Source organism: Ylistrum balloti, unplaced genomic scaffold (assembly GCF_031769215.1).
Source record: "Ylistrum balloti isolate Yb309-2 unplaced genomic scaffold, AGI_CSIRO_Ybal_v1 Utg370584, whole genome shotgun sequence".
NCBI classification, from domain to species: domain Eukaryota; kingdom Metazoa; phylum Mollusca; class Bivalvia; order Pectinida; family Pectinidae; genus Ylistrum; species Ylistrum balloti.
Window position 1 is genome coordinate 953601 of NW_026782363.1, and position 144179 is coordinate 1097779.

At 36.4% G+C, this 144179-nt stretch overlaps 3 protein-coding genes across 5 annotated transcripts; 2 read left to right on the forward strand and 1 right to left on the reverse strand.

The window, feature by feature from the left end:
• The first annotated feature begins 1879 nt into the window (after nt 1–1879).
• LOC132556718 (uncharacterized) lies at nt 1880–52953 on the forward strand. Its single transcript, XM_060221160.1, has 3 exons — nt 1880–2492; nt 49956–50138; nt 51888–52953. The coding sequence occupies exons 1-3, from the start codon at nt 2231–2233 to the stop codon at nt 52376–52378; spliced, it is 936 nt and encodes a 311-aa protein (XP_060077143.1). The 5' UTR covers nt 1880–2230; the 3' UTR covers nt 52379–52953.
• A 4831-nt stretch (nt 52954–57784) lies between these two features.
• LOC132556700 (MARCO-like protein) lies at nt 57785–61978 on the forward strand. Its single transcript, XM_060221135.1, has 2 exons — nt 57785–57806; nt 60687–61978. Exons 1-2 carry the CDS (start codon nt 57785–57787, stop codon nt 61976–61978), a joined length of 1314 nt encoding a protein of 437 aa, XP_060077118.1.
• On the reverse strand, nt 60644–118852 carry LOC132556714 (calpain-B-like). 3 transcript variants are annotated; one of them, XM_060221155.1, is made up of 23 exons: nt 118758–118852; nt 118044–118496; nt 106502–106574; nt 94533–94785; nt 93950–94118; nt 93531–93611; nt 92902–93002; nt 92418–92495; nt 90856–91028; nt 90209–90369; nt 88934–89151; nt 88097–88133; nt 86767–86829; nt 84503–84556; nt 82745–82759; nt 74725–74860; nt 74056–74070; nt 68688–68746; nt 67984–68052; nt 67600–67678; nt 64999–65115; nt 64733–64785; nt 60644–64405 (listed from the first exon to the last, which is right to left on the reverse strand). In XM_060221155.1, exons 2-23 carry the CDS (start codon nt 118482–118484, stop codon nt 64379–64381), a joined length of 2472 nt encoding a protein of 823 aa, XP_060077138.1. In that variant the 5' UTR covers nt 118485–118496; nt 118758–118852; the 3' UTR covers nt 60644–64378. The 3 variants fall into 3 exon arrangements, with proteins under 3 accessions (XP_060077138.1, XP_060077137.1, XP_060077139.1); XM_060221154.1 differs by lacking the exon at nt 118758–118852 and having other exon boundaries at nt 118044–118656; XM_060221156.1 differs by lacking the exons at nt 84503–84556; nt 86767–86829; nt 118758–118852 and having other exon boundaries at nt 118044–118657.
• Between the last annotated feature and the right edge of the window lie 25327 nt (nt 118853–144179).

Genomic DNA, 144179 nt, shown 5'->3' on the forward strand with positions numbered 1-144179 from the left:
GTGTGGTATGATCTGTAAAGGAGGCGAGCCACTGTCGTGATCAAGTCTTAGTTTGGTCATCACTTGTAACACGCTAATATGCACATTAATGTCTGACAAAACAAAATCGCAATTTGTCAAATTCACATATAAGCAATGAGGACAGAAATCGTAAATTATCTTTATTACGTTTAGGATTAAGGATTGTCAGAACTCTTGCGCAATACTTTAATATATACAGGATTTAGATGATTTTGTACGATTTTAAGTAGCAAGTTTCTGATATAAAGTAAAATGATTTTAAAACAAGGCTTGGTTGTGTATTCCTGGTTATAATGTTTCACCAGATCACCAGTAGCGATTGTCAAAGGTGGTATTATATATATGCAGAACATTCCTTAACAGCAAAATTGGGAAAATGTGAAGTACATGTTAAATGTGTGCTTTAAGAAAGAAACGACATCTTACTAGAAATTTAACTAATATTAACATCCGTCATGTATAGTTTTGTTAATCCAAGAAAACAATGAAATGTTCTCAAATTGAGAACAAGGGAAGCAATATCAAAACCACCGAGCCTACCTGCCGTACAGGAGACAGGGAAAGATCCCTGCTGTATTTCATTATAACCGAAAGAGGTGCCTTCTCCTTGTGAGACACAACATACAGGTCGGTATGGTTTTCCCCCTGTATCCTGTCAAAGGGTATGTCAGAGATTTATCGAGGTCCCTAGCAACTCGGTATGGTTTTTCCACCCTATCCTGTCAAAGGGTACATCAGAGAGTCCTGGAGGTCCCTAGCAACTCGGTGTGGTTTTCCCACCGTATCCTGTCAAAGGGTACATCAGAGAGTCCTGGAGGTCCCTAGCAACTCGGTGTGGTTTTCCCACCGTATCCTGTCAAAGGGTACATCAGAGAGTCCTGGAGGTCCCTAGCAACTCGGTGTGGTTTTCCCATCGTATCCTGTCAAAGGGTACATCAGAGAGTCCTGGAGGTCCCTAGCAACTCGGTGTGGTTTTCCCACCGTATCCTGTCAAAGGGTACATCAGAGAGTCCTGGAGGTCCCTAGCAACTCGGTGTGGTTTTCCCACCGTATCCTGTCAAAGGGTACATCAGAGAGTCCTGGAGGTCCTTAGCAACTCAGTGTGGTTTTTCCACTGTATCCTGTTAAAGGATACATTAAAGAGCCCTAGAGGAATCTTGATACTGGAAAGGATACTGGAAGGCCTTGGATATCAAATTAGTTGTGACATGTAAAACCGTAGGTAGAGAAAGAACGATTGTTATTGTCTAGAAATGGAAAATTTAACAGTAGGGAACGCTTGTAGGTACGCTGGCATCAGAGACTTCCTTTTAATGCTGGAAACTTCTCCTGCTATGTCTCCAGTGTCACGTGACATCAGATTTAATTAATACATCAAACCCGATACTCTAGCGCTTGTGATAGAACTAAACTAATCTGTTTGTCATGTGTCATTTCGCTTATTGCAATATGAAGTAATCGATGCACAATTTGGATTGGTTAGAGACTGAATAAATGTGACACAAAAACCAATATTCACCTTCAAACTTTAGTTACACGACGGAAAATCAATTTCCGTCAAGAATGGTAAATATTTTCGGCAATTACAATAATGGAAATGCTTTCCATGCTTCTTTTTTAGAATTCGTTATAACTTCTCATCAAACAAAATATAATGAAATTGATAAATACATACACACTACAATATGGCTGTACAGAGATCGATACCTAGGTAGGCACCTCTTTCACGTTAATTAGCTTGGTGGAGAACCACCCGCAGCACACAAAGTAAGGCACACTCACTAAGACGTTCAAGTGACCAACCCGTGTATTATTAGTGTAAAGATGTTGTTTGAAAGGCCGATGTCAAGGTCGGAAGAGACATTGAGCGGTTATAACGACAGCGCTGAGAAGTCTGGATAGAGTCGTCTCACACGTGTTCTACTGCACTGTACATATAAATCTGGTCCTAATGTAAATAGCGCTATTATGACAACATATGGTGGACGTCGATACTATAGACAACGACGCTCACTTCGTCAAGCGGAGAGGTTTAAATCGACTGAGATTTCATAAGTGGTGAAAATTATCTGCTTAACCACTCCAGAGGACGGAATCATTTAACGAAATGAGGAGAAAACACAACACTTTTTAGCATTCAATGTGTGTACAATGGAATAATGGTTTAATTACACATGAAACGTTACCGCCAGTAGATAGTAGCTAAGACATGCAGGTTGTGTACAGTGGAGGGTCTACCCCGAGCCCCTCCCCTCGACTCCATCGTAAACAGTATACGGGGTACGGTCGTCCAGTCCAACCTGGATATGTGCTGGGACCACCCCCGGTCACCACCATACACCACAGTCCCTCTCGGGAGAAGAATCAACCTATTGAAGAGGATGATTCGAGTTTAAGGGATTCTATACCTGTGATGAGTAAACCTTTGGCTGTGACCTGTCTCGTCTGTAACATAGTACTACCAGGTTTAGGTAAGTCACATACCTCGTTTGTAATATAGTATTACCAGGTTTAGGTAAGTCACATACCTCGTCTGTAATATAGTATTACCAGGTTTAGGTAAGTCACATACCTCGTCTGTAATATAGTACTACCAGGTTTAGGTAAGTCACATACCTCGTCTGTAACATAGTACTACCAGGTTTAGGTAAGTCACATACCTCGTTTGTAATATAGTATTACCAGGTTTAGGTAAGTCACATACCTCGTCTGTAACATAGTACTACCAGGTTTAGGTAGGTCACATACCTCGTCTGTAACATAGTACTACCAGGTTTAGGTAAGTCACATACCTCGTCTGTAATATAGTATTACCAGGTTTAGGTAAGTCACATACCTCGTCTGTAATATAGTACTACCAGGTTTAGGTAAGTCACATACCTCGTCTGTAACATAGTACTACCAGGTTTAGGTAAGCCACATACCTCGTCTGTAACATAGTACTACCAGGTTTAGGTAAGTCACATACCTCGTCTGTAATATAGTATTACCAGGTTTAGGTAAGTCACATACCTCGTCTGTAATAAAGTACTACTAGTTTGAGGTAAGCCCTTTTATATAATATAGTACAACTGGTTTGAGGTAAGCCTTGTTATATAATATAGTACTACTGGTTTGAGGTAAGCCTTGTTATATAATATAGTACTACTGGTTTGAGGTAAGCCTTGTTATATAATATAGTACTACTGGTTTGAGGTAAGCCTTGTTATATAATATAGTACTACTGGTTTGAGGTAAGCCTTGTTATATAATATAGTACCACTGGTTTGAGGTAAGCCTTGTTATATAATATAGTACTACTGGTTTGAGGTAAGCCTTGTTATATAATATAGTACTACTGGTTTGAGGTAAGCCTTGTTATATAATATAGTACTACTGGTTTGAGGTAAGCTCAAATTACTTATTGTTAATTGATATTGTCTAGTATTAAAAGCTTGCTGTTATCTACAAAATGCACGTAACAGAAAAACAGTATTTAAAAAAATATCCAGATAATCCTTTGCGTCTTCACGGAAACGTAATAAAAGAAAAGGAGATGACTGATCACAAATCCGGAAATTGGTTTTTAAACACTGCCTTTAAAACCGTTAATCAGTCTTGATCACACAACTATCGGAACCGATAATGAACTTAGTAGTAGTCTGACCATTTCTATTCTTCCGATAATCCAGACTTTGTACACAAATTCTTCCGTTATCCGATGTCCTCCCTAGATAATCTCGCCACCACAGTCCTCATTAGATAATCTCGCCACCTCAGTCCTCATTAGATAATCTCGCCACCTCAGTCCTCATTAGATAATCTCGCCTCCTTAGTCCTCATTAGATAATCTCGCCACACTAGTCCTCATGAGATAATCTCGCCACCTTAGTCCTCATTAGATAATCTTGCCACCTTAGTCCTCATTTGATAATCTCGCCACTTTATTCCTCATTTGAAAATCTCGCCACCTCAGTCCTCATTAGATAATCTCGCCACCTTAGTCCTCATTAGATAATCTCGCCTTCTTAATCTTCATTAGATAATCTCGCCACCTCAGTCCTCATTAGATAATCTCGCCACCTTAGTCCTCATTAGATAATCTCGCCACCTCAGTCCTCATTAGATAATCTCGCCACCTTAGTCCTCATTAGATAATCTCGCCACCTTAGTCCTCATTAGATAATCTCGCCACCTTAGTCCTCATTAGATAATCTCGCCACCTTAGTCCTCATTAGATAATCTCGCCACCTTAGTCCTCATTAGATAATCTCGCCATTAGATAATCTCGCCTTCTTAGTCCACATTAGATAATCTCGCCACAGTCCTCATTAGATAATAGTCCTCATTAGATAATCTCGCCACCTTAGTCCTCATTAGATAATCTCGCCTTCTTAGTCCTCATTAGATAATCTCGCCACCTCAGTCCTCATTAGATAATCTCGCCACCTTAGTCCCCTTTAGATAATCTCGCCTTCTTAGTCCTCATTAGATAATCTCGCCTTCTTAGTCCTCATTAGATAATATCGCCACCTCAGTCCTCATTAGATAATCTCGCCACCTCAGTCCTCATTAGATAATCTCGCCACCTCAGTCCTCATTAGATAATCTCGCCACCTTAGTCCTCATTAGATAATCTCGCCACTTTATTCCTCATTAGATAATCTCGCCTTCTTAGTCCTCATTAGATAATATCGCCACCTTAGTCCTCATTAGATAATCTCGCCACCTTAGTCCTCATTAGATAATCTCGCCACCTTAGTCCTCATTAGATAATCTCGCCACCTTAGTCCTCATTAGATAATCTCGCCACCTCAGTCCTCATTAGATAATCTCGCCACCTTAGTCCTCATTAGATAATCTCGCCTCCTTAGTCCTCATTAGATAATCTCGCCACCTTAGTCCTCATTAGATAATCTCGCCACTTTATTCCTCATTAGATAATCTCGCCACCTTAGTCCTCATTAGATAATCTCGCCACCTTAGTCCTCATTAGATAATCTCGCCACCTTAGTCCCCTTTAGATAATCTCGCCACCTTAGTCCTCATTAGATAATCTCGCCACCTTAGTCCTCATTAGATAATCTCGCCACTTTATTCCTCATTAGATAATCTCGCCACTTTATTCCTCATTAGATAATCTCGCCACTTTATTCCTCATTAGATAATCTCGCCACCTTAGTCCTCATTAGATAATCTCGCCACCTTAGTCCTCATTAGATAATCTCGCCACCTTAGTCTTCATTAGATAATCTCGCCTTCTTAGTCCTCATTAGATAATATCGCCACCTTAGTCCTCATTAGATAATATCGCCACTTTATTCCTCATTAGATAATCTCGCCACCTTAGTCCTCATTAGATAATATCGCCACCTTAGTCCTCATTAGATAATCTCGCCTTCTTAGTCCTCATTAGATAATCTCGCCACCTTAGTCCTCATTAGATAATCTCGCCACCTTAGTCCTCATTAGATAATCTCGCCACACTAGTCCTCATTAGATAATCTCGCCACCTTAGTCCTCATTAGATAACCTCGCCACCTTCATTCTCAATACATAATCCAGCCACCGCCTTTCTTAGTAGGCTTCATACCGTCACTCTCTCATTAATCCATTCACGTTTGTCCTTAGTTGATAATATCGCCATCTATGATATCAGTAGGAAAAATAGTCCATTCCTTTCAGTAAATAAAACATATTTCTTCCTTATTCCCTCTAAATGAACATAACTGAAGGACATCGGGATTAGTATTGATTGGGAAATGGCACAAACGATAAAGGACTAAATATTTGCACAACAGATAAGTGGCAGCACGATAGTGGCACAACGGATTAGTGGGGACAGGATAGTGGCATAACGGATTAGTGGGGGCACGATAGTGGCACAGCAGATCAGTGGGGGCAGGATAGAGGCAAAACAGATTAGTGGGGGCACGATAGAGGCAAAACAGATTAATGGCAGTATGATAGTGACACAACGGATTAGTGGGGGCACGATAGTGGCACAGCAGATTAGTGGGGGCAGGATAGTGGCACAACGGATTAGTGGCAGCACGATAGTGACACAACGGATTAGTGGGGGCAGGATAGTGACACAACAGATTAGTGGGGGCAGGATAGAGGCACAACGGATTAGTGGGGGCACGATAGTGGCACAGCAGATTAGTGGGGGCAGGATAGAGGCAAAACAGATTAGTGGGGGCACGATAGTGGCACAACGGATTAGTGGGGGCAGGATAGTGGCATAACGGATTAGTGGGGGCACGATAGTGGCACAGCAAATTAGTGTGGGCACGATAGTGACACAACGGATTAGTGGTGGCACGATAGTGACACAACGGTTAAGTGGGGGCAGGATAGTGACACAACGGATTAGTGGAGGCAGGATAGTGGCACAACGGATTAGTGGCAGTACGATAGTGACACAACGGATTAGTGGGGGCAGGATAGTGGTACAATGGATTAGTGGGGGCAGGATAGTGGTACAACAGTTAAGTAGGGGACAACGTTATATACAAGTCACAAACGACAAACAACAACGTTGTTTCATTTGCACTTGAAAACATGATTGGACGGAAAGTTAATTTCCTACAACAAATACACATAAAGAGGTCAGTGCCAAGTATTGAATTAAGCGGCATTCATTTGTAAGGCGGGTGTAATGTGGCTACAGTGGTGTACCGCAGTCACTTGTACCATGTCCGGGTCGTCACACTACCTGACACAACAGATCCAAGTGTTACCCTGGTCGTTATTGTTATCTGATGTATAATTAATGATAAATTCGACATTCACTAACTACCACTATCATTATCATACGACTGGACTTCCCATATAAAAATCATAAATTTGATATCTCGTCGGCCAATTTTCTATGTACCTGATACCCTGTGTATTGATTTGAAATCTATTGAAACAAGTAGCACCATTTAATGTCTGATTACACTGCATCTGAAGTGAAATTTTATTTGTATTTTTACAATGGGTTTCGTAGCAAGTTAAATACTCTAACATACACAGGAAGGACACAGTTTAGCTGAGCAACTTTGGCTGCAATAAGTGTTATTTGGTTACATAAGGATGTATTTAGTTCACGCCTAGGTTGAGAAAAAAAATCATGGAAATAGAGATAATGGCTTTGATACCATTAATTTAGGTCACACCATGACAATAGACGACTCAATGAATCTGTGTCATCTCCCTGACTACATTAATTTTCGTCATCCATTGAACATCGTTAACACGTCAAATCTTTGACCCCATTAATCTAATTCACCTTTTCTTTAACGCCATTAATTTAAGTCACAACTTTAACTAAAGTACCATTGTTTTTGCCTCAATTACCATCACATTTTGACCTAGTTATTTATTGTAAAATCTTTGACACAATTAGGTTAGAGGACACTGACGGTAAATATGTTCTGTTTGCACGTAAAACAATTTTCAAACAAACACGGCGAGACATGACATAAATCTCCAACTTCCACTCACTTGATTTGGCTTATTGTGAATGTCTTCGATGAGAAGAAAACATTGAACATCTGTACATGCCGTTTTCCTTGTCAATGGCCGTATTATGGTACTATTTAAAGTCGAATTTGTTACTGGTAGTCTTTATAAAAATATCACTATACTGTTTAGATAATGAAATTAGGATTGGTTTGGTGGAGAAACTTTGCCTAACCTATGAGTTATATCAACTTTATGTTGTTGTTGTTTTTTAAATGTTTTATTTTCTGATAATAATCATTATTATTTCTTTGTCAAGTGGCAACGAGTTCACTTTCCATTCCAAACAAGCGGAGAGAAAGCAGTTTACTTTCAACTGTCTGAAAATAGGTATCGGGTCATATTTGACGGCGCCATATCGGTGGTAGTGCTAATTGGATGATGATGTAACATAGCTTAAAAAACAAAAACGTGGTGAAAACCCTTTATCACCAAAGGTGATAGGAGATGTACTGTTACATATCTCGAACACGTAACAGCAGATTTAGGTTTGTATTGTACAATATCAGGTACAGATAGTTCAAAACAAATCGTAGTTCCCGAATTACACTGAATTGAATCTGTTATAAATTATACATCAAAGTTGGGATGTGGAACTTCAGTAGAAAATCTAAGTCCGCTTTATGCATCTTTAAATTCTCAAACATTCAAATTAACTAAAATAAGTATGGAGTTGTTGAAACTTGAAGGGAAAAGAAGGCAATATTCCTGTAATTTTATTATTTTCAAGGTTTTTGTAACTATACAGAACGCTGCCTTAAAAGACAATCTTAATCTACGTCCAGAAGTTATACATTCTGTTTAAAGAAAATGCTCACTAGAAAACTCTGGTCTTGGTGGTCTTTGAAAATAAGTACATAAAACAGTAATATTAGTGTACAGCTACCAAATATTGTAATGTATGATTTATTGGGGGGGAAATATGTCCTTTATGCTCTAGTCATTTGAGATAAGAAATTCAACTTGATGTTTAATTAAGTTTCTATTGTGTATAAAAGCACTGCTATTGTAAATATTTGTTCCAGTCACAATAATCGTTTTTACATTTACTGTGGCTCTGCGTCATAGACTCAGCAATACAGATGTGGCTCCGTAATACAGGAGTTAGTTTAACAACAGCATATTCGACCTTCTTTCAAACGCAACTTAAATCACGCTGAAATCTGCAATTTCGCTATGCTGGTATTATTGTTAAATGAAAAATCCATTTATTGAATAAGTTTAGATTTTTCTGCGTGATTTATTTCAATTATGGTTCACATCAGAATTTGTGCCGTTATGTTGTCTCTTTGAATAAAAATATCAGTAGTGATGAAATCTGTTTATGACATATTGATTCTGCGGTATGGTTGTCTGACCGATGATGTATATACCAGGGACCCCGACAAGCCAGGTTGTACATGTTAGGCCGAGTATCATCGACCAGTACTTATCCATTATGTACAGACCGGCCAGCAGCTTTCCGAGGATATCCACCCTGTCTTTGACTGGTGGGACATTACCTCACGTGTTTCGCGCACCTGTTGGTAACCAGCTACAAATATCCGGGCACTGACTGAATGCCGCGTTTCTTACTGGAAAGAAACAGAAACTGACATGAAATATTTCAATTCAGATGAATTTTTTCCAACATCACCCCTCCCCCTCCCCCTTTCCCCCCCCCCACAACCCCCACAACCCCCCTCCCCCACCCCCCACAACCCCCACAACCCCCACCTCTACCCCCACCCAATGATACGCTTTGTTTAAACGTATATAAAAACCGAAATGTTTCCTTCACAGAGTTCACTTGGTAATATGCTTTGTAAGTCAGGACGTGTATGGTGGTTTTAGTACATACATGTATCATTTGGACAGCAGGGTATTTCCCTAGTAGTTTACGCAGTTCAAACATCACCAGTAAATATTGTACACCAGTAAGGGATACGTATCTCTGTACACAACATTGTACAACGTAAACAGTAAATATTGTACACTGGTTAGGGGTACGTATCTCTGTACACAACATTGTACAACATAAACAGTAAATATTGTACACCGGTTAGGGGTACGTATCTCTGTACACAACATTGTACAACATAAACAGTAAGGGGTACGTATCTCTGTACACACCATTGTACAACATAAACAGTAAATATTGTACACCAGTATGGGGTACGTACCTCTGTACACAACATTGTACAACATAAACATTAAATATTGTACACCGGTTAGGGGTACGTATCTCTGTACACAACATTGTACAACATAAACAGTAAATATTGTATACCGGTTAGGGGTACATATCTCTGTACACAACATTGTACAACATAAACAGTAAATATTGTACACCGGTTAGGGGTACGTATCTCTGTACACAACATTGTACAACATAAACAGTAAATATTGTATACCGGTTAGGGGTACATATCTCTGTACACAACATTGTACAACATAAACAGTAAATATTGTACACCGGTTAGGGGTACGTATCTCTGTACACAACATTGTACAACATAAACAGTAAATATTGTACACCGGTTAGGGGTACGTATCTCTGTACACAACATTGTACAACGTAAACAGTAAATATTGTACACCGGTGAGGGGTACGTATCTCTGTACACAACATCACTGAAATACCCCTTGCTATTACATTCTAAATGAATTTGTACGGAAAGTTCCCTCCAGTAATATGTTTCATCTCATCTGACCCACAGCCATAACACCAAAATAGCGGTAACGAGACACAGGTGCACGCCTCGACATTGCCAACTCGGTAACATAAACAAAATCTTGTCCCACGACAGATTTCTGCAAGCACAATGCATTCCACGCTTACACACGATAACTTCAACTGTCGGACCAATTGTAAGTGGGGAAGATGACCGCCAGTTAACGGTTATTTCCGGGTTACGATCAACAGGTGACGACTATGTTAGAGGGATGTTCTGAATAAGCTGCAAATTTCTTGTAGATACGCGCCTTTTGATAATCATTCTTAATCCTATTTGCATCACACTATCTTGTCTGCGGTCAGGTCAGAAACAAAAAAGGCTGGAAATGCCCCCGATCCATTCAAAATAAGACAGCCTGATGTAGCACATTGATTACGTGATGATTTTAGAGATTAGCCTATAAACCATAAATGGATTCTAGAATTCATGAAAAAAGTTGGTAGGAACTGAATCCAAGTTGCAACATCTGTTTGCAGTGCATTCCCAAAACCAGGGTCATTTGTAAATCGATCTGGCTAGATGGTTTAGTGGCGAATTGAGGCGTGCATTTTCCATATGATTAAAAGAAGATACAATTAGATAAGTGTGTACAATTTTAGTAAAACAACATCTAACGCAGTCCTTACTTATCCGGATTATCGTGTCAATACCTGAAATACCTGCAAAAATAATTCACACGATGTTTAATTGAACCTCATTTAACATTGTTAAAGTTTGAGATAGCTCTCCAGTTGGTTGTAATGGCCGATTCAGATATAACAACACTTGGTAAAGGTAATATACTAAGCATTCCCATCCAATGTGATTGAACGCATTCAGCAGAAATTGGGGTTGATTTGTAAATCAATATTGCTAGATAGTTTCTAAGGTGGCCACTCGCACACCTGACTTAACCATTATTTAACAACACCTAAACACGGCCATGTCTGATACATCGATCTTTGTGGCGTCGTATATCGTTCCACTGACAATCTTTGATAATGGTAACTCTTCTCATAAATATACGTTATACATACAGATATCTAAAGTCAATTCTGAAATATTCACATTATCCTCCCAGTACTTGCACTGTTTTGCTATTCCTTGCCATGTGTGAAAAAACAATCCGAAGAATAATATCCTGAAATTGTTTTTAATGTGAAATCAACATTGATATTGTCATGATAAGAATGGAACAGTGATGGTGCCACGATATACATGAAACATTGTAAACCATCGAGAACTTTGTCTTTGATAGTGCTGAGTTTGTTCAGAAGCTCTGACCTTTGTCCGTCACCATAACTATTTAGTCAGCAAACTATCTTGAAACAGCCATCATTTCAGCAAATGGCCATAGTATTGCTTCCTTTGTCTCTGCCAACGACAATAACGTATGAATCGCTATTGTATATTTGTGTAACAAGGAAACATGCCGGCACAGATATATAACTCTATCACACAGAACATCTGTTAGGTACTGTTACTGCCACTGATAGCCTTTTGCTTCCTATTTACCGGTACAAGGTTTTGACTTCCGGTATCGGTGGAATTAGGATCGAACCTTCATTTTGTAGAGGATTGGTTTTCAAGGCAGTCTTCGTATATCCGGAGCAGCATATACATATTTTTATCATATAGCCTCCTGGTTCTGATACAACCCCTGCTTTTGTAGGACCACCATGCTTCTCTGGGATAACATTATTTTTTTGCGAGAAAAGATTGTTATTTTGAAGAAAGTCCTTTAAGACATCCATTCTAGAGTTTTTCTGAAGTCAGTTGTATTTCGTTTCTTGTTTTTCTGGGAGAACCTTTTTTTCTCTGGGGCGAACGTATTTTCCAAGGAAAGCTTTTCATTTTCCAGACAGCCTTTGTTTTTACAGGTTTTTGCCATGACTGCTGTATCCATGTGAATGCAAGTCTCTATTGATGTGTGTCAGATAAAACTTAGAATATTGTCTACATCCTTCGGTTAAACTTTACTCTGAATGATTAAAACTTAGCTGAAATCACTCTATCTTTGTGATTATTTATCAGCCCATCATAAAATACAGTCCTACTGAAGGAGAACAGCAAACGGTCAGTTTACAAATGGGTCAAGTGTAAGTGAAGAGATTGAAAAAATTAAAAGAAGAATAAAATCGGATTTAAAAACGATAGAAATACGTAAAAAAAGAACGGGGTATATTTCCATGATTATCGCTGGTCAAGGAACGATTTTACATTGATCTCATTTCACCATCCATTCATACAATCACCTCAGATAGACCAGTACAGCTTGGTATATATAGTCCCGAGTTATCGACCTGGTCTCGTTTGTAGTGCGATACGGAACCTTACCGGAGCGAATAATTTGATGAATGTCAAAGATTTTATTAATAAAGATTTCAGTTTCACAGCCTCCGTATCAACGCTTGTTATCTACGATATACTTGCTACGTTTAAAGCAGTGCTTCCCACTGAATCTGTGCGCTGTATATAACGCCCCATGCTAGTTTGTCAAACCAACGCAGATTGATTTTGAATCAAGGCAGATTGACGCCGTCGCCTTGACGATGTTGTCACGGCTTACGCTAAATGGCTTCTTGGAATTATTTCCACGTGAGAGGCGTAGCGTTTGAAATAGGCGACAATCTAGTGAAGGTGTCGAACTCATTCCAAGTCGGGGGAAACGATGATGCATCAAACATACAATAAATCAATTGAATGACCGCAACCAGGCAGTGATAATGGCTTCTCATGACTTTCAGCCTACAGCTGGTCAAATCTGAAGTATGATACCTGTATCAATTCACTAGTAATATCATTACTAGGTCTACACCAACTAAACCAGAAGTGACCCAACGTATCACTTGCTATTGAATGTAATTATTGTACAGCGAAATATGTAAAGGCTCACTGACTGAAAGTGTAATGTCTTTATCACTTTGATCACACTTCACGATTTATACATGGTTGTGTCTGTAGAAAAGGCATCCTATTACTTTATCTGCTAACATTTCTTGTATAATAAAAAATAACTAGCTAAGATATTCCGTAACAAACAAAAACTCCGTACATATGTGCCTAAACGTCACGCAACCCTTATAAAGATGGAATATTTCATAATCATACTTAAGTATTACAATCATTGAAGTTGTCTGTTAATGATAAGGATGCGGACATGCCTCGTTTATATTGGATCCTGAGCTTCACTGAGCATTATCGCTGGCTCTACCTAGTGGTTCAACCAAGCCGTCATTCAATTTGTCTTACTACCATTACAGTACTATCAAAGTTACCGTTTTAATGTTGTACTGCATTCTCAAGAAGTACATGTATAAATGTTGTGCGAGTTCTATACAATTTTATAGATTATATGTTTGTGAACGTTAGAAGGTCTACTGGACTGGATTATGTGGAAAGTACGTCTGAACTCAAGAAAAGGTATGCTGAAGATGAAATCCTGTAATCTTCTAGCTTTGCGGTAAGATCATCCAAAAGACATATTCATGGGAACAAAGACTTTTGCTTAGTCCTTCAGTTGAGTTGCAAGTCTCTTGATAATGAATAGCGAGAAGTGCGATTGGTGTTAGTAACCCAAGTTGTTTTTAAATTGTAAAATGACCACGTCGATATTTAATGACCAGAGCTCGATACTTTCGTAGTGTTAGATGTTACAGAAATACTTGATTATATGACTGCTGTGATCTAACACAGAAGTGCTTTGATCGACTCGAGTCAAACGACAATTGCTTAAAATTACCCTTTATATACAACAAAATTAACCTTAGTTCATCACAAAATATCAAAGGACACGTTTAACATCGATATCAAAATTATATCTCTCTGGTACACGCGCAGTTCTGCCGTACAGTTATAGTATTTGTCTAATAGTTGTCTTTGATGCCTGAATATCTCAGAGTTAACCGTGACGTCACTGACCGCCAGGTAGCCCTCAGAGGGGCCTTGATACGACCCAGTCTAATGGGCCACAAATAACAGCTACATATATCGGTCAATATGGGCGTTCCTTCATTACATCGTTCTGCATTGAAGCCACCACGCCTGAACCTAGCGCTTCGTGTATGAAATATTCAACAATCACAGACTTGTTAATGTTGTGTCCATATATAGAATTTAAATGTTGATCTCGGATGGTACTGTAAAAGAGAAGCACAGCTGTGACCTCTACAACAACACTGAGATACAGCCACAGAACGTACTTTTATGAAACCTCTGGGTTCATATCTACATGTCGTTTTTCCAATACCTAAAAATGAGACACTCTAACGGCATCAGAGACTTGAATTTAATAGATATACCGAGACAAGCTGGTCCCCGTCGAAGGATTGAAGTTCAAAGTAGTGGCAATATACTTCAATTGTCGATGAAAGCTTTGATATAATATCATGTCATACTGACAACTGATATGGGATTTCTCTTTTAATTGATATTTGAACTGTAGATGGCGCAGTAAGCTAATAAAGCTTTTATGTTTCGCCTTACCGATGTTATTGCAAGAGATGCAATACACCATGGAATTCAACATTTCAAACAGTTGGTATTGAATAATTAAAGGGACTGCCTGACTTAGTAACTGTCATCACATTTTAAACACAACATATTTTCCTTTATTGGTTTCCTCTGTGGTTGTGACAGTGGAGACCGAGGTAAAACTGTGTACCATACTTCGATTTCAAACAAACAAATAATTAACTGATAATGTTTTATTTCAATCCTTGTGGAATACATAGCAGTCAACTCCTGGGCAAAAAATATAGATGATGGTTTGAACACAGGAGTTGTACTGTTAGATTTTAAAAAGGCGTTTTATTTGGTAGACCATGATGTTTTACTCACAAAAATGTCTTTGTATCATATTGAACATAGGTCCATGTCATGGTTTAAATCATATTTAGACTGCAGAACCCAGATAGTATATTTTGCAGGTCATATGTGTAATGTTTGCAATATCACATATGGTGGAGCTCAGGGATGTATTCGCGGTCCTCTTATGTTCTTAGTTTTTATCAATGACTTGCCCCTACATGTTTTATCAAGCACTGATATGTATGCTGATGATTCTACGTTGTCTGCTGTTGGTAAGTCAGTAGAAGATATCACAGTTACACTACAGGCAGATTTAAACAATGTAAGTAAATGGTGTGTAGATAACAGAACGATGATTAATGTACCAAATGTATGTGTATCTCATCAAAGCAAAAACAACGGAGAAACAACTTCAATCTTAAACTTTTTATGTGTGATGAACCTTTAGGTTTGTAATGATAAACTACTTGGTGTAAACGTTGATGATGGACTAACGTGGTCAAGTCATATTAAATCTGTTGTATCTAGGATTAGACAAACACTTGGTTTATTACGACGCATTAGTCCATATCTACCTACTGAAGGTAAACTTCGGTTTTTTAATTCTTGTGTTTTTCCACACTTTTTATTTTGTAGTACTGTGTGGTCAGGTTGCAATAAAAATTTAATGGGAAAACTTCTCAAAGCTCAGAAGCAGGTAGCCCGTATTATTTTAAATGTACCTTTTGACACACCCTCCAGTGTAATGTTTCAGCAACTTAGATGGATGCCAATTAATATGTATTACAACTTTAGAAGGCTGTGTATGTTATTTAGCTTTTATCACCAGACTGTTCTAGAATATTTGTCAAACAATGTATCACTAGTGCGGAATGGTCACAACAGAAATCCTAGATATGCTTCTGAAAACAATTTCCAAGTGCAAAATATAGAACTGTGTTTTATTCTAAACAATTTCTTACTGACAGTATTAAAGAATGGAATATTTTACCCAATGATATTAAGAATGTCCACTGTTTTTCCACTTTTAAAAGAAAACTTATTCAACACCTTATATCTATGTCTTAGATCTCTTTGTGATATATTTGACATTCTTATTCAACTTTTTTACCACCATATTGACCGAAATTTTAGACTATGCTATATTAGCGTATAACTATGTCAATTTTTATCTGTTTGCTATATTAGCATGTATGTATATTAGGCACCTGCCATTTCATTGATGAAATATTTTTGCATGAGTAATTGGGTCTTCTGATATAATTTTAATTAATGTCTGTGATATATATATATATATATATATATATATATTTTTAGTTTAAAATATCATTGTTGTTTAATATGTAGTTTGTAGTTTAAACTTGATTCATGTATGTAACTTTGTAGATTTTAACTAACATTATTTTACTAACCAGAGGACCATGTGGAAGATTAGCCATTGGCTAAACATGTTTTATATCCTCAATAAATAAAGTTTATTATTATTATTATTCAGTTCAGTACCGTGATGAATTCAGTTCAGTACCGTGATGAATTCAGTTCAGTACCGTGATGAATTCAGTTCAGTACCGTGATGGATTCAGTTCAGTACCGTGATGAATTCAGTTCAGTACCGTGATGGATTCAGTTCAGTACCGTGATGAATTCAGTTCAGTACCGTGATGAATTCAGTTCAGTACCGTGATGAATTCAGTTCAGTACCGTGATGGATTCAGTTCAGTACCGTGATGAATTCAGTTCAGTACCGTGATGGATTCAGTTCAGTACCGTGATGGATTCAGTTCAGTACCGTGATGGATTCAGTTCAGTATTATCATGAGTTTAGTATCATCATGGACTCAGTTTAGTATCATCATGGACTCAGTTTAGTATCATCATGGACTCAGTTTAGTTTGGACAATATCTTAATGTTCCGTGCGCTATACTATCTCAGTGACAAAATTCTTTTAAACAGTTACATGTGTATGGCTTATTGCAGAGACTATGAAGGTTACTGTTAAAACACATGCCCGATGTTTTAATACTAAAATGAGATTATTGTTCCATCTCTGTACATATACATTTTGTATTATTGTCGATAATAAAACATCGGAACATCTGGGAACTTGATTGGTACGACAACGCTAAATATGGTGAGTCAACGCGGAGGAGAAAGCTGTGACAAGTGACAGCTGGAGAGATGTAGGAAATAGTCTTGATGGTTCCGCACGTTTTTACTGATATAGGGAATGACAGCAACTGGTCGTACAATCTATTGTTTATTCAGCCGAAATTAGGATCTTTAAACATGTACCAATCTTCACGTCCAAAATACTAATTAGTAAAAAACATTTACATCTTCTACATGTATATATACCAATTTTACCATTCATATACAACACTAATATATACATCTACCAATCATAACACATACAACATCTACCAATCATAACACATACAACATCTACCAATCATAACATATACATTTACCAATCACAACATATACAACATCTACCAATCATAACATCTACCAATCATAACATATACAACATCTACCAATCATAACATATACAACATCTACCAATCATAACACATACAACATCTACCAATCATAACATATACAGCATCTACCAATCATCTACCAATCATAACATATACAACATCTACCAATCATAACATATACAACATCTACCAATCATAATATATACATCTACCAATCATAACATATACAACATCTACCAATCATCTAAACACAACATATACAACATCTACCAAATAACTACAAACAACATACTACCAAACATCTACCAATCATAACATATACAACATCTACCAATCATAACATATACAACATCTACCAATCATAACATATACAACATCTACCAATCATAACATATACAACATCTACCAATCATAACATATACAACATCTACCAATCATAACATATACAACATCTACCAATCATAACATATACAACATCTACCAATCATAACATATACAACATCTACCAATCATAACATATACAACATCTACCAATCATAACATATACAACATCTACCAATCATAACATATACAACATCTACCAATCATAACATATACAACATCTACCAATCATAACATATACAACATCTACCAATCATAACATATACAACATCTACCAATCATCTACTAATCACAACATATACAACATCTACCAATCATAACATATACAACATCCACCAATCATAACATATACAACATCTACCAATCATAACATATACAACATCTACCAATCATAACATATACAACATCTACCAATCATAACATATACAACATCTACCAATCATAACATATACATCCACCAATCACAACATATACAACATCCACCAATCATAACATATACAGCATCTACCAATCATAACATCTACCAATCATAACATCTACAACATCTACCAATCATAACATATACAACATCTACCAATCATAACATATACAACATCTACCAATCATAACATATACATCTACCAATCATAACATATACAACATCTACCAATCATAACATATACAACATCTACCATCATCATAACATATACAACATCTACCAATCATAACATATACAACATCTACCAATCATAACATATACAACATCTACCAATCATAACATATACAACATCTACCAATCATAACATATAACATCTACCAATCATAACATATACAACATCTACCAATCATAACATATACAACATCTACCAATCATAACATATACAACATCAACCAATCATAACAAATAACACAGCATCAACCAATCATAACATATACAACATCAACAAATCATAACATATACAACATACCAATCATAACATATACAACATCTACCAATCATAACATATACAACCATCTACCAATCATAACATATACAACATCTACCAATCATAACATATACAACATCTACCAATCATAACATATACAACATCTACCAATCATAACATATACAACATCTACCAATCATAACATATACAACATCTACCAATCATAACATATACATCATCTACCAATCATAACATATACAACATCTACCAATCATAACATATACAACATCTACCAATCATAACATATACAGCATCTACCAATCATAACATATACAACATCTACCAATCATAACATATACATCTACCAATCATAACATATACATCTACCAATCATAACATATACAACATCTACCAATCATAACATATACAACATCTACCAATCATAACATATACAACATCTACCAATCATAACATATACATCTACCAATCATAACACATACCACATCTACCAATCATAACATATACAACATCTACCAATCATAACATATACAACATCTACCAATCATAACATATACAGCATCTACCAATCATAACATCTACCAATCATAACATCTACAACATCTACCAATCATAACATATACAACATCTACCAATCATAACATATACAACATCTACCAATCATAACATATACAACATCTACCAATCATAACATATACAACATCTACCAATCATAACATATACAACATCTACCAATCATAACATATACAACATCTACCAATCATAACATATACAACATCTACCAATCATAACATATACAACATCTACCAATCATAACATATACAACATCTACCAATCATAACATATACATCTACCAATCATAACATATACAACATCTACCAATCATAACATATACATCTACCAATCATAACATATACAACATCTACCAATCATAACATATACAACATCTACCAATCATAACATATACAACATCTACCAATCATAACATATACAACATCTACCAATCATAACATATACAACATCTACCAATCATAACATATACAACATCTACCAATCATAACATATACAACATAACATATCATAACATATACAACATCTACCAATCATAACATATACAACATCTACCAATCATAACATATACAACATCTACCAATCATAACATATACAACATCTACCAATCATAACATATACAACATCTACCAATCATAACATATACAACATCTACCAATCATCTACCAATCATAACATATACAACATCTACCAATCATAACATATACAACATCTACCAATCATAACATATACAACATCTACCAATCATAACATATACAACATCTACCAATCATAACATATACAACATCTACCAATCATAACATATACAACATCAACCAATCATAACATACAACATCTACCAATCATAACATATACAACATCTACCAATCATAACATATACAACATCTACCAATCATAACATATACAACATCTACCAATCATAACATATACAACATCTACCAATCATCTACCAATCATAACATATACAATCATCTACCAATCATAACATATACAACATCTACCAATCATAACATATACATCTACCAATCATAACATATACAACATCTACCAATCATAACATATACAACATCTACCAATCATAACATATACAACATCTACCAATCATAACATATACAACATCTACCAATCAAAACATAACATATACAACATCTACCAATCAAAACATATACAACATCTACCAATCATAACATATACAACATCTACCAATCATAACATATACATCTACCAATCATAACATATACAACATCTACCAATCATAACATATACAACATCTACCAATCATAACATATACAACATCTACCAATCATAACATATACAACATCTACCAATCATAACATATACAACATCTACCAATCATAACATATACAACATCTACCAATCATAACATATACAACATCTACCAATCATAACATATACAACATCTACCAATCATAACATATACCACATCTACCAATCACAACATATACAGCATCTACCAATCATAACATATACAACATCTACCAATCATAACATATACAACATCTACCAATAACACAACATACAACATATACATCTACCAATCATAACATATACCACATCTACCAATCATAACATATACCACATCTACCAATCATAACATATACAACATCTACCAATCATAACATATACAACATCTACCAATCATAACATATACAACATCTACCAATCATAACATATACAACATCTACCAATCATAACATATACAACAACTACCAATCATAACATATACAACATCTACCAATCATAACATATACAACATCTACCAATCATAACATATACAACATCTACCAATCATAACATATACAACATACCAATCATAACATATACAACATCTACCAATCATAACATATACAACATCTACCAATCATAACATATACAACATCTACCAATCATAACATATACAACATCTACCAATCATAACATATACAATCATACCAATCATAACATATACACATCTACCAATCATAACATATCATCTACCAATCATAACATATACAACATCTACCAATCATAATACAACATCTACCAATCATAACATATACAACATCTACCAATCATAACACATATACATCTACCAATCATAACATATACAACATCTACCAATCATAACATATACAACATCTACCAATCATAACATATACAACATCTACCAATCATAACACATATACATCTACCAATCATAACATATACAACATCTACCAATCATAACATATACATCTACCAATCACAACATATACATCTACCAATCATAACATATACAACATCTACCAATCATAACATATACAACATCTACCAATCATAACATATACAACATCTACCAATCATAACATATACATCTACCAATCATAACATATACAACATCTACCAATCATAACATATACAACATCTACCAATCATAACACATATACATCATCTACCAATCATAACATACAACATCTACCAATCATAACATATACAACATCTACCAATCATAACATATACAACATCTACCAATCATAACATATACAACATCTACCAATCATAACATATACAACATCCACCAATCATAACATATACAACATCTACCAATCATAACATATACATCTACCAATCATAACATATACAACATCTACCAATCATAACATATACAGCATCTACCAATCATAACATATACAACATCTACCAATCATAACATATACAACATCTACCAATCATAACATATACAACATCTACCAATCATAACATATACATCTACCAATCATAACATATACAACATCTACCAATCATAACATATACATCTACCAATCATAACATATACAACATCTACCAATCATAACATATACAACATCTACCAATCATAACATATACAACATATCATAACATCTACCAATCATAACATATACAACATCATAACATATACAACATCTACCAATCATAACATATACATCTACCAATCATAACATATACAACATCTACCAATCATAACACATATACAACATCTACCAATCATAACATATACATCTACCAATCATAACATATACAACATCTACCAATCATAACATATACAACATCTACCAATCATAACATATACAACATCTACCAATCATAACATATACAACATCTACCAATCATAACATATACATCTACCAATCATAACATATACAACATCTACCAATCATAACATAACATATACCAACATATACATAACATATACAACATCTACCAATCATAACATATACAACATCTACCAATCATAACATATACAACAATCTACCAATCATAACATATACAACATCTACCAATCATAACATATACAACATCTACCAATCATAACATATACAACATCTACCAATCATAACTACCAATCATAACATATACAACATCTACCAATCATAACATATACAACATCTACCAATCATAACATATACAACATCTACCAATCATAACATATACAACATCTACCAATCATAACATATACAACATCTACCAATCATAACATATACAACATCTACCAATCATAACATATACAACATCTACCAATCATAACATATACAACATCTACCAATCATAACACATACAACATCTACCAATCATAACATATACAACATCTACCAATCATAACATATACAACATCTACCAATCATAACATATACAACATCTACCAATCATAACATATACAACATCTACCAATCATAACATATACAACATCTACCAATCATAACATATACAACATCTACCAATCATAACATATACAACATCTACCAATCATAACATATACAACATCTACCAATCATAACATATACAGCATCTACCAATCATAACATCTACCAATCATAACATATACAACATCTACCAATCATAACATATACAACATCTACCAATCATAACATATACAACATCTACCAATCATAACATATACAACATCTACCAATCATAACATATACAACATCTACCAATCATAACATATACAACATCTACCAATCATAACATATACAACATCTACCAATCATAACATACAACATCTACCAATCATAACATATACAACATCTACCAATCATACAACATCTACCAATCATAACATATACAACATCTACCAATCATAACATATACAACATCTACCAATCATAACATATACAACATCTACCAATCATAACATATCATCTACCAAATAACATATACATCTACCAATCATAACATATACAACATCTACCAATCATAACATATACAACATCTACCAATCATAACATATACAACATCTACCAATCATAACATATACAACATCTACCAATCATAACATATACAGCATCTACCAATCATCTACCAATCATAACATATACAACATCTACCAATCATAACATATACATCTACCAATCACAACATATACAACATCTACCAATCATAACATATACATCTACCAATCATAACATATACAACATCTACCAATCATAACATATACAACATCTACCAATCATAACATATACATCTACCAATCATAACATATACATCTACCAATCACAACATATACAACATCTACCAATCACAACATATACAACATCTACCAATCATAACATATACCACATCTACCAATCATAACATATACAACATCTACCAATCACAACATATACAATCATCTACCAATCATAACATATACAACATCTACCAATCATAACATATACAACATCTACCAATCATAACATATACAACATCTACCAATCATAACATATACAACATCTACCAATCATAACATATACAACATCTACCAATCATAACATATACAACATCTACCAATCATAACATATACAACATCTACCAATCATAACATATACAGCATCTACCAATCATAACATATACATCCACCAATCATAACATATACAACATCTACCAATCATAACATATACATCTACCAATCATAACACATACAACATCTACCAATCATAACATATACAGCATCTACCAATCACAACATATACAACATCCACCAATCATAACATATACATCTACCAATCACAACATATACAGCATCCACCAATCATAACATATACAACATCTGCCAATCATCTACCAATCACAACATATACAACATCTACCAATCATAACATATACAACATCTACCAATCATAACATATACAACATCTACCAATCATAACATATACATCTACCAATCATAACATATACATCTACCAATCATAACATATACACCAACATCTACCAATCATAACATATACAACATCATAACATATACAACATCTACCAATCATAACATATACATCTACCAATCATAACATATACACCAATCATAACATCATAACACATACAACATCTACCAATCATAACATATCATAATCATAATATACAACATCTACCAATCATACCAAACATCTACCAATCATAACACATACAACATCTACCAATCATAACATATACAACATCTACCAATCATCTACCAATCATAACATATACAGCATCTACCAATCACAACATATACAACATCTACCAATCATAACATATACATCCACCAATCATAACATATACATCTACCAATCATAACATATACAACATCTACCAATCATAACATATACAGCATCTACCAATCATCTACCAATCATCTACCAATCATAACATATACAGCATCTACCAATCATAACATATACAGCATCTACCAATCATAACATATACAACATCTACCAATCATAACACATACCACATCTACCAATCATAACATATACAACATCTACCAATCATAACATATACAACATCTACCAATCATAACATATACAACATCTACCAATCATAACATATACAACATCTACCAATCATAACATATACAACATCTACCAATCATAACATATACAACATCTACCAATCATAACATATACAACATCTACCAATCATAACATATACAACATCTACCAATCATAACATATACAACATCTACCAATCATAACATATACAGCATCTACCAATCATAACATATACATCTACCAATCACAACATATACAGCATCTACCAATCATCTACCAATCATCTACCAATCATAACATATACAGCATCTACCAATCATAACATATACAACATCTACCAATCATAACATATACAACATCTACCAATCATAACATATACAACATCTACCAATCATAACATATACAACATCTACCAATCATAACATATACATCCACCAATCATAACATATACAGCATCTACCAATCATCTACCAATCATAACATATACAGCATCTACCAATCATAACGTATATACAACATCTACCAATCATAACATATAACATCATACATATACAACATCTACCAATCATAACATATACAGCATCTACCAATCATAACATATACATCTACCAATCATAACATATACAACATCTACCAATCATAACATATACAACATCTACCAATCATAACATATACAACATCTACCAATCATAACATATACAACATCTACCAATCATCTACCAATCATAACATATACAGCATCTACCAATCACAACATATACAGCATCTACCAAATCATAACATATACAACATCTACCAATCACAACATATACAGCATCTACCAATCATAACATCTACCAATCATACCATATACCACATCTACCAATGATGATGACGGATGAAGTCCAGAAGTGTGGTGTTCTTGTTTAGTGGTGTAAGTGTGATACGTACAGAGGGTGTTCTCTGGTTTGTATCTGGACACCGACTCAACATCAAGATACAGAAAGGGTTCATATACTATTTCTAGCTAGGATGAGTAATACACGAAAAGATGAATAATCAAGGCCATACTGATTATGTCTAATTGGCAAACATATAAGACCTAATGATATAATATTGGTATCATTTATACCTGGTTGCTAGATTAATTATCTAAGGCAACATGTATTTCTGTCATGTAAACATGTATTCTGTCTACAGCCTTAGGACATAATGACGATAACGTTTCGGTTACAACTCATTCATCGTCATAGTTTGCTTATACCGATGTTGATGGTGATGGTATCACTGAGTTTAGATGTCGATATTAATGGCGACCGTATCATTGAGTTGTGATGTCGATATTAATGGCGACCGTATCATTGAGTTGTGATGTCGATATTAATGGCGACCGTATCATTGAGTTGTGATGTCGATATTAATGGCGACCGTATCATTGAGTTGTGATGTCGATATTATTGGCGACGGTATCATTGAGTTGTGATGTCGATATTAATGGCGACCGTATCATTGAGTTGTGATGTCGATATTATTGAGTTGTGATGTCAATATTAATGTCGACGGTATCATTGAATTTTGATGTCGATATTATTGGCGACGGTATCATTGAGTTGTGATGTCGATATTATTGAGTTGTGATGTCGATATTAATGGCGACGGTATCATTGAGTTGTGATGTCGATATTATTGAGTTGTGATGTCGATATTAATGGCGACGGTATCATTGAGTTGTGATGTCGATATTAATGGCGACGGTATCATTGAGTTGTGATGTCGATATTAATGGCGACGGTATCATTGAGTTGTGATGTCGATATTAATGGCGACCGTATCATTGAGTTGTGATGTCGATATTATTGAGTTGTGATGTCGATATTAATGGCGACGGTATCATTGAGTTGTGATGTCGATATTAATGGCGACGGTATCATTGAGTTGTGATGTCGATATTAATGGCGACGGTATCATTGAGTTGTGATGTCGATATTAATGGCGACGGTATCATTGAGTTGTGATGTCGATATTAATGGCGACGGTATCATTGAGTTGTGATGTCGATATTAATGGCGACGGTATCATTGAGTTGTGATGTCGATATTAATGGCGACGGTATCATTGAGTTGTGATGTCGATATTATTGAGTTGTGGTGTCGATATTAATGGCGACGGTATAATTGAGTTGTGATGTCGATATTATTGAGTTGTGATGTCGATATTAATGGCGACGGTATCATTGAGTTGTGATGTCGATATTAATGGCGACGGTATCATTGAGTTGTGATGTCGATATTAATGGCGACGGTATCATTGAGTTGTGATGTCGATATTAATGGCGACGGTATCATTGAGTTGTGATGTCGATATTATTGAGTTGTGGTGTCGATATTAATGGCGACGGTATAATTGAGTTGTGATGTCGATATTATTGAGTTGTGATGTCGATATTAATGGCGACGGTATAACATTGAGTTGTGATGTCGATATTAATGGCGACGGTATCATTGAGTTGTGATGTCGATATTAATGGCGACGGTATCATTGAGTTGTGATGTCGATATTAATGGCGACGGTATCATTGAGTTGTGATGTCGATATTAATGGCGACGGTATCATTGAGTTGTGATGTCGATATTAATGGCGACGGTATCATTCAGTTGTGATGTCGATATTAATGGCGACGGTATCATTGAGTTGTGATGTCGATATTAATGGCGACGGTATCATTGAGTTGTGATGTCGATATTAATGGCGACGGTATCATTGAGTTGTGATGTCGATATTAATGGCGACGGTATCATTGAGTTGTGATGTCGATATTAATGGCGACGGTATCATTGAGTTGTGATGTCGATATTAATGGCGACGGTATCATTGAGTTGTGATATTAATGGTTATATATTCAGTAGTTTGACATTATTGGTAATTTGGCGATATTTTGTTCCGATGACGATTCCAACAATGACCTTGTCATTTAGAGAATGCTGTTACAACCAAAATCTGCGATTATAACCATGTGATCTGTAGTGTGTAATATGATACTGCCCGTATTTAGAGTCTTCTCGATGTGAGAAAGTGGGCGCCTTCAAATTGTGTAAATTCCGAATTGCAGCATCACAATTACAGGAAACTGGATTATATTGTTATTTCAAATCGTTCTGAAGCGAAGAAAATTTTAAGGGAGATTCAATTATTTAGTCGATGAAATGGCCCGAGAATTAAGTGAGGCAGCCGGTTTAGAAACCGAAATGTGTTTTAACTCCCGTAGAGGAAGCAAATTAATGACACGCTGAGTTCTGCTGTAGCAGTGGCATTCATTTACAAATTCAAAATTCGATTTTTCGTCAGCAAAACACATTAAAACTCTCAAATCTGTTACAAATTCATGTTATGAATTATTAGTTCATAGAAGTGACATAAATTTTTATTTAAGTTCTTTTACATTTTAATATTTATCAAATCAATAACACATTAAGTATATTCTGTATCTGTATATAACTTACAAATACTGCTTATAACATTTTTTCCTCTGTATAGGAATGAAAATTGAGCGCGAAGGACGAACAATCCTTGTATCTACAAACAGTGAGGGTATATTTCTGTGCAATGAGTAAGAGTAACCTGAATTTACTGTCACAATTAATATTAGCAGACAAAATACTGCCTTTGTAACATGATACGAAGGCTGAAAAAGTCGAAAAAAGTCAAATATTTGAAGATAGATCTAACTTGGAATAGGATATATGACAGAATGACGATACTGACGACAGATCTAACTGGGAATAGAATATTAGACAGAATAACGATACTGACGACAGATCTAACTGGGAATAGAATATCAGACAGAATAACGATACTGACGACAGATCTAACTGGGAATAGAATATTAGAGAGAATAACGATACTGACGACAGATCTAACTTGGAATAGAATATTTGAGAGATTAGCGATACTGACGACAGATCTAACTGGGAATAGAATATTTGACAGAATAACGATACTGACGACAGATCTAACTGGGAATAGAATATTTGAGAGACTAGCGATACTGACGACAGATCTAACTGGGAATAGAATATCAGACAGAATAACGATACTGACGACAGATCTAACTGGGAATAGAATATTAGACAGAATAACGATACTGACGACAGATCTAACTTGGAATAGAATATTTGAGAGACTAGCGATACTGACGACAGATCTAACTGGGAATAGAATATTTGACAGAATAACGATACTGACGACAGATCTAACTGGGAATAGAATATTTGACAGAATAACGATACTGACGACAGATCTGACTGGTAATAGAATATTAGACAGAATAACGATACTGACGACATAACTAACTGGGAATAGAATATTAGACAGAATAACAACACTGACGACAGATCTGACTTGGAATAGGATATTTGACAGAATAACGATACTGACGACAGATCTGACTGGGAATAGAATATTTGAGAGACTAGCGATACTGACGACAGATCTAACTGGGAATAGAATATTTGAGAGACTAGCGATACTGACGACAGATCTAACTGGGAATAGAATATTTGACAGATAACGATACTGACGACAGATCTAACTGGGAATAGAATATTTGAGAGACTAGCGATACTGACGACAGATCTAACTTGGAATAGAATATTAGACAGAATAACGATACTGACGACAGATCTGACTGGGAATAGAATATTTGAGAGACTAGCGATACTGACGACAGATCTAACTGGGAATAAAATATTTGAGAGACTAGCGATACTGACGACAGATCTAACTGGGAATAGAATATTTGAGAGACTAGCGATACTGACGACAGATCTAACTGGGAATAGAATATTTGAGAGACTAGCGATACTGACGACAGATCTGACTGGTAATAGAATATTTGACAGAATAACGATACTGACGACAGATCTAACTGGGAATAGAATATTTGACAAATAACGATACTGACGACAGATCTAACTGGGAATAGAATATTTGAGAGACTAGCGATACTGACGACAGATCTAACTGGGAATAGAATATTTGAGAGACTAGCGATACTGACGACAGATCTGACTGGTAATAGAATATTTGACAGAATAACGATACTGACGACAGATCTGACTGGGAATAGAATATTTGACAAATAACGATACTGACGACAGATCTAACTGGGAATAGAATATTTGACAGATAACGATACTGACGACAGATCTGACTGGGAATAGAATATTTGAGAGACTAGCGATACTGACGACAGATCTAACTGGGAATAGAATATTTGAGAGAATAGCGATACTGACGACAGATCTAACTGGGAATAGAATATTTGACAGATAACGATACTGAAGAGATGGCGTGTCTGATCGTTGTGTCTTTAATCTCCAAGAGAAGCTATCCTGGCTGACAAGAGTGACATATAATAGCTGATAGCTTGTTTCGTAATTGTTGTAAAACAAATAAAGTTTAATATAAGGATATGTTTTCTGCTTTATCAAGCTACGCCACCGGAACCTTGTCAGCAGTGCTTTCTAAAATATTTGTACAGTTCTATCCCATTTTGGCGTGTTTTCTCAAAAAACAAAACAATATTATCAATAGAAATAAGATTTCATGTAACGTTTCAAATCATACTGATCTCACTAATCTGTCTGATAGGTCATACATCTCTTCCAGTCTCACGGTCTACCATCAGCTAACGTCTCACCTCACTAATCTGTCTGATAGGTCATACATCTCTTCCAGTCTCACGGTCTACCATCAGCTAACGTCTCACCTCACTAATCTGTCTGATAGGTCATACATCTCTTCCAGTCTCACGGTCTACCATCAGCTAACGTCTCACCTCACTAATCTGTCTGATAGGCCATACATCTCTTCCAGTCTCACGGTCTACCATCAGCTAACGTCTCACCTCACTAATCTGTCTGATAGGCCATACATCTCTTCCAGTCTCACGGTCTACCATCAGCTAACGTCTCACCTCACTAATCTGTCTGATAGTCCATACATCTCTTCCAGTCTCACGGTCTACCATCAGCTAACGTCTCACTAATCTGTCTGATAGACCATACATCTCTTCCAGTCTCACGGTCTACCATCAGCTAACGTCTCACTAATCTGTCTGATAGGCTATACATCTCTTCCAGTCTCACGGTCTACCATCAGCTAACGTCTTCTCTTCCAGTCTCACGGTCTACCATCAGCTAACGTCTTCTCTTCCAGTCTCACGGTCTACCATCAGCTAACGTCTCACTAATCTGTCTGATAGGCCATACATCTCTTCCAGTCTCACGGTCTACCATCAGCTAACGTCTTCTCTTCCAGTCTCACGGTCTACCATCAGCTAACGTCTCACCGCGACAGCTTCTCTAGGAAAGAACTATAAAGTTCATTCAATAATAGTGATGGTTGTTTGGTTTGATCTAGTATTTTTGTCTATATTTACAGGGTTTTTATATTGCAAAAATGTAAATGTAGTCAGACTTTTACTGTGCACCCGCTGTTGTTAGAAATGGGAGTCTGTGATTTTATCAGCTCGCAGACTCCAACCGACAGTCTCTCTGTACCTTTTTTTCGTGACATCATCTCGTTGCCATCTTTCGATTGAAGCCTATGTAACGTTTTCCGAGTAGCACTTATTTTTGTTTGGTTATAACAGAAACGCTCATAAAGTGTTTAGTAATCAAAGTGAAGACCGATTTCCGGGTCCTCAATCCGATCGTAAATGTACGACAAGATTTCTTCAATGTAAAAAAAAAAAGTCGGAGATAACCCGTTTGGCAGTAAACATGTAACAATGGGCTACTGTTTAAAAAGTCTTCATGGTATCGATCGTACAACAACAATGGAAGGAAAGCTGAAGAAACCCTAACGACTGGTCGTGTATAACAGCTTTATTGATACAAACAACTCGTGTATGGGTACAGTTCTATTGGTCTAGACGTGAAAGTGCGGTGACAATTTCCTGCATGAAGTATGTGTCGTCACGATGTGATTTCAATACCATTTAGGTCTGCTTGTGATCGACGTAATCACTGACTATGTGTTATGTGTAATGAGATATTACGTTGCATGTCGGTAATGTTACCAAAATGTATTTGATATGAGAGATGATATGGAAAGGTCGAGAAAGTTGATGGTAAACTCCTTACACCATAGAAGAACTATGGTTTTTCCCATGAACTTAAACGATCCGCTGAAAGGTCCCATCATGAAAACGTTTGACCAGCTGTTGTTCTAATATCCACAGACATCTCCTCAACACTCATTCAATTTGTTCTATTATTCATAGAGATGTCCTCAACACTCACTCAATCTGTTCTAGTATCCACAGACATCTCCTCAACACTCACTCAGTTTGTTCTAGTATCCATAGAGACATCAACACTCACTCAATTTGTTCTAGTATCCATAGAGACATCCTCAACACTTACTCAATTTGTTCTAGTATCCACAGACATCTCCTCAATACTCACTCAGTTTGTTCTAGTATCCATAGAGACATCCTCAACACTCACTCAGTGTGTTCTAGTATCTATAGACATATCCTCAACACTCACTCAGTGTGTTCTAGTATCTATAGACATATCCTCAACACTCACTCAGTGTGTTCTAGTATCTATAGACATATCCTCAACACTCACTCAATTTGATCTAGTATCCATTGAGACATCCTCAACACTCACTCAGTGTGTTCTAGTATCTATAGACATATCCTCAACACTCACTCAGTGTGTTCTAGTATCTATAGACATATCCTCAACACTCACTCAGTGTGTTCTCAGTGTGTTCTAGTATCTATAGACATATCCTCAACACTCACTCAATTTGATCTAGTATCCATTGAGACATCCTCAACACTCACTCAGTGTGTTCTAGTATCTATAGAGATATCCTCAACACTCACTCAGTGTGTTCTAGTATCTATAGACATATCCTCAACACTCACTCAGTGTGTTCTAGTATCTATAGACATATCCTCAACACTCACTCAGTGTGTTCTAGTATCTATAGAGATATCCTCAACACTCACTCAGTGTGTTCTAGTATCTATAGAGATATCCTCAACACTCACTCAGTGTGTTCTAGTATCTATAGACATATCCTCAACACTCACTCAGTGTGTTCTAGTATCTATAGACATATCCTCAACACTCACTCAGTGTGTTCTAGTATCTATAGACATATCCTCAACACTCACTCAGTGTGTTCTAGTATCTATAGACATATCCTCAACACTTACTCAATTTGTAATATCAGGCCTCCAGATATCAGTGCTTCTTTAAATGTAGTTAAATGTATTTTAACACCAGTGTTTAGTGACATGTTTTATAACGTTAGTGGGATCGACTCCTAGTGGAGGCTGTCCCTTCCACTAATTGACTGAATTGTTCAGAGTTCCGTGATACCTACATGTTGGTGGATGGGATATTTACTGCTACATACTATAACTTGGAAGTGTTAACAAAGTGGGCGACATATGTAATTCGTCTCTGCCCAGATGGACGCTTGGCGCCTACTTTTGCAATCCAATAATGGGACCTAACCAGAGAAACCCCCATTATCGTCTGGCGCTACCATATCCGTCTTCTTCTTTAGCTCCAAGGTCAATATGGCAAAAATGTTTATCAAACGGCTCCAACATAGAAAGACAAGTAACGACATTGTTCTTTCGCATTGATTTATGCGGGTCTAAACTGGTTTCGGTTTTGAAATTTTGCTATCAATAGCTAAGGTGATTGGCGATAGTGATCACTCATTGGACACTATTCTGAAATACAGCCCAGACATACCAGTATATATCCCCAAAGACAGCGGAAAACGAGTTCTTTGTAGAAAACGAGGGTTAGACAAGAAAAAGACAGAGCACACAATCTTATTATCACATTTATACAGGTATTTACAGGTAGATTTCTTTCTTCTCCATCATATTCTCTCGTGATCGCTTTGAGATTTAATTTGTTCACAAGTTGTAATGGTATCGTTATTCAATACCACCGACCGTGGCCTGTGGTTGGAGACACAATACAATATCATCCAGTATAACCGACCGTGGCCTGTGGTTGGAGACACCATACAGTATCATCCAGTATAACCGACCGTGGCCTGTGGTTGGAGACACCATACAATATCATCCAGTATAACCGACCGTGGCCTGTGGCTGGAGACACCATACAGTATCATCCAGTATAACCGACCGTGGCCTATGGTTGGAGACACCATACAGTATCATCCAGTATAACCGAATGCGCATGTGGTTGGAGACACCATACAGTATCATCCAGTATAACCGAATGCGCATGTGGTTGAAGACACCATACAGTATCATCCAGTATAACCGAATGTGCCTGTAGTTGGAGACACCATACAGTGTCATCCAGTATAACCGAGTGCGCCTATGGTTGGAGACACCATACAATATCATCCAGTATAACCGAATGCGCCTGTGGTTGGAGACACCATACAGTATCATCTAGTATAACAGATCGTGGCCTGTGGTTGGAGACACCATACAATATCATCCAGTATAACCGAATGCGCTTGTGGTTGGAGACACCATACAGTATCATCCAGTATAACCGAATGCGCATGTGGTTGGAGACACCATACAGTATCATCCAGTATAACCGAATGTGCCTGTAGTTGGAGACACCATACAGTGTCATCCAGTATAACCGAGTGCGCCTATGGTTGGAGACACCATACAGTGTCATCCAGTATAACCGAATGCGCTTGTGGTTGGAGACACCATACAGTATCATCCAGTATAACCGAATGCGCATGTGGTTGGAGACACCATACAGTATCATCCAGTATAACCGAATGTGCCTGTAGTTGGAGACACCATACAGTGTCATCCAGTATAACCGAGTGCGCCTGTGGTTGGAGACACCATACAGTATCATCTAGTATAACAGATCGTGGCCTGTGGTTGGAGACACCATACAATATTATCCAGTATAACCGAATGCGCCTGTGGTTGGAGAAACCATACAATATCATCCAGTATAACCGAATGCGCCTGTGGTTGGAGACACCATTCAGTGTCACCCAGTATAACCGAATGCGCCTGTGGTTGGAGACACCATACAATATCATCCAGTATAACCGAATGCGTCTGTGGTTGGAGACACCATACAGTATCATCCAGTATAACCGAATGCGTCTGTGGTTGGAGACACCATACAATATCATCCAGTATAACCGAATGCGCCTGTGGTTGGAGACACCATACAGTATTATCCAGTATAACCGAATGCGCCTGTGGTTGGAGACACCATACAGTATTATCCAGTATAACCGAATGCGCCTGTGGTTGGAGACACCATACAGTATTATCCAGTATAACCGAATGCGCCTGTGGTTGGAGACACCATACAGTATTATCCAGTATAACCGAATGCGTCTGTGGTTGGAGACACCATACAGTATCATCCAGTATAACCGAATGCGTCTGTGGTTGGAGACACCATACAGTATCATCCAGTATAACCGAATGCGCCTGTGGTTGGAGACACCATACAGTATTATCCAGTATAAGGAAGACAGACTTTCTTTGTTGACTATTTTGAATCAACATTCATAACTAAAGCTTCAACAGAAGTATTTTTTTTAATCCTGTGTCTCCCGTTGAGACAGAAACTTCCGATTTTGTCTAGTATAAGTCACGTTGTTTTTTTTTTCTTTAATGATTTTAAAAGCGGAACTTTTAATTGCAAGATCTGTAGTATACATATTACCATCTGAATTCAGCTATTATCCCGTAAAATACAATGTTCTAGCAGAGATGTTGGAGGTTTGGGAAGCCTGAATCATACCAACTTTAATTTTGTCTACTGTTATTGAATCTGTGTGGTTTAGATAAATGCTGTTGAGAGGTTTTCTTTCTGCAGTGAACCGTGAATAGAACAAACCTACCGTATCGTTATATATTGTCTAGGAGTGTCCATATTCGAACGAAAACTCACCAAACCATCGATAGTACTATCTATATTGTCTTGTGTCGTAGACAACGGGAGAAAGCATATCTATGATTACTTGGCACTGCTGATTCATATGAATGTGAAATATATCAAAGGACAAATATATATACAAGAAAACAGAAAACGTACACAGATAATAACTGTAATTAAACTGCAAACTGTAATTAAAAGTCAACGTCGACAAGAAGAGGGCGGGACCTGAACAAAGGAACCATTTCCCCGGAAACCATTACATCAGCTTGCGACATCTATCACAGTAATTGCAATGTTCGCAACAAGCCTTTGAATATAGAATCAAATGCGACATGTAAACGTCATCGTTGAGAAGGAACTAGAGATAGAAAAGATACCGACCTTCTCAGTTGGTTTCGTTGTGATTGTATACCGTCTCCGTATTTTACATTTACTTTATTACATGCTAACAACGGAATTCATGTGACCATACGTAAGGACCGCCCCTCGATATTACATGCTAACAACTGAATTCATGTGACCATACGTAAGAACCGCCCCTCGACATTACATGCTAACAACTGAATTCATGTGACCATACGTAAGAACCGCCCCTTCGAAAATTTCCATCCTCTACAACTTTACATAGAACTATGGTCTAGCTAGACAAACTGTTACATACGGTCTTAACTTTTATTTCACGCAATGGGAACTTTACATGACTGCCCAGAGCATCCGGAGGTTCCCTCCGTTGATGCAAAGTACACCTGATTGTAAGGGCCTGGTAATTAATTTAATCTAAATACAACTCTGATAATCAAGTTAACCCTTTCTTTTGACTTCTTCCAGCGACGAAGCACTAGCTAAAAATCAGAATAAAAGTTTTAATATCATTATTAGCACTGTCATTTCAACATCACCGCGATTGTGGCACTCTATGCAAAAATAGAATAGATGCCTTCTGCAATTTTGATCTTTTGATAGGAATTTATGAACGTTTTGGAGAAGTTTCAAACTAGCCAGTGTTGTTAAAATGATTTGTTATATTTTTTCTGTGTGCTAGTATACCTAACAGTTTTCACTAACCTGCTTATTATTTCTCTAATGGTGATGTCGCTTTCTGTGGTTTCCATGGAAACCTTTCTTTTGATGTTGTTTTCTATGAATCCACGTTATGTTTATATAGTTTCCTCCCTACATGTTTTAAACCATTTCTTTATTTCTTACTTCCTCGTGTCTACTGCATGTACCTGGTATAATACGAATATTAATTAAGCTAATATATATTAAACACACGGCTACTTAATGTTTGCATTCCCAAATTACATAATAACGTTTTCTTATAGTGAATCTGATATGCTCCTGGGCCATATTCTGGACATGTTCCAGTCTGTACTGAGCGATTTATTACGAGCCTATCACGTGCGTGTCCAAATAACAGGATTGATCATTGTCACTAGACTTGATGACACCGTTAAAAAGTGATTCGGAATGAACAAATTACGGTCATTTGCAAAACTAATCCACTTGGTGTACAGTCCTGAAGTGATCCCACTGAACGTCCACCCTATCCCTGCTGCCTTGTTGGTGTACAGTCCTGAAGTGATTCCACTGAACGTCCACCTTGTTGGTGTACAGTCCTGAAGTGATCCCACTAAACGTCCACCTTGTTGGTGTACAGTCCTGAAGTGAGCCCACTGAACGTCCACCCTATCCCTGCTGCCTTGTTGGTGTACAGTCCTGAAGTGATCCCACTGAACGTCCACCTTGTTGGTGTACAGTCCTGAAGTGATTCCACTGAACGTCCACCTTGTTGGTGTACAGTCCTGAAGTGATCCCACTGAACGTCCACCCTATCCCTCTGCCTTGTTGGTGTACAGTCCTGAAGTGATCCCACTGAACGTCCACCCTATCCCTCTGCCTTGTTGGTGTACAGTCCTGAAGTGATTCCACTGAACGTCCACCTTGTTGGTGTACAGTCCTGAAGTGATCCCACTGAACGTCCACCCTATCCCTCTGCCTTGTTGGTGTACAGTCCTGAAGTGATCCCACTGAACGTCTACCCTATCCCTGCTGCCTTGTTGGTGTACAGTCCTGAAGTGATTCCACTGAACGTCCACCTTGTTGGTGTACAGTCCTGAAGTGATCCCACTGAACGTCCACCCTATCCCTCTGCCTTGTTGGTGTACAGCCCTGAAGTGATCCCACTGAACGTCCACCCTATCCCTGCTGCCTTGTTGGTGTACAGTCCTGAAGTGATTCCACTGAACGTCCACCTTGTTGGTGTACAGTCCTGAAGTGATCCCACTGAACGTCCACCCTATCCCTCTGCCTTGTTGGTGTACAGCCCTGAAGTGATCCCACTGAACGTCCACCCTATCCCTGCTGCCTTGTTGGTGTACAGCCCTGAAGTGATCCCACTGAACGTCCACCCTATCCCTGCTGCCTTGTTGGTGTACAGCCCTGAAGTGATCCCACTGAACGTCCACCCTATCCCTGCTGCCTTGTTGGTGTACAGCCCTGAAGTGATCCCACTGAACGTCCACCCTATCCCTCTGCCTTGTTGGTGTACAGTCCTGAAGTGATTCCACTGAACGTCCACCTTGTTGGTGTACAGTCCTGAAGTGATCCCACTGAACGTCCACCCTATCCCTCTGCCTTGTTGGTGTACAGCCCTGAAGTGATCCCACTGAACGTCCACCCTATCCCTCTGCCTTGTTGGTGTACAGCCCTGAAGTGATCCCACTGAACGTCCACCCTATCCCTGCTGCCTTGTTGGTGTACAGCCCTGAACGCTCTCTACTCTCTATTCTTACCATACATTGTCATATTTATTGATAGATGATTGATTACTGATTACTACAAATTTATTATCAGAATTAGAATGATCTTCTGAACCAAATAACACGATGGAAGCATTATAAATTAGATTTACTCTGCAAGGTACACGAATGATGCAGTGATTACCTACCTGACACTACTGATTACTTAAGCCCGATCTATGACCTACAACTTAATGATCTACCTTTACTGTTAAGGAGAAAATCAACAGACTTTGATGTCTATTGAGACAACCATATCCACCATTCTCACGAGTGCCACGCCTAATAGAAGAGTACAATCTGGTGGTCTTTCAATATATGATAATGTGCTGAGAGAGTGAATCCTGCTATAACGACGATCTCGAAACAATCCGTCTCCTAATTTCATTACATACTGATGATGAGGAAGTAAAGACGAATAAGACCGTTTGTATGTTCGACATTTCTCCGTCACTTGATCAGCTGTCCTACCTATCCGGGTAGATGGTTTGTTTGTTGTCCAACCTATCCGGGTAGATGGTCTGCTTGTTTTAATAGTTTGTTGTCCAACCTCTCCGGGTAGGTGATTAGGTTGTTTTAATAGTTTGTTGTCCTGTCTATCCGGGTAGATGTTTTTTTTTGTTTTAATATTCGTTAGTTACACTACCTGTGTGGAACCTCGGAAATGTTATTTATTATGCAGTATGGTTTCATATAGCCGACGTTATATCATATTTTGCCCTGTTCATTGTTTTTCTGTAACCTGTTATTCTTCTTATTAATATCTCTCAAGTGTTGCGTTTGTGTTTTCTTCCATTAGTAGATAAAATAACACAACGATCAATGCTTCAGGTGCGTGTCCGTAAACAGGGATGAAGGGGCCATAGACTCTTGCAAACATGTGAGCAGCTTCTTAACAAAACTTAGTCGAATAGACTTTCAGGAGATAGAACATCGTTACCACTTAATGTACATATGGAAGAACAACAATTATATTCACTAATCTCATCGCAATCTCGTCTTTATACTTTCCACCTGAGAGGACATAAGAGTACACTTCAGTAGGAGATGACTGTGTAGTCCTCGAAGCGTGACAAATGGTGCAGTGTACGAGAACATTTACTCAAAATATCTGAAAATATGTCTGTTAGTTGGAATTATTTTTTTTAGAAAAATGGTAAATTGGTTGATATGATGTTGTAGATCGTTAGTCAGACATTGTATTGCATTCATAGACCAGAGTACCTGAGGCTCTCACTCAAACATTGTTTAAGAGTATTCTTATATCGAAGTGTGTGAGACCCTCACTCAAACATCGTTTAAGAGTATTCAAATATCGAAGTGTGTGAGACCCTCACTCAAACATTGTTTAAGAGTATTCTTATATCGCAGTGGGTGAGACCCTCACTCAAACATCGTTTAAGAGTATTCTTATATCGAAGTGTGTGAGACCCTCACTCAAACATCGTTTAAGAGTATTCTTATATCGAAGTGTATGAGACCCTCACTCAAACATCGTTTAAGAGTATTCAAATATCGAAGTGTGTGAGACCCTCACTCAAACATTGTTTAAGAGTATTCTTATATCGCAGTGGGTGAGACCCTCACTCAAACATTGTTTAAGAGTATTCTAATATCGCAGTGGGTGAGACCCTCACTCAAACATTGTTTAAGAGAATTTTACATCGAAGTGTGTGAGACCTTCACTCAAACATTGTTTAAGAGAAATGTTACATTGTTGTGTTGTATATAAGAAATGATGTCTAACATTAGTGTGTATGGATCCTGCCTTCAATACCTTCACCAATAGCGACTGCGGCTCTGAAGCCCTAGATTCACAGACGGCAGATGACAAGCATGAGAAGGAATTAGCTCGGTGACTATGTACATGTTTGTAGTTTACAATAATCTTGTTGGTATGCTCGACCCTAGAAAAATACAGGCAAGCTCCCAGACAATATAAACTACGTGAAGTTGTATCTTTAGGAAAGCGTTCTCGACATCATCCCAATTACAGGCCAGGTGTCAGAATATTTATAACTCTGCTAACCATAATTAACTGAATTTGTTACGGCTAGACAAACAAGCAGACTATCACAGTAAATTAGGGATCATTCTGGCTACTGGCCGGTCTGTAATACACACTGCATCAAACAAAGCGTTATATGTAGATCAAGCGCTTAAAAACATTAACATCATCAGTTAACCCCTCTGGACCAGCTACGTAATTCCCATCCATACATAATCCATGCTGCCATATAGAAAAATGGACCAAAGCGATGAACAATGATTGTCATTGTCTATAAGGCGATTGATTTTGATAACAAAATCAATACGTAAAGGACGAACGTACCGTAGACAAGTCAACTCTAATCCGAGTCCGCCCTGCCCGAATCGAATCGACGTCCACTCAGCTCTGAATAAGCCTTACACCAGGTCTTGTTAAATGTCCATTCTAAGTCCATTCTAGTCCGAGTTTTCCCTCGGTCAAGTCTTAACATTGTTCATTCTAATCCGAGTCTGCACTTGGCTGATTTATGTCGATGTCCATTCTAGGACGAGTCGATATTCAGCCGAGTCAAAACGACGTCCTTTCCAGTCAGCGTTCGTCTTCGACCAAGTCTTATTTAAACCCATTCAAGTAAGCGTTGACCCTCGATCAAATCTTTTATAAGTCCATTCAAGTGGGAGTTTGCCTCCGACCAAATCCTTTCGATGTCCGTTCTAGTTGGAGTTTGCCCCAACATTGCATTGTTGCAGTTCAATAATGATCCGCCAACGTCCATTCTAATCAAATGTATTTGTTCAGTTTTTGAAAGCTTTGTAAAGAAAGACGACAAAGGAAAATAAATTAATTAAAAACATAAACTCTTCAAATGTACATTACGTGCTGGCAGAATTCAAATCAGCCATCCCAGGTTGATCCAGGTAAAAGTGTACGTTATAATGATCGTTCCTCACCTGGTCACTGAGTTGCGAAAGTTTGATGTCCTCTCATTTCGACAAAAGTTTCGTTCACTACGTCGTAGTGGACACATTCCTTCAAACGTCGCTTTAAGGACGTATGAAGGTCATGTTTGACTGCAATTAGGAAACACTTAGTTATACTAAAAATTCCAACGTAACATCTTCGATCTTTTGTTTTTTGTTTTGTTTTGTCATACACTTTTTATGTATGGTTCCATATTTTGGATTGAAAAAGTACTCATGAGGGGACGACCACTTAACCAGTTCTGTTCTGGACGTTGATGAAGCAGCTTTGTTCTGGTCGTTGATGAACCAGTTTTGTTCTGATCTTTGATAAAGTAGCTTTGTTCTGGTCGTTGATGAACCAGATTTGTTCTGATCTTTGATGAAGCAGCTTTGTTCTGGTCGTTGACGAACCAGTTTTGTTCTGGTCTTTGTTGAACCAGTTTTGTTCTGGTCTATGTTGAACCAGTTTTGTTCTGGTCGTTGATGAACCAGTTTTGTTCTGTTCGTTGATGAACCAGTTTTTGTCTGGTCGTTGATGAACCAGTTCTGTTCTGGTCGTTGATGGACCAGTTCTGTTCTGGTCGTTGATGGACCAGTTTTGTTCTGGTCGTTGATGGACCAGTTCTGTTCTGTTCGTTGATGAACCAGTTTTGTTCTGGTCGTTGATGAACCAGTTTTGTTCTGTTCGTTGATGAACCAGTTTTTGTCTGGTCGTTGATGGACCAGTTCTGTTCTGGTCGTTGATGGACCAGTTCTGTTCTGGTCGTTGATGGACCAGTTTTGTTCTGGTCGTTGATGGACCAGTTCTGTTCTGTTCGTTGATGAACCAGTTTTGTTCTGGTCGTTGATGAACCAGTTTTGTTCTGTTCGTTGATGAACCAGTTTTTGTCTGGTCGTTGATGGACCAGTTCTGTTCTGGTCGTTGATGGACCAGTTCTGTTCTGGTCGTTGATGAACCAGTTTTGTTCTGGTCGTTGATGGACCAGTTTTGTTCTGGTCGTTGATGAACCAGTTTTGTTCTGGTCGTTGATGGACCAGTTCTGTTCTGGTCGTTGATGGACCAGTTTTGTTCTGGTCGTTGATGGACCAGTTTTGTTCTGGTCGTTGATGGACCAGTTCTGTTCTGGTCGTTGATGGACCAGTTCTGTTCTGGTCGTTGATGGACCAGTTCTGTTCTGGTCGTTGATGGACCAGTTCTGTTCTGGTCGTTGATGGACCAGTTCTGTTCTGGTCGTTGATGGACCAGTTCTGTTCTGGTCGTTGATGGACCAGTTTTGTTCTGGTCGTTGATGGACCAGTTCTGTTCTGGTCGTTGATGGACCAGTTCTGTTCTGGTCGTTGATGGACCAGTTTTGTTCTGGTCGTTGATGGACCAGTTTTGTTCTGGTCGTTGATGAACCAGTTCTGTTCTGGTCGTTGATGAACCAGTTTTGTTCTGGTCGTTGATGGATCTTCTGTTGTCCGTTCATCATTGCGATGGTAATTTATCGCACCTCGTTTTATAAGATCAGATGTTTTTGTGGTTTTGTTCGGATGTTTCCGTAACAATTAAATCACATCCTTTGACTAACATTATATTGATTCGTTTGTGCTTTTAGAACGTTGCCTTCTTTATGCCATCACGTGACAGTTCGAGTTTTATTAGCAGCAGTATGGTAATTGACAATAAAGGTTACTTTGATTAAAGTGTTGAAGATTTACAAACACACACTCAACTGTTAGTGGATCAACATTAGCCATCTGATCGGGTATCTATTTAATTATCGTTCTATCTTGCGTCCATATTCACTTGTGTTCGTGAGATTTGTCACATTGTAGCTGACTGTTGGAACGTTAAATCTCAACGCTCAAATGGTTTGTCCTCAAATAAATTTGAAATAATGTACTTGGTATTCTGTATCATTGAAGATCAGTCTGCAAGAAAACAATCGATCGAGTTTGGACTCCATACTCCTGACATAGATTTATCAAGAATAAATTGAAGGCGTTTTTCCATATTTCAAATGTTCAGTTCAGTTCAGTTTCCAAGACTAAAAACGTTTACTAATGAACTGACGGTGTGATATTGTTTCTTTTATAGTGACAGTTAATCGTGATATTGTCTCTGAAACATTGATATTTTCTCTGTAATATTGATAATGAGACGTGATATTGTCTCTGTAATATTGATAGTGAGACGTGATATTGTCTCTGTAATATTGATAGTGAGACGTGATATTGTCTCTATAATATTGATAGTGAGACGTGATATTGTCTCTGTAATATTGATAATGAGACGTGAAATTGTCTCTGTAATATTGATAATGAGACGTGATATTTTCTCTGTAATATTGATAGTGAGACGTGATATTGTCTCTGTAACATTGATAGTGAGACGTGATATTGTCTCTGTAATATTGATAGTGAGACGTGATATTTTCTCTGTAATATTGATAGTGAGACGTGATGTTGTCTCTATAATATTGATAGTGAGACTTGATATTGTCTCTGTAATATTGATAGTGAGACGTGATATTGTCTCTGTAATATTGATAGTGAGACGTGATATTGTCTCTGTAATATTGATAGTGAGACATGATATTACATTTGAAACAGTCGTAGAAAGACAATATTCCCTCGGTGATAGTGCAAGGTGATATTCCGCTTTTAACCCTGGTCTCAGTAACGTTTGGATAATGATTAAGTCAATGCTATACGCGGGAAGGAGAACGGTTATCATAATGATATCTATGCATTTTATGTCATTCATCAAATTTCTTTAATGGATTAGAATTTAAAAGCGTCCGTGGTTCTCCAATTAAAATTTGCTACTGCTTGGAGTCATTGGTTAACTTCTGCATATGAATGAGCTCAACTGCCGTGTGGAGCTCTCAGTTTCTCTCTGTATGTCGTTGTACGATATGAAGCTGGACGTATCTGATGCTCGTTAGTTGCCTGTTGGTTCGGTTGTTGTATGCCTTGTTCTGATTTGAGAACGTGACATGACTTAATTGAATTGACCAAAGTTTACATTCTCGGTTTCTTTGATGAAGCAGGAGACGCTTGCTCTTCTGGAACACCTGATCATATTGTCCTTGTACTTTTTGGGATTCTGTATTCTCTAATCCAGATTTACATGTATTATTGATGTTTCGTACAATACACTATATTCGCTGTATAAGCAGTGTTTCTGCAAATTACTTTGAAAAAGTTTGGCAACAAGGTGCAATTTCTCTTTGGTAATGCCGGCAATGTATGTCGTTCTCCATCAAACATGGCTATTGTGTGAATTTCTCTTTAGTAGTGCCGGCAATGTGTGTCGTTCTCCATCAAACTAGGGTAGTGTGTGAATTTCTCTTTAGCAGTTCCGGCGATGTATGTCGTTTTCCATCAAACTTGGGTAGTGTGCGAATTTCGCTTCAGTAGTGCCGGCAAGGTGTGTCGTTCTTCATCAAACTTCGCTAGTGTGCGAATTTCTCTCTCTAGTATCGCTAATGAACGGCATTCTTTATCTTCTTGTCCCGCTAACATACCAAGTTCTTTTTCTAGACCACTAATTATCTAATCTCATTTATGTTAAGAAATGCCTTTTTGTAGATTCGTCTGTTTCGTTATCTGTCGCGTGACTGGAACATTAGCGTTATTGTTTATTAGGAAAAAGAACACCTATTGATCTTCGTTGATGTGTGGGGTTCACTTTCCAACTGGATCATCCTTATCAGCGATAAATTATCACCTCTGATGACGAAATAGTTGCCCGGACCTCACTCAATGTCCAAACTCATCAATGTTATCGGTTCAGTGTTAATTATATCTACAATCAAGAGATGCACCGCTACAGAGTGCCGAGGATGTTTCTGGCTGTCGGTGATAACAGAGAAGGGCGTTCGTATTCACATCCACGTTGTGTGATACAAGCGTATAATTTGCATGAGCGTAGCATTACACTACTGAGTTTGGTCGTAATTGTTCCAGTCGCAACACCCTGGAAAGACTCTTGTCTGGTTATGAGTAGTGTACAGTATAATCAAGAAATATCTAGTTATCAGTTCATATCCCCTTCGTAGAAAATTTTGGATCAGGTATTTCTAAGAGATCAAAACTTTTAGTTCAAGATTCTAGAGACATGGCTAGTTTAAAAAGACACGTATCTAATCGTATGTCTGAACGTCCGTGCCATTGTTCCTCTTCAGTCTTAAACCATGTCCTTTCTCTGTCTCGTCACGCAATCTAAGTAGCTGTGTTGCACCTCAATTCATACATTCTCGACACAATACAATAACAATGCTATCCCTTTCTAAATAACGTGTTGCTGAAAATGCTACTGATCCATGTTGTCCCAGTGTGGCGGTATAAATTTAGCTCAGAAACAAACCGCTCTAAAAACGGAATTGTAGCTATTAAAGTACACGACAGACGACCTTCATTTGACTGTTTGACCTTTAGACGTTGTTTACAATAAACGCGTTTGACAAGTCCATCGATCGCATGCAGTTCATGTCTGTATGTGTAGGGGTGACGTCAGATTAACTGATAACTAGAAAAAAAATTTGTCCTCTGTAACTTAATATATTTAAATAGAAAGGTGTTATTAGGTCCATTCATCAGTCCTCAGAAATGTCCCAACAAACCTCAATATCCTGTGAGGCTTTTATTGGCACGACGAAATGTTCAGTCATTGGTTGGTTAGGGGGTTTCGTTTCCTTGGCACTACCTATCGCTTGGAGGTTTAAGATACAAAGACCTTACAACAAGACAGGCTCTTATTGTGTGTGGAACTTTATTTATCGCGAATCCACAACCATCAATATGGTGCTCCGAGAACCCAAGATAAACAAAACACTCACTTCCTGTAATTAGGACTCGCACAATATATACAAGGATCCCCTAGCAACAATATGTTCACTTCCTGTAATTAGGACTCGCACAATATATACAAGGATCCCCTAACAACAATATGTTCACTTCCTGTAATTAGGACTCGCACAATATATAGCAGGATCCCCTAACAACAATATGTTCACTTCCTGTAATTAGGACTCGCACAATATATAGCAGGATCCCCTAACAACAATATGTTCACTTCCTGTAATTAGGACTCGCACAATATATACAAGGATCCCCTAGCAACAAGATGTTCACTTCCTGTAATTAGGACTCGCACAATATATAGCAGGATCCCCTAACAACAATATGTTCACTTCCTGTAATTAGGACTCGCACAATACATAGCAGGATCCCCTAACAACAATATGTTCACTTCCTGTAATTAGGAGGAGGATCCCCTAACAACAAGATGTTCACTTCCTGTAATTAGGGCACAATATATACAAGGATCCCTTAACAACAATATGTTCATTTCCTGTAATTAGGACTCGCACAATATATACAAGGATCCCCTAACAACAATATGTTCACTTCCTGTAATTAGGACTCGCACAATATATACAAGGATCCCCTAACAACAATATGTTCACTTCCTGTAATTAGGACTCGCACAATATATAGCAGGATCCCCTAGCAACAATATGTTCACTTCCTGTAATTAGGATTCTCACAATATGTACTTACCAGGAACCCCTAACAACAAGATATTCACGTCCTGTAATTGGAACTCGCACAATATGTACTTACCAGGATCCCCTAACAACAGGATGTTCACTTCCTGTAATTGGAACTCGCACAATATGTACTTACCAGGATCCCCTAACAACAAGATGTTCACTTCCTGTAATTGGAACTCGCACAATATGTACTTACCAGGATCCCCTAACAACAAGATGTTCACTTCCTGTAATTAGGATTCTCACAATATGTACTTACCAGGAACCCCTAACAACAAGATGTTCACGTCCTGTAATTGGAACTCGCACAATATGTACTTACCAGGATCCCCTAACAACAAGATGTTCACTTCCTGTAATTAGGACTCGCAAAATATGTACTTACCAGGATCCCCTAACAACAAGATGTTCACTTCCTGTAATTAGGACTCTCAAAATACATAGCTGGAACCCCTAACAACAAGATGTTCACTTCCTGTAATTAGGACTCGCACAATATGTACTTACCAGGATCCCCTAACAACAAGATGTTCACTTCCTGTAATTGGGTATCGCACAATATGTACTTACCAGGAACTCCTAACAACAAGATGTTCACTTCCTGTAATTAGGACTCGCACAATATGTACTTACCAGGATCCCCTAACAACAAGATGTTCACTTCCTGTAATTAGGACTCGCACAATATATAGCAGGATCCCCTAACAACAAGATGTTCACTTCCTGTAATTAGGACTCGCACAATATGTACTTACCAGGATCCCCTAACAACAAGATGTTCACGTGCTGTTATTGAATAAGACCGTAACAGTGAGATCCCCGGGATACCTGTACATCACAATTAGGTATCCAGAAGTTAGCGTTGCTTGACACACTGTAGATAAAAGGAAAGACTATTGTTGTTTGTTATAGAAGTTATTGCTTTTAATTGCCAGCACTCGGCCGTCTGACGTAAAGTCTTAATCACTGTTCTATGCTTGTTAGATGCCGTGACCTATGCGAGTGGATAGATTGGTGTTTTTTTAAAGCGTTCCTCGATCACCAGATTCTTTTCATTAAATAAACATGTTCCGTACAGATGATGTTGTTTACGGTGGTGCATACCTCACAGTACTTAGGGTTGTCTGTTTTGAGATGATGTACGATCCATGCCTCTGTGTTGATACGTGTGGTGTAGTACAGATTTATTATACAGTTTAGACCAGGGATGGACTCCCGGTTACCTTTGCACGTACAACATGAGAATATGTGTTCGATTTCCAACAACGTAACCTTTATTGATTTTCAGAATACATACCAAGATTTATTAAATTCATATTGAACTGTTGCTATTGAACACAGCGACCGATGTTCGCCTTAATCTATTAAATCCTCGTCGATGATTAAAACACAATTCCAAAGCAATCTATATAATTGACTGTACATAATGAAGAAGACCTGATACAATGTTGATGTGATCTCTATTAATGGCTACGGTTCTCTACATCAGGGCTGTTAAATATATGTTAAATGTCAAGATGACATCTGATTGATAAAATATTTTTATTGTAAAAGTAACTTTTAATTGTTTTTTTATGTAATCCTGAGCCAATCCATATGACTAATAAATCCGTTCGTTTGGTATTTACTTGTTAGTTATCTTCACTTCACTTCAGGTATATACTTATCGCCATTTAAAACTAATCGCACTGTTAAAACTCAGCAAATGTTCAATCCTTCTAAGAATTCAGCCATTTTATTTATTTATTTATTTTTTTTTTCATTCGTTTTATTATAATTTCTTACGATTCAATTGTGTCCGAAGCTTTCTGATATTGTTTCTTGTGTTTGTGTTGTCCTTAGTCCGTGTGTTTACATAGCACGGGGCTTTACTGACCATGTCTTGTAAGATGATAAACATGGCGGATTCCTTTTTCTTCTAGTTGTGTTTAAGAATGTCTATTCTACCATGGATTCCTAATCCATTATATATTCTTGCATTAAGTCTATAGATTATTCAGTATTTGTGTCAATACACATCCAGTTTTTCAGCGTATCTGTTCCAACAATACAAAACAGATTAATTTGTTCTACTGGTCGATCTGAATCGTATCTGCGCAGTCAACAACAATTAATTGACAAAGAAGTACAAAGCGTGTTCTTTACCCTGATTCTTACCTTATCAATTCAGAGGTCAAAGGCGACATCGCGTGTAAGCCACCATTTTTTCCTCGCTCTACAAATGAGGACTACCAAAGACAGCCTTATGGCTGACAAGACGTGTGGCAAAAGACGTTAAATATGAATAAAAGCAAGATTTATTGCACGACAAGCAGCCGTTATATAAATTGAATTATTTCCCCTCGGACTGTATTTGTTACATGTACCATAGTTACCCAGAAAAAAAAGTCATGAGGAGCTTTTATCGCTATAACGCGAGGCGCTGGAGTTTGTGAGATTCCGTGATAATCACAACAATGGAAACAATAAGGTTGTTAAGATGAGACAGGAAGGAAGAGTTTTGAAAATTCACTTTTATATCAGTCATTGTGAAGTAATTCCCGTAAAATGGTCCTCTCCTGGTTTGTATCATTCTAGAGTTTCCAAGTCATTGTGTCATACAATGTGTCTTTGTGTCATTACAGGGACGTTCATATCCGGTTTGTCGATCCTGTGCTGTACCAGAGCCAAAACGAAAGAAACGAGCAAGAAGAAAATTGTTCTCGTAAATACGTGGGTGGCCTTTCTCCAGTTTATCACCGCCTTCATCCTTCTCCTGGGCTGGATCTGGAGTATCATGTGGGGCGTGGCCTTTATGTCCATATCAGGTAAAGTAGACAGATGTAACAAATTGTGGGCGTGGCCTGTATGTCAATAACAGGTAAAGTAGTCGGATGTAACAAATTGAGGGCGTGACCTTCATATCCATATCAGGTCAAGTAGACAGATGTAACAATTTGAAGGCGTGGCCTTCATGTCCATATCAGGTCGAGTAGACAGATGTAACAATTTGAAGGCGTGGCCTATATGTCAATACCAGGTAAAGTAATAGGATGTTACAAATTGAGGGCGCGGCCTTCATGTCCAAATCAAATCATATCAGTCTGTTAAAATCTCTAAATCAGTGGGATTGATATTTTTTTCACAATATAGGCGTAGTGAAGACTCCCTTTCCATATAAGTATGAATCTTCTTATGAAAGGCATTTTTACATTGTCCGATTAACCTTCAGGTCCACATCTAAACAAACTTGTAACATACTCTATATCACGCGGGATTGGTGTTTTTTACATTGTCCGATTAACCTTCAGGTCCACATCTAAACAAACTTGTAACATTCTTTACATCACAAGGGATTGGTGTTTTTTTACATTGTCAGATTAACCTTCAGGTCCACATCTAAACAAACTTGTAACATTCTTTATATCACAAGGGATTGGTGTTTTGTTTTTTTTTTACATTGTCAGATTAACCTTCAGGTCTACATCTAGTAAAACTTGTAACATACTCTATCACAAGGGATTGGTGTTTTTATCACATTGTCGGATTAACCTTCTAGTCCACATCTAGTAAAACTTGTAGCATACTTTATATCACGCGGGATTGGTGTTTATTACATCAGATTAACCTTCAGGTCTACATCTAGTAAAACTTGTAACATGCTCTATATCACAGCGAGATTTATACTTTTTCACGTGGTGTGCATGAATTTCAAATTTCTATTTTGTAAAACTAGTAATTAGAAGAAAAAAATCTGCTTTTCGATCAGTAAATTGGTAACTAAATGGCTAGTGGTTGTTGTCATTTCAAGGAAACACAATCCGTTTCTCGGATTACGAATATTACAGAAGATATGGCAAATATTTAACAAATCAAAAAATCCTATTTAAATGAAAAAAATCTTTAAAATTGAATTATGTAACTTAAGTGCATATCTTTAACGAATGATGTGATCTGTTATTCAATCACAACACGATACTGGGTTTTAGACTTTTTACATTGAATTTACTTCAGAAATCTTTTCCAAACATGCGTTGACACTGCACGAGAGATTGCGTGCTCGCGTGTCAGATTGGGCCTCGGCTTCCCGTTGAATAATCCTTGTAACGTTATTTGACATTTAATGAGTGTGTTAGGGAAGAGCAATGTCGCACGAGATATTCCCGGGAAATATCAATACCAATTCTCATGTAAATGTCGACTCATTTGAATGACAATGATCATGTAAACATTGGTTTTTCTTTAATATGTATACAAGGAGATTATGTAATCCATATGGCGAAACCCATTAGCGGCGACAACGTGCACGTGTACTCATAAAAGTAAGTCACGTAAGCGTAGTTGTAAGAAATGACCTTTAGGGGATAAGCTAGACGGTTCATTGTTTCCTTCAATATCCCGGAAGTCCAAGATCCACCGGATTTCTGATCAAGTGAAATTCTACATATTATCGTAACAAAATGAAGCTGACTCATTTGCATGTATCTGTCATGTTTTCAACAAATAAATGAACAATTTTCAACAACTAAACGAACAATAACGGAAAATAATTATGATGATTTCTGTTGCTGTTTCAGATCAACATTATGAGAGGTTACATTCTGAGCATAATCGTAAGGGACCTGACAAAGTGAGGGAAGAGGCAACAAAAACAGAGAAAGAGGAGTTGTCACCACATAAGGAGATATCACAGCCCCCGAGTCTCCCAAAAGAAGAACCCATTCCACCATTTACTAACACAGAGCCAGTAACCATCACTGGCTCTGTGTCCGACACGCAGCTTCATCCTATGATTATTCTACAAGAAATTCCTGTCGTCAACCAATCAGAATCCACATTATATCCCACGCGACCAATTTTGAATGCCAGAACGAGGCACCAAAAAATTCTTCGTCGTCAGATGTCTGATAACGACTTATCTCCCTTTAGTTTGACACAAGAACAGCTACAGGAGATTGTAATACATGCCGCGCCTGTGAATCGGAGGCGAGGTCTCCCGAGGGGGGACAGTACTGCATCGGAACCATCCGCTACAGGTACAACACTCATCAACGTCGCCGAGAAATAGGTCATCTTTGTTATGTACAACACAGATTCTTGGATAAACTTTGGATAATGATATTATACTCGACATCTACAGTGTTATCACAGTTTGTGGTCATGTTGTGTCTTTTTAACTGTAGTATATGTTATCAATATGTCACTATATATATATATACCACGAGAGGTCTTACATATAGAGACGAATTTGTGCTCTGTTGAAGACAATACAATCATATTCTAAGATAAAGATGATGATATTTTTTTGTTTTCGATAGATAATTTAAATCATGTGATATGTCAAAATGAGGCTACATCACCCAATATGGTACTTGTGTGGAGGGAGTGTATAAATAAGACATGTCTACATTCCATCAGAATTCCGTGTACACACATAGAATTTCACATTTCTGACAGGAGACAATGCCTCGTCAGTCAAACAGTGGTAATTTACACGGACACGAAAAAAACAGGGTCGTATCACGGAATCGCAAATCTTTAATATATTCCAGATTTTTTAATCATCTTGTTTGTTCCAAGGAGCAAAGTGGTTGATATGGACATGTGAGTCTTGTGAATACAGTCAATCTTATGTACAGCCAATGGTGTATGTTCTTTATTGTAAAAAAAAAATCGTTAAGAATCACATTCTGTAATAGAACATCAACACCATCCGTGTAACTGCCATCGATTTACACAAGATCGTAATTGTAAATATATTCTTTGTAATGTGATTTGTAATATAACGTCGGTAGTATTAGGCAAGTCCATTTAATGATCCCAAAAGACAAAACAACATTTTTTGTTCTGCAACAAACATAAGAGAAATCATAACTTGTTTCATTTTCAGAAACTTTTGCCGTCTCCTCTTCGTGAGCAGTTTTATTTGGCGTTTTACACTGTGTGCACCAATAATTGTTTTCGGCGTAATATGAAGGTTAAGGCCGTCTGATCGTGTAGGAATATAACTTTTCAGTGTGACAGCACTATAAAATGTGAGGGACACCATGTGACAACGGTTCTAGCGAAGATGTAATGTCCTAAACAAAGTGTTGCAATGTATATTTTGTAGTTATTCACACAGAAAAATCAGAAGTCTAAACTATTCTAGCGTTCTATCGACCTTTTTATGTCAGTTGGTCGTCGATGTGTTTATTTTCGTCTGATTTATTTTTGTGCCGATATTCGTTTGGAAACAGTTTTCGCGAAATCTCATTAAGTCCCATGACTGTTTTCATGCCCAAGGTCCATTAAACTATGGGTAGGCACTGTACAGAAAAAGCACGTACTGATAATTCGATGCAGGTGCGGTATGTTTATTTCTACATTAACGTTGGAATGCCTACCCAGGCGCTGGTCGCTTATGTTCCTCTGTTTTATAGGGTTTCAGTTGGTAAGTAAGAATGATATGGACTACGTCATTATATGTTACTGCTCACAGAACATAGTATCATTTAAAACAACGACAATTTACGTCCTTCACACACAATTGGTCATTGATTCTTTATTGAAACTGGTTTGTGATGTCTTAATTTCGTCTGTCCTCATACACCTTTGTACGTAAAAGTTATCGTGTCCGAGCCGTATTTTGATATTTCATCTTAATTTCGTCTGTCCTCACACACCTTTGTATGTAAAAGTTATCGTGTCCGAGACGTATTTTGATATATATGTAACTCTTCCTGACACTTCACATGGGTAGATATTTGATTTTGTTTTGTAGTTCTAATGTATCATTTCTAATTGAAAGTTTTATTTGGAGAATAATGCTGATATCACCTGATTGTACATAATGTATAGATTCATACACTGTTTATATAGTTTTAAACTAATCAGTAGTTTGGAAGTTGTATCCGGCTACCAGTCATTTGAAATGTTTGAATCTAAATAATTCAATATTGTATGTTTCAATATGTCATAGGTACAAGTTTAATTATACCGTCATTAATTAGAGAATATATTATATCGTATCGTATGTACATACCGACTCTTCATCCTGTAAGCGCTGTGGACGTCTCTTTCCATATGACTTCTGAACGGCGCATCACAGTATACTGCTGTCATCAGCTTGGCAAATCCCCCTGAAAACACTCGACAGTCTACAATCTTAAACACGATGAAAACGTCAAAAATAATAAAACTGAAAAGTATTTTACTGCCGACAGGCAAGTGCGTGATTTTCTTCGTATTTTGAATGTATTTTAGATTACAAAATCGGCTGATACTAATGCCACATTTCAAATTAGAAACATTGCTGAAATACATGAACGCACTGTTATATCTACAATGTTCACGTTTGAAGGAACACTCGGTCCTTATATACGGATAGGATGGTGCAGGATACATTCAAATGGAGTGGCTAGATATGTTAGCGTGATCCAGCGTCGATATATCGTCAGCAGAGTCCCTGAGTCGGCTGCCGACCGACGGCCGCAGTTGTGGAAGGACAAAAGTTACCGCCCTTGCATCTGATCGTCATATTTGCAGGACGAGTTTCTATCGATTACTTGAACAGTGACAGTTAATCCTGGACGAACAGACAATCGGATCAACACTCGCGAAAGAGACTAGATGAATACGGAATTTGGACTTACCGTGGACCTATGCTAAAGCAGTACCATTGCAATCTGTGACGACAGTGTGAGGAACATGAGCGATGGATTCGACTCCAGTGTTATATACGATGTTGTTTTTTTACAGACAAACCCCATTATGATTATGGCGAATGACAATTTGAGTGCGCAAAAGTTTTTGACGAAAGCATACAGCCTGTTTATGTGCCTGTATTGAATGCCGACGTTTGATACTCATTCCAGAGGATAACACAAGACATCACTCCTTGCCCATCTCTCTGGATTTCCTTAGATCTGTCTTTGTCCCCTTGGCCCACACTCTCAACAGAACATTGGTGGGACAGCCTTGACTGGCGCATTGGCAATGTAACCCCAAAAAGACTTTCGCACTATAAACATTCAGGAATGAAGTGTCATCCATTGGCTTGAGATACAAATACTCGTCAGATCCATGTGTCGTCGATGTTTAGCTGTTGAAGACGCCAATGGCGTAGAAGTTTATGAAACCATCCTGTGAATTTCCTATGTGACTCTGTGTAATCTCTACAGTACCCATGCTGACTACATAATCGGATTAAATTTGTGTCGGAAGTGAAAATGATTAATTTATTGTATGAAATATACATGAAAGATTAAAACAAATTACTAACATTATCCTCTGTGTTTAATTTCTTACGTACTTTCTCTGTTGACTTTTGCTGTACCGACGTAAACGTGTTTTACAAACAACTGCCTGACGACATGACCAACGAAATGGAGCAACTTGGCACATAATGGAATAATAAATGGTAGTTTTCAGTCCAGGTACGGAACGAAAGTGGGATACATAATTTATGAAATTTCATAAAGATTTGGAAATATTTGTAAATATACCGTTTGCAAGGACACGCATTTAAGAAATTACAAACCTCCACGCAAACTGAATGTAGAGTGTTAATTGTACAAAAAGTTGAAATAATTTGGTAGATTTAAACGAATGTAATCTCAAGGTCGGACATATGCCACGAGGTCCTTAACGTACTACGGAATTATATCAGGATACCGTTGTCCAACCAATCATTGTCTGAAGGCAGTATTAACGCCATGCTTTAAAGATATTCCGATCCTGAGCAGTTAACTAGGCCACTTAGTTTAACCAGTGTAGTAGACTTCAGGAAAAACACAGGCAAGAGACGACGGCTTTGTGAAACACACGAGATATAGTCTTCTTAGCAATAGACAATTTTGTTAAATTCCCGGAAGATCGACACATTTGACAACTGGATTTCATGGACGCCTTTGATAAAATCCCACATCAGCGACTTTGAGATAAACTGAAGGACTCGGCAGTTCAGAATCAGAGTGATAAAATGAATAAGGGATTTTTCAATACAGTGATAACGAGTTACAGGCAATGGCGACCCGTCACACAGATAATCAGTCACACGCACCCTTTTCTTCTCCTGCACCACTGATAAAGTGAAACGAAGGGAGTAATTCCGGGAGATGGCAATAGTTGTAGGCGTCATCCCCCATTAAAAGGAAGAATATTTTGCCCTTCAGGGATCTATCTCTACTACTGCGGATGATAACACTGATAGACTGGAATATCTAAGGTATTAAATTAGTGACGAAATTGGGGGGAAATCAAATATACATTAAGAGTACTAATTAACCAAGATGGCTGCACAATTTTCACATAGATTATAGAAAAATTATTCAATTTAGACTAAAGATGAAAAGGTATAAACACTAAAAACGAACGAAGACAAATGATGGAATGAAAATGCTACTCAAAAAGCACTTGATAAAATGGCCCATGTTTTGAAATGAAAGGCTCAAAATAAGACAGAGGGAGAGAGAGATCTTGAGATGAGATTCAAACTAGCCCAATGGGAATGCCACTTTGGAAAACACAGCTTCATTATGTAACGCTAGATTGCTGAAAGTTGAGATCAAATGTTGGGGAAAATGCAAGATTCAAGGAAGATTTCATATATCATCGAATCCATTTTTTTTTCAAAAATCATAATTACATAACATAATACATTCAAAGGATAGAAGAAACGCAGGGTAAAATTTGAAGATGATTCTAGGCAAGACGTCGAGTATAATGTTCAATATGTTTAAATAAGAATGAAGATTAATCCATACAGAACAAACTGCAAAATCAACTATTTGTATCTGGTTAGTGATTTAGGAATGATTGAAGAGAATTGAAAGAGAATTCTGTAATCGAAATGGAACTGATTATGGGAGCTGGCTAGTCAATACCAGGTATGTCGCCCATTCGCTCTCTCCACAGCCCTGATTCTCCAAGTCATTGAGTTCATAATTGAGTTGATCCTCCTCATTGCGATGTTTTCACATTCTTCAAAAAGGGCCGCTCTCAGTTGGGTCAGAGTAACGGGGGGAGGCTGGCGTCGACGAACCTGTCTATCCATCTGTTCCCACAAGTGCTCAATAGGGGAAAGGTCGTAGCTGTATGGCGGCCAGTCCAGTGGGTGGATATTGTTGTTAGTGGGAAAGTCGCGACAGATCCTCGCTACATGGGGCCGAGCATTATCCTGGTGGAATGTGGTTGTTTTTCTGCAATAATGCGACAACATGAGGTTGGAGGATCTCATCTCTATACCTAGCGGCAGTTGAATTAGCCGCTGCCACAACAAGTGGTGATTTAACTCCATGCGAGATTCCTCCCCACACCATAACCGATCCATCCCCAAACCTATCCGTATCTACTACGCAAGTCGGCAAAACGTGCTCCACGACGTCGACCGTCTGTTGGAAAAAAGGTTGCATCGGGATTCATCAGTAAACAAGACCTGCCTCCACTTCCTCAATGGGAATATTCTGGGGGCATGTGCCTCCACCCAAGCCATATGACGCTGGCGACGAGCAACGGTAAGGGGCAGACCCACAAACTGGTGATGTGCCCTCAGACCACCTCCCCGCAATCGTTTCCTTACAGATTTTGCATGGATAGGACGATTATGAGTACCTATGGCATGAAGAACAGATTCAGTTTCAGTAAGGTGCCGATTGCGCAAATGCGCGAGTCAAATAAACCTTTCCTGACATTGTGATATCACGTGCGGACGCCTAGGTCTAGGTCCGTCAGCAACCCGCCAAGTTTCCTTTAGACGTCTAACAAGACATTCTATAGTGCAAACATGAAAACCGAAATGTCTGGCAACCTGTATTTGCCTTTGACCTTACATAATCATCGCAATGGCCTGACCCCTCTGAACTTCCGTCAGCCGTGCCATTGTTTAATGCTATCAAAATCTCAATGTCACAACACTGCTGTAAAGAGATTTTCCCGTTTCGTGCTTTCCCTGGAAGACATCGTCCCTTGAGTATATATATAATATCATATAATATATGAATTCATATCACCAACGCGTCTGTTTTCTGTGGTAAACCATTTATATCATCAAAATCTGCTTCTGTGTTCAACCATTTATAACATCAATGCGTCTGTTTTCTGTGTTAAACCATTTATATAATCAAAATCTGCCTCTGAGGTAAACCTTTTATATCATCAATGCATCTGTTTTCTGTGGTAAATTAATGTAATTAATGCTAGAATTCACATGATTAAGAATTATTCTGACAGTCTATCAGCTTCTATGTCTTTGTCAAATGAAAAACAATTACTAAACCATCAGATGAATTCTGACTTAACTCTAAGCAAAGGGACCTTTAACAATGTCTCTGGTGGATGAGGGTTTGTATAGTATACTATCACAGGGGCCTGTAACAATGTCTCTGGTGGATGAGGGTTTGTATAGTATACTATCACATGGGCCTGTAACAATGTCTCTGGTGGATGAGGGTCTGTATAGTATACTATCACAGGGGCCTGTAACAATGTCTCTGGTGGATGAGGGTCTGTATAGTATACTATCACAGGGGCCTGTAACAATGTCTCTGGTGGATGAGGGTCTGTATGGTATACTATCACAGGGGCCTGTAACAATGTCTCTGGTGGATGAGGGTCTGTATGGTATACTATCACAGGGGCCTGTAACAATGTCTCTGGTGGATGAGGGTTTGTATGGTATACTATCACAGGGGCCTGTAACAATGTCTCTGGTGGATGAGGGTTTGTATGGTATACTATCACAGGGGCCTGTAACAATGTCTCTGGTGGATGAGGGTTTGTATGGTATACTATCACAGGGGCCTGTAACAATGTCTCTGGTGGATGAGGGTCTGTATGGTATACTATCACAGGGGCCTGTAACAATGTCTCTGGTGGATGAGGGTCTGTATGGTATACTATCACAGGGGCCTGTAACAATGTCTCTGGTGGATGAGGGTCTGTATGGTATACTATCACAGGGGCCTGTAACAATGTCTCTGGTGGATGAGGGTCTGTATAGTATACTATCACAGGGGCCTGTAACAATGTCTCTGGAGGATGAGGGTCTGTATAGTATACTATCACAGGGGCCTGTAACAATGTCTCTGGAGGATGAGGGTCTGTATAGTATACTATCACAGGGGCCTGTAACAATGTCTCTGAGGATGAGGGTCTGTATGGTATACTATCACAGGGGCCTGTAACAATGTCTCTGGTGGATGAGGGTCTGTATGGTATACTATCACAGGGGCCTGTAACAATGTCTCTGGTGGATGAGGGTCTGTATGGTATACTATCACAGGGGCCTGTAACAATGTCTCTGGTGGATGAGGGTCTGTATGGTATACTATCACAGGGGCCTGTAACAATGTCTCTGCTGGATGAGGGTCTGTATAATATACTATCACAGGGGCCTGTAACAATGTCTCTGGTGGATGAGGGTCTGTATAGTATACTATCACAGGGGCCTGTAACAATGTCTCTGCTGGATGAGGGTTTGTATGGTATACTATCACAGGGGCCTGTAACAATGTCTCTGGTGGATGAGGGTTTGTATGGTATACTATCACAGGGGCCTGTAACAATGTCTCTGGTGGATGAGGGTCTGTATGGTATACTATCACAGGGGCCTGTAACAATGTCTCTGGTGGATGAGGGTCTGTATAGTATACTATCACAGGGGCCTGTAACAATGTCTCTGGTGGATGAGGGTCTGTATGGTATACTATCACAGGGGCCTGTAACAATGTCTCTGGTGGATGAGGGTCTGTATGGTATACTATCACAGGGGCCTGTAACAATGTCTCTGGTGGATGAGGGTCTGTATAGTATACTATCACAGGGGCCTGTAACAATGTCTCTGGTGGATGAGGGTCTGTATAGTATACTATCACAGGGGCCTGTAACAATGTCTCTGGTGGATGAGGGTCTGTATAGTATACTATCACAGGGGCCTGTAACAATGTCTCTGGTGGATGAGGGTTTGTATAGTATACTATCACATGGGCCTGTAACATTTTTTTCTATGGTATACTATCATAAGGACCTGTATCAATGTTTCTAGGGTATGGTATACTATCCTAAAGACTTGTAACAATGTTTATGGGGATGAGGGTTTGCATGGTATAGTACAACTATTTATTAAAAGAAGCCCTCATCCCAAGAAACACTGTTACAGGCCCCTGTGGTTCAAGGTGTGTGGTATACTATAAATGCTGCATAATATATCCTTCTGTAGAAGGTAACCCCTGGCATTAGGCTCTCTTGTGTATGGTAGGCTTACTAACCCTTCCCTTTTTAAAAACCATGGCGAACACATCTGTGATGTCATTCTGATCATGATACACCAACACAGATAACAAAAGGCCAAGGCTACACTTAAGATCCTTTATTAAATCATCCTGCCTCATCTACAGCTCAGAGTGGACACCTAGGCTCTACAGCCCAGAGTGGGCACTTAGGCTCTACAGCCCAGAGTGGGCACCTAGGTTCTACAGCCCCGAGTGGACACATAGGATCTACAGCCCAGAGTGGACACCTAGGTTCTTCAGCACACAGTGGACACCAAGGCTCTACAGCCCAGAGTGGAGACCTAGGCTCTACAGCCCAGAGTGGACACCTAGGCTCTACAGCCCAGAGTGGACACCTAGGTTCTACAGCCCAGAGTGGACACCAAGGCTCTACAGCCCAGAGTGGACACCTAGGTTCTTCAGCCCACAGTGGACACCAAGACTCTACAGCTCAGAGTGGACACCTAGGTTCTACAGCCCAGAGTGGACACCTAGGCTCTACAGCCCAAAGTGGACACCTAGGTTCTACAACCCAGAGTGGACACCTAGGTTCTACAGCCCAGAGTGGACACCTAGGCTCTACAGCCCAGAGTGGACACCTAGGCTCTACAGCCCAGAGTGGACACCTAGGTTCTACAGCCCAGAGTGGACACCTAGGCTCTACAGCCCAAAGTGGACACCTAGGTTCTACAACCCAGAGTGGACACCTAGGCTCTACAGCCCAAAGTGGACACCTAGGTTCTTCAGCCCACAGTGGACACCAAGACTCTACAGCTCAGAGTGGACACCTAGGTTCTACAGCCCAGAGTGGACACCTAGGCTCTACAGCCCAAAGTGGACACCTAGGTTCTACAACCCAGAGTGGACACCTAGGTTCTACAGCCCAGAGTGGACACCAAGGCTCTACAGCCCAGAGTGGAGACCTAGGCTCTACAGCCCAGAGTGGACACCTAGGCTCTACAGCCCAGAGTGGACACCTAGGTTCTACAGCCCAGAGTGGACACCAAGGCTCTACAGCCCAGAGTGGACACCTAGGTTCTTCAGCCCACAGTGGACACCAAGACTCTACAGCTCAGAGTGGACACCTAGGTTCTACAGCCCAGAGTGGACACCTAGGCTCTACAGCCCAAAGTGGACACCTAGGTTCTACAACCCAGAGTGGACACCTAGGTTCTACAGCCCAGAGTGGACACCTAGGCTCTACAGCCCAGAGTGGACACCAAGGCTCTACAGCCCAGAGTGGACACCAAGGCTCTACAGCCCAGAGTGGACACCTAGGCTCTACAGCCCAGAGTGGACACCTAGGTTCTACAGCCCAGAGTGGACACCTAGGCTCTACAGCCCAAAGTGGACACCTAGGTTCTACAACCCAGAGTGGACACCAAGGCTCTACAGCCCAGAGTGGACACCTGGGGTAAATGAAGGCACTGGACAAAAGTGAGTATGAGGTCAAATATGTAGAATATACACATAAGTATGTAAATAACTGGGGAAACAAAAATTACTAAGTCATGTAAATAAACATCTAAAGGTAAATATATAGGTTTAGCATGTATAATGTAAATATTCATGTCACTATAATTTTAAAAAGGGGGCTACCATATATATTGATAGTGTTATAAGTTATTATTGTTAATATGACACCCTCACCGATGTAGGTCAATATATCTACAGCTTTTTGTGTTAAATAATTATACAGAAAAACATATTACATGTCGATATATCACAATACTGATACAAAAAAAAACTGTATTTAGATGGTACCATTATAGACAGATTGAAGCTATTTATTTATATATTTATACATTGCAGCAGAACATCTGTTGTTGTGGTATTTTAACCATGCCTCATCTACAGTAAAATGTAGAAGCTATTTTGACTTTCTGAGATATCAATCCATGACTCCTAAATTTTTAATTTACAGAAATTTGCCATTTCTTGACATTTATGACAAAAAAAGCTCCATAGAATCTGGGTTAAATTCAAAATATCAAATATTCAATACTTAAAATTAAGTCTATGTCTTTATAACAATTAACTATCCAATAATAGTATATATAGCAAGTCACACTCATAATTTGGTCATATCTCTCCATCCTTCTGACCTATCTAAAATTAATTCATAACAACCTTACTAGATATAACTTGTAAAAAAACAGGTGTGAAAAACCAACACACAATATGGTGTTAGACAATATATCATGTAAAATTATAAGCAAAAATCCTTGACCGTAGCTTTTCACACCTAAAGCAATAAAAAGCTAACACAGACATTATTCATGTTTTGTTGCCTTTGAAAGCATCATATCCTGATGTCAGAACCATGCTGGATACTACAGAAATCTTTTGATTGAGTTTACAACTAAAGATATCAAAGTGATTTTATGGTATTTCTAACGACAGACATCAAAATTATGTTAAAGAACAAGAAAAACTTGACACCAAATTGACAATATACTGTAAAAATATAAAGAAATTGATTATTTAAAGTGTTTATTTATTGGAAGCTTACATAATCATGAATATGATAGGTATAAAATATCTCAATAGCAGCTATTTAACAAACAAGAAAGACTAATCACCCAGAAAATCAAGATCAGGCACAGTATGTGGCAGTAAATCATTTTACACTGCCATTTCATAGAAAGACTTTCCCTAAAGTAGAGACAATTAACCGACCTTATAGGCACACAAATTCCATACCCGTTTCAAAACAGTCTATTGCATGTCATTCAACGATTGCATCTACCATTGATTTGTTACATCAATAATATCAGTCATACAAAGGAAGTCATACAAAAATATTAGATATTAAGTTACGGTAGAGACTTTAAATCTCAGAGGAAATAATAGGTCATCATACTAAAAATGACAACTGAACTTTAGGGTAATGTTTAAATAACGGAGCACTAAAAAACTGAGCAAAAGAAATTTGTTACATCATATCACGTGTATCAGCAGTGTGTAAAACATGAGAGATAAATAGTAAAGCTGAATAATGTACTTGTGTTTATGTTAGTGATATCATGACAAAGTATTCTTTCTGAGTTGTCTACCTTAGAAAGGTAAAAGAGAGATTCCTACATATTTAAATGGGATACTATGTAAAACATAGAGGTAGAGCCGGAATCACAATCGACTGTACCTAAAAAAGAAACCTTCTCCATGTTACAGAAACCTCCACGTTACAGAAACCTCCACGTTACAGAAAACCTCCATGTTACAGAAAAACTTCCATGTTACAGAGATCTTTTCTTTCCCCTGTACAGCCTGGTATGACAAGGTGACACTTGAAGCTTGTGTATATTGTGTTGCATACAGAAACATGATCCTCAAAATCAGATGCATATTATCTCAATTATGAACATCAGTAAAAATAGATAACAAAATGACTTTTAAGCAAGCACAAAATGTTTTTTCCCCTAGGATGTTTACCATTAATTACACTCATCAACAAACATCCTGTTGTGGTGGATATTTCAATCATCATTCTCTGATTACAGAGAAACTTGATCTGATTGTTAATACCTTTTATAATTAACATCTTCTTTATAGCTGGTAAGCATCACTTAACCTGGATAAGTTTTACATACTGTCCAAAACATAGATACGACCAAGAAGTTAACACAGAAAGCATCCATCAATATCTGTAACAGATATAGACTTTGTATACAGTTCTTCACTACATGCTAAACATATAAACAGGCTATAGTTGCCAACAGTCTTTCTCTCTTTCTTATTTTCATTTGTCAGAAATGAGACAATACATCCCACTTTTCTTCAGAGTAATCTCCCTTGGCAAGTTAAAAATGTTGGCTTTAGGCATACATGGTGGTCTGGACGAACTGTAAAACGAAGTGATTGTTAAGTGTTCTGAATTTACAGGCCTTCTAGTTGATCTCACAATAAAAGGTAAATCATGTATAAAGGATGAGATTCAAATGTAGTTTGGAGAAGAATATATTGTAATAACCTACAGCAGAATAAGTCAGAGTTTTTAACCAAAAAAACCCATTAATTTTTCATGCAGTACTTAGATTAATAAATCTTTATTTATTGCATATTAAAAAGTATTGACATCAACTTAACAAATCAGTAGTAAAATAGATTAATTTTGTCAAATAAAATGATAAAGTAACTGATAATTCTTATGTTCCTATATCTGTACTTACATCATCAATATCAAAGACAGCCATGTTGCCCTGGGTTCTCGCCTTGAAGGTAGCTACAACCAAGATTAGGACTGATACAGTTTGTGTCAAACCAACATCTGATTATACAATAATTACAGAAAACTTTATAATGCAAATCATATATGAAGTCAGGGTTCCATGGATATAGCTATCATCAGAAAAAAAATGATTACTGATATCATACAATACTGCAAGATTTCGACAACCTCACAAGCCGTTCGCCATCTCGTAACATAGATACTTACAAAGCATGGTCTTGAGACGAATAGCTGCTACAATAAAGTCCCCAAACTCAATCTGGCCCTCTTTGTTTGAGTACCGCATAACCATTGCATTCAGTGACTTGTTGCTGAGTCGGAAACCTGAAAATACATTACAAAAGGTGGGTCAAATGCTGTTATGTCTTCATCACAGTCTGGGGGTGGGGTGGGGGGTTATGGGGAAGAGAGTGCCCCTAAGATGATAGAATTTAAACATGGCAGGACAGCAGGGCTTTCATAGGCTAGGGTTACTTAGGCAGGTGAGCTTATATGCTTCTATCAACTTTAATCATCTGGCTTTTAACACTTATAAAGCAACTCAGTCTACAGACTTCCACAGCATAAGCTATACACAAGGAGACAACAAAACCTGAAAATTTCCAAAGTAGGGTCTATAGACTTTCATACTAGAGTGTATGAACTGTGAGAGTAGGGCTTATACATATTCACACTAGGGTCTATACACACTGTGAGAGCAGTTCTCAAAGACTTCCACACAAGGGTCCATAAACACTGTGAGAGCAGTAGTCAAAGACTTCCACACAAGGGTCTATACACACTGTGAGAGCAGTAGTCAAAGACCTCCACACAAGGGTCTATACACACTGTGAGAGCAGTTCTCAAAGACTTCCACACAAGGGTCTATACACACTGTGAGAGCAGTAGTCAAAGACTTCCACACAAGGGTCTATACACACTGTGAGAGCAGTAGTCAAAGACTTCCACACAAGGGTCTATACACACTGTGAGAGCAGTTCTCAAAGACCTCCACACAAGGGTCTATACACACTGTGAGAGCAGTAGTCAAAGACTTCCACACAAGGGTCTATACACACTGTGAGAGCAGTAGTCAAAGACTTCCACACAAGGGTCTATACACACTGTTAGAGCAGTAGTCAAAGACTTTCACACAAGGTTCTATACACACTGTGAGAACAGTTCTCAAAGACCTCCACACTAGGGTCTATACACACTGTGAGAGCAGTTCTCAAAGACCTCCACACTAGGGTCTATACACACTGTGAGAGCAGTTCTCAAAGACCTCCACACTAGGGTCTATACACACTGTGAGAGCGGTACTCAAAGACCTTCACACTAGGGTCTATACACACTGTGAGAGCAGTAGACTTCCACACTAGGGTCTATACACACTGTGAGAGCAGTAGACTTCCACACTAGGGTCTATACACACTGTGAGTTCTCAAAGACTTCCACACTAGGGTCTATACACACTGTGAGAGCAGTACTCAAAGACCTCCAAACTAGGGTCTATACACACTGTGAGAACAGTAGACCTCCACACTAGGGTCTATACACACTGTGAGAACAGTAGACCTCCACACTAGGGTCTATACACAGTGAGAGCAGTACTCAAAGACTTTCACACTAGGGTCTATACACTCTGTTAGTGCAGTAGACTTCCATACACTAGGGTCTATACACACTCTGAGAGCAGTAGACCTCCACACTAGGGTCTATACACACTGTGAGTGCAGTAGACCTCCACACTAGGGTCTATACACAGTGAGAGCAGTACTCAAGTCTTACACACTAGGGTCTATACACACTCTGAGAGCAGTAGACCTCCACACTAGGGTCTATACATACTGTGAGAGCAGTAGACCTCCACACTAGGGTCTATACACACTGTGAGTGCATTACTCAAAGACTTCCACACTAAGGTCTATACACACAGTGAGAGCAGTAGACCTCCACACTAGGGTCTATACACACTGTGAGTGCAGTAGACCTCCACACTAGGGTCTATACACACTGTGAGAGGAATAGACTTCCACACTAGGGTCTATACACACTGTGAGAGCAGTAGACCTCCACACTAGGGTCTATACACACTGTGAGAGCAGTACTAAAAGACCTCCACACTAGGGTCTATACACACTGTGAGAGCAGTAGACCTCCACACTAGGGTCTATACACACAGTGAGAGCTGTACTCAAAGACTTCCACACTAGGGTCTATACACACTGTGAGAACAGTACTAAAAGACTTCCACACTAGGGTCTATACACACTGTGAGTGCAGTAGACTTACACACTAGGGTCTATACACACTGTGAGAACAGTAGACCTCCACACTAGGGTCTATACACACAGTGAGAGCAGTAGTCAAAGACTTCCACACTAGGGTCTATACACACTGTGAGAACAGTAGACCTCCACACTAGGGTCTATACACACAGTGAGAGCAGTAGTCAAAGACTTCCACACTAGGGTCTATACACACTGTGAGAGCAGAAGTCAAAGACTTCCACACAAGGGTCTATACACACTGTGAGAACAGTAGTCAAAGACTTCCATACTAGGGTCTATACACACTGTGAGAACAGTAGACCTCCACACTAGGGTCTATACACACAGTGAGAGCAGTAGTCAAAGACTTCCACACTAGGGTCTATACACACTGTGACAGCAGTAGACCTCTACACTAGGGTCTATACACACAGTGAGAGCTGTACTCAAAGACTTCCACACTAGGGTCTATACACATTCTAAGACCTGACATTCTTTCACAACAGGACCAATATATTTCCACATTAGGACTTGTTAACAGACATGGACAGCTTACCACTCTGGTTCAGGGCCTGTCTCAGTTCATAGGAACTCAAGTATCCACTTCTGTCTGTATCTCTGTCCTTGAACACTGCCTGAAAGGTCAAATCTTATATTTAATGTAGGTTCCTACTCAATCAGGTGATTACATAAAATTTTGCTACATAATCAAACAACTGTACACTTTGGCATTTATTGTTTTGAAGGAGAATTCATAGTCAAAAAAGTATCAGAATATTGCGCCCAGATTGATGTTTTCATTAAAAACTAAATGCCATTATCTTGTTAATCGATTCAAGTGACAATAAAGTAACATCATTGAATTCTGTAAAAGTGAGAGAACAACATCACTATGTACAATAACACTTCTATGTCATCACTTCTCCCTGGCAATTCTTACCTTCCATTTCCTCAAGTCATTCCACAAGTCCTTAAACTCGTCAAATCCAAGTTTGCCAGAAAGGTCACCCTGGTGTCAGTTAAGGTCAATGCTTCTCGAATATCTTCGAAATGTTCTTATAAAGATCAATTGTGTACAACATAGGAACATCAAAACAGAAAATGATAGTGTGACCAGATTGTACTGTACATAAGTATATGTACCTAGTTTGTACTGTACATAAGTGTATGTACCTAGTTTGTACTGTACATAAGTTTATGTACCTAGATTGTAATATACACCAAGTAAATGTACCTAGATAGTACTGTACACAAGTACATGTACCTTGATTGTGCTGTACACAAGTAAATGTACCTAGATAGTACTGTACACAAGTACATGTACCTAGATTGTACTGTACACAAGTAAATGTACCTAGATAGTACTGTACACAAGTACATGTACCTAGATTGTACTGTACACAAGTAAATGTACCTTGATTGTACTGTACACAAGTAAATGTACCTTGATTGTACTGTACACAAGTAAATGTACCTTGATTGTACTGTACACAAGTAAATGTACCTTGATTGTACTGTACACAAGTATATATAGATGTATCTAGATAATGGTCTTTATTTATCATACCATTTCCTTGTACTACAAACCACATGGACACCACTAGTTACTGTCAGCGATAGCTCCTAGCTTGTTATAAAGGATACATCATGCATGGCCACCATACTGCGACAACAGTCTACACTGAATCCAGAGAACTTGAAATCTGAAAAAAATAATATAGAAATGATTAAATATCTGTTAATATGATAGTACAACAAACACAATCAAGTCTTTGTATAATACTGTAGGACAAACACAATCAAGTCTTTGTATAATACTTTAAGACAAAACAGCTTTACTCGTGGCAATTATAGGGAGAAATTTCTTCACTGATAGAAAACAACTGGATTACAGTTCATGACTTTCATAATATTAGACAGAGTGTATCTGACAGTTCCTAGTACAAAGTGTATCTGACAGTTCCTAGTACAAAGTGTATCTGACAGTTCCTAGTACAAAGTGTATCTGACAGTTCCTAGTACAAAGTGTATCTGACAGTTCCTAGTACAAAGTGTATCTGACAGTTCCTACTACAGAGTGTATCTGACAGTACAAAGTGTATCTGACAGTTCCTAGTACAAAGTGTATCTGACAGTTCCTAGTACAAAGTGTATCTGACAGTTCCTAGTACAAAGTGTATCTGACAGTTCCTACTACAGAGTGTATCTGACAGTACAAAGTGTATCTGACAGTTCCTAGCACAAAGTGTATCTGACAGTTCCTAGTACAATGTGTATCTCATAGTTCCTAGTACAAAGTGTATCTGACAGTTCCTAGTACAAAGTGTATCTGACAGTTCCTAGTACAAAGGGTATCTGACAGCTCCTGGAACAAAGTGTATCTAACAGTTCCTAGTACAAAGTGTATCTGACCGTTCCTAGTACAAAGTGTATCTGACAGTTCCTGGAACAAAGTGTATCTAACAGTTCCTAGTACAAAGTGTATCTAACAGTTCCTAGTACAAAGTGTATCTGACAGTTCATAGAACAAAGTGTATGTGACAGTTCCTAGTACAAAGTGTATCTCATATTTCCTTGTACAAAGTGTATCTGACAGTTCCTAGTACAAAGTGTATCTGACAGTTCCTACTACAGAGTGTATCTGACAGTACAAAGTGTATCTGACAGTTCCTAGTACAAAGTGTATCTGACAGTTCCTACTACAGAGTGTATCTGACAGTACAAAGTGTATCTGACAGTTCCTAGTACAAAGTGTATCTGACAGTACAAAGTGTATCTGACAGTTCCTAGTACAGAGTGTATCTGATAGTTCCTAGTACAAAGTGCATCTGACAGTTCCTAGTACAAAGTGTATCTGACAGTTCCTAGTACAAAGTGTATCTGACAGTTCCTAGTACAGAGTGTATCTGATAGTTCCTAGTACAAAGTGTATCTGACAGTTCCTACTACAGAGTGTATCTGACAGTACAAAGTGTATCTGACAGTTCCTAGTACAAAGTGTATCTGACAGTACAAAGTGTATCTGACAGTTCCTAGTACAGAGTGTATCTGATAGTTCCTAGTACAAAGTGCATCTGACAGTTCCTAGTACAAAGTGTATCTGACAGTTCCTAGTACAAAGTGTATCTGACAGTTCCTAGTACAGAGTGTATCTGATAGTTCCTAGTACAAAGTGTATCTGACAGTTTGTAGTACAAAGTGTATCTGACAGTTCCCAGTACAAAGTGTATCTAACGGTTCCTTGTACAAAGTGTATCTGACAGTTCCTAGTACAAAATACCATTAGTACATGTAATAAATATCACCTAAAATCTGTAAATCCTTTCATGAAAATGTTTTTATTTCCTTTTGTGTATTGCCTCCTTCATCTTTAATCTGATAAAATCCAAATACAATTTCAAATTGATGCTTTACTTTGCTGTTCATCAACCAACTAGTCGTGTAAAACTATATCTGTTAATGTTTTTACTGTTCAATATCAGAAGCCTAAGTTTGTTCCCCATTCAGGCCCCTCCCCATCCCAACACACAATGTGCTTTCCTTAATTAAAATTGCTGACATATGTCAAAGTGCTGTGAAAAAAGAAACACACTGTTGTATTTCAACATTAATTCCATAAAGCATGCTTCACTCTATATTCACTCCAATTCATAATCAACTTTACAAAATATTTTCCTATTTTATACAAATACCAGAGAGTACATCGTAAAAATGGTCACAATCATCAAATATACAATTAGCTGTAAATCACTTCAGCTGATAAATAATACTTCTATATGGTATTATCACTATCTTAAATTCATACAATTAATGTCAAGATTTTGAAAAGATTAATAATACATGACCACTTGTCTGGGCTAAGGATTGAGGATAAGCTGGCTACATGCATTGAAAGCCATCTATCTGCTAACCAACATGCAATTCAAACATCATATTAATTTTTTATTGGAAAATCTTATGTATCAGACCATTTACCTAAAACATGTGTATGGGAGTCTTAAAATATCTCCTTCTTATACATGTACATCTATATAGGAGTCTCTAAATCTCTCCTTCTTACACATGTACATCTATATAGGAGTGTCTATATCTCTCCTTCTTACACATGTACATCTATATATACACATGTACATCTATACATCTTTTTATACATCTATATAGGAGTGTCTATATCTCTCCTTCTTACACATGTACATCTATATATGTCTCTAAATCTCTCCTTCTTACACATGTACATCTATATAGGAGTCTCTAAACCTCTCCTTTTTACATGTGTACATTTATATAGGAGTCTCTAAATCTCTCCTTCTTACACATGTACATCTATATATGTCTCTAAATATCTCCTTCTTACACATGTACATCTATATAGGAGTCTCTAAACCTCTCCTTTTTATACATGTACATCTATATAGGAGTCCTTAAAAAATCGTTTAAAATCTTTTGAAACATTTTTATATGTTTTTGTTTGCAGTCTAGGACAACACCAAGTGAGGGGAAGCAACTCTAGAAGTTTCTGTAAAATTGTTAAGGTGTAAGGATAGTACTAGTATATCAAATACTACTGATTGGAGGGGGAAATGTGAAAATTTAAAAACTGCGTGTATAATGAATGGTCTGAAATGATAGAAGAAAAAATCCCTGGAAAACTGGGTCTGTCCAAAGAGTGAAAACAGATGATGACAGGTACTTTCAATAACTTAATCTTCAAATGAAATTACTGCTTGAATTCAGGCTCTTCATTAAACCATATCATTCTACATGAAATGAATAAAAATTAGAATGAAATCATGTTATTAGAATCTGTTTGATGTATATACATTTACTGTGAAGAAATACACCTCTGACTCATCAACGTTCAATATGTGTTACATAATGCACTACCAATGTGTTTTTAAATGTATATAAATTATCTAAATCTAGGATAAATTCTGAAGTCTTGGCAATATATTCTAAGATCTGATTCTGATTTTATGTTTATCATGTTAGTAATTATAAAGATATATTCCTTTAGTAATTGATATATATTGATAATTTTGAGGTTTGGTTATGATGTCTCTAGAAACACTCTAACAGATTTTCACCCAATACTCCATCACCCATCTCAGCTATAAGTTAATGCCAGAATTCCGAAGGTTTTAAAACAAAAGCTAGCAAATAAAGCTACCAAATAAACAAAATGTAACAAGGATATATTGATATTTGTACATCCCTGTTTTACCAACAGGTGCACTGCCATACAATACCAGCGTGATAATACAACACCAAGGTATACATACTTGGATCTGTAAGGTAAACAGGTACATAATACAGGTGCAAAGTGTTAATAATAGTGAGTACATGTGTACTTAATACATGGATACACCTTTCTGACATCCCTGTATAATGAGGTTATCAACCTCAAAAACAGAGGTCAATCCATCACCAGCATACAGCTGCAGCTCCGTCAAGAGGTTGTGACCTCATGATTTGAATATCAATGAGGTCACAACCCCAGGCTGAGACCTTGAGGCTGACATTGGTCCAGCAATGACTAAGCCAGGTTAAAGGTTAGTGCTGGCATGATTTGTGATGACTTGTGATACAATGAGACAGTATATGATGATACATTTCTCTGTCTTACCAAATTGACCCGCTTAGAGAAAAAATGTCAAGAGAATAGATTAAGGCACACTTTCATTAGGCTACAAAAGTATATCACACACCTGTAACAGGTAACACATCGCAGAGGGCAGCACAAGTACAATCAACAGGTACTTACACAAACTATATGGAGCCAATCCTACTACAGATATATTAAAATCAATTATCTCGTTCAGACTGTTGGTTAGGACAAAGTAGACATACTAGCTTGAACTGAACAAAACATGAAGTAGATCCTTTGTATGGCTTCACTTCTTAATTTTGATATGACTTTGATATCTATTTGTGTCCAGGTTTGACAAGTAAAGAGTTGAATATGAGCCACCAATAACACCATTAATCTAGCTAAGAAATATTACAGAAATTTATCTATTCAAAATGGAAAACAATTCATATTCTTTTTTAAAATCAGTATAAGTTGTGTACATGTACTGCCGAAGTTGACTAACACACCACATTAATCGTTGTAAGCAATATGGTGAAAAAACACTCACACAGAAAATTATTGAAAAAGGGAAATTTCTTTGAAGTACACAAACACAGTCACCATCATTTAAAAGGAACCATGAATGTTAGAGTGACAGCAATGTTTGCAGTGATTCAAAATGACTCAAAAAAAAGTGTACTGGAGTATATGATCACTATACTTAAATAAGAAGCTAAGTAGAAAGGTATTAGGTTGTAAAGCTTTAGAATGGCAATATTTAAGATTGGGTCACCATGAATATATCTTAATTAGTAAAGGATTTATCTTGTAAAGGCTAATTCGATGTACTGATCCCTTGGCTAGTGCAGATGACATGGCTGCTGACATTTAAGCAAAAAACAGTGAATTCTTGATATTAAAAATTCTAGTGATGAAAAACTCTGAGTAAAGCTAATCCCTTTTTTCATTTATTTATTTACAGGTTTTATGTCCTCTATTAGGACCTTTTGGCATTTCCGTGGACAAAAAGCCCATTCAAGGGGCATAACTCCAAAGAAAATCAACAAAATGGAAATTGATTAAAAATTATCATATGTGTGCACCAAATTTCCTAGATACAGGGTATTAGTACAGTTCTTATGAGGGACAAAATCAGGGGGAAAAAAGCATGAAAAAAAATGATAGCATGACGAGTTTAAGACTGACAGGAAGATGGACAGGTGTACAACCTTCCTGATTTGAGCCAATTACCCCTATCTTTGTTGCTTGTAGTATAAACATTTTCATAGGCTGCATACTGTACATGTCAATCCATCATGAGGTGATTTTCAAAACAGGAAAGAGTCAAAAGCAGTTTAAAATGCAACAGCAAACAGATTATTCACAATTAAGGCAAAAACTTTATTTTCAAATGTGCTACTCAATTCAGACAGACTAACTTACTTTCAACATTTGAAGCTAAATACAATGAAATGAAATCAAATAATAAATTACCTATTTACAAAATCATTAAAACAACATCGGACCAAAAAGAAACAAAACAAAAAGTAGAAATACTGAACTTAAAAAAACTTATCGGTTATTAGTAAAAAAATCATAAACATCCGTTGTTATATTTAATGTATATAAGTTCAAAAGAAATGAAATAATCATAACACAATGTAAAATTAAAGGTGAAACAGAAAATACGACAACACAAAATAAATTACAACGACAATGAGTGCTGGTATATCATCAAGGGAAACGCCATTAATCACAGGTAAAAATATTAACAAAGAGGGAATATTGACCCTAGAGTCACTTGACCATACAGTTAAAAAAATTAAAATAAAGGGAATATTGACCCTAGAGTCACCTGACCATACAGTTAAAAATATGAAGGAAGACTGACAGAATATTGACCCTAGAGTTACCTGACCATACAGTTACAAATATGAAGGAAGACGGACGGAATATTGACCCTAGAGTCACCTGACCATACAGTTAAAAATATGAACGAAGACTGACGGAATATTGACCCTAGAGTCACCTGACCATACAGTTAAAAATATGAAGGAAGACTGACGGAAAGTTGACCCTAGAGTCACCTGACCATACAGCAGGGAAGCCTACCTTTGGTAAACACAGCATTCAGGATGCCCTGTAATTCATAAGCATCCACTTCCATGTCCTCTCCAGCAACACGGCGGAAACTACCCTTCAGTGCTGCTTCCTGTTCCTGTTCTTCATCCGTGGGCTCTGGCTCCTCCTGATGGACACAATCAAACAGGGGTGAGAGGTGAACTAGTGTGTTAGTAATGGGCCCAGTCTGTCTGACATCAATGATCACTATCTATACTAACAAAACAATATGGCTCCTACCTAGCATCAAATTAAAAACTCAGGTTTTCTACATTTTCTCAATTTCCCAGTTTTGAATTTGTCAACATTTTTTTTTATTGTCTAGGTTTGAATAAATTTCCAGAGCTACAATCTGTCAATAAAACACCCTATTTCAGTTTTTTATCTTTACTAATTCCTGGCGTGGCACTTCCTTGTTTTTTTTCTCACTCTTACCAACACTGTTATATTGAATTCAACATCTTCTGTTTCTATTTTTGTAACATTGTTAAGCTTGTGATGGACTATAGACTTAGAATAAAGCCAACTGAAAATCAGGCTTTTGGTCAATGAAAATTGTAGGTGATAACTCATCTTCTGGTTTCTGAAATAAAACTGATGTGAATAAAGAATATGACTTTACAAAGTTAAACAAAAGCAAACAATGATATAGTGTCATGTTCACACTAGAGAAATGCATTATATGTATCAAAATCCAGCCACTGAATCAATATAACAAAACATTTCATTAACTCAAAATACACGATACAAAATCTAACCTATAACATGTCCTACTGTCTGTGTTGTAGATAGGATTGAACTGTGTTGTAGTTAGAATTGAACTGTGTTGTATATAGGATTGTGTTGTAGATAGGATAACATGCACATCGAACTGAAGGCAACTCATGAACAGCAGTATTGTCTGACACTTATACATAAAAAATTAAAGTAAAGCAAAATTTAACAATCAACTTCAATTTCAAAATTACAATGACTTCATCTAAATACATGGTTTAAAAATCTGACTATAATAAATTACAAACTGATTATTTCTGAAAACTACAGATTTATCAAAATACTTCAATGAATGCAAGAAACAAAACAAAATTTGAAATAAAAATAATTATAAATGTTACATGAATTTATCAAATAAACATTTCAACCAGTTAAAACGATCAATTTCCCATGTAACTTTTCAGTCAAAAATCATACTTTATAGAACAAAACGTCATGCATAACTGCATTACTTAGAGCATGCATATATTATCTAAACAAAAAAAAATAATAAGATTTCTTGTTGAAATCTCAAGCATACAGACATGCTTCTAGCTTCTATTTCAATTTTTTCTGTGTCATGACAATTAAACAGAACATTCAATGTAATTCTAAGTATTTGTACTCAACATTTTGATGGGTACAATTTCTTATTAAATACATGAACTACACTACAATACATGTTTTCACAACACCAAACACTTCAAATCAACATTTCTGATTCCAATCCATTAGTTGTTAGGACAATATTACTATCTTTCTACATCCAAATTTAAAAAAAAAAAAAAAGTACTTATCTTGAGAAATTTTACCTTTTTAATTTTTTTATTTTTTAATCCTGTATATATGGATTCACGATGTCAAACATTTATTTCTATCCAGCACATGATGCCTACCTTTTGATACTTAAGTAGAAATATAGCTTTAATTACCATTTTTACAAACAGAATCAAATTCTAAAATATTCTGAGCTGTGTAAGAAATTGATGTTATCTGTTATCTCTACCCTTTGGACTTCCAATAGGCAAACACTAAAGATTGAAGTCCCTACAAAATTCACAAAATAGTTCCTGTGACTAAGGAGTATTTCTAGGAAATTATTGCTCCGGTTGTATTAAAGAGTATAAGCCAGATCTATAAATAGATACAAACATAATTTAGAATCCTGTTTTTGTTTATTGTGGTATATATGAGGGCGGATGCAGTATGACTGGCAGTGAAGGGTAAGAGGAGAACAGCAGTCAACAATGGAAAGTGACAATACAATAGATGTCTGGTGCTTAGTGACTGCAACCTGATCTCTGTTTTATACTGGAAGTGATGCTCATGGCTGTCCTGCTTCTGTAGAGGGTGTAGTATTACATACAAATGTAGGATGAATATTTTAAGGGACTTATCCAACATGTTTCTCCAGCTGTGTTGACTTACACTGCTTACCCCAAATGTTGCTTTCTGAATTATTTTTTTTTTGCCCAGAAGACCCTAGTTTTCAACAGGAAACCAAAATGTTACATTTATCCTTAAATACTATTTAGAACAAAATTCTCAAAATATTTGTCCAATTCAACAAAAAGCTGACTCTGCTATGACTGTTCTATGTTATAAATAGGCACTCTCCCAATACAGTTTTACTAGCTGGGTCTACTCTATTTTCTCTCTTTGATATGGCTCCCTTCTAATTGGCCCATCTCTCTTTTATTTCATTGTTCTAGCTCCTTTCTATTGACTATTACACATATAGCTCCCTTCTATTGACCAATCTCTGATTATCTCCCTTTTTTCTAGCTCCTTTCTATTGACTGTTACACGTATAGCTCCCTTCTATTGACCAATCTCTGTTTATCTCCCTTTCTTCTAGCTTCATTCTATTGACTGTTACACATATAGCTCCCTTCTATTGACCAATCTCTGATTATCTCCCTTTTTTCTAGCTCCTTTCTATTGACTGTTACACGTATAGCTCCCTTCTATTGACCAATCTCTGATTATCTCCCTTTTTTCTAGCTCCTTTCTATTGACTGTTACACGTATAGCTCCCTTCTATTGACCAATCTCTGTTTATCTCCCTTTCTTCTAGCTCCTTTCTATTGACTGTTACACATATAGCTCCCTTCTTTTGACTCATGCCTGTTCTTTCCTTTTTCTAACTCCCTTCTATTGACTTGTCTCTGTGTTTGACCTTTCTTTGAACTCCCATCTTGTTGACTCATGTCTGAACTCTCTTTGTTCTAGCTCCCTTTCATTGACTCTTTTCAGTTTATCTCCCTTTGTTCTGGCTCTTTTCCATTGTTTGTTCTACATCTAACTCCCTTCTATGGACTCGTCCCTGTTTTCTCTTTATTCTAGCTCCTTTCTATTGACTCGTATCTGTTTTCTCTTTGTTCTAGCTCCTTTCTATCAGGCCAAGAGACTCAAGACAATAGACAATAATTTGGTGGAAAGCTGAGTGGAGAAGTGATCACTCACTATCAGCAGATTGTTACATTTGAGTTAGGTGCAGCCCTATGACACATTGAGTTAGGCACAGCCCTATGACACATTGAGTTAGGCTCAGCCCTATCCCACATTGAGTATAAGCAAAATGTTGTAGAACATACTGATCGGAATAAATCTAACAACATGTAAACCGTTATCAAAAGGTCCTACAATGTACTCCAAGAAAGTGTAAACAACTGGAATAAAAAGAAAATCTACAAAATTGAAAAATAACAAATCAAATTAAATGTCATGATATTGTAAGATCTTTTTATGTCAAAGCAAAAAAAAATAATACAAAGAGCCTATTACCCATTAATTTCTATCAGGTCAAGAGGTCAAGGCCAGAAGTAAAGACCATACACAGCAGGAAAAGTATATAATATAGCAAGGAAGACTAGCATGTGATAGATATCCACTTATAAGTTGTTACTTTGAGAAGGTTGTATAGAACCTCTAAGGCTTCTCGTCGGGACATATGGTCATAGTTCCTAGTGGGCACCTTTCGCCTAGCACTAGGTGGCGCAGTATGACCCGACCTTGACGAAGGAGGATAATGGTGAAACTTTTGAACTCCCTTAAAACATAAATTAAAAGTCAGAAAAAATTATTTGAATGTGAGAAGCAATGTTGTTATAGAGTACAATGCTACAATGATGTACATCAATGTATGTATAATGTTAGGACAAATACAATGTGTATTACAAACAAAAGTTAACTCTGGATGTATAAGGCCACATTATTTGATTCCCTTCTTCTAAAATAATTACGGAAAACTCTGAAGGTATATTTCTTAACAGCTAAGATGTAATTGAACTCCCTTATATATGTAGATAAAGATAGACTAAAAGTTTCTGATACAAGTCTCAAACTCTTTCTGTATTCACATCTAAGATTTCCTGTTAATTTACTTTTAGAAAAAAAGTTTATAAAGCAATAAGTTACATGTTAAAATGAACTTCAATACAATCTCTTATCATTACTGAAGTATGGTTTCATCAATGAAACATGCACAGGAATTATAATTATCCAGAAAAGTTTTTATGGAGTTTAATTCATTACAACATTACGCACTCATTCACCTATATCTGTTAAAACTGCAAGTCACGATGCTTTCTCGAACCCTCAGCTTGAAATTGCATGCTTGTTAATTGGAAACCAAACCAACAAAGTCAGAACAGAGAGGATTACCATTCACAAAAGTGATACAGTTGATTTTTTTATTGTAATAAGGTTATCAAATAGTCCCGTTTGTCCAGACATGTAGGGGCAACCATGCTTTATCTATCACTGGCATGTTTATCTATTTAAATTCTTTATCAGGTTTTTCATCTTCTATTACAGCATTTCAGCAAATGTGTATGATGCATGTGATTTTCATGCCTGTACCTATAAAAAGTGTGATTTCCCCTGTATCTGTGTATGTAGACCAGTGATTTCCCCTGTATCTGTATGTAGACCAGTGATTTCCCCTGTATCTGTGTATGTAGACCAGTGATTTCCCCTGTATCTGTGTATGTAGACCAGTGATTTCCCTTGTATCTGTGTATGTAGACCAGTGATTTCCCCTGTATCTGTGTATGTAGACCAGTGATTTCCCCTGTATCTGTGTATGTAGACCAGTGATTTCCCCTGTATCTGTGTATGTAGACCATTGATTTCCCCTGTATCTATGTAGACCAGTGATTTCCCCTGTATCTGTGTATGTAGACCAGTGATTTCCCCTGTATCTGTGTATGTAGACCATTGATTTCCCCTGTATCTGTGTATGTAGACCAGTGATTTCCCCTGTATCTGTGTATGTAGACCAGTGATTTCCCCTGTATCTGTGTATGTAGACCAGTGATTTCCCCTGTATCTGTGTATGTAGACCAGTGATTTCCCCTGTATCTGTGTATGTAGACCAGTGATTTCCCCTGTATCTGTGTATGTAGACCAGTGATTTCCCCTGTATCTGTGTATGTGTGATTTCCCCTGTATCTGTGTATGTGTATTCCCCTGTATCTGTGTATGTAGACCAGTGATTTCCCCTGTATCTGTGTATGTAGACCAGTGATTTCCCCTGTATCTGTGTATGTAGACCAGTGATTTCCCCTGTATCTGTGTATGTAGACCAGTGATTTCCCCTGTATCTGTGTATGTAGACCAGTGATTTCCCCTGTATCTGTGTATGTAGACCAGTGATTTCCCCTGTATCTGTGTATGTAGACCAGTGATTTCCCCTGTATCTGTGTATGTAGACCAGTGATTTCCCCTGTATCTGTGTATGTAGACCAGTGATTTCCCCTGTATCTGTGTATGTAGACCAGTGATTTCCCCTGTATCTGTATGTCAGTGATTTCCCCTGTATCTGTGTATGTAGACCAGTGATTTCCCCTGTATCTGTGTATGTAGACCAGTGATTTCCCCTGTATTTAGACCCCTGTATCTGTGTATGTAGACCAGTGATTTCCCCTGTATCTGTGTATGTAGACCAGTGATTTCCCCTGTATCTGTGTATGTAGACCAGTGATTTCCCCTGTATCTGTGTATGTAGACCAGTGATTTCCCCTGTATCTGTATGTAGACCAGTGATTTCCCCTGTATCTGTGTATGTAGACCAGTGATTTCCCCTGTATCTGTGTATGTAGACCAGTGATTTCCCCTGTATCTGTGTATGTAGACCAGTGATTTCCCCTGTATCTGTGTATGTAGACCAGTGATTTCCCCTGTATCTGTGTATGTAGACCAGTGATTTCCCCTGTATCTGTGTATGTAGACCAGTGATTTCCCCTGTATCTGTGTATGTAGACCAGTGATTTCCCCTGTATCTGTGTATGTAGACCAGTGATTTCCCTGTATCTGTATCTGTGTATGTAGACCAGTGATTTCCCCTGTATCTGTGTATGTAGACCAGTGATTTCCCCTGTATCTGTGTATGTAGACCAGTGATTTCCCCTGTATCTGTGTATGTAGACCAGTGATTTCCCCTGTATCTGTGTATGTATGTAGACCAGTGATTTCCCCTGTATCTGTGTATGTAGACCAGTGATTTCCCCTGTATCTGTGTATGTAGACCAGTGATTTCCCCTGTATCTGTGTATGTAGACCAGTGATTTCCCCTGTATCTGTATGTAGACCAGTGATTTGTAGACCAGTGATTTCCCCTGTATCTGTGTATGTAGACCAGTGATTTCCCCTGTATCTGTGTATGTAGACCAGTGATTTCCCCTGTATCTGTGTATGTAGACCAGTGATTTCCCCTGTATCTGTGTATGTAGACCAGTGATTTCCCCTGTATCTGTGTATGTAGACCAGTGATTTCCCCTGTATCTGTGTATGTAGACCAGTGATTTCCCCTGTATCTGTGTATGTAGACCAGTGATTTCCCCTGTATCTGTGTATGTAGACCAGTGATTTCCCCTGTATCTGTGTATGTAGACCAGTGATTTCCCCTGTATCTGTGTATGTAGACCAGTGATTTCCCCTGTATCTGTGTATGTAGACCAGTGATTTCCCCTGTATCTGTGTATGTAGACCAGTGATTTCCCCTGTATCTGTGTATGTAGACCAGTGATTTCCCCTGTATCTGTGTATGTAGACCAGTGATTTCCCCTGTATCTGTGTATGTAGACCAGTGATTTCCCCTGTATCTGTGTATGTAGACCAGTGATTTCCCCTGTATCTGTGTATGTAGACCAGTGATTTCCCTGTATCTGTGTATGTGTATTTCTGTATCTGTATGTAGACCAGTGATTTCCCCTGTATCTGTATGTAGACCAGTGATTTCCCCTGTATCTGTGTATGTAGACCAGTGATTTCCCCTGTATCTGTGTATGTAGACCAGTGATTTCCCCTGTATCTGTGTATGTAGACCAGTGATTTCCCCTGTATCTGTGTATGTAGACCAGTGATTTCCCCTGTATCTGTATGTAGACCAGTGATTTCCCCTGTATCTGTATGTAGACCATTGATTTCCCCTGTATCTGTGTATGTAGACCAGTGATTTCCCCTGTATCTGTGTATGTAGACCAGTGATTTCCCCTGTATCTGTGTATGTAGACCAGTGATTTCCCCTGTATCTGTGTATGTAGACCAGTGATTTCCCCTGTATCTGTGTATGTAGACCAGTGATTTCCCCTGTATCTGTGTATGTAGACCAGTGATTTCCCCTGTATCTGTATGTAGACCAGTGATTTCCCCTGTATCTGTGTATGTAGACCATTGTGCACTTTGGTAGTGGTAGATATCCGTCACTTGTAAGTATAAGATTAATTTCAAACTCAAAAGTGATTTATTTGCCTTCTTTTTTTTTTCTTTTTTTTCCAAAGCCTTCAATGAATTTGTACAGATGCCCAAACCAGGTATATTCAACTTTTCTCATGCATATACATTTTAATGCATAAAATTTTGATAATAATAAAGCAGTGAATTATCTCAGACCTCAATCATAATAACAAGTACATTTTCTGATTACAAGACTTTCAGTCCAAATGCATGATGATATATGTAATAACGTACAGGTAAAGTAGATATCTTTAACCTGATGGACACCTAATCAATAGTCTGATATTCTGCTAATGATATACACATTCAAATAACAAGTCATGCATATTCAAGTATCAATTCATACATATTCAAAAACATTAGCATATCATTAGATGTATGAGTCACTGAAGCGTTGCACTTCCTCATGTGAACAAGCCAACCTCACAGTCAATGAGAGACAGACAATAGGAAGGTAGAAATCACAGCACTCTGACATAGAGTGTTTAGTCATTGTCAGTAGTACATTTAAACTTACTCTCACCGTCGTCTTCTGTGATAATCAAATCATAAACACAAAATCAGACAAAATCTAACAGAGTTGTGCAAAAAAAAATTCATAAGAAGAAATCTTTTGGGAATAAGACAATTTATAGACAAAAAGGACATGACTGTGATTGTAATATTGGGAGAAGCTCTCTTGCATAAAATAATATAAAAAAAATAATATAAATATATATCTGTTAAATATATAACTTACATCATAACACAACATATACTTCTCTATAGTAAAATGTATCTAAATAAACAAAACATTCTAATGTAACTTTACTGTACTTAAGAGTACATCATACTTAGAAATCACAGTTTTTTTCTCATTAATAACACCACACAAAACCAATTAACCCTAATTAATGAGGGACAATCATGCTCACAACAGGCTGGAACTGTTAAGTTTATATTCCCAAGTATGTACGACTGGGTAGACTTCTTATTACATTAATATTTCATGTAAGTCAGGAAAGTGGTATAAGAAATGAGAACTGGACATGGTTGAATTAAAACAATCTGTCAGAGAATTTCTGGAAAACTTAAGTCAGGGTAGCAAACCGGTCTTCACAAATTTGTGGCATTCAGTGCTGGGAAAGCTTGGTTATAAACCAAGGTGAAATGTTTTAATTCTGCACGGAATTCTGACTGTAGCAAGGAAAGACAACTCTTCATCTGAGAGGATAACTGCTGATGTTTGTGTCAAACAAACATCCAGGATAACAGATAAATCATACTGTGACAGGATAAGTAAACCAAGCTTATGGATAATTAATACTGATCTGGAACAAGGGCAGACAACTCTTTTTCAGGGAGGATAACTGCTAACTCTGGATGAACAGAACAGTAACGAGGTGGATCAACAGAGGAATTGCAGGATATGAACACGTTGATCTGGAACAAGGGCAGATAACTCTTTTTCAGGGAGGATAACCGCTAACTCAGGATGAATAGAACAGTAACAAGGTGGATCAACTGAGGAATTGCAGGATATGAACACGTTGATCTGGAACAAGGGCAGACAACTCTTTTTCAGGGAGGATAACCGCTAACTCAGGATGAATAGAACAGTAACGAGGTGGATCAACAGAGGAATTGCAGGATATGAACACGTTGATCTGGAACAAAGGCAGATAACTCTTTTTCAGGGAGGATAACCGCTAACTCAGGATGAATAGAACAGTAACAAGGTAGATCAACTGAGGAATTGCAGGATATGAACACGTTGATCTGGAACAAAGGCAGATAACTCTTTTCAGGGAGGATAACTGCTAACTCAGGATGAACAGAACAGTAACAAGGTGGATCAACTGAGGAACTGCAGGATATGAACACGTTGATCTGGAACAAGGGCAGGTAACTCTTTTTCAGGGAGGATAACCGCTAACTCAGGATGAATAGAACAGTAACAAGGTGGATCAACTGAGGAATTGCAGGATATGAACACGTTGATCTGGAACAAGGGCAGACAACTCTTTTTCAGGGAGGATAACTGCTAACTCAGGATGAACAGAACAGCAACAAGGTGAATCAACTGAGGAATTGCAGTATATGAACACATTCACCTGGAACAAGGGCAGGTAACTCTTTATCAGGAGGGAAGACTGCTGAATTTAGCCTCATACAAAAGCCCTGGCTAGAGCAGATCAACTAAGCTGATCACAGAGGATGAACATATCAATCTAAAACAGGGGCAAGGTTAGGAACATCTTAGGGAGATAAAACAGAACAATAGCACTGCCTGTACCTCTGGGAGAGGAGGAACTGGTGTTGGTGCATTGACTTCACCTTCAGGTAATTCCTAGTAGTAAAATATTAACACAATTTATGAATAACAGTTATTAGGAGCTGTACAAAAACAGAATGTCAAGTAATATAATACAGAATTAACTTATCTAAGGATATATTTAGTGATGTTAAACAAGGAGTGGAGCTCATCACCAAATTCATCAGTTCAATTTGGTGAGGAGTAATGTTCTAGTATGTGTAAGGGAGAGACACTCGTCTATGGTCTGCAGGCTTAAACTACTAACGCCTGGCACCTGGTCTGCTGACTCTGTCGGAGGGCCGCTGGCCACTGCAGGTACATTCTCCGGGACAGACATCTTACAGATATATTCATAAATTCAATAAACATCATAATAAAAAATTGTTTTAAATTATATCTGTGGCAGCAAATCTAAAATTTCTTCCCTTAGTGGGTCGTTTATAACACAAATTTTCCATAAATAAATTGAAGCATGTTAAAAACACAAAGAACAGAAAAAGAAATACACAAAGGAGGCAACATACACAAAAAAAAGAGTTAGTAAAAATAAAAACTCAATGTTACATTACAAAGGAAAGGAAAACATACAAAAAAATAAATTTCTTCATTTAAGAATTAAAAAAATGAAATAACAAATACAATAAACATAACTGAATTTATGCATCATATGAATGTACTTTAAAGAGAAAAAATTATTAATACATTAAAAATTCTCTAGCATCATTTAAGTGTTCCAGAAAAAATAATTTCAACTTCGATATTTGAAACAATCAAAGTGAATAAGATAGGTAAGTAGACATGATAAATATCTCTATCACAATTAAAACTGCATTAAAAAAAAAAACACGTCAGAATGCATTGCAGAATCTTGTGTCAGTAGAAGCACAGGATGAATGAAAGTTTTAAGTTATCTCCCTTAGACCAATGCAGGATTCACACTGCAGTGATGAATCCCATCCCGACACCAACTAATAAGCAACCCAATAAGACAGAATTTCTTATCGTATTAACAAATCTTTCAAATCCAAGAGTTTTGTGATAATACCTTGAGAAGAACAGTGTATACATGTGTATATCCTCAATATTCTATTACAAAACAATCCTGATAAATACTGCTTGGAAAAATTCATTTCTGTCCTAGGCTCAGTTATAACCTATTGATACAAAGTCATTTAGCCTTATCAATCAATCAATTGATTAATAAATCGATCAATCAAAACATAGGAGTGGTTTGATAACATGCAACTATAGATACAAACTTTTACTGTACTCCGAGACTCATGTTAATTATTATTATAATTTCTCTAAAATATCAATATTCTATCACTAATGACATTTGGTATAGATCCTAACCAAATTGATATCGCACTCTGATGCCATTTCAAATTATTTCAGAACTTCTCATAAAATCTCAAAGATTTCCAATAATATTGTCATTTTTGTATGAAAATACTGAGTTTGAGTGATACACAACTTTTTCTTATTATGTTTGAATGAATGTAATTTTGAATCAAAACTGAAGTCTTTCATCATTAAATATTACAGCATTTTCATCATTAAGATTATCAATAACAAGCTGAAATCTTTCATCATTAGATATAACAGCATTTTCATCATTAAGATTATCAATAACAAGCTGAAATCTTTCATCATTAAATATTACAGCATTTTCATCATTAAGATTATCAATAACAAGCTGAAATCTTTCATCATTAGATATAACAGCATTTTCATCATTAAGATTATCAATAACAAGCTGAAATCTTTCATCATTAAATATTACAGCATTTTCCCTACTACAGTTCTATCACTAACAAACTAATTCATCTCTACAACTAGCTCAGTGAGAAGTATGATATTCCAGACAGAGTCACTGTCAGATAATCATCTATTGTTACTGTGTTGGAAAAATTGAAGCCAACGCATAACTAGTGTCATCAACCATTAATAAATTACTTACATCACTGACGACTTCAAAATTCAAGGAATTAAAAACATTTTATCAGCAGTTAATACTTCTGAGATAATCTGATACACAAAAAATGTCTGCAATCTCACAGAGGATATCCTGGGAAGTAAAACAAAATTATGCAAAGATAGAAACTGGTTCGGAAAATATTTAAACAGCTGAGATGCATTACTGTGTTTTGTTCAAGCTAATTCAACCCAGCTCACTCATCTTGCTATTATGCAAATCCTAGCAAGACTTTTGGAAACAGCTTTTGTCACACTCATCAACTTACTATGACCTGCCCATCTTTTGTTGTAGAATATACATGGAACCGTTCTAGACTAACGAGACTGCTCTGCGACAGACAACACGCACAAAACAAATACAAAATAAAACTACTTATACGACACATGCAACTGGAACTAAAATGTTTGATAAAGAAATTGTATAAGATATTCTATATATTGTGTGCTCAGATATTGGTGCGTTATCAAACTTGTGCAAGATATCAACAATTAGTGGAATGTTTAATGCACCAAAAGCACTAAAATATGATACAAAGTGCTAACTGAAATATATGCAGTTGACCACTGTTAACACTGTGAAAGGATTGTCAATACTAGAATTTATTTTAACTACAGCTTAGTGACTTATCTACACTTTGAAATGTCAGGACATATTTCACCAAAACACAAGGCTTTCCATATATGGTATGTTAAATTTCCCAAATCTAAGGGAACAATTTAGGAAAGTATGCATCCTTTGTCCCGGGACTCGACATTAGATACATCACTGGCAGCTTTAGAATAGACAGCAATTTATTCACATCTGATATAAATTCAAACTACACACTTTAATGATGTATGTAGGTCTATTACTGTTTAAGATTTGTAAATAAACGTCTGTATGAAAATAAATATTAACAATAGATTAAAAATCAAACAAATTAGAATTGATTGTAAACAGAATAATATGTGATAGGAGTTAATTCAATTTGCACAAGACGTACATGATGTAGAATTATTTACAAAAAAAAAGTCATGGGGTGAAAAATGCTACTTTTTATATCGCTTTCTTCTTTTTTGGTAACTGTTACTTTTACTACAATGATAACCATTATTACCTGAGACCCAGGTATGCCCTATCTAGTGATCGACACACTTATGTTCTGTCTACAAATACATCTAACACCGACTACCAGACAAATCTAATAATTTTCAGGTAGATGAAACATGCACACTGACTTGGATGAAAACAAAATAAAAAGGGTGAGGGAATGTCTCAATTATTGTTACAAAGTATCGCCTCATATTGGTAAGATAAAATGTATATACTATCTTAGATTACATAAGAAGAGATTCACAGCAATACTAAATTGTGTTTACAATATATTGCATGTGTCTCTAAAGAGAAACACTTTTGACACTATCAACACTATCATAATGATAACATAACATCTGATAGAGTGGAAATGTTCAATTTGTTGTCAGGTAAAAAATAAATTTCTAACAATGAGAACTACGGAATGTTAAAATGAATCTAAATCTACACTGATGCTATCATCTAAACAGGTACAATTGTATGTCCCTACACCAGACACTACAACACAATATAATGCTTACCTGGTCGTCAATCATGCCTGTCTCCTCATCCATCTCCCTGTTAACAACACAGGAAATAATTAGCTCTCCACCAACTATTATCTTAGGTATATCATAATTACCTACACCCTAGATAATCACTGTGTTTATATCACTGACGTCAACTTCAGATTTTACAAGCCCTTGGATGAAACTTCAGAAATTTTATACTGAGACAAATGGAACAGGTCTATAATGTTGCTGTCAAGACTAATGAAACAGGTTCCAGAATTGTTCAATAGAATACATTTACAACAGATCCCAGAGGGATCATGGCACGGATCGTGGCACCTAATATTTGTTTTTTAAAAGCTGAATCTTTTCCATTCTTTTCTCTTTATTTCCTGTGTTTTGCTCTTATTTATATGAAATTTCAGAATTCCTTTTAAGAAACAGTAATAATCTCTGTTAAATCATGACGATTGCCTAATGGGTGTTTTGTATTTATGATCAGTCCAAACTGACAATGGCACAACTATTTAGTAGGAGTAATCTACTCATCATTACTGGAAACAACATCTCCTCATGCTGATATAAAATTTAATAATATAACCAGATATTGTCTCATTTGTTTGCAATAACCAAATGAATGTGATTTTGGAAAATTCAAATCTACAATAGATACAACAAAGTTAACAGCCAATCAAAACAAACAAAAATTGATTAGTGAAATCTTAAATCAACAACTAATAGAACGGTTATGTGTTCCTCAAACCCACAAATCCTGTCAGTAACGAAGCTGTAGAGAGTTTAATCACTTGGATGATTAACCAATATAATTAAATTTTCATCTTAACATTTGTCAAAATCCATCATTACCCAGCTTGGTTTGCTTTTTCTGAGAAGATCCTGACAAGGTATTCTCCCTGCTGATGAGGTTCAAAAGTGGATGGGATGATGACGTAAGTTCCTGGTGACAGTTTGTGACGACCACAGATTTCACGCATGTTGATGAAAGATGGAGACTTGGCTGTGGATGCATTGTATTTAAAGAACTTCAAGTCCAGGGGACCAGAATCCTCCATACCATCTTTCAGCTAAACAAAAAATACAAGCAAGAAAAATGAATTTTTATTGAAATGCTATATTACATGTATTTTTATAAGTGTCTTAATTTTTACCAAAACATTAAAAAGGCAAATAAGGAACTGGCAAATTCTAATTGAAAAGTATTGTTTTATAAGTTAATTGATGCTTCTAAATGAATGTCAAGGTTCATGCATATTTCTGGGCTTTTTTTGCCTCATAAAATTTTCAATCTGAAAACCATTGTTTCAAATGACAGGCATTTGGCATAAAAATTTTCTAAAAAGCCTTAAAAATTTTCTAGGTACATTTGGTTTCTAATGAACTAGCTTCTATTTAGATACTGTACACAGCTTAACTTTCACAGGTTTTGCCTTTTTTTGACGAGGTAAAAATAAATGGAAGGCTGAAGACTAATATTAAAGCTAGGTATATTGTATACCAGGTATTGTTTTGGCAAATTAAACATTTGGCAAAATCTCAAGTTTTCTAACAGCGCAAAAAAAACCCAGGGCAAATGTTTCTTACGATTACTTAGGCAATTATGTAATTTAGGGCTAATGATAAAAAAGTACAGAATGCAGAGAAATTTGAAATAAAATCAACATTATAAAAGTTGAAAGATAATGAATTAGTAGAGGGTAAGAATGACATGGCTTTTATTTAACTCATATTTTCATAAAGAAATACCTGCATTTCTTCCTTACAACAATTATTGTATATAATATAGATTTCTAAATGGCTACAATCTTAGAAATGTAAGGGATATACTAGTAATTATCTCATTCTACTTCTGGTATAAATTTTATAGCCATTTACAATATTTCATTTATTGTCAAAGTAAAGACAAAATGACCTGTCAATTTCATAATGGTCTTGTGTACCTAAGCTTCACAGGTCTGATGATGAAGTTGATTGTGTAGTCACCAAAACTACCCCAAATTTTCTTATTAGTTGTGATATACAAAATTCCTATAGCATCAATTTAACATGTCGTTTATCAAGAATTTATCTTGTCGGGAATGAAACACAACACAACAGACTGACAACAAAATCAACAGCATTAACCTTGTAGATAACATAACCAATGGTGAGCAGATCAAGTCCTTCCTTCCTCTTCTTCCTTCTGTCTTTCTGCAGGATTCCGACCAGCATGGTACACAGGTCATCTTCATCATCGTCAGGGTCCACCAATGTCACCTTGTATTGAGGGTTGGTCCAAAAGGTGTCTACAGACAAAATGATTGTGTTAAATATAGAATCCACCTGTCCTTCATTAACAATAGTAGTGAGTTTACACAGACTATCAACGTAACAAATCAGATGATTAATCAACAAAAACAGAGCCAACATTAAATAACAGAGTTAGTTCTGAGCTTGTTGGTTAATAAGTAGGGCGCTGCAAGTATGGAGTGGATAGGGAAAGATATGCTGTGCGATGAAATCAAAGGATCAAAACTAATCTAAATAAGTTTTAATAACAAAACACAAACCACATATCGTGTGAGCCGACTTGTTTTGCCTCTGATGTGAGGCTTTATCAGAACACTTATACATCAGATTCTATCCATGAAGTACTTAAAATGGGGTTTGTTTTATATGATGATGTCATAGACAAGTAGTAAAGGGCAGATAAGCCATTGCCTACAGATATTTCAGGACAAGATGTCATGCCTACTAAAGTTCATTGTTTGTTAGATAGAAAAATTCCTTACCGAGATAGTTCCTACAACCACCAGCATTGACCTTTGGGACCCAGGATCCACTCTCACAGGTAGCTTCCCAACGTTTGCCACCAGCCTGTATCTCTTCTTCATCCAGAGAGTCTGGACCCAAGTTGCAGATCTCAAGCTTCTGGAAATTTGTTTTCCAGTCAGAGAATGACATCCTGACAGGAGAAAAGTTATATAATGAAGCTACAGAATGGTCAACAAAACTAATTAACTAACATCAGTTATAAATAGCAATAATTTCTTGTTAAATCAATCCTTTCACTTAAAAAATATGACCTCTTGTGTAGCTCTCCATTTACTTTACAAGACTCTTGAGGGCCTTGTTAGCCCTCTGACCTCAGTTATTCTAAGAATGGTTTCACTTAAGCTAGACTTGACCAGTGATTAGCACAGAACTCAAATTGCTATCACTGAAAAAACCCAACCAAACAAAGCAAAGACTTCTAAAGCAAAACTGACACTCAAAATATTGATCTGGCCCACATAAACACAATTACAGCTGTGAAATTCAAACAAAACTTCCCAATTTTGATAAATTCAGATTTGAAAATTTTCATTGCCATTTTTAACTACGGCCAAGTTTTGAGCTACTTGGGCCTGATGGGAGTGTGAGATGTAGTGGTCACATAACACATCAATAAGACAAAACTTCTTGGGTCCTTTTTCATTTTTATTTTGATTCAACCAAATCTAGGTCTAAAGGACTATGAACTTCTAATGGAACAAAAAATGTTAAAATCAACAAGAAAGATGTTGGCATCCAATGTTTTGTCATCTTTATTGATTTCGAGAAGGATGGATTTTTTCACTTCTCTCCTCTTATCTTATCCTAATTATATGTTTATTAGTATAAATGATGTAGACGTGAATGAATTCTATGATAATATCAATCAACAAAGAAAATCTATATATGAAATTAAGAAAAAAAATAATGCACAACTGGAAACCATGGGGAACCTTTGAATACATTTGAAAAAAATTCATCATGTACTTTTTGAAAGAAAGTGATGAATTTGCAAATTCCAAGAGGTGGTCACCAGTCAAACATTTCATTTTTTTTTCATTTGGCAAATTAAGCACCACTTGAGCTATGGAGATTTGGTATATGAATTCTGAAAGTTCCATCCAGTTATTCTCAAGAAATGAGATGGATCGACCACAGACTATGACACTTAACATTTAACACAAAACTTTTCAGATATTCTCGAAAAACCTATTTCTGAACTAGAAAACACCCTTTGTTCTGCATTCATGTTTGTAATGAAACCTAAATTTGTTTGTATTTTTTTTCTAAACATAAATTTCCTGAATACATCTAACAATTGTTTAGTCCCCTGCATTTCTTCTGTACCATTGTACCTCTAAATAAAATGATGATCTTCATTCTTGCTATATCAACACAAGACTACAATACTATATAACTGCCAATACTTTGTGCCTTTTTGTAATATAGAAAACTTTCTTCTTCCAGTGCCATTTCACTCTTGCTTTTGAAATTAAAGTTTTCATTTAAAAAAAAAACAAAACAAACAAAAAAGACTTACCAAAATTCACCATCATCATCAAACGTTAGACCTAGGTTTTTCTTTTCATCTTCTGGAATGAATCTCCATTCCTCTGACCTAATAAGTAACAAGCAAAAATTATTAACAACTTTTACCAAACTTTTCACTGAAAAAAAGTAAATTTTCAATAAACGAATATTTAAAGGGTAAATCTATCATCATTAACACAAATATAAAGTTCCTGTTTGTAACTAAAAACATTTACTTGATCCAGGAATTGATAGAGTTTCTTTAGAAAATCACCATACAAGAGCTGATAAGATGTTGGTGATTTGAAAAGAAAAAACAATCCATTTGTAAGTTTTCCAATTCAATATGTAAAATTCAAGATTCTCTTATCTGCTAAATTTTCCTTTAAGAATTGGAAAACTTTTTTGCCAAACACTTGGTTTTTCAATGTTGTGTCTAAAAAATGAATAAAAAATAAAACCTGTGAAATATTTCTTATGTTAAGAAATCTTACTGATCACTCCAGGCTCCCTTCCATTCTGTTTCATTGCCCCATGGGTTACGTACCCTCACCATGGGGATACGACCACTTGTACGAGGTGTCTTTATGTCAACCTACAAATCAGAAAAGATATTTCTAGTAAAATGGTACAGTGGAAAAATGAAACTGATGCTTCATGGTGTATTGCAATAATGGAGGAGCATTATCAGAGGGTAAGTCTTTTTCCTTCTTTTACTTTGTAATCTGTCACAAAATATAAACAGGCAAACTTGGGACATAGGATAATTAACCTACCTATGAAATTGGAATGATCTTTTCTGTTTTGTGTACAAAGAAAAAACCACCATGATTGTTACCTAATGGCCATTCTATATTCCCTGTCACAATTCATCAAAAACTACTCAATAAATAATGATAGCAAACTAGAGGTGTGAAAACCTAGGTCCCTGCCTGTCAGCCATTTGTTTTTTCAAATAAGTCCTGAGATAAACAATGCACTACTAGAGACAATGGGATACAAATACATGAAAGTTAAGAATGATCTATCATAAGATTTTCAAAAAATTGTGATGACTAACTTTGTCCAAATCCAAGATGGCTGCATGTCAGCCATTTTGTGAGGATCCACAGTTGTTACTTACCAACTGGACACAGGTGATACTGTAGGCATGGCCCATGACCAGACCATTGTCAAGAACTGCTTCTAACTGGTTAGGGTCAGCCTGTAGAAACATATACCAACATTCTGTATAGACAACAATATATCTCAGAAAGTTTTGACGATTCGTTAGAAACTTTGATTAATGTTCACCCTCAAATTTTCAACAGAATTGTTGCTCTTGGTTTACATATACAATAACATTACAGAAAAAACATTTGTGATGTCATAAAAACATCTGAAAATTATCATGGAGAGCATGATCATTATCAGCATTCTGTCTTCAAAAGTGTTCAGTTACATCACTGAAGAAATCTCTACTTTTCTTATATGTTACCATGTTTTAGCTAGCAATGTGTTCAAACATCTGATTAACACACAGTTGTACCTGTATAAACTTACGTCAATAGAACACCCCATCAGAGAACCACGGGCACTGGCCTTTAACATGATAGTCAGCAGGTTCTCCTCAGGTTTCCTCAGATCAAACATTTCTGTGACACCACCTGTGAAATCTTCCATGGCCTCACATGTACTACCTCCCTTCAAGGATTCATACGAACCCTGTAACCTGTAACGGTCAAATACAAATGTACTGTCTCTCTTCTAGGACTTATAGGTGCCCTGTCATACTCAAATAAAATGTCTTCCTCCAGGGACTTCTAGGAGTCCTGTCATACTCAAATAAAATGTCTTCCTCCAGGGACCTCTAGGAGCCCTGTCTACTCAAATTTACCGTCTCCTTTCAGGGATAATTTGGATACATGTAACCATATGATACAAGAGGTTTTAAAATGTCAGCAAATCATGCAACTCTTAGAGCAAAGTTTTTCAAATATGTTACAATCAAACCTGATGCAGACTGAAAATCAGGGGTTTATATAGAGTAACCGTAGACTTTGAAGCTCATATCTTTCATAATATATGATATAACTCGAAGGAATTTATGCCAAGGTTGATACAAATTTGTAAATTGCCCCCTTACTTGGCATAAGCTTTCTCAAACAGGGCACTCCAGAACTCATTATTCTCTGCAGAGTGCATGAAAGACAGCCTGTTGTAGTAGGTTGGGAGTCTGTCATCCACACATACTTCCACCCAGTCTCCCTGGTGCCAAAAGTTGAAGCGAAACAGTCCACAGTAGTCATCTGTGAAGTTCTGCTCAGAGGGCACAACACGAGCAAACAAAGTTTTGTTGATGGTCAAGGAGGCAACAGCAGCCAAAAGCCAGCAATCACCTGGAAAATAGAATATTGCAGAGATGAATCAGGACGTGACAAATAGAATATCACAGTAGTGAATCAGGACCTGAGAAATAGAATATCACAGTGGTTAAATCAGGTCCTGAGAAATAGAACATTACAGTAGTGAATCAGGACCCGAGAAATAGAACATTACAGTGGTGGATCAAGACCTGAAAAACAGAACATTACAGTGGTGGATCAAGACCCAAGAAATGGAAAATTGCAGTAGTGAATCAGGACTTGAGAAATAGAACATTACTGTGGTGGATCAAGACCCAAGAAATAGAACATTGCAGTGGTGGTTCAAGACCCCAGAAATGGAAAATTGCAGTAGTGAATCAGGACCTGAGAAACAGAACATTACAGTGGTGGATCAGGACCTGAGAAATAGAACATTACAGTGTTGGATCAAGACCTGAGAAATAGAAAATTGCAGTGGTGGATCAAGACCCAAGAAATGGAACATTGCAGTGGTGGATCAAGACCCAAGAAATGGAACATTGCAGTGGTGGATCAAGACCTGAGGAATAGAACATTGCAGTGGTGGATCAAGATCTGAGAAATAGAACACTGCAGTGGTGGATCAAGATATGAGAAATAGAACATTGCAGTGGTGGATCAAGACCCAAGAAATGGAACATTGCAGTGGTGGATCAAGACCCAAGAAATAGAACATTGCAGTGGTGGATCAAGACCCAAGAAATGGAACATTGCAGTGGTGGATCAAGACCCAAGAAATAGAACATTGCAGTGGTGTATACAAGAAAACTAAATGAACTTCTTAAGTAATTAATATAGCTATGTACATGTATAATCAAATGTTAACAAGAAAACATTGCAAATAAATTGAGCAACCATACAAAAAAACAGGATTAGCAGAATCATAACTGAAGGCTTCATCATGGCAATACTTTTATGTGGCAACAAAATTAAGCAAAGATGCTTCTGACAAAAATTGGGATAGAATCCTGCCTTTTCTACCAAAGAATGATTTAAAGAATTTTCTCTATTTCCCCTACTGTTTCCAACCCCTTCTGCCCCATACAGTCCTGGCCCCCCTTTTATACAAAATCCCTTTACCCGCAATCATTCAGGCCAAGTTTGAACGAAACCTTGTAGCAAGTACTGTGGTCCTGAATTCTCTAAATCAATGAAATTATTTGGTTCTCTGAGTGTTTTTATAGAAAATTCAGTTTAAAGATGTATCAAAGAAATAGCAACAAAACTGCCTGCCTACTTATATTATTTCTCTTTATAGGCAGCTGTACAATCAAGCTAATTAATACTTAGGGGAATATAGTTGTCTTCATACCAATCAGGGGAACTGTGAACAATCGTCTTTTGTGATGATAAAAATACTGTGCTTACAAAAAGTAGTTCTTTTTGACATCATTTAAATGATTCAATAAAAGAAGTTTTTCACTAGAAAACATCATGACCAGCCTCTAGCATAATGTGACATGGTATTTAGGTAGACAGTAAAACAGACAATATGAGATTCTACTATTTGCTACTATTAACAAATTTTACCTTATTTTACCTTATTTTACCATGTATACACCCATGCCAAGGAATAAGCTCATCCTCTTTTATCCAAATTTTCAATGCATAAATTGGGCCATATCCGGGTATCAGCCCATCCCCCAGTTTTAGGCCTACATTGTCGTTATCAAATTAAGTAATGGATAAGTGTTTTTGATCTAAAGAATTCCTACAATTGTCTTCAAACAGTTCACACTGTTCCTAACAATGTCAGATTTATTGTTTATTGATTTATGTGGTAAATCCATAAGCAAAGGTATTCTACATGTCACCTGTGGTATTGATTACAGCTGGAAAAACCAAGAATGACAAACAAGCTGAATAGGTGTCCCCTTCTCTGTATCACACCTGAACACCTGTTATCAATGTTTGACGTTAACACTTTATGCATATAAGCCAAGGCATTCTCTTCATTTCAGTTTTTTTATTTCTTAAAGAAGCAATTTTCAAAATTTAATTAGTGTAAGTTCCTATTTTTTCTATTAAAACCTTTTTGATCGAGACTTACATTTACATTCAGAAAATCACTGATACATGACAGACAGAATCTCCTGATTAATGAAATGATAGGCAGGTGAAGTCTGGGGGAAAAACCCAGTACAACAATCACTTTAGCACCAATAAACAGAGGAGAGTCTGCCACAAACACAAAGTTAATCATTCATGTACATATCATCTCTATAACCCACACAGCCTTTTGATCCCCTTCTCACTTGACACAATGTGGGCACTAAAAGTTGTGTCAAGGTTAAAACATCACACTGCTATTTCATCAATACTTTTACATCCATTAAATTTGATACATCACATTTTCCTTGTACTATAGAAGTCTGTACTATTCTGGTGCAGCTCCTAATGTATTGGATGAACTACATCATATTCAGTTCAAGACAATGCCTACTCTTATTAAGACTCAAGATCCAGAATGGTAGAGAACAATTATTTTTATTAAGCCTAAATTACAATTACACGAGACTAAAAATAATCTGTACACACCCACCAACTGATCTATACACATCCACTAACTGATCTGCAATCTCCCACTAACTGATCTGTACACATCCACTAACTAATCTGTACACATCCACTAATTGATCTGTACACATCCACTAACTGATCTGTACACATCCACTAACTGATCTGTACACATCCACTAACTGATCTGTACACACCCACTAACTGATCTGTACACATCCACTAACTGATCTGTACACATCCACTAACTGATCTGTACATATCCTCTAACTGATCTGTACACACCCATTAACTGATCTGTACACATCCACTAACTGATCTGTACACATCCACTAACTGATCTGTACACATCCACTAACTGATCTGTACATATCCACTAACTGATCTGTACACATCCACTAACTAATCTGTACACATCCACTAATTGATCTGTACACATCCACTAACTGATCTGTACACATCCACTGATCTGTACACATCCACTGATCTGTACACATCCACTGATCTGTACACACCCACTAACTAATCTGTACATATCCACTAACTGATCTGTACACATCCACTAACTGATCTGTACACATCCACTAACTAATCTGTACACATCCACTAACTGATCTGTACACATCCACTAACTGATCTGTACACATCCACTAACTGATCTGTACATATCCACTAACTGATCTGTACACATCCACTAACTGATCTGTACACATCCACTAACTGATCAGTACACATCCACTGATCTGTACACATCCACTAATTGATCTGTACACATCCACTAACTGATCTGTACACATCCACTAATTGATCTGTACACATCCACTAACTGATCTGTACACATCCACTAACTGATCTGTACACATCCACTAACTGATCAGTACACATCCACTAACTGATCTGTACACATCCACTGATCTGTACACATCCACTAACTGATCTGTACACATCCACTAACTGATCTGTACACATCCACTAACTGATCTGTACACATCCACTAACTGATCTGTACACATCCACTAACTGATCTGTACACATCCACTAACTGATCTGTACACACCCACTAACTGATCTGTACACATCCACTAACTGATCTGTACACATCCACTGATCTGTACACATCCACTAACTGTTCTGTACATATCCACTAACTGATCTGTACACATCCACTAACTGTTCTGTACATATCCACTAACTGATCTGTACACACCCACTAACTGATCTGTACACATCCACTAACTGATCTGTATACATCCACTAACTGATCTGTACACATCCACTAACAGATCAGCACACACCCACTAACTGATCTGTACACACCCACTAACTGATCTGTATACATCCACTAACTGATCTGTACACATCCACTAACAGATCTGCACACACCCACTAACTGATCTGCAATTCATCCACTAACTGTTCTGTACACACCCACTAACCGATCTGTACAAACCAACTAACTGATCAGTACACATCCTCTAACTGATCTGTAAACATCCACTGATCTGTACATATCCACTAACTGATCTGTACACACACACTAACTGATCTGTACATATCCACTAACTGATCTGTACACACCCATTAACTGATCTGTACATATCCACTAACTGATCTGTACACACCCACTAACTGATCTGTACATATCCACTAACTGATCTGTACACACCCATTAACTGATCTGTACATATCCACTAACTGATCTGTACACATCCACTAACTGATCTGTACACATCCTCTAACCGATCTGTACAAACCAACTAACTGATCAGTACACATCCTCTAACTGATCTGTAAACATCCACTGATCTGTACATATCCACTAACTGATCTGTACACACACACTAACTGATCTGTACATATCCACTAACTGATCTGTACACACCCATTAACTGATCTGTACATATCCACTAACTGATCTGTACACACCCACTAACTGATCTGTACATATCCACTAACTGATCTGTACACACCCATTAACTGATCTGTACATATCCACTAACTGATCTGTACACATCCACTAACTGATCTGTACACATCCTCTAACTGATCTGTACACATCCACTGATATGTACATATCCACTAACTGATCTGTACACACCCATTAACTGATCTGTACATATCCACTAACTGATCTGTACACACACACTAACTGATCTGTACATATCCACTAACTGATCTGTACACACCCATTAACTGATCTGTACATATCCACTAACTGATCTGTACACACACACTAACTGATCTGTACATATCCACTAACTGATCTGTACACACCCACTAACTGATCTGTACATATCCACTAACTGATCTGTACACACCCATTAACTGATCTGTACATATCCACTAACTGATCTGTACATATCCACTAACTGATCTGTACACATCCTCTAACTGATCTGTACACATCCACTGATATGTACATATCCACTAACTGATCTGTACACACCCACCTACTGATCTGTACATATCCACTAACTGATCTGTACACATCCACTAACTGCAAATTACATGTATGTGATACCACTGAAAAATTAAACAGCAATACATGTCTACTACTAAACTGAAAAGTATGATATCAAATGTAAACATAATTGGAAATATTCTAAAGAGAATGGCTGTGACAAGTTGCAAGAGGCAATGTCCTTTTTCTCACTAAGGAATTCTTTCCTTTCCAATACATTGGAGAAAAGATTCTGTCTTAGTCAAGGCCAGTCATCACAATATGTGGTAGTCAAGGCCTGTATTCACTGTCCACCAGTCATCACAATATGTGGTAGTCAAGGTCTGTATTCACTGTCCACCAGTCATCACAATGTGGTAGTCAAGGTCTGTATTCACTGTCCACCAGTCATCACAATGTGTGGTAGTCAAGGCCTGTATTCACTGTCCACCAGTCATCACAATATGTGGTAGTCAAGGTCTGTATTCACTGTCCACCAGTCATCACAATGTGTGGTAGTCAAGGCCTGTATTCACTGTCCACCAGTCATCACAATGTGTGGTAGTCAAGGCCTGTATTCACTGTCCACCAGTCATCACAATATGTGGTAGTCAAGGCCTGTATTCACTGTCCACCAGGCATCACAATATGCGGTAGTCAAGGCCTGTATTCACTGTCTACCAGTCATCACTATATGTTTCTTTGCTATACTTGTCTTTCATTTACATATTTCATTACTGTGACTCTTAGCTTATTCAAAGAAACATTTATTTATGTATACATGTATCTTTCCTATAACACAACAGCTTTCATATATCCTTTCTTTATAGATAAAACAGACTTGATGCGTTTTGATACCTAAGGCACCAGCTTCCAATCTAGTAACAGGATGATAACTTAACAACAGCTGCTCTGGCAGGACATAATAGTCTGAAAGTTTCTGAGTGAGGAGTCTCAGTTATAACGAGGCAGGGAGAGGTTTCTGAGTGAGGAATCTTAGTTATAACGAGGCTGCAAAGGTTTTTGAGTGAGGAATCTTAGTTATAACGAGGCTGCAAAGGTTTCTGAGTGAGTAGTCTTAGTTATAATGAGGCTTCAAAGGTTTCTGAGTGAGGAATCTTAGTTATAACGAGGCTGCAAAGGTTTCTGAGTGAGTAGTCTTAGTTATAACGAGGCTGCAAAGGTTTCTGAGTGAGGAGTCTTAGTTATAACGAGGCTGCAAAGGTTTCTGAGTGAGGAGTCTTAGTTATAACGAGGCTGCAAAGGTTTCTGAGTGAGGAGTCTTAGTTATAACGAGGCTGCAAAGGTTTCTGAGTGAGGAGTCTTAGTTATAATGAGGCTGCAAAGGTTTCTGAGTGAGGAATCGGTATTAGTTATATCTGGGTTTGGAAGGTACCCATATTCATTTTGCAATATCCATGAATATCTATGAATGTCAAAACTAGATTAATTAAATCAAACTTGCTGCGACTAAAAGGAATTTATTGAAAATAAAATTTCCTGTTAGGAGTTAAACAGAAGAAATAGGTCACATCAATTTGTTTTTTAACTAAAAGTGACCTTGACCTTGGACTTTCAAACTTGAAAAGCAATCATACTGAGCAGACATTTTCTGCAAAGAAAGTCTGTATGAAACTTGAGTTTAGGAATCAAAGTAACTTAAATCATTGTATAGAAGATTTTGTTCAGTGGAAGGGGATCATTTCAATAACCATCTTGTACACTATGTACATCAGTGCTGATACAGTTCACATTTGTTATTTGTCTAATGAATGTGATTGTGCAGACATCAAAATGTCACTCTCAATAATTCTACTAGTTATTTTGTAAGAATTTTTTATCCTTCCGTTAAGATCTCTCTTTGGCTCTTCCGAAATCACAAAGATATGTAAAGCCTAGGATTAAAGAGGAATTAGGATTTAGGAAGAAGAGGAAAGAGGAAAGAGGACTTTACAAGGAAGGGGAAAGTCTATCAGTGACTTTGTACCACATCTTCAACTCATTGTTGACTGAAAGTAATTCTGTATAAACCACTCAATGTTTCCATTGTATAAATTTCCTCAATCTGAGACCCATTTAATATGAATTAATAGAATCTACACCTTGTCAGGAGAAAATACACCGATATACCACACATACATGTGTTAAGATTATAACTATCAAGATATACACTGAAACATATGTCTTTAAACCTTTGATGTGTAAAGTGTTGCTTCTTCTATCAAATATACGCCAATGGCATTCAGAGGTACATAATTTCCATGGTGAGATGAAGGAAACAATGTACTACCATCCACCCATCAGCTGTATGAAGGAATATTATAAATCTACAGGGTCTCTACAATGATAAAATGTAGCCTGGTCTAGACACCCAGACATACATTCAGAATTGTCAAACCAGTCCAACAGCACCATAGGTCTGATCTCATTATAGATTTCCCATGTCCAGTGTCTGACCACTGGTCATCCTCCTGAACGAACTGGATATGTCAGCAATATACTAAAGGCTGTTGATAATAGCTCAGGGTCAGGCTATAGGTGTGCATCAATACACATGTAAACAGGCATATGTTGTTGAAGCATGGGCCAACATCAGCTTGAGCATGTGTTTCCTTACATAATCAACACTTACACAATGATCCCTGTAGATAATATGGCTATAGTACATACTGGCTATACCTGTATGTGGCTAATCTGACTTGATCTTGACTGCAGGTGCAAAAAGGGTGAAACATGAATAGCTAGTGCCCATGTTTTATTTACATTATGTTAGTCAGTAATGAGTATTACGCTGTATATGTGTGATTTGAGTCCCTGGACTCTAACATTCATGAAATTATATTGCTCCAGGGAAAACCCTGACAAGATACATGTATTTGTAATGTATAGTGCTCTGAATTATGTTTTTTAATTCATTATGTACTTTTTTTTCAATTTAGACAAGAGTATTGACATCATCATGTATAGATTGTGATGATAAAGTAAGAGGTGATATCTAATGGCTGGACTATAAGCCCACAGCTAGCTACATATTGTTATTGTGTAGCATGGTACTGTGAAAAATGGGGAGATGAACCAGAGTCAAAATACCATAATGGTGAAATGAATAAAGTGAAGCCCATGGTAAAGTGAAGCCACTTACCATAGGGAGGGGCATTTTTAATGAACCACAGTTCACTTTACCATGGGCTTCACTTTATCATACTACACCGGTATAATCTATAAAATGTTAAAATATATGGTGTTTGTGTGGAGACAAACCTGACAAACAATTACAAGGTATATTTACCAATATTATAAGCAGCTCTTGTCACTAGAAAGCCTGTTTTACAATTACCAGAAGCTTTATTATAGATCTGCAGTATCTGACAAGAGGAATACACATACAACACCAATCTGTCGGCACTGATAAGGAGCATGAAGCAGTAATTTTGTACAAGACTACTGGCCTTGACTTATTAATGTACAGTGTATCTAGTACTAGTTTGGAGTGGGTGAGTCATTAGTTACAGCCCCATCCTCCCACCACACCTAACATACACATGTAAGGTATTAAAAAACTCACCCAGCCTCACCTAGACATGTGAATTACACAAAAAATAAATAAATGTAACATTACTTGAAAAATTTTAAGTAAAGGAAAATACAAAAATCAATCATCCAATAGATATATTTATATGCAGGATCTTCTTCACAAAATACATTTGCCACATGACTTTGTGAATCAGAAGCTTTCACTTTCCCATCCCGATGTTTGTTTTGAGTACAATCAATAACCTAGTACTATGAAACCTATGGTTTCCTCAAAACAACATGTATTATCAAACAATGGGTGCCGACTTTCATCCAAACAAACAGACCATTGTCATCAACACAGAATGTGTCATCAGATTATGGGAGCAGTTTAGTGGCTCCTATCTTAGCCTGTCTGTCATCTCTCAGTCTAGGAATGATTACAGTGTAAGTATGATAGACAGGTGAGAAGGTTCATACTCGGCATGTGGTAGTTTATACATCACTCAGGTGTGTGCACATAAGTTTGTATATATCTCAATCACTAGCACAGGAAAAAATGTTCCCTAGGAACACCAGATGTATGTCTATTAGCATTGACAAGAGGAATCCTGCAGTTACTAGGAACAGGGAACTCTGTTACATAACAAAGGATAAAGATATATAAGGGCAGTAGTAAACATGACTGGCTAACTAAAATTGGAAGCTTATTCAACTTATTCGCTTGCCAAAGCCTAAAAATTTGAAGAATTTTTTCCCATTGTTAATAGCCTTACAAATGAAATTCAAAACAATGTATCATACCTAATGTAAGTTGAAAAATAGCCAAAATTTAATAGAGCGAATATCATTCAGTATTATCTATTCCTTCATTTTGTTTCACCAATAAAGGCATGTCAATTTACTGGCGTGTGAAAATTCTGCCAGCCAGCTTTTTTTTTTTCATTTCTATTGATCATGGTAAAATAGAATGGTATAATGTTCTGCACCTATATGTGTACATGTATCACCACAAGTACTTAGACATCGACCTGACAGGTATATATTGAACCAAACCTACAGGCATAACTAGTCTGGTAATTTATTTTGAATATCAACACTATGGATAATTCCTATTAGTGCAGTGTATATATTCTTTTTGGAACTTAAATGAACCAGATAAGTGGACTCACAAGTTTTCATACATGGATACAAAAGTATGTCTTTATAGATTTTGTAAATACTTACTTTTCGATCATAGAAACATTCCCAGACATACTGGTTTTACCGAGTTATATTACAATAGCCATATAAATGAAAATCTGTTGATTATAAGGAAATTCTAAGCTGTACTTTAATTACCAGGAACTGAGTCAATGAGGATGTCCCTGTCTGACAGAACACTATACCAGCATCTCACTAGATCTATTTCCGTCTATCATATGGTAGATTATATGTGCACTTTTTCGCGATGTGGCCCTTATCAAGTGCCTATCCTTTGATGTGTACATCACAATTACAACCTTTCGTTATCAGTCGTGATCACAGGACACGACGTCATCAATGTCATAATCAAAGTGATTACTTGACAATATGTGATAAAATTGTGTGACATTTGTTTAATTCTGAAGGGGATGGATTAATACATTCTATCTAGAGAGGTAGGTCAACTTTTATATTTGTGATCTATGTCATGACACAAATGCAAACAAATTTCTCTTGACTTGCAGATTTTTTTCAGTGCAAAAACAGCTTTTGATCCCTAAAAAACCTGATTCATGTAGTTTTTGTCATTTCCATATTACAACTGGTATATAAAATGTCATATGAACATTCTTAATGACAATTACTCTTTACTATTTTAATATGTTTATATTTTATCAATGATAATTAAACTGTATAGATAATTTATGCACAATACATATGATATTGTAGTAGATGTAATATTTTGATGATAAACACATTCAAACTATATAGAGTGTCACACATCAGTTTTAAAAAGTTGTCAATACACACTGAATGTTGAGATGTATAACAAACTTAATGCAAACTGTTTAAAACATTCTGAATTTTTTGTTGGTTAAACACAATTCTTTTTAAAGTATGAATGCATTGCTAATTAAGTAGTGAAACGATTTGAGATAATATTGTATTATTTCTTATGAATTTACAAATGAAAGTGTCTCATTACAGTGTGTTCCTACCACTCATAGTCTTGATACTGATAACCTGACTATACAGTTTACTTGTGATCTTAATTTCCTGTTTACTTTCAACTTTACTGTTATCAGTATATACCACAAATTTAGATGAACTGTTAAATCTTAATTTGTTGGATGGGTTAGTTTAAATGATTACTCTGTCATTTAAATGTGAAAGTACAACATGATGATATGTGCTCTGGATATTTCATTCATTTGAACATGTTGTAATTTTGTATCCACTCGAGATCTGACCTCAAATCCTGTCTGCCTATACAAGGATTGAGGAAACAGGAACTGATTTTATTCAAACAAAAGTGTGCACTGATTTTATTCCATGCTATATATAGAAGTATCATATTTATACACTTATTTGTTTATAAACTTTATGATTTCAGCTGTCAATATATTTACAATTGCCTATATATGAAAGAAAATAATATCAATCGCTAAATACATATAATGCAGTAAAAATCCTCCATTTGAATTAAATCTTTTTTTAGCAGAGACCTAATAAAAGGAGAATTTTTTTAATTCTCTGCTGAGAAGGTTACCTTGACCTACTTACGCAGACAGCCAATCAACAAACTTTCCCAGTATACAAGGTCATTCTGACTTCCTTCAAAGACTATCTATCCAACTTCACTTGTCAACAAGTCTTCTTTTACTTAGTTTCACAGGCACATGTTTTCTCCATGACAGGGTATCCCTGATCTAGTTATATTGATAAATTAAGTTATCTCCCCTGACATGGTTTCTATGACCTACTTAAGCAAATTCCTCTCCAATGCTCGCCTCTAACAAGGATAACCAATTATGCAGATAAAAAATGTTTAAAAAAATGTTACTCAATCCTCAACCTTTAGAAGGTCACTATGTCCTAGTTACATAGATTCAATATATATACCCAATTCTCATTGCTGCAGTAAGGGTTTTGTGACCTAATTGCATAGACACTTACCTAATTTCCTTACAAAGATAGCATGATCTACTTACATAGATAGCTACCCAGGTTTCTTCCCTGACAAGGTTACTGTGACCTAGTTGCTCAGACACCTACCTAATTCTCCTTGCTGGACGTCAAATCTGCTAGCACCTTCTTGGTCAATGAATTGGGGGTTGTCACAAATCTCCTGCAATAACAAGTAATACATGTCAAAACAAGGAATTTCTATGTAAGGCACATTACAGATAAACTTATCTACATGGCTTAATGATATGTTGTAGTCTGTTACCCGCTGTTTGGGATACAATGTCAATATTTTTATATCAATTAACTGGATTTCTTAACTGCAAATCTGAAGTTATATAAATGTCCAATGTACCTGGAACTAGCTACAAAATGTTTATAAAAGACAGACGATGTTGATCAGCTAGGAGGACCTATGTCAGATTAATCATTATCATTCCCTTCAAATCTTTGGGCCAAGTCATCTGATAATGAATGGTAAAATGATGAACAAGCAGGTGGACATGATTTCCAAAGGAAAAACCCAGTAAATTTTATATATCATTTAAACTCTCAACAAAATTATTGTTATTTTAAATATTTGAAACATGAAATATTTGACAGGAATCAGAGCGACTGCTGAGTTAATTATATGCATTGATAACACTCAACAGATAAAAACATAGCATACAAGAGTTATCCACATTTCTGGAGGCAAATTGTAAAGAGCATATCTTAACTGCTATGATTTAATAACTCAATACCCTGGGAATCAAGTGATATCTATGTGTGACAGGGACCCTGTGATCTAACATATATAATGGGACAAGTCTATCCTCATTCATCCTGATAATGGTAAGTGACAGCCAGTGTATATACAGCAGGGTCTATCCTCAGCACCCTGGGATGGTGTGTATGCAGCAGGGTCTATCCTCAATACCCTGTGATGGTGTGTATGCAGCAGGGTCTATCCTCAGTACCCTGTGATGGTGTGTATATACAGCAGGGTCTATCCTCAGTTCCCTGGGATGGTGTGTTATACAGCAGGGTCTATCCTCAGCATCTTGGGATGGTGTGTGTGCAATACCCTGTGAACAGCAGTCCATCCTCAGTACTGTGATGGTGTGTATATATCCTCAGAACCCTATGATGGTGTGTATATACAGCAGGGTCTATCCTCAGTTCCCTGGGATGGTGTGTGTGCAACAGAGTCCATCCTCAGAACCCTGTGATGGTGTGTATATACAGCAGGGTCTATCCTCAGTTCCCTGGGATGGTGTGTGTGCAACAGAGTCCATCCTCAGAACCCTGTGATGGTGTGTATATACAGCAGGGTCTATCCTCAGCATCTTGGGATGGTGTGTATGGGATGGTGTGTGTGCAACTGTGATAGTGTGTATGCAGAAGGGTCTATCCTCAGTACCCTGGGATGGTGTGTGTCCATCCTCAGAACCCTGTGATGGTGTGATGGTGTGTATATACAGTACCCTGTGAGTGTAGTACCCTGTGATGGTGTGTATATACAGTAGGGTCCATCCACAGAACCCTGTGATGGTGTGTATATACAGCAGGGTCTATCCTCAGTTCCCTGGGATGGTGTGTATGCAGCAGGGTCTATCCTCAGTACCCTGTGATGGTGTGTATATACAGTAGGGTCTATCCTCAGTACTCTGTGATGGTGTGTATATACAGTAGGGTCTATCCCCAGTACCCTGTGATGGTGTGTATACAGCAGGGACTATCCCCAGTACCCTGTGATGGTGTGTGTATGAGGCAGTGGGTCTATCCTCAGTACCCTGTGATGGTGTGTGTATGAGACAGTGGGTCTATCCTCAGTACCCTGTGATAGTGTGTGTATGAGACAGTGGGTCTATCCTCAGTACCCTGTGATAGTGTGTGTATGAGACAGTGGGTCTATCCTCAGTACCCTGTGATAGTGTGTGTATGAGACAGTGGGTCTATCCTCAGTACCCTGTAATGGTGTGTATGAGACAGTGGGTCTATCCTCAGTACCCTTTGATGGTGTGTGTATACAGCAGGGTCTATCCTCAGTACCCTGTGATGGTGTGTAGGAGACAGTGGGTCTATCCTTGCAGTAGTACCCTGTGATCCCTAACTGTTATGTATATAGTGATGGTATGTGTGTATTCAGGGCTATCCAATGGTATCTTGGGTTCAAGTGTCTGGGTCTCACTGACTATACAGATATATAATGCTATCTGTACTGTTCTTATCTTCCTTTTTCATATGTTGTAAAAAAACAGCTGAGAGCTTGGAGATGAAAGGCTGACGGTTATCAGAACCATCTGGCTGAAGGAACTATTCTTTTCTTACTCAGGCACCATGACAAATGTTCCCACTAATTGGTGTGTTCTATATGCACATAGCTTTCATTAGTACACTGAAATTGGTTTGTATGCATTACACATACAAGCCATTTCGTATTAATATCATTATCTAACACAATAATGTCTGTGGGAGTACATCATTAAAATAATTTAAGAAATGAATTAAATAATGTGTGACATTTACTTCAAAGGGCTTTCAAAAAAACTTGCAATCTATTAATTTATGCCTGTCTCCTCGGGAGAGTGATATATTATCTTTGTTTTGTTTACATGTGGTAGTTCTAGAACAAGACTTTAATCCTAGATATAACATAACATAAATACCCTGAATAAACAAAATTGAAGTTGGACGAAAGCCAACAACACTTTCCTAATGTTTAATACATGTATATTGTGTGCCCCAAACCAGTGCCTCTGATTGGTGAAACAGATCATATTGACATTAGGCATTGATGTTCAAGCAATAACATTCACCAGAGAGGCTCCTCAGGGGAAACCCAAGGATGAGTGCCAACCAAACAAGGAAAAACTTAGCTGTCAGATCTTGTTACACTTCCACTCCAGTGATGACTGAGCTGTGTGAGGGAATCACTGTTTAGACCCTCCTACTGAAGAAACTCCTTTCTTGCTATAGTATATATTGTACTGCTATCTACTGACCCCTACACTAGTCATACAGGCCACGGCATCTACTGGCCCCTACAATAGTCATACAGGCCACAGCATATAATGACCCCTACACTAGTCATACAGGCCACAGCATCTACTGACCCCTACACTAGTCATACAGGCCACAGCATCTACTGACCCCCACAATAGTCATACAGGCCATAGCATCTACTGACCCCTACACTAGTCATACAGGCCACAGCATCTACTGGCCCCCACAATAGTCATACAGGCCACAGCATCTACTGACCCCTACAATAGTCACACAGGCCACAGCATCTACTGACCCCCATAATAGTCATACAGGCCACACCATCTACTGGCCCCTACAATAGTCATACAGGCCTCAGAATCTTCTGGACCCTACAATAGTCATACAGGCCACAGCATCAACTGACCCCTACAATAGTCATACAGGCCACAGCATCTACTGACCCCTACACTAGTCATACAGGCCACAGCATCTACTGACCCCTACAATAGTCATACAGGCCACAGCATCTACTGACCCCTACACTAGTCATACAGGCCACAGCATCTACTGACCCCTACAATAGTCATACCAGCCATAGCATCTACTGACCCCTACACTAGTCAAACTTAGGCATAGTGTCTACTGTCCCCTATCAGTCACACTGATTTATAAAACTGTAATAACACATCTTTCGTCCCTATAAGCCACACAGCGTGTAGATCTACACAAGGAGTTTATAATTGGATCGAGATATCATCCAAGAGGACACAGATTGAATCATTGCCAAGCAATCAAGAAGAAATAAGTACAATACTGTTGGTTAACATGCTTATTATTCATTATCAAATCATTGTACAATAACAAAATGTACTTGCATTGAATGAGCTATGTTTTTGCCATTAATTGACAACAAATTCTATGCTTTGTTGACAATAGCACCATGTAACTTTGTTACAAAGAATGAAATAATAACATAGATCATTTATTGACCATGACCTTGAAAGTGGTAGGTTTTTTTTTCTTTGCTTTTGAAGTACTCATTTTTTTCCCATATTTTGACCTTGATAGTAGTGCACGTTTTTATTCTGTCCTTAATATCTTATTTTTCCACTTGAAGGTGATACGTTTCTCTGATTCTGACCTTGAAGAAGTAGATTTTTCCTATTTTGACCATGAAGGTATTACATTTTTCTGATTTTCCACTTGAAGGTGGTTTATATCTATGTCTATTATTTAAAATTATCAGCTTAAGATCTACATGTAGCTGACATTATCTGAATTCCTTAAACAAATCCATTTTATCTTCAATGCTAGTGCCACAATTTTCTGTATTATGACCTTTCCAATATGTTGGAATACCACATTGGTTCATTTAACAATGGTAAAGTTGGATGGGAGTGACCCAAAGAAAACAGGCAACGAGAACTATTGATAAAGTCAATGAGTTATCTCCCTTGATTCCAAGCAATCTATTAGTAAGATGTACTGTAAGTATTTCTTAACAAAATATCGTGTGGGAGGATGAACCTATTGTACAAAACATTGTGTGGAAGGACGGACCTATTGAACAAAATATTGTGTGGAAGGACCGACCTATTGAACAAAACATTGTGTGGAAGGACGGACCTATTGAACAAAACATTGTGTGGAAGGACGGACCTATTGAACAAAACATTGTGTGGAAGGACGCACCTATTGAACAAAACATTGTGTGGAAGGACGCACCTATTGAACAAAACATTGTGCGGAAGGACGCACCTATTGAACAAAATATTGTGTGGGAGGATGGACCTAAATATTGTTAATACATAATATTCTGAACAATTATTGAGTGGACAGACATACAAGATTAAGGAAGGCAAAAACTTGTAGCTCACAATACATTGTATGAGTGTTTTTATTCAGGATTACATGTCAAGATTTTGAATTACCTCTGATATTCAAATGTAGCAAAAGATTGCAAAAAATACAAAACAGCTGTATGCATTCCATACTGCTGTGGTATATTTTACAAACATCACAAGAAAAAGAGGTGTGTGTTAGCCCTAGAAGTGTCTTCCTCCTCCACACTACAACCTCAAGGTCAGTGATAACCCTGGATACACTGATAAACCTGGGAGAATCTTCAGATAAAAATATAACCTTCAGATCTACAGCCTTCAATATGTTTGTTATTAACCTGCCATATATAAGATACAGGGGTAATTTGCCAAAACAGAGAGAATCAAAGTGGCCCCCAATTATATACATTGTAAATATGTATTTTGGTAGAAATACAGGCAACAAAAACAAAGAACATTATCAAAACTAACATAACAGTCAGCAGCTGAGTAAAAAAAACTGGCTCAATAGAGCTATGTTACAGGTTTATGGTGAAATCTACCATTAATCAGAGTATAAATATTTCCAACTGTGGCCCAGAGGTTCCATATGGAATACTTCCACAGTATTTAATATAAATGTGTACTTTTAGCAACACATGTAGGCCACATGCACATCCCTAGTATGAGGAAGTAGGAAAATATTGAACATGTGGAAGTTTTTTGTTATCTTCTGGTGACAGGCAGCTGTATGGGCCAATTTCCGTGTAGTCAAGATCCTGCACTCTGCCTAATACTGAGATATTCTGGGACAAATGATTTTTGAAAACTGTAAATTTGCAATCAAGATTAAAATGATTCCAATCCACTTATTTTGGTTGCTAGCGCACTCTTGATCATTAGAAAATATCTCAAACTTTTTTAATCACTCATGACGAGGTACGTGAAGAAGACATCCTTTGGTCAAACAGGTTGTAAGCCTTGATCAGTCATTGTTACTGAGAACAAGGTACACTAAATATGTACATGTTGTTCTGTACTGTAACTTGGGGTTACATGCCGTGCTATATGGCCATGTAGCAATCATTCATCATTGATTGGAAGGAAGCAGTATATGCAATCCAATTTGTTAAACTAGGAAGTTTCCTGTAATTTTCAAAGCTGAATATTAACAGGGCATGTCTAATCAAAATATTGGTATGGAAAAGGAATGTTCTGCATCATATCATTGTACCACAAACATCCTATCAACAAGTTTAATCATTAATTAAGGCTATTAGTCACTGACATTTCAATGTCAAACATATACAATTAGATCAGCAATCATAAAGATTGGTTTGGTTATTAATTGTTTACATCCAAACATGTATGCATTAAGTGTGTGTGGGAGGCTTAGAGAAGTGAGGTCGAACTCAAGCCAATTTTATAGTGCAAACATACTGAAGTATACGACCAAAGGCTTGCAACAGAACATCCCATCAGGTCATGTTATACTGATCAGCCTTTACACTACCATAACAAAAAGCTGGCTGCGGCAACTACAATTAGTTAAGGCTCAGGTATATACTTCTGTCAGGGACAAAACCATTAGCCTCCTTACTTAACTAAGGTATACGTCTAAGCCAAGGACAGAACCCTCAGCCTTCCTCACTCGACTCAGGTATATGTCTCAGCCAGGGACAGAACCCTCAGCCTTCCTCACCAGACTCAGGTATATGTCTCAGCCAGGGACAGAATCCTCAGCCTTCCTCACTAGACTCAGGTTTATGTCTCAGCCAGGGACAGAATCCTTAGCCTTCCTCACTAGACTCAGGTATATGTCTCAGCCAAAGACAGAACCCTCAGCCTTCCTCACAAGACTCTGGTATATGTCTCAGCCAAGGACAGAATCCTCAGCCTTCCTCACTAGACTCAGGTATATGTCTCAGCCAAGGACAGAACCCTCAGCCTTCCTCACCAGACTCAGGTATATGTCTCAGCCAGGGACAGAATCCTCAGCCTTCCTCACTAGACTCAGGTATATGTCTCAGCCAGGGACAGAATCCTCAGCCTTCCTCACTAGACTCAGGTATATGTCTCAGCCAAGGAAAGAACCCTCAGCCTTCCTCACCAGACTCAGGTATATGTGTCAGCCAGGGACAGAACCCTCAGCCTTCCTCACCAGACTCAGGTATATGTCTCAGCCAAGGACAGAACCCTCAGCCTTCCTCACTAGACTCAGGTATATGTCTCAGCCAGGTACAGAATCCTCAGCCTTCCTCACTAGACTCAGGTATATGTGTCAGCCAGGTACAGAATCCTCAGCCTTCCTCACTAGACTTAGGTATATGCCTCTGCCATGGGACAAAATCTGAAGCCTCTCTCGCTAGAGCAAATAGCTCAATTATAGCTCAAAAAAGAGGCAGTGTCAAAAGAGACACTTAAAAGAAAGATCTTTAAAAAAGGAAGAAAATACAAAAATCCCCTTTGTCACCTGACATAACTACTGTTACGCCCATAAGCTACCTGTAAGGGAGCAATATAGAGTAATTTCTTCGTCTTTGTACTGAGCCTTTCTAAAGTAAATAACATTAATAATAATGACAGATGACAGACATAATAGTCTACATTCATTTTATAATTGGTATGCATTACTAGTATTCTTTTATATGTTTGGTCTTAATATTCAGGGAGACCTTGAAAACAAAAGGAGAGTTGAGAACAAATTTTCTGACAAATAGTTTACATAATTTAGATGAACTTCCTGACCACACCATTACAATAGGGACAAAAACTGATAGGATTTAGATTAAAGCCGAATGTTTTAGTGAGTGTTTACTGACTTATCAGTGTCATGATTACCAAGCTGTCTTATACAAGATATGTAGTGTGAAAGTCACAGAAAAATCTACACAAATAGCCTTGTTGTCAAGGCACATGGTCACTCCCTGCTTTTTAGAGTCTTAACATGGCAAGTGAATTTAAATGTTCCATTACACTCTTACTAGAACAGTTTTAAAATATTTTATGATTTAAGAGGACATGACTACAAACATATAGTCATTGTGCCAGTCCAGTAATGATGAGCAATAGTGGGAAAAAAATTCAATAATTGTAACTTTAACTTTGTAAAATTTATTGTAATAATGACCTTGTATCCTAGAGATTGGAGGTTCCTAGGGTGTAGACAGTCCAATAAGGATGAGTAATGTAGACAGAAACTTAACTTATTGTAATAATGACCTTGTATCCTAGAGATTGGAGGTTCCTAGAGGTGTTGACACTCCAATAAGGATGAGTAATGTAGACAGAAACTTAACTTATTGTAATAATGACCTTGTATCCTAGAGATTGGTGGTTCCTAGGGTGTAGACAGTCCAATAAGGATGAGTAATGTAGACAGAAACTTAACTTATTGTAATAATGACCTTGTATCCTAGAGATTGGTGGTTCCTAGGGTGTAGACAGTCCAATAAGGATGAGTAATGTAGACAGAAACTTAACTTATTGTAATAATGACCTTGTATCCTAGAGATTGGTGGTTCCTAGAGGTGTTGACACTCCAATAAGGATGAGTAATGTAGACAGAAACTTCACCTTGTGTATGACCTTGTACCCTACAGTGGTGGCCCTACTGACTAAACCCAAGGGTTAAACAACAGTATTCATTGTTAGGTTGGGCTTGAGTTAAAGTGGTGAGCAATCATGTTAAGGGCTTGAATCTCCTTCATGACATCAGAAGAAACTACAAAGTTTATCCCAATATATAAACATGAATTCAGAAAATCTATAAAGAATGTCATGACTATCATCTTATATTCAAGAAAATAAAATGTACACATATTTAGAAATGAACTGTAATCTAGAGGATGTTTTCTCAATTTGTAAATCAAAGGTTGAAAATTTCTCTTAACCACCACCATTCAATTAGGACATATGTATGTTGTAATTCTCCTAATTCAGGTTTCAGGAGGATCCTTAGTTGGAACAATTAAGGCCTCTTAAAATAAATAAATAAATAAAGCAAGAAAGATGTGTAACTCCTGAATACAGGTTTCACAGTGTATTTTCCTTTTGTCTACCGTGCTGGTTACTGACAAATATTTTTCAGGAAATACAACCCTTTCTCCATCATATCACATCACTAGGTCACACACTTCTGATTTGTTTGTTCTGAACAGAATTATTTTTTAACATACCTGGTATAAAGTAACTGTACAGTAATCATGTTACCTCAGACATTACGTCATATTATCTTATTTTAAAGAGAATTCGGGGAAGAAATACGACTGATCTCCAATGAGAATAGGACCAGATGTTTGCTTAAATATCAGCATGAAATACGGGAGATATTGGTTGTAAAGACAGGTACACTAAGTGATCGGCTGTTAATCTATTACAAAAACAAGTATATAGGAAGTCATTGTAACCAAGAAAAAGTGACCTTGTGACAAGAACTTTTCTCCACAGGTTCATGTAGGTTATATAAGCTTAATAGCATCCGTGAATACAGAAAGTATGATCAATCCTTTTGTCTTGAAAAGATATGTTTGAGTATGATACACTAGGTAGTGTGTCATCAGATTTATCACATCTCATTTAGTAAATAAGTCACTGGATAGTAGTAGACTACAAAAGGATATTATTTAGGTCATGGAAGATGTAACAACAACAAAGTGACCTTGAACATTGACATTCAATATTACTAAATAAGCATTAATGGTTTCTGAAGCACACAACATAACTAACATAACACTAACTTTATCTACATCAATTCTTTTGTACTTTAAACTACCCCTATCATCGATGTGTTTCCTTACTGTTGATGCATACATTCCAGTATAATGATGTAAAGGATTCCATTTGGTAAGTGGTTTTTTACAAAAAATCACAATAATCCACTTGTTAAATTTCTGACAGGGAAAAAGTGAGGAATGTGACCAGAAATTGTTCCATATTTTATCACATTATTAAGTGTTTAATACTTTCATGAGTGACACTTTGATTTCTTTGATTTCTTTGATTTCCTGAAAATAGCCTGTATATATCTACATGTACAGATAGATCTGTGAAGCGGGTCAGAGGCCAAACGAGTACAGTTTGGATACAGCCCATCTAATGCTGGGCAGATTTTCTTATCTCACATGCCAACACTTGATTACCAAGGAAACTCCACTGTTAACTACCTCCTAGCTTCAAACGACCCATCACTTTACTGGTGTAATGAAACAAGGAATGGTAACATGCAAGCAAGGTATATAGCCAATGTGATAATTGTGTGTAATGTTGCAACAGACAAAAGTACAGTATCATCTAAAAATTTCATCAATTTATCTCTCATACAAGACTGCTTTTTGTGCAACTGAACTTTTAATGAGAATTGTAATCTCACATCCGAGTAATCCACTTCACATTGGATCAAAACATTAAACTGGATATGATCTATAGTCTACTTCCTGTCTAAGCATAATAACTATGCTGAAAGCAACACTGTACATATAGGTATACAGAAAGTCAAGGAATGCCATCAAAATTCAATGAGTACCAGACTCTGGACTTGCGCAAAGATTTGTATTACTATCTGTGTAGAATAAGTTTCTTTGTTGTCTATCAACAACTTTTTAATTACTTACGTGTGTATTAAAATACAAATGAAAAGAAATTCTCCAGCTGAAGCTTGCACTGGATTTATTTTTGGTATGAAAGATATGTCTGTTACCTCAGGTTTATGTTACAGCTGAATTTAGTTTTGCATTGAATAATACATTTACATGTAAAATGAATCCTATAACAATACAGCTGATCTATATATTCAATATCAGCTGGTGTTATTTTGAGACGATCATATCTAATACATAGTCAAGAAAAGATGACAAAGATTTAACCAAATTATGTGGATGACTCAGCATTCAAAGCAAAAAAGGTACATTTCAGATGCGAGTATACACGTCGCAAATGCAAACATTAAGCTATCCTTTTTATTTCTGCTGGCAAAGACATACAGCACAACAAAACATATACACCTCTAATTGTAAACTATAAGCAAGACAAGGAATAAATTATAAGATTTCATATCCTGTAAAATATATGATGTGTTGAGAATGTTTGAGTATTCATACAGCATAGCGTACATGTCTGTCATATTAACAGATTTACAACAGGTCCAAGGCTGACTGCAACTATACATTTCATATCAACTCAATGGAAGTGTTGTCAAAAGAGAGAAAGACAGAATTATTGAACCATGTCAAGACATCTATGAAAAACTTAACATATACAGGTCAAGACAGGTGCCCTCCTGCTGGGTTGGTAAACATCCATAGGTGAAAACTTTACCTGTGTACATGTAGTATACATAGGTAACATAAAATCAATCTACCGTGACCCCACATGAGTGTTATGATTACTTGTGGACAAGCAGGCCTTGGGGAGATTTGTGGCTTTCCTAGTTATTTAACTACAGGTAACAAAAAATGTCCTTGGTGATATGCATTGAAACGAAGAAAACTGAAGATTGTAAGATATCACAATGCAGTGCTGACTACAATAATCTGTTTAGTAGTAGCTATATCCAGTAAATTGTTGAAGTCATATTCACGCCAGCATGCAAGATGACCCCACCCTAAGAAACAATGCAAGCTTTGCAATAACAGGATAAACAGAGACTATATACATTTAAACAAGTACACATTCTCAACTAAATATTTAAATTTTATAGCTAACTTACTTGTGAATAAGATGACTATTTTACCGAAGGAAAAATAAATGCTATGTCCCCAAGAATACTTCTACTAAAGGTATTGGAAGTTAGTTATTGGAAACATTCCATAGATGGTGGGCCGGGGCTCTATTGGGGTACTCACCGATGGACGTTTCCATTCAAATGGTCGGCTTGGAGTTTTACTGAAGAAAATAGAGCTGTCAGATGCCTCAAACTCGGGATCCTCAAAAAGAATGCCCTCAGCTAAACATTTGGCCTTAATTTGATCATAACTCTGGTTCAGGACACCAGCGAATGGATTTTTCTTCTCCTTACGTGTGGCCCTGCCGCAAACGTTAGGCCTTTGGGAAGCACTTCTGCCATCTCTTCCTCCTCCAATGTTAAATTTGTAATTCGCCATTCCCCCGAACCTGTTGCCGAACCCGATGTCAATGTTGGTTCCACCATTTTCACCTGAGCTAATATCCATTCCGGGACCGTCCCCTTCATACCTGAAGGTTTTGGTCGTGGTTTGCACAGGACCTCCTCCAGAGGAATAGCTTGTCGTGACGGTCCTAGTACCACCACTTTTAAATCCAAACATGGTTAGGCTGTCCTGAAAAATAACAGAAGCTGTTAATTCCAATAAAATTGGTGTCCGACCTGCGCCCTTTCAACTCTGTTCGCTACAGTTGACTGCAGGAACGTATACGCAACACACCGATCGATGGTTCACGGAGCTCAATATACTACAGTGCCCGCTGCCCGAGATGTATGTGTGCGTTCGCGTTAGGCCGCAGACAGTGATGTTGGCAGTCTCTAGCTGTGGCAGATAATCACAGATGCTTCCCTAACGATGAAGAACTTACAAACTTACCTAAATATAATATATGATTTAGCCGAAGTTAGCTGACTGGTTTTACTTTTCCTCTCGCTGTGAGTCAAACGAAACTTGCTTCCGGAAAGGCGATCCTAATATCTAGTGCCGGATAAAATGCCGGAATCTGCTTGCTACAACTATATATCATTTTTTTACTTATAACGTATATATAGAAACCCATCCATAGTAAAATGAATGGTAACCGGTTTCTAGACAGAAGATACCAAGTCAGGAAGTTAACATATTAAAAAAGATATGATAATACGTTCCTGATAATAGTATGCTTTTAAATTCGTACCATTGTGTAACCAGTTTATCACCCACCCTGTCATCATGGCTTCGTCGTTGTTTACGTTAAACATCTCTTTAAGTTTCAACGTAAGGTCATCATTGGATATCTGATAAGTTTTTATGTTATCAATACCAGGAAGGATTTTCTGAAAGAAACTTTTATTTTTATATCTCGACTGGTTTTCATCCTGTTCAAACCCAGCGTGGGCACATTATTATGGTTTCCTTGTATGGGTAAGATGAACCACACAGAATTCAGGTTAAGGGATTAGATCGTCAGATATTAATTTTAGGTTATAATGATATACGCCTACTCCCTGAATGAGGAGTTTAGATGCTTATCTTGGTGATGTAATGTTATAGTGTAGTTTAAATTACTATGGAGTTATAATTCAAGGGTAGCGGACCAGGGCCGACGATGTCACTAACCTTGACCGCTAGCCACTAAAACCTAATCAGGAGGATACGATGGTGCGGTGTAATGGTGGGAATCAAACCTAAATTTGTATAGGGTTGGTGTGACATCTTACACAAGTTTTGCACGCGCTCACTCACTCACGAACGCACGCATGTACGGGCACATTAAACAATACATTTACAACACCACACCTCCCCTGTCGGCAACTGTTGTCGAAAACATATACATTGTACACATTTTAATAAATAAATTTCACTGTCCCGGTTTCGAATTTCTGAACGATCGAAAAACCCAGGACGTAAAATATATTTTGTGTCATACGTCTACGGAGAACCATATTTCACTGTGTAGTTGCAATTGTGATACAGGTTCTCACCAAACTCCACTAATGACTTCACTTACGATAATACGATGGAATCTTTGTCTGCATCATACTAGTGTGACCAGCTTTGTCTACATCATACTAGTGTGACCAGCTTTGTCTACATCATACTAGTGTGACCAGCTTTGTCTACATCATACTAGTGTGACCAGCTTTGTCTACATCATACTAGTGTGACCAGTTCTGTCACTATATAATACGATGTAATCTTTGTCTACATCATACTAGTGTGACCAGCTTTGTCTACATCATACTAGTGTGACCAGCTTTGTCTACATCATACTAGTGTGACCAGTTCTGTCACTATATCCATTCTATAAGCCAACATGTACGTATATGATTTCAATGCGAGGCAAAACCATGGTTACCGTGGGTTGATCCAGTATCTCCAAATTACCTAACTTTGTAAGGTCACACTGATATCAACCATATCATGACCAGTTCAAATCACGGAAAACTCTAGAATCACCTGATATTCCTTCATCTTTGTTCAGTATTTAAAAAATCCAATATCAGTCACATGGCATAGAACATTACAATATGGCCAACAGAATATATAGAAATGATTAAGCGGCCCTTTTCCTTCATGGCCATTTTCATTGTCACGTAACTCTTGGTTTTGAAAGGCTATGGCCAATTAGATGGCAAAGGTTGGTAACAATGTTTACCCACGTGGTCTGGCGTTCCTACCTTCCTAATTAGGCGGAAGGCGTGTGCGTTACATGTGCAGTACCGGTTGCGTCAGCCAACCATGACATAACGACACGGTATTTGCAATCCACCTAAGCGACAACGCTTAAATATCGAAAGGAAGAGTCACGGAGATGTAACCAACCAAAACAAAACACCTAATTAGCGAGAGAGTTTCGATTTCGAAATCGAGCGCGAAAAGGTATGGTTGTTCGAAACGGGTTCGAAACAATACGCTGAAATAGGAAATTATATCCAAAGCATTCCCTCACGGTGATGAGATAGGGGAGTCTCTTTTTAAAATGGTTTTTACTGCTAAATAACGACATGTCGTCTTGAACATTATTTTTTACAAAGTCGTTTTGGGTTGAAATCCCGCATTCTCACTTCAAAGGGCAATGGATATATGAATATTATATATATATATATCATTCCATCTTCTATCTCGTTGTATTTCTGCTTCGAACTTTGTTAGGGTCAACAGGTATGAAATGATTCTCCTGATCGCGACCGATAAGCAATCACGCCATAGAAAATGAAACATTTAACAAAACCAGACCAACTTATCTATAAATTCAAATGAGCTGACATTCTTGTGGTGAAAACGGAAATTTGAAGGAGTGTTCCAACAGAGCCGACCACGCGCCATTTTATTGGCAGATCTGTAATCTTACCGCCCACGTTTTCATACGCGTACATGTATGCATGACATGCAGCCAGCTCCAATGTGAACACACGTTCATTATTTTATTAAAACTAATTGGACGTATTAAAACCGTGCAAAGGAAACGTATCACGGGGACGGACATGGGTGTAATGGATTTTTTCTTAATCAAGGTTTGTGTCTGATGTTATGGCTAAACATCCCAGAATTCCCGTAATAATTAAGCGTGTCAGATTGCTTATATGATGTTTATATCTAGACAGGGTTTTGGTAATATTTGTCTTTTTTTTTCCTACCGTCACAATATTTGTCAGTTTGGGACTGGAACAAGAGATGTTTCATCACTTGTATATAGTCTTTGTTTAAATCACTTCTGGTGACACATTAGTTATACACATGTATAATAACAGAAGATTATTTAATAACGATGTATGTAGTCCAGCTGCACACACTTTAATTCTATAATACACGGTTAACTACACAAGGTATTACTACACACGGAATCATTAATGATTTTAATTACATAATGCCTCGAGTGTAATTAATTGTCTTTGTATGATAACACATATAACTATATATAGTGATATTATTTTTTTGTGTGTTGACACACCTAACTTCATATTGTAAAATTAATTTTCTTTGTATGATAACACACATAACTACATACAGTACTATTAATTTTCTTTGTATGATAAAACACATAACCATATATAATGATATTAATTTTGCTTTGTATGATAACACACATAACTACGTACATTACTGTTGATTCATCTGAGAGAATATTTAATTAATTACATACAGTATAAATTGTTGTTTTGGTTATATAAGTATTATTGGTATATAAAGTACGATTCTATAGTACACTGATAAGCAGTATAGTGAGTAGTGTAACACATCTGTAATGTACAAACCATCTTTTTATCATGCATGGATTATTGTGAAAATATTTGTACAATTAACGTACTTTGGCAAATAAAATTCCTGTTTTACGAAATGCCAAAAAAAAAAATACATTAACTCATACAAATTAATAGAATGATTGAATGTACATTATGACGTAATAGGTCTTTATAAGCAGAAAATTAGTGTCATTATGTCATTATAACAATGGAGTTTTGTTGGTATCATTTTTGGTTCAGTTGTCATAAGTTCAAAACAACAATACAAATACACTCGATGATTTTTATATATACGCGCATTCATTTCCAAAATATAATGAGAATTGGATACCAGAAGTCTGGTAAAATAGGATTACAGTCTGGTAAAATGGGATTACAGTCTGGTAAAATGGGATTACAGTCTGGTAAAATGGGATTACAGTCTGGTAAAATAGGATTACAGTCTGGTAAAATGGGATTACAGTCTGGTAAAATAGGATTACAGTCTGGTAAAATGGGATTACAGTCTGGTAAAATAGGATTACAGTCTGGTAAAATGGGATTACAGTCTGGTAAAATAGGATTACAGTCTGGTAAAATAGGATTACAGTCTGGTAAAATGGGATTACAGTCTGGTAAAATAGGATTACAGTCTGGTAAAATAGGATTACAGTCTGGTAAAATAGGATTACAGTCTGGTAAAATGGGATTACAGTCTGGTAAAATAGGATTACAGTCTGGTAAAATAGGATTACAGTCTGGTAAAATGGGATTACAGTCTGGTAAAATAGGATTACAGTCTGGTAAAATAGGATTACAGTCTGGTAAAATAGGATTACAGTCTGGTAAAATAGGATTACAGTCTGGTAAAATGGGATTACAGTCTGGTAAAATAGGATTACAGTCTGGTAAAATAGGATTACAGTCTGGTAAAATGGGATTACAGTCTGGTAAAATAGGATTACAGTCTGGTAAAATGGGATTACAGTCTGGTAAAATAGGATAAATGACTGGTGAACTATGATTACTGGTAAATTTTAATAAAAGTCATGAACCATTACTTATTTAGGTCAAAGTTTTTTTTTAATTTGATCTGACAAATCAAGAGTCGTTGAATAATTTGTTTACCGTGTTCATATATGTGTAAGTAATGCTATTTATGTTACATATCTACGGGAAAATGTCGATAAGAACACAAAATACTACAGCTTTCCAAGGACACATACCTGATTTTAGTTGAAGGGAGGAATATATAGTGTCTTAGGTAGTGTTTTACTGTTGAGTTGTGACTTGGGATTTCTCTCTAATATCACAGGAGTGATTTCCCTTGTATAATAAACTTTTGAAGGGACATAACTCGTACGGATCTGCTACTGAACACGGTTTTCTAAAACGAGTGATATCGTAAATCTGCATTTATGTTAGCATGATAATTACAAAACATGGCCGATACATTAAGCTGAGAGTTTATTTGTAAACTTGTGTCTATTTCTTGCAGTTTGTAAGGAACAACTATAATTTGATGTATACCCACCTATTATCATTTTGCTCAAAAGATAGGCATGATTTCACTGCGGTGAGAAATCATAAGTTATGTTAATCTGTTTATCTAAACAATCAACTTTACTGCTGTTAGGTTTAAGCGTATGAGTAAAAAATAAATGTATAAAATAATTTTCAAAATGGATATTTTTCTGGTTCGGGCGTCCTAAATCTTTCACAGTCTCCATGTAGAACTACTTTATCAGAAATATCGATAACCTACATTAATACTAATATACCCAACAGCAATGAGCTTCGTGTGATTTTTATACTATTTACCAACATATCGCCTATTCCTTATATCGATAAAGCTGAACAGAATTATTTTCGAAAATTATTAAGAATTATTTTGGTAACGTTTGTTCATTTCATCGACACTGACACAAAATAAACCACTGACGGAAAACAAAATGGCGGACATGTAGTTAATGCGCAGTTGACAAGAAATACAACAGCAAGACGAGATTTTATTGTTGGACATAATTGATTGAAACCTATAATATGCTAGTAAATCGTTTTGTATTGGATCTAGCCAAATTTACCATCAGTTATAGATAAATATCAAAACCCAAAGAAACTAAAATTTCGTTTCTTACACAGCAGCTAACTTGGGATGTGTTTCACACTCTGTTTGAAAAATTCTATTCGTTATTAATTTACAATTTTTCCTTGATCTCAAATGATGTTTACTGATGGAGTCTTTCATGCTTTATCACATCTTAAATGTTCCTATATGGAATCCATTGTTGTTTGTCTGGGTGAGTTTGCTCGTTTTTGTGACATTAAAATAAACATTTAGAAGTCACATCAATTGAGTATATTATTTTGGATTTTATATCTTTAAGTGTTGTAATGAACAGTTCACAGCATCGATAATAATGAATCCATTTACTTTGTAGAGGGAATCAACCATATCGTTATATCACAAACGGCTAAGATGTTATTGTATATCAGAATCCCCCCTACAGCTAGTGATTCTCAATAGACGTGAAAAATGTATTTGTTCTGATACAATACCTGTAACATACAGCTCGATCCTGTTAACAACCTACCGTGAAATTCGGTCTTCATCAATAATAAAAATTATAATAAAAGAGAAATTATATTTCACATTTACCAATATGTACTTGTAAATTACAGTGTCGACTGTTAAAGCTTGTGTCCTTACCAACATTACTGACACATCGACACAGTTTAAAGTCAAGCTTGTTTAAGGCTCACATATATAAAAATACATAAAAAAACTTAAATTGTACATGTACTAAAAATTCTTATTAAAATCCAAACATACCCATTCACATCTGATGTTTACTCCTGAAATTGAATTTTAAAACACCGGATTAGTGTCAAAATTATAATTTACTGTATCTAGTATAGATGAAAACATTCGAACTTTTTACATTTAATTGAACTACTTATTTAATTTGGGTATCATAGTACAGACTATCGTTTCATAGAACAAAAAACTTGAACATGTAATAGAATATATCTTTATTCAATCGCTGTGTCCATTCAACAAATGTTAAATTTTATGAGGCACTATTTATCAATGAAGTTTTGATCGCTATTGTTACATCCTATTTAAAATATGACATTTTTTATTTCGTAGTTATCACCACATGACAGAGAGGAAACTTGAACAGCAGGTGGGACTGTTTGTGATGTTATTTACTTTTCATCCAGTCCACGTGTTGTCAGAATGTCAATCTATAACTTCCTGGTTTCAGAATCGTTCGGAAATATGGTCCAGATGGAGATCACAGAATTGTACTGACAGCACGTGAACATTACATATGTAGATAATAGTCCTCTTATCAGTCAAATAACAAATGTATGCTTATGCTTTCTTTCTTATATCAAACAGAACATTTACAATATGTAACAAAATATCACGCCTATTTACAATATGTACCAAAATATCACGCCTATTTACAACACATATCAAAATATCATGTCTATTTACAATATGTACCAAAATATCATGTCTATTTACAACATATACCAAAATATCACGCCTATTTACAACATATACCAAAATATCACGCCTATTTACAACATATACCAAAATATCATGTCTATTTACAACATATACCAAAATATGCCTATTTACAACATATACCAAAATATCATGTCTATTTACAATACCAAAATATACAACATATACCAAAATATCATGTCTATTTACAACATATATCAAAATATCATGTCTATTTACAACACATATCAAAATATCACGCCTATTTACAACACATACCGAAATATCATGTTTATTTACAATATGTACCAAAATATCATGTCTATTTACAACACATATCAAAATATCACGCCTATTTACAACACATACCGAAATATCATGTTTATTTACAATATGTACCAAAATATCATGTCTATTTACAACACATATCAAAATATCATGTCTATTTACAACACATATCAAAATATCATGCCTATTTACAACACATACCGAAATATAATGTTTATTTACAATATGTACCAAAATATCGTGTCTATTTACAATATGTACCAAAATATCATGTCTATTTACAACACATATAAAAATATCATGCCTATTTACAACACATATCAAAATATCATGCCTATTTACAACATATACCGAAATATCATGTATATTTACATCTACCAAAATATCATGGCTATCTACATCTACCAAAATATCATGTCTTTTTATAACATATGCCGAACTATCCTCCAATAATTCTCATATATAAACATAAAAAAAGAAATTTTTATTACCTGGATATTTAACATACACGACACCAGGTAAATGCCAAGGTCAGATTCTTAGGAAAAGGAATTAAAAGGAAAAAAAATTATTATAAAATTACGCGAAAAAAATCCGGCGATGGGCAGCAATGCGTGTAATGATTTGCAAAACGCTTCCGTGCATGAGGCGATCTACCATAATGTAATGGTTTATTTTTAATTAGGCTCCTTTTAAAACAACACGAGATTATCTTGATTGATTTAATATTATTTGAAATTACTAAACACTGAATTATTGTATGTTGAGAAGGGGTATACTACACGAGAGGTGTCCATGAAGTCAGATAATATTTCTTATATGATAAAGTTAAAAAAGATAAGTATACGGTTCGGTAGTTTGAAAAGAAAACACATTTAGATATTACCAGGTAGCTAAGAGACATCTATTACCTAACTGGACAGGTTTTATTGAATATATATACACAATGCTATATATAGACATTTATCTAGTATTATTTTGTTTTAGTTTCACAGAAGTAATGTAAAAAGTAAAAAGACATGTCTACACATAATCTATTAGCGGGGTATAAGGGCATAGAAAAGCTGTCCTTCATGTTGTAGAAATCTTTGAACATGACCAACGTCTGATGTAGTGAGAAAAATATCATATAACTGGCACAATCTGTCTTAAAAAATATAGGAGTTCGTGAGATTGAGGAGTTGATATGAAAATTCATTTATTCACTAAAACTAATTTTGACTGCCTTGTAAATCTGATATACATTTGTGACAGGTGATGAGTATTGTTTTATACCATTAAGTTATATTTCTTAATTTCTTAATATCATGTTTAACCGATTAGCATATTTATCTTACGGTTTGAGAATGAATTTCAGATTACACAGCGGTTTTCTTTGTGCTAATATGCTAATAACCTTCAACTAGACCTTGTATATCGATTTGTGAAGGCTATCAGTATGAAAACGACTGGTGAACACGACAGGTCATCATTGATTGGCGATATACGATAGTTAATCCGTATGTATAGTAACGTTTGAAAACATGTCTCTGTTGACATCAATGGAATACAGTCAGTATTTTTCACTTATAGTTGTATTCAAATATGAGGGAAGAGTTTTTTCTTTTCTTTTTCTTTTATGTATTTATTTCTGAAAACTTGAGTTGATAAACAATTAAACATAAGCTGTAACTATTTTATATTTTTAAAATACTTTTACTTATCTTTACGATAATTCATTGTTTACAATCTTGAGATAAATCATTGTTTACAATCTTGAGATAAATCATTGTTTACAATCTTGAGATAAATCATTGTTTACAATCTTGAGATAATTCATTGTTTACAATCTTGAGATAAATCATTGTTTACAATCTTGAGATAAATCATTGTTTACAATCTTGAGATAAATCATTGTTTACAATCTTGAGATAAATCATTGTTTACAATCTTGAGATAAATCATTGTTTACAATCTTGAGATAAATCATTGTTTACAATCTTGAGATAAATCATTATCTAAACTTTTTGTTAATATCTTATTAGTTTTTTAGTTTTATTGAATTTGAGTTTTGACTATGATAATGTTGACATGTGGATACTTTCATATTTTTTTTTATAATTATTTGACAAACCCTTATGTACTATTAACATTTATGTGATAAACCATTATTAACATTTAGTGATAAACCATTATTTTACAGTTATGTGATAAATTATTATTAACAGTAGAAAAAAATTACTTACAGTTAAAAGATAAAAAATCATTTACAGCTATCTCATAAACAGTGATAAGATAAAAAAAATACTTGCTGTCATGTGATAAACCATTATCTAAAATTATCTGATAAACTTATATTTACATCATCTGATCAACTCTTATTTACAATTATTTGGTAAACCATTATTTACAATTATCTGATCAACTCTTATTTACAATTATTTGATAAACCATTATTCTAAATTATCTGATAAACTTATATTTAAATCATCTGATAAACCATTATTTACAATTACATGATAAACTCTTATTTACAATTATCTGATAAACTGTTATTTACAACTATCTGATTTACCATTACTTACAAATATCTGATAAACCATTATTTATAATTATCTGATAAACTCTTATTTACAATTATCTGATAAATCGTGATTTATTAAACCATTGTTAAAAACTGTTTGATAAACAGTGACTTAATATAACTTTGTTATACGATAAACACTTTTACTTTTATATTACTCTGTAACGACTAATATTAATGAGTAAAGGATTTAAAACTCTCAGAATCATTTCTCTTTAAGATAGGTTAAGTTTCTGCGTGACGTTATTAATTCCTGACGTTGTTACACGTGTGTTAACAATATTTATGACATACGGGCTTTACATGACAAAACAAATCAGAAATCTAATAGTAAAAATGTTCGATACAATAGCTGAATAACGATAGCTAACTACAAACAAAATAAGTTTGTAACCTAGTTGCGAAGTTTTTTTATATTCATATAACTTTAAATAAGACTTTGTTTGTAATAAGAGTAAACATGTCTTTGAAGCGTAACTGTACACAAGTGTATATATTATAAGTGTAAATAAGTGTTTATGAAACAAATGATAATTTCCATATCTTGTTAGCAACATCATTATAGCCTCAATCTATGGTGTTTACATATCGCAGTTAATTCGATGTTCTAAGGCCTGTTCCCATTATCACAATTTTTTTTGCGAGAAGTCGTCAACTGACGGACATACTCGTAACACAAGGTTTCAAATGATACAGGTTGATGAACGGTCGCCATAGTGACTCATTGAAAAATATTCTATTTTTTGTTTGTTGTTTCGTGTTTGATGCTCGTTAGTTTGTCTGTTCCCTGTTTGTATACTTTGTTCTCAGTTGAGAATGTAATATAACAAAACATGGCGGGTTCATAGATGAAGTAGAAGAGGCTTATTCTGCTGGAAAACCGGCCCTCGTCTCATTGTATTTTTTTCACGAGTTTCCATGTAAATCTTTCTTTTGTTCATGTTTTGCCCTTATTTCATTGACTTTGAGTTTGGATTATGATTATGTTGCCATGTTGATATTTTCTTGATTTTCTTTTTGTAAATAAGTCTATATATCATTACTGTTACTAAGTCTTTGTAATAGAATAGTAAACAAGTCTTTGTAATAGAATAGTAAACAAGTCTTTGTAATATAACTGTAACTAAGTCTTTGTAATATAACTGTAACTAAGTCTTTGTAATATAACTGTAACTAAGTCTTTGTAATATAACTGTAAACAAGTCTTTGTAATATAACTGTAAACAAGTCTTTGTAATAGAACTGTAAACAAGTCTTTGTAATAGAAATGTAACTAAGTCTTTGTAATATAACTGTAAACAAGTCTTTGTAATATAACTGTAAACAAGTCTTTGTAATAGAACTGTAAACAAGTCTTTGTAATAGAAATGTAACTAAGTCTTTGTAATATAACTGTAAACAAGTCTTTGTAATATAACTGTAAACAAGTCTTTGTAATAGAACTGTAAACAAGTCTTTGTAATAGATAATGTAACAAGTCTTTGTAATATAACTGTAAACAAGTCTTTGTAATATAACTGTAAACAAGTCTTTGTAATATAACTGTAAACAAGTCTTTGTAATATAACTGTAAACTGTAACTAAGTCTTTGTAATATAACTGTAACAAGTCTTTGTAATATAACTGTAAACAAGTCTTTGTAATATAACTAAGTCTTTGTAATATAACTGTAACTTTGTAATATAAGTTTTTGTAATAGAACTGTAACTAAGTCTTTGTAATATAACTGTAACTAAAAGTCTTTGTAATATAACTGTAAACAAGTCTTTGTAATATAACTGTAACTAAGTCTTTGTAATATAACTGTAAACAAGTCTTTGTAATATAACTGTAACTAAGTCTTTGTAATATAACTGTAAACAAGTCTTTGTAATATAACTGTAACTAAGTCTTTGTAATAGAACTGTAACTAAGTCTTTGTAATATAACTGTAAACATGTCTTTGTAATATAACTGCAACTAAGTCTTTGTAATATAACTGCAACTAAGTCTTTGTAATATAACTGTAAACAAGTCTTTGTAATATAACTGTAAACAAGCCTTTGTAATATAACTGTAAACAAGTCTTTGTAATATAACTGTGTAAACAAGATTTTTGTAATAGAACTGTAAATACGTCTTTGTAATAAATCGAGATCTTAGGGTAAACATCATATTTGCAAAGTGTCCTCACCATATCACAGAGTTATTATCAACCTTCTGGTTGTGATTTCCTACACCCGATTTAGCTGTCAATGGAAATTGCCTTCATTTCATGTACAGTTATGGCCAAATAGAACCTGGCGACGTGGTCTTGTCACGCGCTGATTACATTGTGTATGTATGTAGTAGTTTTTATAGCAAGTCCATTAGAAAGTTTCACACGTAAACGTTTATAGATTCCAACCATATTAAGGGGTTATCACATCAGGTTTTGTTTAATGCATTTCTGATCGAATGAGAGATTGTCTCCATTTGATGTTTAGAGTTATCATATTGAGACAGTGACTGATGATAACTTCCAACTTCAAAACAAGAAGACATTTTATTTCCCTCTAACTAAATAAGGGCTTACGTCTAATTAGATAAGAAATAAAGCAAGGAAACGCTGTTTTCGAGGTGATATCGATTTCTTCTGTTTTGTCATAACTGTCTTTGTAAATTTGATTCTAGTAGCCCTATAGGATAATACACTATCGGAACCATTTCTTTGCTGAAACTATGTGTCAATATTTCATAAAATATATAAGTATTGTACATTTTGTCTACATAACTGTTGGCAATACAGACATTTATTCCCCCGGGTATACCTGTGTTGGAAAATTAATATTTTATACTGAAGATGTATCACTATTTACAGACGGTGGTTTGTGCGGAAAGTCTAAAACATGACATGTTTTCAAGTATGTGTATCTATGATGAAGAACTTCGATTAGACTCTGATCTTCGTCTGCGGTGTGTTTCCGACACACTTGAAGTTATCACATCGTTGATATAAATACTACGACACTCCCTCTTGGCAGGAAGACACCGCTGATTACAGTTGTCATTTTCTCACGTTTGCTGTTATCATACTCTGTAAGTTGTGTGTTGTGAATTCGTCACATCGTAAAAATAAATATCATTACATGTTTGTAGTGTTTGGGTGTGTGGACATGTGTATGGTCATCTTCAGATGCTGCTCTGTATGTACAAACACAGTATTTACTGATAATAAAGATATGAAGATATCATACGTTCTGGTGCGATCTCCTCATTAACAAATTACATGTAATTACAGTAAATTGGATTACATTTTGTTTATAACGTAAAAGTATTTGGATTAGAGGAGAATGATATATACGCCATTTTACTGTAGAAGTAAACAACAGACTTGTTCTCTGAGATTTTCCTTCAATAACATAACATAGTTTAGTTTAGTTAACCTCTCGTGTAAATCTGTTATTTCTTAATGACCATTTTTTATCATCAATTGTTTTCAGATATAAACTAGAATTTGTTAATCTGTCTTTAATAGAATTCTATAACCTGCTACAATCAGTTTTCTGTATTGAAGTTGATTTGAAATATCAATATTCTTTATATCATAATTGTAAAATGAAACTAATCCCAATTATACCCTCACCAAACTATATATACCTTATATCTAATCAAAGCACATTCATGTTCGTTTTACTTTATCGGAATTTCATTTCAAATAGATTCTGAGTTTCCGTGTCACACGCAATGTATCCATTTCAAAACAGGATCTCACGGCATTTCTATTTTTAAAAAAGTCCCTGACCTCCGGTTTGTCGATGACAAGATTAATTCAAAATGTGTATGAGTTACTGATAATTGAAAACTTCATCAGTGAAAAATACTGTTTTCTTTAATATATAATGCATTCCTAACTGCAAACGAACACTTTCTTCCGTGTTGGCGTTTTCTTTGCGTTCGTTTGGTTTTGTCGCGACTATAATTGAATAAACTTCTAAAGTAGTAAAATCTGCTCACCTATCCTAAAGCTATTGTAGTCTTCATTCTGCAGCTGGTTTGTGGTTTGATAGTCACGCCCTTCGGTGACTCACTTCCGCTGCCGTTGTAATTCTATAGGGGTGTGTCCGGTCCTTGACCAAAGTGACCAGTAGATAGGAATCGGGTCAAAGGTACACGACCTACTGGTTAGTCATCTACCTTACATAACCCGTACTCACCTGTTAGGGTGAGGTGAATTAATTCCACTCAGACATCATATCTGTTATATGCATTAATCAGATTAAGTTAGTATGTGGACATAAGTTGTTGAAACAAGGTATGCACATATTATGGCTCTTTGACTGACCCCACAGAAGCCTAGGAAACTAGTCACCGGTATTGCCATTATTATTGTCTTTATTCCCTCCAAAATGAAGAGCATGTCATAACAATATTATTACAATATTACATGTAGCAAGAGAACAACATATCAAGTATTAAAAATGCGTATATATATGAAAACATATTTAAATAAACCAAGGAAAAGGAACAGAAATATGTTATAAATTAAACAAGTTTTATAATTCTATAATGAAGGTATAGTAATAATAAATGATTACTAAACAAGTGAACGGATTATCATGTGATAATATATATATATACTCATACAATTCAATCATCCTTTTTATATGATACACTGAAATTAATCTTAATTCTTCGACATCATGTTTGTTGCCGCCATAGGACCTCCCAGCAAAATATTAGTTTATTATCATGTGGCGATGAATGAAAATATGAAGAAAATTGATGTCCAGAGATTGACACACTAGCACACCATAAGTCGTCACGCACAGCTTCTGTTAGAGTACAGGTATAATAACGTGATTCAGAATATCTGTAAAAACTTCCACAAAAAGGACACAGTAATGGAGTACTTACATTTCGTATGGAGACGATCATTTCAGCAACATAACTTACGTTACAAAGAAAAATTGCATAATGTAAAGGTAGTTTCCATAAACAGCAAGTTTTAATTGATTGTGTGGTAATAAAAATCTGGAGAAATCGGTATCATTGGTTAACGTTTGCAACCAAGCACTTGTTTCGTAGTCTGAAACGAACTTATACACAATTTTCCTTTAGTATATTTCATTTGGAAATGTGCCATCATTTAGTAAAAGTTCAAAATACTCCTAAAAGTGATACTTTTTCCATATTCTAACAATGTCTGGTATATAACCGTCCTGGGTATATTCATTTAAATTGTATACTAAGCGCCTCAATATAAAAAAAATCTATTAGATAAATTACTTCTTTCCATTCTGTACAATCTTCCTATAAATAAAAGTTTTTTGGTACCGATGTATGCTTCTAAGGACGTCCATCCCAGTAGGGAGGTGCACGTGTCAGTTCTAGTTCTTTTTCTAGACCTTGTAATGACGTCAAAGTAAAATGAAATCAAACATGAAAGGAAAAACTGAGTGATTGAAGTCTCGTGGCCGGAGACCTGCGGGAATCTACAGTTTTTCGGCGAATACACTCCTAGAATAAGGATGATAATACGAACCTGATTTCGAAAGCATGTAGGATCCAGTTTAGCAATACTCCTAAGCACGAGAGAGCGAGAGAGATAGAGAGAGACAGAGCGGGGGAGGTGGAGGGAGGAAGTTTAAACAATCTACGTGATGCAAGAAAATAGTTCTTATTCAGATACATGAAGAATTTTGTGATTCAGACACTCGGTTGAAACCACTTGGTGTAAAAGACTTAAGCAGTGTCAACATACTGTTTAGTTGTATGATTTCGTCGAACTTATTCCGTATCAGCATTTAAATTTGCGCTTACTTCAAACTTTAAATCTTGTTTTTTATCTACACAACAGGAAACCTTAAGCACAGCCATGTTTTGCGTTTTGTCATGAACTATCACAAATACAGCCTTTTATTATAGGCTCGACAACGACCACCAAGACAATTGTTACCTCTAGGGAAGATTCTCGTATGACGCGTTTCTCAAAATCGAAAGAAAATTAAAAAAAAAGAAGACAAGTTTTTGTGAAAAGAAGTTTTATGGAAGACATTTTAAAATTATTGCTTGGTTATCAACATGCCCATATTTGGAAATATGCTACTTTTTGTGCGTTATAAAGTTTATCCAGATTGACCAATATCTACACGGCGGGTGTCGTCGATGAAACAGAAGTCGCCTGGTCGTCCGGAACACCTGGTCTTTTTGTTGTCCGTATCTTGCCGCCTTTGTATTGATTTTTAGTTTTATCTACATGTTGAGGAACTCCCAATCGTACAAAACTGTTAAAGTTGTTCATCGGTTGTTACACTTCAGATTACTAAATCGTTTCCTCTTAACGATGAAATCAACTCTCAGTATCACTATTAATCAATGTATCCGTGGGTATTTGTTTATTTCCACCTTGCCATACTGTAATGCCAAGGATAGGCAATATCAAATTACCACGCACCTGTTGAATCATGCCAATTACGGACGATGTACTTGATGACCTGAATAACCTGATCTATTCCATGGAGTTTCTTAAACATAGCTTTCATATTTCTTCTTTTTATGACTTCATTTCCTAGAACGCTTTTATATAATGTAAGCCGTTTACCGCCAGCTGACTGATGTTACGAACGAGTCAATGAGTGCAGTTTCAAGTTAAAACAAAAATAGATCAAGCACTAATGGGGGTCTAATAGACCAAATGATAAAGAAAATCAATATATTTCATTTCTTTTTGTTGTGCATTATCTACTTAAATACTTTTTTAAATTAAAAATCTTGACCGACTGTTTTTCTTCATGCTTATCGTTGGATGTTTGATGAACCTAAAATTAAACAAAGTAATAATACATTATAAAAAAATGCAATATAATTTTACTCTGAGAACACTGTATTATGGTAACAATAACGGTCCGTTTAGCTGTACAGATAAACCTGTGTGGACATTGATCATAAACATCGTTACAACTGGCCTTGACAGCAATACACGGGTTGAGATGTTAGATTTTGTCACTAAAACAAAACCCGTCAAAAACATCTGTCATTATGTATGTAAGTAGTACCTTATCTATGTACCTACTGGGAGTGTGACTCTTGGACTATACCAAACACAAGTACATTTAGAAGTATGTCACAAGAATTATACAACACCCGTCGAGGGCCAATATCACAGTGTCATTGTTAACTACATAAATAATAAAAATATATTGTCGGATGTATACCTCTTGCTAGAGCGATAAAGCAGATGGAGACATTTTGTCTGGTGTGAATCAGTAATTGAAAACTCTCTTACAGTGTCTTCGTGGAACATGTCATTTTGTTGAATAAACCCGCGATATAACTACGTGTATTTAAGATATATCTAATTTTATAATGTAATGATCCTACCTCTCGACAGCGTACCTGTGTAACCTCCTGCAAATTACATTACAATCCTACCAGTTTTAGTTAACAAGGAAGTTCGTATTCACTGCCATGTAAACCTAATGTTGATAGACAAAATGTATAGCAATCTATATCAATGTTTGTTGGTGCATGTTCTGTGACACCCATTAACGTTTCTGAAAGAAGTAATTAATACATAGAAGTTTGATACAGCCTATAAACAAAAGTAAATTTCGTTACATTTAATCCAGAGAAAGTGTTAAGATAATATTCTGTTCAATCGGCCATATCAATTTGATTATTTCAATGAAACCTCACTATTTTGACGAATTGTAACTCCATAATACTTTATTGGTTTTGTTTTACCACAACAGTAACTAAATACTAGTTTAAACATGGGTTGGTTGAATGTCACCCCAGCCACAGGATACCATTCAATGATTACCTAATCATGCAAAACCTCGGCCCATATTGTCTGGTACGTGACAATATAGCTGTATACTGTGAGATAGACAGCGGTGAACATAGATACTAAACACACATCCTGACGCAACTGATTTCACCTGAAGATCTACTTCCCAATGATAAACGATAATTGTGCATGTGATATTGGTAAAGTGTAATATTTATCTCTAAACAGTGTATCGCGCGTTCCATTGATCACAAGATAATATAAATAAGATGCTTGGCGAGAAAAACATTATCGAGGATCGCTGGCATGTTCTTTATTTCGTTATAAAAAAATCAGAAAAAATCAAGAAAATGCCAAGTATAGGAACAATATGTTTTAATGTCTTACTTCTTATATACAGTATACTTAGTTATTACGAATTCGTTAAATGATAAAGAACACATGTTCATTTTTAAATATTATTATACATATGCCACACGTATAATGTTCAATACATCTCAGTCTTTAATGTGAAGATCTTTAGGAGTGTATAAGTCTATGTTCATATAAACTTAAACTGATGGTCATTCATTGTGTAACGAGTAATCACCAAGCATATACAGCTCCTTAGTTTGATTACTTTTTGAAAATATTACTTCAACACAAAATATAAACGTAATGAGTATTTTAAATCTTTCATTGATTGACATGTTTGTCTTAATATAAAATGTTGAGCCTTCTCCCAGCTGTTTTGGTTTAAACTTCAAACTTTCACCCTCTCCTAGCTACTTTGAATACGAGTGTATCGTGCATATTTTATGAGTAAAATATACACACTACTGGAATAATTTGCATGACAATGTCATCATATCTTATTTCAATAATTTACACCATTTATGGTATTTTAAACTATTGATAATATCAATAAAAGTTCATTGCCAGACAAATTTGTGACACGAATGTGTATTCGTAGCTCCGGCCGAACACTGAACTAATAGTTTACAGTATAGATACACACTGTCAATGTTGTTGACACTCCCGTGTGTTAACATTTATCCAATAATAGATACACACTGTTACTGTTGTTGACACTTCCATGTGTTAACATTTATCCGATAAATAAATACACACTATTAATGTTGTTGACACTCACGTGTGTTAACATTTATTCGATAAATAGATACACACTGTTACTGTTGTTGACACTTCCTTGTGTTTACATTTGTCCGATAAATAGATACACACTGTTAATTTTGTTGACACTCCCGTGTGCCAACATTTATCCGATAAATAGATACACACTGTTACTGTTGTTGACACTCCCGTGTGTTAACATTGATCCGATAAATAGATACACACTGTTACTGTTGTTGACACTCCCGTGTGTTAACATTTATCCGATTAATAAATACACGCTGTTAATGTTGTTCAGTGCTTTCAGACTCGGAGTTGCTATAGATAGGTAAAATTTAACAATATACACAACAGGAAATACTAGTTAGTAGTATTCCTTCTAGAGTACTATTGCAATCGCAACTCCGATGTTCGCAAGTTGCCAGATACTACACTGTATCCACATTCGAAAATCGACCGGAATTGATCCTGTACAAGGTTCTAGCTTGTACGAATGTCATAGGTTAACCAAAAATAATAACACGGTCATTCATAAGGTAGATATATTTACCGTACGTCAAAATATTTGTATAGATAACGTAGTGTAATTTGAAAAATCTGGATGGTATTGTAACTTTGGTACGGTAACTATGGTATGGTAACTATGGTATAGTAACTATGGTATGGTAACTATGGTATGGTAACTATGGTATGGTAACTATGGTATATTAACTATGGTATGGTAACTATGGTATAGTAACTATGGTATGGTAACTATGGTATGGTAACTATGTATAGTAACTATGGTATGGTAACTATGGTATGGTAACTATGGTATAGTAACTATGTATAGTAACTATGGTATGGTAACTATGGTATGGTAACTATGGTAAAGTAACTATGGTATGGTAACTATGGTATGCTAACTATGGTATGATAACTATGGTATAGTAACTATGGTATGGTAACTATGGTATAGTAACTATGGTATGGTAACCATGACGCGTTGTAAGTTTTAGCACTATATATAGGAATATGTGGAGAGACACACAGCGGAAACATAACGTATATATCTATTTCACCACCAAAATTATTTCATTGTAATATGACTAATGACATAACAATGTTTTGTACGATTGAATTGGCAGAGGTACTGAAATGGTACTTGGTACCATATATACAGCCCTTGTTTTGCGTCAATACATGGGTGATTGACACGTCCCTGGTATATCACTGAGGACACCACCGGTGTATGTAATATATCACAGGTGTACATCATAGTGCACCTATCCACCCAAACACATTGTTTACACGATGATGAACTTTTTTTTTAAATAAGTGATTGTCGTTGTTTCACTGTATTCATACAAATATTGCACAGGTTTCTTGAATCACACTATCTTTTAGGGAAAATACTACTTTTGAAAATGTCTAGATGTTAGGAAGAGTCATTAATGACCAAATTGAAGTAAAATATGAATCTCTCTCTCACTAATTGATTTAAACCATATGTATATTCTGAAATTTGTATTGTCAATATGCGTATTACTGAAAGCGCGCTTATAAATGGCATTAATTTGGTCTCTATTCATCTGTAATATTTTTGCAAAAAATACGTTTAAACTGAATCTGTGTAATATTCGTGTTGTTGCGTGCTTCTAAGTGTTGGGTTACTGCGTACATTAGCATTTAAGGTCAGCGACGCACTTGAGAAGATAATGCAATTCTGCATTTTAATTGAAATCGTATATACAATATTGATCGTTTCATTCATGCATGAAATCCCAAACAGACTTGTCGTTACACTCTGGCTATTTCTGCCTCTACCTCGATTTTCCATTCAAAAGTTTTGTCTTAATTCCCAGCCATCATACAATTGCAAATGAATCAACTATTGCAACAGAGCTGAACTAAAATGTTGTTGTTGACACGTGCAGACTTCACCTGCGTCACAGATTGATGACGTAGATTGAGTAAACTTCGCCGTCATTCCTGAATTATTCAATATCAAGCAGCAGGATTGATGGAAGGGCAGATCATGACAACTCTGTGCACGTCACTGCAGCTAGATGTGATGCCGAATAGCCTACAAGAAGGATATGATAAGGAAACTCAAAGAAAGAGTACTAATACAGCTGATTGTTAACACCTCGGATACTCCTTTGTTTATTGCCAATATTGTTAGAACTGAATTTAGTCCCAAGTATTGTTCTGATTTGTATTTTTTCGTGCTCTCAGAACTCACGCTCTGCAGTGTTTGTAGTGGTTATCAATATTGTCTCCACGGAGAATGTACATTATAATCAAATTTTCAATAGTGTGTCGTTTTAATTGTATTGCCTACCGCTCACAAAAAGATTAAATAAAGATAATATATACCGACAGAGAGTACCCGAAAAATTAAAGGAAACTTCACCTTATTCATTTGACATTCAGCTGGACATTACCTTTCTTAGATAATTATTTGCCCTTGTAAACAAACGTGTATAGATTTGCAGAAACTTTCCCCGTTGTATTATTCTCCTTAACAAGGACAATTCTGCTGTATATCTATGTCTGTTATCAAACCTTGTAGAACACATTTATCACTGAACTGGTGTCCTGTCAGTACAATTATCACGGCAAAGAGTCTGGTCAATTTAGATTTAACATAGGCTGCAATGGTGAATCAAAAATACGGAAAACATCAAAATTAAATAGTGATACAAGGGAGTAAGTAAAATATTTATGAAATGTCATCTCCCAAAATTTACTCCCTTTGACTTACGTCCAAATCAAATAATATTTGTTTGCAATGTTATTAGTCACACATTAAAACAGATCCCGGTCAATATACCTTTGATGTTTTTTTAACGGTGGAAATTTGATCTCTTTTTTATATACATATAAATCACATAATATCTTCGCTCCGATTTCCATTTGACATGCATCAAATTAATTATTTAATGTAAGTTCAAAGAGCTCTGCCATGTCAGCGTAAACGTTTTACGTTTTTGACATAGTTTGTCTAGACGGTAGCCATACATACATAAATAGCGTAGATGTTTGTTAGCGTGTTTTCAGTAATAATTGTTACACTAGTACTGGCAAACTAAAAAGGAATCATTTGAAAGTCGTCTGAGAAATCTTCAACAGTATCACATGTCTGTGTATATATTTTATTGAACATTTTAATGCATTTGTTTCTCCTGCAATGATTTTACCCGATGTCTCTCTTCCATTTTATGAGTTGACATGTATTATTTTGAAGAGTGTGTTTCTTTATTTTGCGTTTGATGCCCTGACATAACAGACAAAACCAAATCGTTCGTTCCACGTCACACTATGTCGTAAAGATAAGGCGAACATGCCTTTGCATTTAATACTAAGTAAACACCAGATACTGACGTGGACAGCATACCAAAGACGGGGGGTATCACAACGAAAAGAAAACAAACCAGTATCAAAACAATAGTAATATCAAACAAGGTGTACCAGAAAAGAGGTATGACTCTGAAGGGCATCTCAGTAAAGGCGAAGGAAATTACACGCACCATAATAAAAGCAAGACACCTACAGACAACAAAACCAAATCCAAGACAACACAAGGTAAAAACAAAACCAAGGGCAACATGAGGTAAAAACAAAACCAAGGACAACACACTGTATCAAATCAAAACCAAGGACAACACAATGTATCAAAGCAAAACCAAGGACAACACAATGTATCAAAGCAAAACCAAGGACAACACAATGTATCAAAAGCAAGACCAAGGACAACACAATGTATCAAAGCAAAACCAAGGACAACACAATGTATCAAAGCAAAACCAAGGACAACACAATGTATCAAAAGCAAAACCAAGGACAACACAATGTATCAAAGCAAAACCAAGGACAACACAATGTATCAAAGCAAAACCAAGGACAACACAATGTATCAAAAGCAAGACCAAGGACAACACAATGTATCAAAGCAAAACCAAGGACAACACAATGTATCAAAGCAAAACCAAGGACAACACAATGTATCAAAAGCAAAACCAAGGACAACACAATGTATCAAAAGCAAAACCAAGGACAACACAATGTATCAAAGCAAAACCAAGGACAACACAATGTATCAAAAGTAAAACCAAGGACAACACAATGTATCAAAAGCAAAAGCAAGGACAACACAATTTATCAAAGCAAAACCAAGGACAACACAATGTATCAAAGCAAAACCAAGGACAACACAATGTATCAAAAGCAAAACCAAGGACAACACAATGTATCACAAAAAATTATCAAAAGCGAAGACGACATAAATTATGGAAACAAAAATCATAAATCGGAAGCAAAGACAACAACAGGAACCAAAACAAGAAAAAACGACAACAGGAACTTAAACTAAGGCAGAGATACTAAGATAACTGGAGATAAAATATCTAAAAGGATCGAAGAAAACCCAAATCAACATTAACTGATATGCTGATTGATTTATTATTCCTTGCTAAATCTGTACCCGTGCAATTCTACTTTTAACTGGCTATTACTATTGTTACTCAACTTACAATACAAGAAATATGTACTACTCTGAAAATTATACTCATGGGAGATTTTCTGTACATCTGAAATCGAAAAAAAACATTCTTAGAAAGTGGCACGTGAAAACTAATGGATTCGCAAATACATGGAAGCATTGCAGTGCAGTGTAAACCGAGATTTTCTCGTAATAATTGTAGGAAGTTGATGTTGTAGAAATACCTAATTTTTTGATTAGCAGAATTGCCACTGCGTCCGCCATGTTGTGACTAACATGCCTGTGAAATAAATGTTTCCGTACCTGTTGTCGAGTTACAACATACAAGATTGAGGAAATGTTTTTAAGATAGTAACGGCTGGTATGTTTTTCTCTTCATCACGGCCCCTACTATACAACGACAAAGCTGGTGCAATGTTCTGTAGGCTGTGTATCCAATCCATTGATATTCCTCTTCCATCATCTGCAACAGGTTAATAACATGTATCATTATGAACCATAATGACAGGGAAGCGTTTTGACAATAGATCTTGTGTTTCAGTATTTAGTTGACAAACTTGCGTGCCCCAACATGATTATTTTGTACTGTAGCTCCGGTGCAGAAAAACCTGTATAATTAACAAAAAAATCAACACAAAACTGTTCCCGTAGTTCATATGATTTTATTTACCTTACTCACAACTACAGTGTACCCTTCTGGATATTTGAATTCTAGTTTGTCTGAAGCATCACAGTAGATTACAGTAACATTTATAGATAAATGTATTATATATTTGGCATATAGAATAATTACATTCCTTTACCTAAATTATTTGAAACGGAATACGGTCAATGTTCATTGTTCATTTTCTCTGTGTGAATCTATTTTTGTGAGTTTGCATTAAAATTCAGTCAAAGGTACATTTTGTTTACAGGTAGATCATACGCACCACAAACCTTTGATAACATGATTCAGGTTATTCATGTACCACACATTTTACTATATTCATTCTTCGTTACATGGCACTCTTTCTTATCAAATGTTTCTTCCGTATTAAAATTACTTTTGCGTTGCCAAATTTTACTATTTTCAATATACATTTCATTGAATGTTTGTTTGTTCAAATCTCTTTATTTATTCATCGTTTTGCATATGAAGATACGCCTTTAGTTCCAGTAATTTTGTTGTCTTAATAAATAACAATGTTGCATCTTGTACATATATATGAAAAACGTTTAATTTTGGGGGAATCAATCAAAATTTGATAAACAGAGATTGGGTATTCTAGGAAGTTTGTATACTTTGTTATTTATTAATTGTTTGATAACGTGGTTTATTTTGTCTTTTGAAGTTGATAATTTGCCCACATGTTATCTTGCTATAGATTTGTTGACTTTGATCCCCAACTGTAACCTCTTTTTGTCATATATTACTATAGTAACGATGAAAACAAATAAATACATATAATATAATTAGTGTCTTGATGAATTGCATTTGCATTATTCACTCACAAAATCGTCACATTTGTATCGGAACTCTCCAGTCAAAAAAGTAGTTAAAAGAAGCTTACGTAAATGTTGACAATTATATAGTTGAGAGAGCAGACCATTGCTATTTTCCTTGCTTATGCACCTGTACAATCACAGGCCTTTCTCTGTGATTTATGGTCTAAATGCAAAACAGTTTTTAAGCAGAACTTCAATCAGAGCAGTATCCACATGTCAGGGAAAAAACACTGGAAGACCCTTAGTAATACTCCAGAGATGTACCAAGATAGACCCCATAAAATGGGTTTTTAAATATGTACTTTTAATATATTTGTTAAAAATAATTCCTATTTCGTTAAACATTTGATCATCTATATCATGTTGTTACAGGTTTAATTCAAATGTACTAGATTTCCCCCTGTTTGCTATTTTGTACATAAAGCCACGATTGGGTTCGCGTGTCTTTTGACTATGTGATAATTAATTTAGCAACTATTGGGTTGCTTAAGTTCAAAACGTCTTATTATCAATATGATGTAAAAGTTATCTCGTTGATCTGTAGCCTTTTTAAAAGAAAAGTTGCATGTTGCTTTAGAAAGGCTTTTTCTAAGGTTATTATAAATGTTGATTTCGTAAATTCTTCAAGGACACCGGCTGAATTTTTTCTTCATTTTTCTTTTCTTTTAATTATTATTTTATTTTTGTGATTGGATTCGTTGTCTTTGTATGAGCGTGTTGAATGAGTGATGATGCTGGTTTCCCTAGGTCTTGCGTGAGATAATGTACAGGTGTAGACTGACAGTAACCCAGACAGGTATGTGAAGAGATTATCCTTTACTATCAAGGTATTGTCTTACGTATGCACCAGCTTCCTGGCATGTAGTCAGTGCCTTTGAAATTCACTGCCGGATA

Coding starts and splice junctions, on each gene's coding strand:
- LOC132556718 (XM_060221160.1), top strand. CDS start 2,231: ATGCAGGTTGTGTACAGTGGAGGGTCTACCCCGAGCCCCTCCCCTCGA. Junction 2,493..49,955: donor CATAGTACTACCAGGTTTAG/GTAAGTCACATA, acceptor GTGTCATTACAG/GGACGTTCATATCCGGTTTG. Junction 50,139..51,887: donor GGCCTTTATGTCCATATCAG/GTAAAGTAGACA, acceptor TTGCTGTTTCAG/ATCAACATTATGAGAGGTTA.
- LOC132556700 (XM_060221135.1), top strand. CDS start 57,785: ATGACGCTGGCGACGAGCAACG. Junction 57,807..60,686: donor GACGCTGGCGACGAGCAACG/GTAAGGGGCAGA, acceptor CCTCATCTACAG/CTCAGAGTGGACACCTAGGC.
- LOC132556714 (XM_060221155.1), bottom strand. CDS start 118,484: ATGTTTGGATTTAAAAGTGGTGGTACTAGGACCGTCACGACAAGCTAT. Junction 86,830..88,096: donor CAGGCATGATTGACGACCAG/GTAAGCATTATA, acceptor TGTCTGTCGCAG/AGCAGTCTCGTTAGTCTAGA. Junction 65,116..67,599: donor ACAGGCCCTGAACCAGAGTG/GTAAGCTGTCCA, acceptor ATGTATTTTCAG/GTTTCCGACTCAGCAACAAG.